The sequence below is a fragment of the Camelina sativa genome, chromosome 2 (genome assembly GCF_030686135.1).
Source record: "Camelina sativa cultivar CO46 ecotype springtype chromosome 2, ASM3068613v1".
NCBI lineage: Eukaryota > Viridiplantae > Streptophyta > Magnoliopsida > Brassicales > Brassicaceae > Camelina > Camelina sativa.
The window spans coordinates 17,446,224-17,567,569 of NC_141881.1; the positions used below are offsets into that span (position 1 = coordinate 17,446,224).

The following is a 121,346-nucleotide window of genomic DNA, read 5'->3' on the forward strand; positions in this document are numbered from 1 at the left end:
CTAGAAATTAAGGAAATTATTGCATGCATTATCTATTTGATTTTGTTGTCTTTGCATGCATATTAAAGCCACGAAAATTGAGTATAATAAATGCATGTTTTGGTCTCAAATACCGCATGACCTAAGTTCGAAATTATGAGTAAAGGCAAGGCATGTTTCGGTCTCAAATACCGCATGACCTAAAGACTAAAACAATCCCATGGTTCGGTCTTAAATACCGCATGGCATGATCCAAATTAATTACATGGTTCGGTCTTAAATACCGCATGATATAATCGGGCACATCGTGGGTGATTGCACTAAGAAAATATATATAAGGTGATTATGCATATGCACACCTTGCTGAGAGTCTTAAGAATCAGTACCTCACCATAGAAGATCTTATTGACCTTTGGACAGAGTTGAAAAACAAATATGGACACCAACAGATGGTGATCCTACCAAAGGCTCAATTCGATTGGAACACCTAAGGAACCAGGAATTCAAATCCCTGGATGAGTATAACTCAGAGCTTTTAAGATTGTCTCAATCCTAAGGATGTGTGGTACTGAGGTTACTAAGAAAGATCTGCTAGAGAAGATATTCTCTGCTTTTCACACTAAGAGGTTTAAGACCCATGCAGACCTCATACCTTGTTGGCTGCTTGCTGAGCAAAACAATGAGCAATTATTAATGAAAAGTGCAATGAAACTCACAAGGTTGATTTGGGAAAGAAAAATGCAGTAGAGCCTAGAGAGCCTAAAGAGCCTAAGGAGGCCAACTACGTCCACAGAGAAAGACACTACGGCCGTGGCCGTGGTGGCAGAGGACGTAGTGGTCAAAGAGGCCAGGCTAGCCGTGGAGGCCGCGGAGGTGGTGGTAGGGGCCGTGGATCCTTTAAACCACACACCAAGGCCAAATCGGTTTGCCACCAATGTGGTATGTCAAACCACTGGGCCAAGAACTGCAAGAACACCCAAACACCTCATTGATGCATATCAAGAAGTCTTGAAGAAGAGCCCAGAAGCTAACCTGGTTCATCTCGATGGTGAAGGAAATTTCAACCATGAGAATGATGACAAAATTGGATTATGAGATTTGTGATTGCCTAAAGAACAATAATTAAACTCATGTGGTGTATTAATTTAATTTCTATGCTTTAAATTTGATTGAATAATTACTTTGGTTTAAATCCAATGATTTATTTTATATGATTGTTTTATTAAATTAAAACATAAAATTATTGTCCTATTTATAGAAATGGCCGAGGACATATAATGAAAATGCCAATGTTAGTACAATTACGGGTATAGCAAATCTTATAGAAGGCTACGGCCAAGCACACATACTGTTGCCTCACGGCACACACATTGAGTTATGTGATGCTTTATACTCACCCAGTTCTAAGAGAAGCTTATAGAGCTTTAAAGACATAAGGTCAAATGGTTATCATATTGAAACCAAGGGTGAAGGATCTAAAGAGTTCCTCTACATTACAGAAAATGTGAAAGGACAAAAGAAGATCCTAGAGACTATACCTGCACTAGCCTCTGGTTTATACCATGCTAAGATTAACATGATAGAATCTAACTTGGCAAAGCAAAGAAAGGAAATATTCAACGAATAATTCACTCTATGGCATGACCGGCTTGGCCAGCCGGGTTCGAACATGATGCGTAAACTAATTAAGAGTTTGAAAGGGCACATCCTCAAAGAAAGAAAAGTTTTCCCTAAAATCTTACTTGTGTAGCATGTGCACAAGGGAAACTTATAATAAGACCATCACAAGTAAAAGTCAGCAAAGAAATTTTCTGGAAAGGATACAAGGTGACATATGTGGAGCAATACACCCACCATGTGGGACATTTCGATATTTCATGATGATGATAGATACATCATTCAGATGGTTCCACGTATGCTTGTTATCCACAAGAAACCTAGCATTTGCTAGGCTATTAGCTCAAATCATAAGATTAAGAGCACATTTTCCAGACTTTCCACTTAAGACTTTACATCCCAAGCGTTTAATGATTTCTGTATGTCCATGGGGGTGAGTGTGGAACATCCCGTGGTACATGTTCATACACAAAACGGATTAGCTGAATCCTTCATTAAACAAATACAATTGATAGCTCGACCATTGTAAATGAGATCGAAGCTCCTTGTGTCGGCTTGGGGACACGCGGTCTTACATGCAACAGAACTTATACGCATCAGGCCATCTAGTGAGAATAGATATTCCCAACGGGTCATTAGCCAGACATATCCCATCTAAATCAATATTCGGGTGTGCCGCCTATATTGCATCCACTAAGATGGGATCTCAAAGAAGAATGGGAATATACGTTGGATATGAGTCTCCCACCATTATAAAGTATCTTGAGCCAACCACATGTGATTTATTTGTGGCCAGATACGCGGAATGTAAGTTTACAGAATCCAAATTCCCTATGATTAGGTGGAAAGACTAGCAAGCTGGTCAAAGAATTAATATGGAATCAAACATCCTTAGATTGGCAAGATCCTCGAACTATAGCATGTAATGCAGAAGTTCAGAAGATTATACATCTTCAACAGCTAGCTAATAAATTGCCAGATTCCATTTGACCCAAAGAGAGTAATAAAATCGTACATACCAGCTTGTAATGCACCAGTACGTATTGATGTTCACAAGGAACACAATAAACAAGTTGCTACAGAAAGGTTCCAAAGATAAGAATCCTCGGAAAATAAAAGAGGTGCATATCAGACCGAGGTTAAGGGAATTACAGAAATACAGACATAGCTGCGGCAAGACCTAAGGTACCAAAAATGAGGTTTGGGACGCTGAACCTCAAGGACCTAAAGGTATTGATAATAATGAGATCTCAATAAAATATATCATGTCTAGAATATAATGGAACCACAAAGATGTCGACATTAAAAGAAATATTATGCATACAAGGTAGCACTTGAGACAAATGAGGATCTAAAGTCCACGTCTATATTAGAGTGCACTCAAAGCAAAGAAAGAAGCTATTGACGTGGAGCTTAACTCTTAGAAGAAGAGTAGTGTGTTTGGTCCGACCTTAAGGATAACACCTGAAATTAAAGCCAGTTGGACACAAATGGGTCTTTGTAAGAATGAGAAATGAGAAAAACGAAATTGTGAGATACAAAGCACGGCTTGTAGCACAAGGATTCTCTCAAAGACCTGGCAAAGATTATGAGGAGACATACTCCCTTGTGATGGATGCAACGACTTTTAGATATCTAATAAGTCTGGCTGTAATTTGTGGTTAATGGATGTTAAAACCGCATACTTACATGGTCCACTGGAAAATGAAAGATTACCAGAGGGTATAGAGCTCAATTATAAGAGTAGTTCTCGAGAAAATACTGCATAAGGCTAGACAAATCCCTTACTGGACTGAAACAAAATGGGTGTATATGGTACAATAGATTCAGTAAGTACCAAGCCAAAGAGGGCTATAAAATGATCCCATTAGTCCATGTATTTATAAAGAAGTTTGCAAACAAAGGATTTGTAATCATAGCAGTATATGAGGATAATTTGAATATCCTAAGAACCTCTGGGAAATCACCCAAACAGTAGAATATCTCAAGAGAGAATTCGAAATGAAAGACCTAGGCAAGAAGAAGAAAAATTCTGTTTGGAATTACAACTTGAGTACATTGATGATGAAAACCTTGTGCATCAAAAGGCATATACATAAAAGGTACTCAAGAGATTTAATATGGAGCAAGCTCACTCATTGACTAGCCCAATGGTTGTGAGAAGTGTAGAAGTGGATAAAAGATCCATTTGCTCCTAAGAAGGACAATGAAGAAATTCTTGGTCCTAAAATGTCACACCTCAGTGCTATAGGAGTGTTAATGTTCTTGGCTAGCCACACTAGACCAGAGATAAGTTTGCCGTGAACCTCCAAGCAAGAATTAGTTCTTGTTCGACCCAAAGGCACTGGAGTGAAATTAAGTATTAATTACGTTGCCTACAAGGAACATTTAAATTTGGGTTTATATTATACTAACTATAACAAAGATGTTTTAGTTGGTTTTGCTGATGCAGGTTATAACAAAGAATTTTTAGTGTGTTTGGAGCCAACAGTACTATATGAAGATAATACAGCCTGCATCGCACAGCTCAAGGAAGGTTACATCAAGGGAGATCGGACGAAGCACATACTGCCAAAGTTCTTCTTCACACATAAACTATAAAAGGCCGGAGAAGTTCAAGTGGTGCAAGTTCAGTCATGCGACAACTCAACCGATCTCTTCACCAAGGCATTACCGACAACAACTTTCAGGAAGCTCACGCACCAGATTGGAATGCAGAGGCTTAAGGACTTAGAGTGATGTTTGGAACAGGGGGAGCAATGTGTGCTGTACTCTTTTTCCTTCACCAAGGTTTTGTCCCAATGGGTTTTCCTGGTAAGATTTTAATTAGGCAGCATCCCCTAAGCACATTGCTGCGATCCCATCCAACATAGGTACGGTCATATCGTCCAAGGGGGAGTGTTGTAAAACACTTAGTGGACTCCATCGACCGGCCCACTATCCAGTCTGTCCATACTCGGCCTATCAGCCATACTTAGTCTACGCGCATTAGGCCCATTAGCCGAAGCCCGTCGGCGATCCTTAGTCTTATGTCGGTTTAACTTAAGTCCTTGTAATCTTTATATATATGTTTTAACCTCAAGTTTGATCATTAATAAGAACAAGAGATTTCCCTAAACTCTCTAGTTTACAACAGGGGTCTAATTAAATATTAAGGATTTGCACGCGTTAATGGTGAAAAAATCATCACTAAGCATGTACAGTATATTTTAATAACTAAAATTCCATGATTATTAGTAGTACATTCTCTTCCAAGAACAATCTCACTAATGATGGCCATCTTAAAAGCTCATACATTAACCATTAAGACGACTCTAAGTGGAGATACAATTATAATTAAAAATTAAAAATGATAGTTTTTTTGGATTGTCTACTTTTAAACCCAAAGCCTTTCACACACTTGGGTTCCCTTTTTCCCATATACAGGTCCCATAGACATGTTTCCTAAAAGCATCATGAATCGGATTATCCTTTTTTTTTTTTCGTTTTATCATGCCAAAGTCATTTACATATGTACGTTAATGTGTATTGTTTGTCGGCTTGTATGACATATATATTGGGTTAATTAAGTGTATGAAACATGGACGTGGAACCAATTACACATGGTTGCTTTGACAATATCATAAAATATAAAAAGTAGTGTGTTTATATGCTTCCAAGTAGAAAATTTATATTTTAGTGTCAAATGTCATCTTTCGAATAAAATTATACTCTTTCCATTTTAAAATATAAGATCTTTTGAGTGAAAGCACGCAGAATAAGATATAAGCACTTTAAAAAAATTCAACCAATTATAAACAAGACTACATAAAATAAATAATAAAAAAATCTAAAAGTTACCTAGAAATTGAAAACATCCTATATTATGAAACAAAGAAAAACCTCTAAAACATTTTATATTATGAAATGGAGGGAGTATATCATTCCGAAAACTACAAAAATATAATAAAATATTTGGTTATTAATTGGACTCTGAATTGTTTTGGAAATTATCAGCACAAAAAATAGTATCACAATTCCAAAATATCAATCGAACTTACTACAAAAAGAAAAAGAAAAAAAAAAAACCTTCAAATATATTATAACAAATTCCTTTCACACCCTAATTTAGAAGCTTTTTTTTTTTTTTTTGCCAGCTCCCTAATTAGAAGCTTTGTTTTTCTCCTTTTACTTTTGTTGTTTTTATGACTTTTTAGTAGCTTCTTCTGTCTTTTCAGAAGCTTCCATTGCCGAGGACACCTTGTTGTTGTTGTTGTAAGAGCCAGAGGTCTTCATCATATCCAATGTTCCAGAAACTGTCCCAGTAATTAGGTATCATCCCATTCGTAAAATCTCCTAATAAACCACTTTTATTATCCAAATAATTCTGTGATGACATTTGTGGATGACACTCCGTCAAATCTGATGAAGGGGATACTGCCACGTTGGAATGATCCGATTCCGACGTGAAGATGTGACCATTAGGGTTACTCATCAAACCGGAATGCTCCATGTTGGTACTGTTGTTGTTGATCACGAAGTGATCTGAAGAGGTGGTGACGCAAGATGACGTGGAAACAGACCTCGTGGAGGTGGCTTGGATCCGTTCTACGAGCCGAGGCATCCACAGATACTTCATGGTGTCTTTAAACTGTTGACTGTTCACGTCGCACCTAAGCTGTTTCGCATGCTTTTGAACACGTGTTCTCCAATAGTTTTTGATCTCGTTGTCTGTTCTCCCTGGTAAATATTGTGCAATCTTAGACCATCTGTAAATCATAAGAAAACGAAATGTATTAATAACTAAAGTTGGTAACACAAAAATAAAATGTATAGATGTAAATACAATAACTGGCCATCTTTGTGATTGTAGAAAAATAAAGTGTACATTGACGACTTGTGTAAATCTAACGTTACTTATTGTCTGGTCTAAAATTTTATACTACAACCAAAAAAAATGATTAAAATATGTACCTATTGCCCCAACGGGAGTGTAGTTCAAGAATCAAGAGTTGTTCTTCAAGAGTTATGTTTCCACGGCGGACATCTGGTCGGAGATAGTTCAGCCACCGAAGTCTGCAGCTTTTGCCGGTCCTTTTGAGTCCTGTTCCATATTGGAAGTTATTATTATTATTTAGACATCATCGTGTACACGTATACTGTACAGCCACCGAGGTCTGTGTGATGATTTCATACGCAAGAAACTCATGATATTTGGTAAGTTATCAAAATTACTCCAGAAATAATTGGGACCGTTGCTATGAGGCAAATTCTCTAAAAGGGTCTTTGTCTCCAGCAAACTTTCTTCCATTGGGATAGTGCTTTCCCCATATAGATGTTTTTTTTTTTTTGGTGAATTCCCCATATAAATGTTTACCATTATATTATAATTACTTATCTTCATTTTATTTCAACACGAATATAGTACTTTCTATTCAAAACGTAGAGGGTTAAATAATTGAATCCATATCCATAGAGATGTAATATTTGAGTCCGAATAATGAGAGGAATAAACATAAAAGCTTTACATTTATTTTGTTTTATCCCCAAGATAGAAGAGTTCTTTTCGTTTGTGGATAGAAGGCAAAATCCATTTATTGAAATTTATAAATAAATAAAAAGAGTGTTACGAAGACAAAAAACAAAGACACATATGGAGATAGAAAACATGACAAGAATTGAACAAAAGATAAGTATAAGTTTAATTAAGTTATGCAACTTGTGTATAGGTTTGTTATTATAATTTTCTCACCCTAGGAGCACATTCATGCACAACCGCGCGTCATACCTATCTTAATCTAAGTGTGCATATGTGTACGTAGATGTTAGTGTATCATACCGGCACCACGAGCTAGAGAGTTCCATCGACCTTCACCATGATTAGCGATGTAATTGATGAGCTCTAAATCTTCCTCAACGGTCCATGGACCTCTCCTTAGGTCCATTTCTTCTTCCACGTTCGAAAAATCCTCCATGTTCTTGTTGATCTTTAAGCTTCTTGCTTTGTCATCCATTGATGCAGAGTGACGCACAAAGAGAGATTCAGAGAAAGAAAAGAATCGAGACTTCGTACTTTTTGTTTGTGATGTGCTGAATGAAAAAAAGAGTCACTTATTGGAGTTATGTGTAAAGACTAAAGAGATAATGGATGTTGTTTTTATAGATGAATAGATATATGAAAAATTCTTCTTTAAGATTTATTTGTAACATGTGGGACAAAGGCATAGACGGCCGCAATATAAGAACTGTTAAGTTTTCCCAATAACTTATACTTTTTATATATAATAGAGAGCATCTCCAAATATTTTACTACATATCAACAAACTTTATAAGAGGAGAACATCGTCATTATATCAGTACTTATCGGTGTTTTGAGCTTGCATAAATACATTGCTGAGAAAGTGAAATATATATTTCTTATATATACATCAGGTGTCCGGAAATATCAAAATATGTACTACGTACCCGAACAAAACAGCTTGCTCTATTTATTTACTAGTAGAACTAGTTCTCGTGCTTGTGTAAATGTTAAGAGGCAAAACTAGGAAAAAAAACACAAAATATGCCAAAATATAATTAGTAAAAAAAAACAAAATAGAAATTTTTTAATATTTTTTATTAACAAGGTCTGACGCATAGTCAATTTTTATTACAACGGATAATGCAATTTGAAAAGTCGAACTCCAGTAAAAAAAATCGCAAAGGTGGACCGTTAAACACTTGAGTAAATACACATTTTTGAAAACAAAAATATAATTAATCTACTAAAAATTATTTTTACATTGTTTATAATTTTTGACAAAATTTTTATACAATTCTATTTGTTTGTTAACAATTATCCCATTTATATTTTTTTCCACAAGGTATTTAGTTGTGAGAAATTATTCTGTTTTTTTTTTCACAATAATTCTAATAGCTTAATGTAAATGCTGCAGTAATGAATTACCTTGCTTAACTCATTTTTTTTATTCCACGCGTTATCCTAATAAAAATTTTAGAAATGAGAAATTCACTGCGTAACGATTTAACTAACATGGGTTTTGTACAACTTTACAGTGTGACATAACTTCTGCACCTTCCAAACTTTATTTAACTCCCACAGATAATGCTTTGCGGAGTCACAGATGATCAAACAAACACCATCGATGAGCCTATCAAAATCCCCAATCTTCTTTTTCCTCACCAAACTCTTGGTGTACAAAAAAAACATTTCATCCCTTACCAAGAATCACCGACAATGTAAGGCTTATGTAAACTGTTAGCTCTCTTTTTTTGGTGCGTTATGAACTTGCCCTTGGACCATCTCTAACCCATCTTTATTTCTATCTACAAAATGGAGTTTGAAGTTAATTTTGCTCCAACCAATCTCTATTTTTATCTCAAAAATAGAAATCTTTATTTTTTTTTCTCTATATTTGGAGACATTCATTTCCATTTTACACTAAAATTTAAGGATCTCTATTTTTATACTTTAAAATAGAGTAAAGTTGGAGAAAAGTCCATTTCCAAAAATTATTCTATTTTAAAAGAAAAATTAGAAAAATAGGTTGGAGATGCTCTTATAGTGCAATTGAACATTAGTTATACGATCGTGATAGGATTTAATTAATTTTTAAGGGTTTACGAGTGTACTTACTTAACACTTAATTGAGAACTATAGCTTTGAAAGTTGACATTTGACTTTCTAGTTTCTACGCTTGTAATTCTATTTCTTAATCATATTTTTGACCGATGTTTCTTATTAGTCATATTATAAGTTGTTGTAGTAACTTAATTATTCTTTTTGTTCAATTTCAAACAAGTTGCCAAACACTATATTTTTCATATATTTTTGTACTCCATTTCCCCTTATATGTTCATTGGTCTGACCATAATATTCAAATTCGTTTAGCCAACCTAGCTAGGTGCGCATTCAAATAATAATGAGGGTCAAATTCAACGTTTATTTTATATATTATGATATGAATGTACAGTACAGATCATTAGAAAATGGATATTTTGGTTCTACAAAATGTCAACCATATCTATTTGTGTGTTCTTGCCAAAAATAGAAAACAAAAATAAAGGGGTCACATGGATCTTTTAATTAATTCGAAGACTATTCTTCAGCGATTGCCAAATCAATACGTTGTAATCACAACGAAAGAGCAGGTGGTCTTTGCTTTCATCATATATAGAGAAAAGACAATAGTATAAGTTGCAATCTGTACACCCCCGCGACCAAAATGCTTCCTATAGTTCCCATGTTAAGCTGGAGGAGAAGAAGTTTTCTTCACCATCAACAGTCCAAGTATACTAGTAATGAGTTGTTTAGGCAGATTTGTAGGTGAAGAAGCAGATTTGTTCTTGGCATATGGAGCTTCCATTCTTGAGGGCCACAAGCAGCAACAACTCGTAGGTAAATGGGAAGTCCCAGTAGACGAGGCTATCTTGTCCCAATTGTTTAATGAGTGGTCCAAATGGGATCCAAGCGCTTAGATTTGGGCCATTCCCCACATTGATCCCTTCTAGCGACCAAAAAATCAATTTTCAATACATATTTATGAACAAGTTTAACGTTTAGTGCTGATGTTATTGAAGGTAGTCACATTAGGAGACAGTAATATGAACGTTAAGATGGTTATTGCACTACATAATTTTATCACTAAATTTTTTGTCTAACTTATTGCCGAAGGATAAGAATCATAAGAAAATAAATTCGTCTTTAGTTCTGTAAGATCTAGCACACATACATTCACAAAGTTTTAACGAAATGATCATGATGACAGATTGACAGAGTTGAAAGTTTCAGTACTCGATTCATGAGGTCCTCACTCATTATTATTATTTGAAAGTTTCAGACCTCCTTTTGGTTTGATCACTGGTGTGCTCTTGGTCCTCTTCATGAGATTTTTGGTTCTCGTGGTGTGATAGACCTCGGAATCCCCCTCTCTGCCACAGTCGCTGAGGCTCTTCAGCATCGGCGACGACATCACCGTGTGGTCCTGTTGAATAAGACTGAGGAGGAATTAGACAGGGTTCGTGCTAGACACCGGGAAGAAAAGCCAGATATTGTTCTTTGGCGAGGGAAGCAGAACAAGTTTTCCCCACGGTTTTCCTCTAAGATCACTTGGTCTTTGATTCGCTCAGCGGGACAACAACAGCAATGGTATGGAACAGTTTGGTTCCCCCACTCAACTCCTAAATTTGCTTTTGTCTCTTGGCTAGCTGTGCTTAATAGGTTAACTACCGGAGATCGCATGAATGGTTGGACAGTGGGAGTTTCTCCACGGTGTGTTCTCTGTAATGATCTGTGGGAAACCCGTGACCACTTGTTCTTCTCTTGCTCTTACTCTTCCTCTGTTTGGGAGAATTTAGCAGGCCTCCTCCTGCAGTCGCACTACACCCATCACTTTGGAGATGTTGTATCCCTCCTCTCGGGCTCTGCTCTTCCCCCTGCTACTCGGTTTCTCGTCAGATATGTTTTTCAGGTGGTCATTCATTCACTTCGGCGCGAACGTAATGGTCGCCGTCATGGTGAAGCCTCCACACCGCATACTCAGCTCTCTGCTCTGCTGGATAGAGTAATTCGTAATCGGTTATGCACCCTGCCTACAGGGGACTCTCGACTTGAGGATGTTTTTGCTCAATGGCTAGCTACCCGTTACTGATTTTCTGTTTTAATTTCTCTCAAAAATTCAGTCTACTGTTGGAAACTTTGTAAATGAACAACGTATTTTTTTGGTTTGAATATAGTTTGGGTCAATTTGCTGAATAACCATATTCACAAAATTAATTAAGAATATAGCATATTAATTGACAAAATTAGAAAAGTAGGAGGAGGGATAGATAGAATTACTATTTTAGTGTTCTATTTATTTGGTAGGTGGTGGCTGGTGGTGCCGGAGGCCAGAGGCCGGCGGCCGGAGTTCGCCGGATGTCGGAGGCCGGCGGTCAGAGTTCGCCGGAGGTGTTCACCAGAGGTCAGAGATGGCCGGAGTTCGCCGGAGATGGCCGGAGTTCGCCGGAGGTTGGAATTCGCCGGCGGTCGGAGATGGCCGGAGTTCACTGGAATTCGCCGGTCGAAAATGAACGGCGGTCGCCGGAGGTTACGGCCGGTGGCCGGCGGTGGTGATGGCTGTTGGAAAACTAAATCCTAAGGGATAGTACTTTGTGAACCCTAAGGTGATAGTAAAAGAGGTGCAGGTGGTGGTGCTGAAAGGAGGTTGAGGTGGTGAAGGTGAAAGGAGGTAAAGGTGGAAAAGTTATGGATAAGGGTATAAGGATATATATTATATAATATATAGAGTATATTAACTCCTTATGGTTAGAGTAGTCACCCAGTAAATTATAAATTTTTTTTATGTTATTTCTGCCAATTCCCCATATAGTTTTACATTCATTCAAAAAAAAAAAAAAAAAAAGTTTCACTACGTAGACACAAGGCTACAATTGATATGATCACAAATAAGCCCTACGTGACTATAAATCTATAATGATCACATCACTGGTGACTGGTGTTTAACATTTTAACAAAATATTGAACCCACTACAAGCGTGTTTTATATTTTTCTAGTTCTTATTTAAAAATTGTTGTTTTGTAACCTTGGTAGATAAGATCCAATCCTTTAAGCATGTAAATTGGCTATTCCTTAGTTTGTGTTGTGTTTTAGCTTGTTATATGCTTTCCATTTTCCTTTTGCTAAGGACCAAAAAAAAGGAAATGGGGCTAATTGCTGATAGAATTTTTTCAAACAAGCAAGTACAAGTACAACATTTTGCTATGTGATAAAACACCAATAAATTACAAAGAAATAGACACTTTTATTAAAGAGAAGAGAGTGCATGGAAGTTGTGTTCTTTGAGACGTTTTGGTGAGAACACAGATTTCATTAGGGAGCTTGGAAAGGCTTGAAATCCTTGAGACTTGTTATGAGTCCTTGCACAGATCCGGCTGCAGCAACGAGTGAGACGATGAAACAAGCCCAGCTCAAGATTTTTAGCCAAGTCCAAGTGAAAGAGAACTTATTTATCTTCTTCTGAGCAATGTGCATCTCAATGGGAAAGTAAACTGTTAAAGGCCAGAAGGAAGCTGCTCCAATAAGACCCAAGAAATCGTTGAAGAAAGGGAAGATCATGGCTACAACCGCGGTGACAACAACATATGAAGTCCTCCAAACCAATCTGAACAAGTTGATACTAAATTCACCACAGCAAGGGACATGGACTTTGTATTCTCTTGTGATGAACTTGTTATCTGGCCAACGTTTTGCGCTCTGGCTCTCTACGAACTGAAAAATGGGCTGACAAAAGACCTGGTAAGCACCAACAAGATGCACTGCTATGCAAACATTGGCAAAGTCAATTAGCCAGAATGGCTCATAGAAACCAAAGCCGGTTAGAAAATTCCCGGGCGCATCATTTCCAAAGGCAGCATAACCAACACATCCGCATAACATGTAGAAGAAGGTCGTTGTGGAAACACCCACGAGGCTTGCTCTTTTCATGGCTTTGTTCTCTGATGGTGGACCTACTTTCAGGGTGTCCTGCCGCATTTAGAAAGTTACATAGTTTAATTAGTAGAGCTAAAAAACACATTTAAAAAAGAAGCTAATTAAATTACACTGGAACTCTTTCTTTTCGTTTTTGAGTGTATTATCGGAATGTGATCGTATATAAGGTCAAACAAAGGTGTAGCTCATTTCAAAAAAAACCAAAAAAAAAAAAAAAAAGCGTATCCCTCAAAATGGAAGTACATGAAATTTAGGAGATGTTTATTCAAGATAATATTTTGTTTAATTAGTGAATATCTTGATTACTAGTCACATATGTTTTAATAAATATATTCGAGAAACTAGGGTTATTAATCTATATATTTATATGTTTCCGTTACAGTGAGTTTTCATAGAAGTTAATTATCTCTATATGTAAGGCTCTTGTCGCTGAAAAAAAAAATGTAAGGCTCTTGTCAGTAAACTTAAACTTTATCATATTGTAAATCAAATGGTTGTTTGGATAGAATTTTTATAAATTATAATAAGATTTAAACAAGCTGAATGATATATACTAAAATTTAAGTTTATATAATAAATAGTAAAAACTATCCATCTTTTCCATTCATATCATTTCTCTAGTAAAATGAATATTTAAAATTAATTAAGACGTATTCATGAAAATTTCAGAAATCCTTAGTTACATCAAAAATTACACTAGTCTCTCAAATATAATTCAACTAATGTATATAAGAAAATAAATATGAATTGCTTTTAAAAATGTTGTTGTTTAAACTCCAATCAATTAAATCCGTAACAATTGCTATTCAGAATTATATATATATATATATATATATATAAGAGCATCTATAGTAGATAAAACTCTCATAGTCTCATATATAATATTTTAATAATTATATATTAACTAAATATTTATTAAATTTTAAACAATCATACATTGACATGTATTTAATGAATCTTTCAAAAAGTTCTTATTTGTGAGAACTTCTGACTCGACATGCTCTAAGTAGAGTTAGAAAAAAACATGATTCTTGGATGGTGGTGAAGAATTGTTTTAAACTTTCACTACGAAGACTTATTTCTAATAACTTTCTTCCTATTTAATGGGTAGGTCCATGCAGTGATGTTTACTTTGCGGCCAAACGGCACACAATTCAATTCATTTGGACTCTCTCTTGTTGCTGTCTCCCTAACTCCTACTATCAATAAGTCAAGCCTCAACATAAAACCAGCAGTAGGACATTAATAGTGACTACTTGCCTGTATTTCAATGAGTACAGTTGAGTATGCATAGGCAAATGCGATGTCTCCAATCGCTTGGAACGTTCTCCATACTTTCTCGGAATCCGATACATCAACCCCGACCGTAACTCCTGTCAGTGCCGTTCTTACGTGCTCACCGCCACCTTTATAATTTTTTTCTTGAAAACCATTAGGATTGAACACTCTTTCAAAAGTTTAAATTACTATAAGTACATAAGAATGTATATATCTTGTTTACCAGCCGCTTTGGCGATGGAGAGACCAATGCCAATGGAGGCGTAGCAAAAGGACATTACAGCCGCTAGGATGGAGAGCCAAGAGAGGTTGTGGAAATTTGGGATTTGGCTAAGAATAATTTGGATGATTGCAAATACGATCATAAAGGGAGTGTTTGAAGTGGCACATTTCACTTTATGCCCATTTTTGTGGAAGCAATTCGACCGCTTCACCGCCCTGTTTCAGTAAATCATTAAATTTATTACCATGTTGTTTTCTTTCTTCTATTTTTTAAACAATTCAAAAATATTCATGTTACCCCATTTGCATCAAATATACAACCAAAAAAAAAAAGAGTTTTGGAATTTTGTATAGCATAACTCTACCTATATCATAGGAATTTGTCTTTAAAGGTAGAATAATAAATAAAATCATGAAATACTTTGTCTTGTCAAGTTACTAATAAACATGCTTGATTTTAAGTAAGTCAAGAAAAAGACGAGGTTGCTAAAATTGACTTTGAGTATTTGAGAAATAATTGAAGGAAGAAAAGAGAAAAAGTAATTATATATATATATATATATATATATATATATATATATATATATATATATATATATATAAAAAGAAGCTTACACCATGCTTATCGAAGCTGTGATTGTGTAGCCAATTGTTATTCCAATCAGATTCCCGTATTGAGCCAATCCGCATAATTGCACTTTTCTTCCTCCTATTTATTTTTAACATCAGTATTCTATCTACAAAATATCGTTGTTATATATACATATCATCAATTCTTGAAAATATTACTCTAATAAACAAAAACTGTCACAGGAAGTCAAGTTGACGAGGCTTTTATACAAGAGAGTTGAAATCTGACCGACCACAACACGACACTTTCCAAGAGGTCTTAATCCAAAAAAATTGCTAAGCTCTTAGATCTTCCGTATCTGAACCACAGTATCATTTCTTTTTCTTTGTACAAATTCTTAATAAAAATGTTAAATGTTAAGTAAGAGAGAGGAAGATAAATAAATAAAAAATTGAGAATCGATAGATGGGGAGAGTATATTTCGATATTTTTAGAAGAAGGAATAGAATAATAAGTGGAGTGATGACAAAGAGAAGACTCCAAGAAACTATGATGTTGAAATAATGAATGATCACTTCACATGGGATGGGATGGTAGAATCCAAACATGCCAAGTTTAAGACAAACTTTAAATGTGTTTATATATAAAATATATGTCATGGAAATATATTGAAATGTAAACTTTTAGTATTTACAGATCGAGTTTGAACTAGAATTCATAAAACTTAATATTGATTATCATTAAAGCTCTTAAGATATTGGAAAAAAATAGAAGTGACGAGATATTTCAGCATTTAAAAAAGTCATAAACGGTTGTTCGGTCGTTTGAACCGTATAAGAAGATACAAAGCACCAAACAAAAAAAAGAGAGATGGAGAAAATGACCTAAGTAGGATCGGACAACTTCCATGTAGGTGTAGTTGCGTTTGCCGGTAACAGGGTCAGGGGAACGATAACAATCGGCAAGCATAGTTGATGTAAAATATGTTATGAACGAAAAAGCCATTAGCACGGCGGGTCCTGCCACCCATCCGAGCTGTGCGATTGCCCAAGCCAACGACAACACTCCCGACCCTATCACCGCGGTTATAATGTGTGCACTCCCCGTCATCCATGTCCCTATTCAATTCATCAACCACACAAAACTCTTAAGTTATTTAGGTATTTTGCGAAACACATATTTTTGCGTTTATGTTTGCACTAAGACGTAAGAGAAACATTCAATTTCACAATCTCTAAATAATTTATAATAAAATAATAAAATATTTCTACAACGTAAAAACTCAAAATCACAAATAATTTTCTTTTTGTTTTATTTTATTAATGTTTCATGTTTGCTTCTAAAGTTGCTTGACGTCTTAAAACTCAAATATACGCTATCTATGTGTTCATGTTGTATCATATTCATACCGTATATATTAGGTGGTAAGAGCTAGAAAATAACGGTGAGTCGGCAAAAATAAAATAAATGAGTTTACCAGTTCTTTTCTCGCGGCCATCATCGTCGAAGTTTTTGTTAGTATTACCAATCTCGTGATCCGTGATACCCTGTTCAACGAACATGGTCTTCTTCTTCTCCATCTATGGGCTCCTCTTTTTCTTATAATTTATTTATGATGAAATAGGAAGAGGAGGCCACCAAAGGTAGTATGTAATGTATGGAGTGTGAAGGACTCTCTTCTCCACTTAAATAGACACACCACATTCAACACCTAATCCTTTTGTCTCTCTTTTTTATTATTTCCTATACTTTGTCCTTTATTATCGGGTTCATTTTTGCACACTCTTTTTCTCTCACTTTCATTATTGTCTGTCTCTTTAATTAATGTATTGATTACTCATTTGGTATTGAACCCCAACAATGAAGGAAAAAAATGTATTAGCTAAGAACACATAGATTAATAAATCATACTATAAAATAATTATATTAAAATACAAAAATATAACATATCTTATACAGTAAAAGAAGTTGTACTGTATAAGATATGTTATATTTTTTTGTATTTTAAGTATTTAAATATCATTTTATCATTATATTTATAAAAAATAACTAATTTTTAAAAGATTGTATAATACAAATGGTTACAAAATAAGTTACGTTAAAATTTGCAAATATCAAATAGGATAAAGAAATACTTTTGAAAAACATCTTTTAAAACCAGAAGGGAAGAAGTATATTTTTTTTTGCCCAAACCGAAAAAGAAGAGTTTACAAATGTAGTTCCTAATAGAAAAGATTTCACAGTTCGTGCGAGACAAGCCGCCTTTAGATTTAATGCATGTAGAATCCTAGACAGTATAAAAAAGGAAAGAAGTTTTGAACAACCTGAAATCATCTAGAAAATTAAAGAATGCCAAACAATCGTCAGGATTCTGCACCATCGCAAGTTCGCATAAGATGGAAAAATTTATTTTATGTCGTGTTTCTTTAAGATTGATTAATATCAATTGCTCAGATCGGGATTTTAAATTTTTAAAATTTGGATATGCTTATAATCCCTGAACGTTGACTACTGTAGAGGTAGGGGCTTATTTGATTATAATTTACTGAGAGTGATAAACTAAATTAACTTTTTTTTTCTGTGATGGGTGGGAGAATAATTATTGATACACTATCAGTGGCTCTCCTCAGTAGTTTCCCGGATCTAACTAAGGTTACAAGGTCCACCACGAGTACTTATCATTTTTTTTTTCTTGATTCCTAATAATATGAATATTTCAATTGTTATTCTTAAATTTTAAGTCATTCTTTCTACTAAAATTTAACTATTTTTTCTTTTAAAATATACTTTTTCTTTTTATTGGACAAAACTTTAAAAATATTAATATGCAAATTCGTAGAAACATAAATATAAGTTTTGAATAGATGTTGTAATTAAGCAGAGTAGACCACTCAATTTTCAGAACAAATAATAATTTATCGCATATTAAGTTTGTTTTTATATGTAAGAGGCAACCATTCGAAACCACAAATTTATAAAACATTTTCAATCCGTGGTACAAAAATATAAATATAAATAAATATATATATATATATATATGTATGTATATACGATATATATTATACCACACCGAGTTCTAGTAAATAAATAAAGTCTCTACAAGAACTTTATAACTATAACGACAAGAATCAAGAAGCGTGTGCCAATAACAGAAGAGGCTTTTAGTGGGCAATTAATCTCCTTCATAGATTTTGCCTTTTGATTTTTCAACCAAGCTTGGAGCCAATCACGGTTTTTCGTTTCATATTCCTTTTGAATTAGGTTGACGATTGTAGAATTTTCAACGATTCTATTACTATCAAATATTTTTTCTTTCCACTACATGAGACCATGTTCTTGATGTTTTATCATGCCGACTTGACATCAAATTCTGATAAGAGAGTCGACAAATTGGAAAGCCCATTTTTGGTGTATATTTCACAGAAAGTAGTAGAAACTTATACTTTTACCAAAGTTAAAGAGAGTGAGCTAATCAAGTGTTTTCAAAGTTTTGTTACTCAAGAAAACATTTAATCAATGATGGTTTAGTGGTCAAAGTTTTGGAGGCATGGTGTTAATATTACCTCCTTCAAGTTCGATTTCCATCCATAATTCATTCATTTCTATCTAGCAGATAAAAAAAGAATAGTATTGTTACTCCCAACAACCATTTGTTATCAGAGTAATGAACAATATATGATATACATATAATATCATTGTAACGACAAGTTTTGCACAAAGTTACAAAATAATATCCAGCAAACGTAGTAGGAAAAGTAATCGTATGCACAAAGTTACGCACTCCAACGTATAACAGTCGAGCTATATAATAACGATATGTTAGTAACTTGTTTTGTTTGGGTTTTGAATTAGCAATAAAATTCCTGAAGGGAAATTGAAATTATAGAAAGTAAAATATGCAACATGAAGAAATAATGAGGAATTTAAACACTTGGCAAACTCAAGAAATGATTGAGAAAAGAAAAAAAAATGATTAAGAAATTTCAGAAAAACTTGGACTAGGGTGATGGCCAGAAGAAAACAAAACTAATGTATCCAATGTATATGCATGCATGCATCATGCATGTAAATATGGGAAAAATGTCAAAAAAATCACGAACTTTCAAATTGTGGCCAAAAAAATCATGAACTTCTAAAATGTCATTTAAATCACCAAGTTTTTGTTGATTTTTCAAAAAAATAGGTAACTTTCGTTGAATAAGCCATTTGGAGCACAACGTTAAATTTTCAGTTAAACGGCGATAACGGAGTTGACTTCCGTTAGAACATCTATTAAGCCAAAACGATGTCGTTTTAATTAGAAGATTAAAACACAAAAGTTTTGCATCAAGCAGGAGTGGAACAGGCTACCTTTAAAACTAAAAGCATTGAACCACAATCACATTTCAAAATATTATCAAACAAAGATATATTTATATATAAAAATCGATTAAAATAACAAAATTAATAAAGGTTATATGTAGTGTATTTATATCTATATATATGTTATCATATCATTACTTTACATATATATATATTAACGTTTTAGAATATAATATATAAAAAATATAAAAAGCAAAAATTAATATAACTTTTTTCTTTATTATACAAATATTTTTTTTATTAAATACTAAGTAAGATATTTAACTGATAGCGTGCATTTATTTAAATTAGTATGTCTTATTTATCGGGATGAAGTGTATAAATTTTAAATACGGTTTTTTTACATATATACCAAATAAAACATATTGATTGTTTATTTGATATTTGTAAAAATATTTAATTTTTACTCTTTATATTTTATATATATATATATATAAAGAGTAATGATATGATAACATATATATTATAAATATATTACATATAACAGTTTTTTAGTTTTGTTATTTTTAATCGATTGTTTATTTATATGTATATATAGATGTTTGTTTGTTGTTATCAAAATATTATTGTGGCTCAATGGTAGAGAGTGGGTAATGAGCCTTCAAAGGTAGGCTGGTCGATTCCCACTAGACCCAATGTTACTTTTGTTTTAATCTTCTAATTAAAACGATGTCGTAGATTCTGACGGAAGTTAACTCCGTCATTGCCGTTTAACTGAAAACTAGAATCGGACCCGCGCTACAGCGCGGGGGATTGTTTATTAGTATATATATATGATATTAATAGATTGAAATATCCTATATTTTTATTTTTAGTTTTTTACAGTCAATTACATTAAATCATATATTTGTGTAATGAGTTTGGTAAAAGAATTGTAGGGAAAAAAAAAGAGTAAATGGTAATAAAATGAGTTTTGATAAAATAAATATTAAAAAGTTTAGAAAAGTACTAACAACACAAAAATAGATAATTCATTTTGATCATTTTAGTAGTAGAAAATAGGAATCTACATAAAATATTCCGCTAATGTGATGAACCATAAGAACAATTTATCATTTACCCAAAAATGTTAGTCTAATTTATAATTTACTCAAATTTAGCAAAACAATTTATCATTTACTCAAATTTATCTAATTTGAAATTTAGCAAAACATTAAAGCCAAAAATTTATCATTGACTCTTTTTAAAAATATCAAAATCATATTTCTTGAACTGAAAACAAATTAAATAAATAAAATCTTGAACTACTAATTAATCCCACTATTTTCATTACATCATAATTATCTATTATTTTGTGTTTTTAGAATTTTCTAACTTTGGTTTTATTTTTTTTATGTTAATGAGTTTTGCTTAGGAAAGATCTTTACAGGTTTCTTCTTTAGATTCTCTTGGAAATGGGTAAAAAATAAAAGTATTAATATAGTTCATATATTAAGTCAAATTATTTACAAAAATATAAAATAGTTCATAGATTAAGTTAAATTATGTATATACCAGATTCACATAACAACAATATAGTAATTTGATAATTTTTGTAATGCTTCATATGTCTTGAATATAAATAAAAATATTAATTAAATTCATAATTGAGTTTGATAGTCGTAATCAACATCATAATTAGAAAAATATTAAATGAAATTTTGTACATACCCGTATCACATAAGAACATATGAGTTTGATAGATTCACAATGATTTTGATGTTCCAGTAAAATTAAAATTAAAAACATTAACATATATCATATTGGATAAAAGTACATGAATATAGTAAATAAAATCATAAATAAATAAAAACATCAAAAAAATTATTGTTCAAATTGGTAGAGATATGTGAAAATCTTTGAAATTAATCATATATGGTTGTTAAACTGTATTTATTGGTTGTTTCCAGATCGAACAATAATTTTGCATAAATTATGCTAATGTTACAAACGTTTTCCGGTGTTTAGGCAACTCAAAATTGATTGAGATATGTGAAAATCTCATAACATCTTTCCATATCTTTTTTTAAATTATCATTAGTATTTTTATTATACATATTAAGAATGATAACAAAACTGATAGACAATATTTATGTAATTATAAACATCTCATTAATTCTCATTAGTATTTTCGTTTTTGTATAGTTATATAATTTAAATTTTATTTTTCAGATTTTTATAATTATTTAATTATATTATCATTATTTATGAATTATATTAAATTGGAATCTAATTTCGGAAGTATATACTAATATATAATGAAAATAAAATTAGTTTACATATATAAGAGATTGAGATCTTACTGATTGATAGTCCAATTTAATATCTAAATTTAAAATAAACATTAATTATGTATATTTGTTAGTTTCCTAAATTGTAGGAAAATATATATTATCTTAACTATTATGATTTTATTTCTGTGAGAATTTATTAATGTTTACATTTATGATTGATTTTATGATTTATTTTTTAGAAAACCCGATAATCCATTTATAACACTACGGATCATTTTTACCTGAATCCAACTCCCTTAATTTCGGGTTATTTTTGTGAAATTGATCCGACCCGGAAGCATTTTTGTACTTCTCTTTTACTTATATAGGGATTTAACCTCGTGCCTCAAATGGTTTAGTCAACGAAAGTTAAGTTAAAAATTTATTTTAAAGATTTTATGAAAATGTAATTAAAGGATATAATTAAGTAAAAAAAAGAATTTAATTTTGGGTATTAATTTTATTTTTGGAAAACTGATGTAAAATATAATTAAAAACTAATGACAAATAAAGAAAATATTGTCTGGAGCTCTGTGAGTACGACACGTCAACTTTTGAATAAAACAAAAATAAACTCCAGAGTTAATTAAAAACAAAACCAAGGCCATACGATCCATCACTTGAATCCACAATCCAGAACTTGATATATTCATTTCACCACATGTAATTACTTGTGTATCATGAGAACTCCATAAAATCATCACTACGGGCTTCTCATGTCCCAAATAGTTTTATGTTTCTCTGGAAACTTCTCTTGTGCAACGATATGCAAAATATACATTTAACGTGATTTGCTTCACTATGAGCAAAGATAATCATATTTTAGGGGATAATTTCTGGATTGTTTTCTCTTTAAACTTGGCAATATTATTGATAATGGTGAATATTTGAAAAAAAATTGTGATTGACAATTTAACATCTACTCCAACCCATTTCTATTTCTACTTCTATAATAGAGATTTCTATTTTTTCCTCTATATATAGAGGAACTCTATTTTTTCCTCTATAATAGAGTTGAACTTTTTTATTTATAAAGTGGTCCTTAAACTTTTAACACTTTTATATTTATGATCAAAATAAATAAAATCTATATTTAAATAGTTTGATAATAATTTAATGAAGTGGAGGTTTTGTATTTAAATCATATTTATGAATGTTAAAAAATTAAATAATATCATAATTTTATGAAAGTTTCACAAATACTAAAATAAATAGGTTAGTTTGCAACTTTTATAAGTAAAAGATATTAATAGTAAAATAAAAAAAAGAATCTCTACAGAATATTCTTTTTTAGAGAAAAAATAGAAATATCTATTGGAGCAAAAGTCACATCTATTATAGAGTTCCTCTATTTTAGAGGTAAAAATAGGGAAAACCATTGGAGATGGTCTTAGGAATTGATTTTGGTGTTATATAAATAGAGGTGTTATGAAAAGAGAATAATGTACGAGGGGGGTATTGAAGTTGACATTTGAAAGGATTCTAAAGTACTTTAAAAATCCTTTGTTATTCAATTAATGATTTCTAATAATCTTCTAAAATTCTATGTTATTCAATTTGGAATCTATGTAAAATCATTTAAAATAATTTACAATCTCTTGTTATTCAATCAATGATTTATAAAACTTATTTAAAACCTAATGTTATTCAAAATATCACAACTTTTTAAAAAATTGCTACTTTGAATGATTTTACAAGACTTTTGTTTGTATTTTAGTTGAAAAATATGAGTACCAAAATCATATGTTATGAGGTGGAATTTCAGAAGATTTCTTAAAAAAAAATAAACACAACCCAACCAATAACTCTTCCCTGGCGAACCTATCATCGTCTCTTTCTCTCTCTCAAACCCGTAACTTCTCCTCCTGCAATCGATCGAATCTAATGGCCAATACGTTTACGCAATCCTCTGTACAATCCTCCAAATCCTCTCTCTTGTCGTTGGATGCTCAATGGTGGCTGGTGAGTTCGGAGTTAGGTGAATGAAAAACTTTGTTTCTTTGCTCATTGGTCAAGTGTCTTCTATGGTGTAGTTATTTGTGAATTGAGTTACGAAATAGACAACTGGTTTGAATATTGGTATTGTGTCCATGGATGTTTCTGCAGTATAGTGGAGAGCATAGGGGAAGGCCTAACTGATTTTGAGAAAGGAGATCACGTGAGAACATGGTTTATGTACTGCAATTGTTTTTGTACTGCAATTTGCCGGTGGATCATGGTTTACGAGAGGTCAACTATTAAAGCAATCTGAAAAAGGACAAGCTTCAAACAATGGGACTTAAAAAATCCGACTTCTCTCGAAATGTTATGTGGTAGAAAGCCTCAATCTAACTTCTCTTTTGTTCTTCCTCTCCAAGAATTCTTCTTCACATGTATATTTTGGTAACTTTACTTGATTTAGATTCATTCTTGAGACTTCTTCACATTACTGTGTTTGGTTGCAGAAGCATGGACTGGAGATTGCTTGAAGCTGTCAAGCTGCGGCTAAAGGGGACACTGTAATGACCCTCACCAAGAGTAGAAATCTCAAAATAAAACATCAAGGAAATGGTCCGGAAAAGACTTAAAATAAAAGAAGAAGAAAAATAAAGGAGAACGACCAAAGGAAGTCCAAGGATAAATTCATATGTCGGAGAATGGCCGAGCCAAGACCAGAATGACCGGATGCATGATCGAGACCCTAAGACCGATCGGGAGTTGGAAGAGTCGGTCAAGTGCCGGGAAAATTCGCCGAGGAAATCTATCGAGGACCCGAGAAAATTGACGATAGCTCGAGGAAGTTGCCGAGTACCCGAGAAAATTGTCAAGAGCTCGAGAAAGTTGCCGAGTACCCGAGAAAATTGTCGAGAGCTAGAGGAAGTTGCCGAGTACCCGAGAAAATTATCGAGAGCTCGAGAAAGTTTCCGAGTACCCGAAAAAATTGTCGAGAGCTCGAGGAAGTTGCCGAGTACCCGGGAAAAATTGTCGAGGCATCCGAGACGCATAGTCGAGGTATCCGAGACGTGCTGCCGAGCGAGACCGATAGTAACCAAGGGAAGCGTCCGAGCGAGACCGGGAAATGCCGAGAGCTATCGAGTACATCGGACGAAGCATCGAATATTTTTGGGAAAGTTATTATTTCCCTAAAACTTCGACCAATAAGAATTAAGGAAAGTGGAGGATAAATTTAATCAAGGTGAAGTTAGTGGAGGAAATTAAAAATTCAAGGAGATTAAGAGAGATAGTGGAGGATTAGGTTAATCAAGGAGATTAAGGAAGATGGCGGAATTCTAGTGGGCAAGAGCTAATGTTAAGCACAATTAAGAGACATGCACTAATAGGAGGGTTTTCATGCACTAATAGAGTGGAGTTAGTGGAATAAATGGCGATTAACGATTGGGGGGTGTTAATCACACAAAACATGTAAGGCATGAGCTAGCCACTTGTCGAAGAGCACTAAGGGAAGAAGAGGAGAAATCTCGTCTATAAATAGAGAGCAATCGACCTCATTTTGGTGTTGGTTCTCTCATTTTGCTCTCAAACACTTAAACGCCTAAGCTTTGTTTACTCTCAAAGTCAAGAGAGAAACCAGAGAGATTGTCGAGAAAGAAATCAAGAGAGTTTGTCGAGGGAAAGATCAAGAGCGATCGAGAGAGGTCGAAGGAGAGACGCTTGCGTCGAGAGGGAGATAATAAAAGACGGTGTTTTGTCAAAGCGGTCGAAGAAAAGGAGACTTTGTCGAGAAATCATCGACGAAGAACCGGAGTTCGTGTCGAAGAAATCACCAAGAAAATATGGTGATAGTGTCGAGAATCTCATCGAAAAAGACGGAGTTTGTGATCGAGAAAAAGTCCGGTATTGTGACAAAGAAAGACCGAGAGCGAGACGTATCTGGTGATCGAGGAAGATCGAGACTGAAACACGGTTTGCGGTAGAGTGAAGCCGAGGGAAGAATTTGGTTGCAGATCGAGGCGGACGAAGCGAAAAGCTGTTTGACGCGAAGGAGTAGCGGTTTGTCCGATCAAGTGGTGCGGTGAAGTCCGAGTATCATCGACGGTTGCGCAAGAGGTGAGTCTGTGGTAAGCATGTAGAGTCGCTGCATGATGTTGCGGTTAAAGCTGGTTGCATGCGTGATCGAACCTAGAGGAATTTGAAAGTAATAGGTCTTGCTTAAAATTGGGTACATGCATGACTTAACGAGTAAAGCATGGTGCATTCTAAGGCATAATATCGGTTAAAGCGGTTGGCTTGCATGCATAATTTGGACTTAAGAGACCTAAACGGTTAAAGCGGTTGGCTTACATGCATAATTTGGACTTAAGAGATTTAAGTGGTTAAAGCGAATGGACCTACATGCGTAAATTGGACTTAAGGATTTAAAAGGGTAAATCAAATTGGTTGCATGCATAAATAAACTTGTTGCATGAATTGCTTAAGTTGAGGATATAAGTTGCATGCATGAAGTTTAATCATAAGTTCCTTGAATTTCTATTCTCGTTACTTGTTGATTTGCTGCATGTACTCTTGCTTGAAGTTTCTTGCCTGTTGTTGCTCGATTTTCTTGCTTGAGTGGTGGAAAATGTGTTAGCGAAGTCTCTTGAATATGTTTCTTGAGTCTTAGCTAGAATAGTGAGTCGATTCTTCTGTTCCAAAAACGGTTGTCACGCGTGAGTTCCCGACGACCACTCACGCGGGGACACTGTCACGGCTAGCTAGCTACTAGCGTGACCGCTACATGACAATGTAGCTTATTTGTGGGTGCATGTTGGTGACCTTTGTGGTCTCAGCATGGGAAGTGTTGGAACGGAACAGATTATCGAAGGGCCCTAGGTGTAAAGAGTCTAGAATATTCAAGTGCTCCTTGTTTATGTGTAGTCGTCTTTGCATGTTGTGTGTTGTCTAAGAGTCTAGGATATTTCAAGTGTCCTTGTCTTATTCTAGATGTCTTAGCAAGTCATGAAGGAGGTAAGAGTCTAAGGTGTCCAAGTAGTTCCTTGTTCCCTTAGGTCGTCTTTCTCAGATAGTAGCAAGTTTAAGATCATTCGAGTTAAGTCGTAGTGATCTAACCTCTCTTGCGTGGTTGTTGTTTGAATGCTTCCGCTAAAGCTTTTGTTGCGTTGCTTTGATAACTTGCTAAGTTTGTTTTACTTGCTTGTTTTCTTGCTTACCGGGGTAGTCGGTTGGGGAAGGTAGAAACCTGTTTAAGAAAAAAAAGGGGTACCCAGACTCACTGAGTAATCTTAGATTACTCATGTTTTTACTTGTTGTGGTCTTGCAGGGAAGCCTAAGTGAGTCTAGAGCTGGAGCAAACGTTAGGGTACCGGATAGGGTTTTCTTGTGTTCTTTGTAAAACCCTATATTTTATAAACGGTTATGTAAAAATTTACCCAACTATCTTATATATTGCTTTGATAAATTATTTTCGATGAAATATTTTATTAAAGTGATATATACGGTTTTCAGGGAAAGCATGGCAAGTTGCAAATGATACTCGGCCTTGTCTGGGCTAACACAACGCACCAGGCCGCGAGGGTTGCAAAGCCTAAGTAACCTCGGTTGCGGGTGGAGTTGTGCCAGGGAGAACCGGTCGGGAAGTCTGCAGCATCCGTCCCTCGACCAGATCATCTCGGTGCAATTCCGCAAGTGGCGTCCCGTGGCTGACCGATGGCCTTCGTGGTCATAGGACGGTTTGGGAGCGTTACAGACACTAATCTCCTTGATCTTACCACATTTCACCAATCAGATTTCGAGAAGGTAACGCCACAAAACAACAACGTTTTTCATGTTGCAGCTAAGCATCAGAGGCTGGATTTCACCGCTGCCTTACTTGATCTTTGCCCATCACTCCTCCTAAAAGAGAACAACAATGGAGACACACCTCTACAAGTGGCAGCTAGTATCGGTTCCTCATGTGTCGTTGACCCTCTTCTTCCTTTTGCTCATCTTCTTCCTTTAGCTTCTCCTTCTGTACTTCTATCTCACTTAAGCTTTTTTTTCTTTGTTGAAGTTAATTATCAAGAATTCAAGTCTTAACAATCAAATATTTAGTAGGTGGATCAGCTTGACCAGATTAGGTACTATGGTGGTGGGGACAAAATTTACGTCTTTCCTGCACCTTCACAAACACAAATAAGCGATTAGTTATATTATCGTATAGAGTTTTCTTTTTTTGGTGTTATAAAATATCTTAAAATCATTAAACGTTTACTAATAAATCTCATAGAATCAAAATGAATCTCATAAAATCACTTTTTTTTTTTTTAATATAGAATAACTCTAAAACACAATCAAATCTTCTAAAATCATTCAAAATTCTAAAATTTTAAGATCCTATCAAATCCTAAAATAAACAAGTTGAATACCCCCCTTTAAGAATTTGAGAGAGAGAATTGAGAGGCTTTGTTTTGAGAGTCTTCAAAGCTAATAAAAGAAGTGCTTTTATATCTTAATCTTATTATACAAATTCTAGACACCCCTTTAAATTAAGGAAACAAATCTTAATTAAGGAAACAAATTCTGTAGATTAATCAATTCTAAAATTGTTAATTCTAATATTATATTACAGTTTTTAATTATTACATCTAAACCCTAACTATTTTTTATAAACTCAAACCTACATATAATTTTGTTTGATTGTAAAATCTAAACCCTATTTTATTTCGTTTTGTAATATAACTTCTCTTTGCTGACGTGGAGGGCGATTTCTAAGGTGATTAGGGTTTCTTTACTTGGTCACCAAGTCTAATGCTGACGGCGGATCTGCTGCCTCAGGATGGCGGTTCTTCACTGGCCGGGGATACGGGTGTATCACCGGTGCAAAGTAGCAGTCGTACTAGCTCGCTGGAAGTGGTAAACAAGGTTTCTAAGGAAGTGAATTCTGGGGTTTCAGCATCGCAGCCGGTTGTATCGGGGGATCAAAAGCGGTGGTTGAACGCGGTGAAGAAGCCCATCTTCACTAAACAGCCTTTTGTTGTATTGGAGGTGGATGGGAAGCAAAAAGTGGTAGTTCCAAAGGCGGTGTTTCAGAATGCGAAACCTCTTTGGGAAGATTTCTTGGTTGGGAAGTTTCTAAGTGAAAAAGCGCCCCATGTGGGGAAAATTCACATGATTATGAATAAGATCTGGCGGTTGGGTGACCACTCGTCTCTTATTGATGTCATTGTGGTTAATGAAACAACGGTGAAATTTCGAATCCACTCTGAAGGAACCCGGCACAGAGTTCTGAACAGAGGTATGTGGAATATTATGGGCATCCCTATGATACTCTCTAAATGGTCGCCTTTTACAGAAGAGGCGCAACCAGCTCTCAAATCCATACCTTTGTGGGTTGTTTTGAAAAATGTACCTCCCACCCTGTATACTAACAAGGGACTTGAGTTTCTGTCCATACAGTGGGTCAACCTTTAAAATTACATCCCAAAACCGAGGCCTGCACTAGCTTTGAAGAAGCTCAGATTATGGTAGAAACGGACTTAACGAAAGATTTACCAAGTGAGTATCACTTGGCCGGAGAGGAAGAGGGTGAGTTAGACATGGTGATAAGGTACTCCTACCCTTGGTTACCTCCTAAATGTGGTGGTTGTCACAAATGGGGACATCTGCAATACGCTTGTCTTGTGGGTCGGCCGAGTACCCCAAGTGCTAAGCCGGATAACTCTGCTACTATAGTTGCTGAGGATATTGAGCAGGGTGAGAATTCTCTCGCTGACCCACAATACAGCGCTGCTGTTATGGAAAAAGATATGGGTGTAGCTTCCACAGGTGTTGTTGCGGAGGGTTATCATGATGGATGGATTACTCCACAGAAGTCGGGTTCAAAGCCATGCCCAAGTTCAAAAAAACCATACACCTGCTATTGCAATGGAAGTAGCATCTATTCTATCGAACTCTTACTATGTTATTAGTGGGAAGGGTGAAGATGATGAGGATGACAAAGAAGAGGACAGTGCTAATAATGAGGAGGAGGAAGTTACTCAGTTAACTGAGACATCTTCTGCTCATCCTGATGACGCTCCGCCTGTGGAAATACAGATTTCGATGGCTGCTGACAGCCTTGCTCAAACGAAAACTCGGGGATCTAAGGCGAATGTTCCACCACGTCAGTCTATTCCCCATGCCTCAAAGGACTCTCATAAATTTATTTCAACTAACTACACTCAACCTCCCAAGGACCAGGGTCAGAGGACCCCTCATCATTAATCTATGTCGAGTTTCTTTTGGAATGTCCGCGGGTTTATCAAAATGTCTAAACATTCCATTTTAAGGGACTGGGTCAAGAAGGGAAGTTTTCAGTTTGGTGCTCTTTTGGAAACCAGAGTAAAGGAGAAAAGGGTTGAGTCTATCGTAGGATCAGTATTGCCGGGTTGGTCCTCTCTTTCCAACTATACTTCTAACCGGCGGGGACGAATTTGGGTTGTTTGGGATCCCAATGTTCGTTTAACACTATGCTTTACGAGTGGTCAAGTGATCACATGTTCTGTTTTAATGGAAGGTGCAGCACAAGAATTCTTTATTTCTTTTGTGTATGCGGCTAATGTTGTAGAGGAGCGAAAGCTCTTGTGGGAGGATTTGAAAGCTCACCAAGACTCACCCATGTTTCGAAATAAACCATGGATGGTGGTTGGTGATTTTAATGAGGTGCAAAAAATGAAAGAACACTCTCTTCATGATGCGCAAATTGTGGTGATACCAGGAATGAGAGATTTCCAGGAGATGGTGCTGTATTGTTCTTTTGCGGACATGCCATTTCATGGTCCATTATACACTTGGTGTAATAAGAGAGACAATGGCCTAATTTGCAAGAAGCTTGACAGAGTCTTAGTCAATGATTCGTGGTCTACTGAATACCAACAATCCTATAGTGTTTTTGAGGCTGGCGGATGCTCTGATCATCTACGGTGTCGAATAAAAATTGGTGCTGATGCCATTCAACCGCGTAAACCATTCAAATTCACAAATGATGTTATCCATGATAAAAGGTTTTTGCCTTTAGTCAAGGATTTTTGGGAAAATACTGAGCCGGTTATATCATTCCACTTCTGCGATTTTTCGATTCTCAAAGAAGTTGAAGGCACTGAAGCCACACCTCAAGCAGTTTAGTAAGGATTCTCTTGGAGATTTAATTAAAAAAGGCAAAGGAAGCTTACATGCACTTATGCCAAGCTCAATTGGCGACATTTCAAAACCCCACTGAGCTAGCTATGAAGCAGGAATCAGTAGCATACAACCGTTGGTTACTTGTTTCAGGGTTAGAAGAAAAATTCCTCAAATAGAGGTCAAAGTTACACTGGCTAAAGGTGGGAGATGGAAACAACAAGGTTTTCCACAATGCTGCCAAGACTCGCTAACTACGAAATGCGATACGAGAGATCAAATGTGCAGATGGCTCCATTGTTGATACACAAGAGGAGATCAAAGTTGAAGCAGAGAGGTTTTTTAAGGCTTTTTAGACCGTAAACTGCCTCACTATCAAGGAATTCCGGAAGCAGAGTTGTCTTCCTTATTAAGTTACCGTTGTTCTGAACAAACTCGGGTACAGTTAGAAGCAGAAGTTACAAAAACTGAAATCAGAGATACCATCTTCTCTATGCCTGTTGATAAGAGCCCCGGGCCTGACGGCTACACCGCTGAATTTCTCAAGTCGACATGGTCTATTGTGCAGAAGGATTTTACCAATTCCATTCAATCTTTTTTCCAGTATGGCTTCTTGCCTAAAGGGGTCAATGCTACTATTTTAGCATTAATCCCAAAGAAAAAGGAGGCTACTGATATGAGAGATTATCGACCAATCTCGTGCTGCAATGTTATCTACAAGGTGATCTCAAAACTTCTTGCTAGTCGATTAAAAAAGTTGCTACCTGCTTTCATTGCTCCCAACCAATATGCCTTTGTTAAGGGTCGTTTACTCATGGAGAATGTTCTACTTGCCTTTGAAATCGTGAAAGACTACCACAAAGATATTGTGTCTCCTTGAAATGCAATAAAGATGATATTTCTAAGGCTTTTGATTCATTCCAATGGCCATTCCTCCTATCCATCCTATCGACTCTACAATTTCCACCACGTTTGATACGGTGGATTAAACTATGCATCACTACAGCATCATTTTCGGTGTAGGTAAATGGTGAGCTAGCAGGTTTATTTCGTAGTGAACGTGGATTTTGCCAAGGGTGTTCTTTATCTCCCTACCTCTTTGTAATCTGTATGCAAGTCTTGTCTGCAATGCTTGACAGAGCAGCTTCGGAAAGATGCATTGGATATCACCCACATTGCCACAACGTCAAACTCACACACATGTGCTTTGCTGATGACCTCTTGGTTTTTACTGATGGAGCCAAGAGTTCTGTTGAGGGTATTTTACAAATCTTTGATCAGTTTCCTGCATTCTCGGGTCTCAACATTAGCCTCGAGAAGTCGACTCTCTATATGGCAGGAGTCACACATAGTGATAGGGAAGCAATTCTAAGTTCCTTCCCTTTTGCCACTGGCACTTTGCCTGTCCGATATCTCGGTTTGCCTCTCTTGACTAAACGCATGACCACCTCAGATTACACGCCTTTAGTAGAACGAATTCGAGAGCGGATTGGAAGTTTGACTGCCAGACATCTCTCCTTTGCGGGGCGTCTGCAACTCATCACTTTGGTTCTCTACAGCCTTACGAACTTTTGGATGTCAGCTTACTGTTTACCTAAAGCGTGCATTGCAGAGACTGATAGCTTGTGCTCTGCATTTTTATGGTCTGGCCACTCACTAAATGCAAAAAAGGCTAAGGTAGCCTAGACAGATGTTTGTCTCCCAAAGGAAGAAGGAGGACTGGGCTTGCGTTCTCTGCACGATGTTAATCAAGTCAGTTGCCTAAAACTCATTTGGCGACTTATATCAGGTGACTCACTTTGGACCAACTGGATTCGAGCGTACCTGCTCAGGAAGGGGTCCTTTTGGTCGATATCTCCTAATTCCACTACTGGTTCTTGGATGTGGAAAAAGTTGTTGAAATATCGCATGCTGGCTTCGGAGTTTGTAAAATATGAGGTGCATAATGGCAAAAACATTTCCTTCTGACACGATAATTGGTTGCAGCTAGGTTGCCTGATTGATGTTGTAGGTCCGCGTGGGTGCATTGACATGGGTATAAGCTTACATGCCACTGTCGCTGAAGCTTTGCTCAGTATGCCGAGAAGACACAGGTTTGACCACTTCAACAAAATCGAGGAAGTTCTTGATAATTTTCGCAACAGGGGGTTGGTAGAAACAGAGAAGATTGTCCTTTGGAAAGGGAGATGAGATAAATACAAAACATCCTTCTGCACAAAAGACACCTGGGAATACATCCGAGTTGTTAACCAACAAAGAAGTTGGTATGCGGGTGTTTGGTTTTCCCACGCCACACCTAAGTACTCTTTCTTGGTCTGGTTAGCCATCTTAAATCATCTTACGACAAGCGATCGAATGCAGCAATGGAACACGTAAATTGATGGTTCTTGTGTCTTTTGCCGTAACCTGCAGGAAACACGTCACCATCTGTTTTTCGCCTGCTCATACTCCAAGGAAGTCTGGACATGACTCACCTCGACACGCTTAAAGACCAAATTCTCTACAGAATGGGAATTACTCTTGCCACTCCTAACAGACGCATCTCAAGGGAAGGACATCCTGTTTCTACTACGGTATGCTTTTCAAGCTGCAGTTCACTCCCTGTGGAAGGAGCAGAACAGCAGACGCCATGGTGAATCACCCATCCCACCCAATTTGCTCATCAAACAACTAGACCGCCAAGTCAGGAATCACTTGCTCTCCATACAAGACAACGGTCCGTCTTCTGATGGTCTGGCTCGCATCAAGATGAAGAAGTCCAACCTCACAGCACTAGAGTTTTTTTTCACTTTACAAAACTTTTTTAAACTTTTCAATTTTAAAGATTACATATTCAAATCCTGCACTATGATGTAAAAAAGTATTTTTTCGAATAAATTTTACATTTTATTCACACAAAAAAAAAAAAAAATCTAAACCCTAGCCACTCTTTTATAAACTCAAACCTACATATAATTTTGTTTAATTGTAAAATCTAAACCATAATCACTCTTTTGTAAACCCAAACCAACATATAAATTTGTTTAATTGTAAAATCTAAACCTTAACCACTCTTTTGTAAACCGAAACTGACATATAATTTTGTTTAATTATAAAATCTAAATCCTAACCATTCTTTTATAAACCCAAACCGATATATAATTTTTAAAATTATAAATTTAAACCCTAATCCCGTTTTATAAACCCAAACCGACATAATTTCTTTAATAAAAGATCTACATAATTTGTTTTGTCCTTTTATTTTAATTTTGATTTATTTTTTCAATATGACATAGTATATAGTTATATTTTTTCAACAAAATATATGTAAATAACTGTACTTAAAAAACTTTGGATGCATTTTCACACAAAAAAAACGTGAATTTAAATTTTATGAAAAATAAATAATCTGTCGATCGAACGGATCAAATCTAGTGTGATATATATATATAAATTACCGTAAATAAACTTTTTTTTTTACCGTTACATTAGAATTTTTTATTTTTTTTTGTCAACAAGAAATTATTTCCTACATGGCTGTGAGTAGTTTTTTTTCTTGTTAACTTAATTGGATAATACCCTAATTTAAGGTTAGAAAACAAAATTATTATCCAATCTGATCGCAGTTTTAGTCAGAGTCACTAAATTAATTGGATAATACCCTAAATATTCGGAACCTAGTACTTTGACTACCTCCGCTCTTATCCAAAAACTGACTGTTTTAAAATTTTGATCAAACCTTATAAGAAGACAAAAAAAAAAAAAAAAAAAAAACCACACATCTCTCTCGTCTTCAATCGTTTTAATCGTTCCCCTACAATCTTTGGATCAAATCAATCAACAATGGCGGATCTCTCTCTTCCTCCCGATTCCTTCTTCCTCGGCTTCGACAGCTCTACCCAGTACGTCCCCCCCTTCCTTCTATTCCTCCTACGTTGTTGTTATCTCTCTCCGATTTGATCATTTTGAAATTCATTAATTTGATCGATCTGAATCGTGGATTCCTTAATGAATTGAAAGGTCTTTGAAAGCAACTGTGTTGGACTCTGACCTAAACATAATCAAAACCGAACTCGTTCATTTCGATTCTGATCTTCCCCATTATAAAACCAAAGACGGGGTTTACAGAGACACTACCGTCAACGGTAGAATCGTCTCCCCAACTCTCATGTGGGTGGAGGCACTTGATCTCATCCTCCAGAAGCTCTCCTCTGATTCCAGTTTCGATTTCGGTAAGGTCATTGCTGTTTCCGGTAGCGGGCAACAACACGGTAGTGTGTATTGGTCTAAAGGTAGTTCTGAGGTATTGAGATCATTGGATTCAAAGAGATCTTTGAAAGAACAGCTCGAAAACGTTTTTTCGGTTAAGGAATCGCCTATATGGATGGATAGTAGTACAACAATGCAGTGTAAAGAGATTGAGAATGCTGTGGGTGGAGCTATGGAACTGTCTCAGATCACGGGGTCTCGTGCTTATGAGCGGTTCACTGGTCCGCAGATACGGAAGATTTTTATGACTCAGGGGGATACTTATAAGAGCACGGAGCGGATTTCGCTTGTTAGCTCTTTTATGGCGTCTTTGTTGATTGGAGATTATGCTTCCATTGATGAAACTGATGCAGCTGGGATGAATTTGATGGATGTAAAGAAACGATGTTGGTCTAAATCTGCTTTAGAGGTTTGTTGTGATCGGAGTTTTGAGGCGGCTATATATAGTTAGGACCCCAAATAATGGATGTTTCCTAATTTGCAGGCTACGGCTACAGGTTTGGAGGAAAAACTTGGGAAGTTAGCACCAGCTTATGCTACTGCTGGTTCCATTTCTCAGTATTTTGTTGAGAGGTTAGTATTGGTTGTGATCAGGATTCTTATGTCTTAACCGGATTTGTAGACTTACTAAAAAGATGATAATACTCGGATGTTGTTTCTGTATGCATTTAAACAAAACTTTAAGATTCTTGCAGTTTTACATGTTTGATTCAGAGACTCTTTTGGTGTTGTTGCAGGTTCGGTTTTGCAAAGAACTGTGTGGTTGTGCAGTGGTCAGGAGATAATCCTAATAGCTTGGCAGGTACATATTAAGAACAGAAGCTTGGGGTCACACTTTATATATTTTGCTTTTGAGTAGCAACTGCAACAATTATGACGAAATGGAAGTTTATCTTGCGATTTAATTCTGTTTGTGTTCGTATATGAAATACAAGGTGCCGATGAGGTTATACAATGTTCTGAAATGTTCTGCAGGTTTAACTCTTAGTACTCCTGGAGATCTGGCGATCAGTCTTGGGACCAGTGACACGGCATGTCTCTTGATTTTTGTCTAATTTGATATTTAGGTATCTCATAAACGGACTAGTATTCTTACCATTTCACATGTCAAACATTGTAAACTCTTACAGGTATTTGGGATTAGCAAAGAACATCAACCCAGTCTTGAGGGCCATGTGTTCCCTAATCCTGTGGACCCTGAGAGTTATATGGTAATGTTGGTTTACAAGAATGCTTCTCTCACCCGGGAAGGTAGTCATTACTGCAAACTCCAACTCTTATCTGTTCTTATACTTTGTTTGATCCTCTGAGACAACTAAGAATATGTGACTCTCCGTTTCAGAAATTCGTGACCGTTGTGCTGAGGGATCTTGGGATGTTTTTAACAAGTATTTGCAGCAAACACAGCCACTAAACAGTAAGTTGCTATTTCATAATCCTTCAGGTGTCCGTCTATATTATATTCAAGTTCTTTGTTTTCTAAATACACTACTGGATCCATTAGATGGAAAACTCGGCTTCTACTACACTGAAAATGAAATTCTCCCACCACTCCCCGGTATGTTGTTGAGTTATTCTCCTTTCCATGCCATTGCTCTTGGCAAAAAGCTATAAGCTTCCTTGACTACTGTTTTTATCAATGCTTAGTTGGCTCCCATCGTTACATTCTTGAGAACTTCTCTGGTGAGTCTCTTAATGGTGTGAAAGAACGAGAGGTCGATGAGTTCGACCCTCCCACAGAGGTAAGCAAGTGCACACACACAAACACACTCTCATACACTGTTGTTCTATGCAGTCACCTACTTGCAAAGTTTGTGATTCATCTCAATGTATTGTTTCCTGTCAGGTAAGGGCATTGATCGAAGGTCAGTTTCTTTCAAAACGGGCTCATACTGAGAGATTTGGTATGCCTTCCCCTCCGATCCGAATAATAGCGACAGGAGGTGCATCCGCTAATGAGAACATCTTGAGTTGGATCTCAGCAATCTTCGGATGTGATGTATATACTGTCCAAAGACCTGGTAACACTTGTAACATAAAAAGTTGCATCATGATCTCCAGAGGATTAAACAAAGTGTCTGTTTTTGTGTGCAACAGATTCAGCATCACTAGGAGCTGCACTGAGAGCTGCTCATGGCTGGCTCTGCAACAAAAAAGGAAGCTTTGTGCCAATCTCAAATCTCTACGAAGGGAAACTGGAGAAGACATCTCTCAACTGCAAGCTCAAGGTAAAAGCAGGAGACGCAAACGTGGCTTCCACCTACGGTCTGTTGATGACTAAGAGGATGGAAATAGAGAATAAGCTTGTGGAGAAGTTAGGCCACTTCTGAGAAAAAAAAACTCCCCAGTAGTACTCTGCTTATAGAAGAGTTGGAATAAATAATTGGATCTTACTAAAACAAAAACAGGTTTGCTTGTTACTCGGAATAAATGGATTGAAAGCTCAATACTCGTATAAGATCTCTGAGAAACTTATGATTCGTAATCAGAGATAACAGTGTATAGAATGAGAGATAGAGATGCGCACACAAACAAAATCAGAGGAGGCCATAATTGTATATGAATAATGAATCTCATGTAAGTCTTCACGAGGGAGACAAAAATTGAACATAAAGACGACAAAAAATGATTTCATATTTCACTTAAATCTTCTTCCCCATTCGAAAATGTCACCAGGGAAAAAAAACACAAAACACAAAACCCAGATAAGAGCTTTTAAACTTGTGTTTGGTTTTAAAAGATTGTTATCAAAATCAATTCATAGGAATATATGATAATATAGAAAAATAGTTTATAGTATTTTGCCTGGCTCCAACCTGTCTGCCTTTTCCCCCCAATCTCAATCTCTCTCCCTGTCTCTGTCTTGTCTCTATCTCAGTCTCAGACTCTCAGTCACTGTTCGCATACATCAATGTTGTCGGAAGTATTATACAGAGAGAAAGTGGCGTCTTATCTTTACTTATTCCAGCACTGTTAGTCCGGTTGTTGTTATACCGCTCGCCGCCGCCGAATATGGATTACGACGACGGCGTGCGGCGGGCGGCGGTGAAATCGTAGCTTTTTCTCAGTTTTCTTGGGTTTGATTGAAATAGAAAAAAAATGGGTATTGACGGACACTATCGAGGAACGGGTTTGCTTAAAAAAAGCAACGGCTAAAGAAGAAGAGAAGAGAGAGAGGGGAAGGTTGTAGTAAGATGAGGAGCCATTTTCAAAGTTGCAAACTTTTTTTATTGTCTGTTCAATTTTGCTTTCCGGTTCGAGACACCGTTTTGTCTTCCCCTAAGGAAAAAAAATGTTAGCATTATTTCAAATTTTATTTTTGTAGTCTCTTCTCTTTACGGTAAAGAAAAAACTTAATTATTTCTCATTAGCCAAATTATTTAATGTCCACATTAATTTTGATCTGTATCAGCCTGAAATTAAAATTAATACTCTAACCTAGTCTAAAGTCTTAACTTGAAGAAAAAAACAAACCTAGGCTCTCAAGTCGGTCATAAATTTTGTGAGCTAATCAGAATAACAATTTGAAAAATATACTTTTTTTTTTCTTGGTCAACAAAATATCAAGCTCAAACGAGTCAATGGGTGAAAAATTGTTTACAAACAAAACATGACGCGGAGAGGTACGCGCTTGGCATGCCAAAGAGTCTGCACTAACATTAGCTTTTCTTGAAATAAAAGATAAAGAAAAAGATGAAATTTTTTCCCTATCAATCTTGATGTCGTCCAGATACGTCGAGAAAGCTGGCCAGTCAAAAGGAGAAGACATCATCTTCACCAAATCTGAGCAGTCCGTATAGAAAGCCACGTCTTGGAAATCATGACCAATCATACAACGCATCGCCCACAGGAAAGCTTCAGCTTCGGCATGTGGTGGAGATAGACTTCGACGAAAATTCCTAGCACCCATCAGCGGTGACGCAGCCTAGAGCGAGGTACAGCACCATCCAGCACCTGCAAATTGGTCTCCTGCTTTCCAGGAACCATCTATAAAGCAGCGATAACCCGAAAAAATGGTGGGAAGTGAGATCGTGTCCGCTGGAACCGATAGACCTACAGGGATAGGATAAGTTGTATCGATATCATCTTCTGCTTGAGCCTGCTGCCATCCTGTAGCTTCTCCTTCTGCAACCCTAACAATATCCTCCGGTTTCTCCACAATATTTTCAACAACGCATGCATTCTGGGCTTTCCAAATATACCACATAAGTCAAGGAAAAACCGCAATATTAGCCCCTGGATTTTGCTGCCCTAGGAAATGGTCCACATTAGCATAGACCGATTCCGTCGGAAAGGAAAGTGGGCCCACTGGGACATGGGCTAAAGCCCATACCTGACGAGCAGGAGGACAAACAAAAATTGCATGATTTATTGTCTCCTCATCCGCTCCACAGCGAACACATCCTACGTCACATGCAATACCACGACGTCCCAGGTTAGCCGAAACCGAAATGCAACCAGACAAAACCTGCCACATAAAATGTTGAATTTTAGGAGGGCAACAGACCCTCTTGAAAAATATACTTGTTAAAAAAGGTATTTTATTAATATATACAATTAACATTTTCTCTCCTACAAAATGTTATAACACTAGGTCTTTGATTGGTTTCACTAATTAAGATCATTTGCAAACGAACCGCTCCTATAAGCACCAATTAACATATCATTTGGAGATAGCGGTTGGAGATCTTGGTTGGAAAATGTGGTTAAACCTTATTTTTGGTGGTTGCAAACACCAACTTGAGTCACTCGATAAAACCAATGTTTGGTGAAGTTTAAAAGTTATGCAGCTTTTATTTTGGCATTTTGTTTTTTTTTTTAATTTAGCATTTTAACATTTTTAATTTAATTATGTTCATATATCATATTATGAATTAAGTAATAATTTATTACTCTAATTTTTTCATTTTCAAACTAAACTAATTTATTATTTATTATTTATTATAATTTATACTATTCAACTGCTAATGTTACCAATCAAACTATGTTCTTACAATAATATGTTCTTAAATTGTATGCAATAATAAATATATTTTACAAGTTCTTACAAGTGAATCTCTCATTAAATTAAAATTGTGTATATATTTTTTAAGCCAAAATTAATAACAAAACATAAAAGCTTATCGGACTAGTTTGAAAATCCAATTAAATTTAACTTCTTCACATGTATTACTACAGACACATTAATATTTTCCTCTTTTTTTAAAAAAATCCATCATGATAAACAAATATTTAATGCAAAAAAAAATTGCTTAATCTTCTTCGTTTGTAACGGAAGTTGCCAAAAGCTCATATTTTTGTGTGGTTAGTTTTCACCTTCTCAACCGCTCAAAATCACTTCCAACCACTCACTCCTTCCATCGACTCCAACCGCTCATTACAAACACCATCTCCAACCGACATGATGATTGGTAGCCATTTGAACATCTCGTTTCCAAAAGAGGCGGTTGAGTGCTACCAATCAAAACCCATAATTTTCTAACCGTCTCGTTTAAACGTGGTTACCAATCAGAGCCTAGAATATTTAGACCAATTGAATCGCTTATGTGGCATGGTGAATAAGATCACAGAAGACACCTCTTCCAGAGACCATTGCTAACAAACTTGTCCTCTAAATCAAAAACGACTAGACTAAGGAATAAAATTTCAACCTTCAAGAATATAACAGTGAATCTCAATATTAGGCTTATGAAAAAGAAATTAAAAGGTTAAACTAGATCTCTAAACCACACCATAGGTTATAAAAAAGAGAGTCAATATTGAGTCTATTGGATCAGCGTATCCTTCCACCATTTGGGATGGTTCTTGATACGGTTAGAAATGGTAACTTCAATGGAATTGATGTTGAAGATGGTGTAGGTGTTAAAAGGATAATTTAGCTCAAATAAATGGGAACCATGTTGACGGTGTTGATATGACTTTAAGAGATGCAGCTAAAACTTATGAAAGGTTTTTAGGCATTGATGTTAAATTTGTCGATCTTTTTAAGGATGAGCAAAATATCAATTCTTTTTTTCTTTCATATTGATTGTTGATTGTGACTGATATAATAGGCACCAAAGATACAAGAAGGAGAATTCTAGAAACAATATGAAGAACTGAACTATGTTGGAGGACAAGGAGGGCATCAACCAAAACCAGTCAACCAACACCTAATTAAACTTTCGTACCGGAGCAACAATATTAAAATCCTCACCATCAAATATACCTATCTTTAGTACAAACAAGAAACCTTTTCTCAGATATATACATCTATTCAATCCCAAATACCACTACTTTTATCAAACTCAAGTGAACTCAAGTTTTCACGGCCTAGGAAGCTCCTCTACTCATCCTCTTAATGATAACAACTTGGAACTTATGCCCAACAAGTGCTAGAAGGAAAAACAAAGAGCAACTTGGACGTTAGTTAATAACGCACCTTTTTCTATCGATTTTAATTGGTCAAACTAAGTACTCAGATATTATTTTTCAACACTAAGTCACCATTTGTAGAAAAAATCGATTGTTGACTGAAAGAGATTTTCAAGGGATATCCATACATCATTGGTTGTAGATTTCCCAACATCAAATCCCATTACATGTTTTTTATAAAGTCACAAAATGATCTTGACTTCACTAGATGATTAGATTGAATTAAACCATACCTCATAATTCATGTGAGTTACCTCTCTAGTTAAACACCAAAGATTCAAACTTACTCTTTCATGAGAGGTAATTCTTACCATTTACTTTGATTGTTAAAAAATTTAACTTTTAACTATAAAAGTATATTTCGTACTCCCTCCATTTCACAAAGAGTGTCACTCTGACACTTTTCACACAAATTAAGAAAACACTGAAATATACATATATGCCCTTATTTAATAAGTTTTTAATAGACTATTTTAGTTATAATTAAGGGTAAAACAAGGAAATCTAAGATAAAAGATGCATTGGAACTATAAAATAATGCATTGGAATTGTAAAGTGACAGTCTTTGTGAAACAAAGAAAAATCTCCAGAATGACACTCTTTGTGAAACGGAGGGAGTATACTTCTTCGTCAGAAAGATTCATAGTGATCAAAGTAATTCTGGTGAATCATGTTCATTATATATTCCTCATCAGTTTAGTTATAATATATATATATATATATATATATATATATATCTAAATAAATTAGAGACCAAAACATGTAACATATTGGTTTGTAATAACTCAAGATAAGTTATTACACTTGTGGATATGAACCACCAAGAATCTCATTTTGAGTTTATTACTATTTGATGGGTCTGTCTTTTTTTCCTATGAAGCTTATTCCACTTTCAAGTTCTGAAGTCATCTCTTGATATTCCATTGAAATTGATCAAGGTTCTTCCTTATCTTTTATACCGTTTCTTCTTTCTTTTGTACTCATTGATGGCGTGCCACCACTAATTTCACAAAAGATGTAAAGAAAAATAAATGAAAAAAGTGATGAGAAGACTTTTCAATTTTGTGAGAGTTGCTTCAACGAATCGTATTCGTCTTTGTGTGGACCCTTAGAGCAACTTAGTAGAATCATATACTCACCACCACGATTCATTTCCAAGAATCCAAATCAATGATCAGCTCTTCAAGTACAATAATGATTGATCCGTTTAAAAATATAAATATTTCTTTTTTCTCACTAAAATCTTGGTAAGATTACTTGTGGTGGTTACTTCATTTAGCATGACTAAAAATATTTCCTTTTGGTTAGTGTTTTCTTACATTAAATGAAAAAAATATTCCCCATATTGAGATATAAAGGGTGAATTTGCAGGAATCTTGGACAAAAATGGTCACACTCCTCTTCAACTTGAAGAATGAAACTAACTTAGAATGGTCACACTCTCCTCTAAAATCTTTTTTTTTCATTATATGTCTTAATCATATCTAATTCACTGCCCTAAAATTTTTATTTTACAGGACTTATTCGTTGGGAGACAAAATAAAAACATTTCTTTGACTATTAGAATCTTATTATTCAAATTAGTCTTTCGACATAAAACTCAACTGTGTGTTTTCCGAAAATGAAATTGGAAATACCTTTTAACCTTAAGCATAGAGTGTTCAGAATATTTTACATTATATGCTAGTATGCTACAAACATTTATCGGATAAAATTCTGTTATTCGCTAAAGTTATTCTTCAGTAAATTTGTTAATTAAAGGGAGAAGAACTCACTTATATATCAACCAAAATCGTTGTTACGATAAAGCTATCATCTTATGGGCGTTCACTTCTAACGAGAAGATTTATGGCTTATCATATTTTTTTTGTAAAAGCTTTTTGTTTTTGTAAAAATTTGTCGATAAAATTAATATTATTTTTCATTTGAATAATATGAATACATAATTTAAATTTGGTAGAAACTTTAAAATCTATGCTAAATTTTTTAAGTTTTTGAAATATACCTTAATTATGATAAAGGGCTTTCTACTTAAATTGCTTATAAAGGGTCATAAATTCATATTCTTTTGTTTCGACTTTCGAGTAAAAAAATGTGTTCATCCATTTTCCTGATATACTTCTTTTAATTTCTGATTTATTGTTATTACCTCTTCATGAGTCAGCTTTATCATCATTAGAGCCTCCTTTTAAAGTTGCCTTTAAGTTGATAATAATTTATTAAAAAGGTGCTATATGGAAATAATTTTAATACATATGCTATTCAAACACGTTTGCAAAACTTATTAAGACAAGCCATTATGCTACGTATTTAATTAAGAAAACACAATGGAGGAACCTGTTATCAAACATTACATAATGGTTGGCATATTTATATTGTATAAATTAATGAGAAAAAATTAACATAATATACATAAATCCATATATATTGTTTAGGAACCATTGTTTGATTGATTAAGAAGTGATATAACTCGTATAATTTCACTATCGCATATTAATGGAAAGTTTCAAACAATTTCAAATATTAGAATTGAAAAGCATGACAGAATAAAAAATATGAGTCTCTTGCTTTTTCTCCTTTGTCCCTTTGTTGATATATAGAGACAAATATGACGATGCGACTCATAGATCGATCATACGTATTCGGATCATACTGATGAACATATATAGACACACACACAAGTATGTATAGCCTATATATTACTTTTTCCCTTTTTTAGGTTTATAAAAATGAGAATCAAGAATCCACTTCCATGCCATGCAATCGAAAAAGAAGTTCCACTCACTGATGAATAAAGAAAAATGACGAATTAAAAAGTCTACAAAAAAAAGGAGCTTGTGAATTATCATGATTCATTTAGTGGGTCTACTACATACAGACATTCAGGTTCTATGCGTTATTTTGAAGCAGCTATAAAATTCTAGTCAGAATGATGATCATCGATCCATATATAGTATTTTTGTTTACTGTTTACATGTTGATTAGAAATCGGAGAAGAAAAACCGGAAATAATTAAAGTCTTTAAAGGATAGATGTTAAAATACATGTAGAAGTATTTAAAGACTATATATAAGCAGTTTCTTCTATGATATATATTTAAATACAGGATATCTTAGAAGTTATACGAACTGTTGCTACACCTCTCCATCAAGAAAGCATGAGACTAGAGTCTTGTTTGTGTGAGATGATCTGATGATAGTACTAAATCTTTAATCTTTGTTGTGGATTTAGAGGTCATGTCAGGTCCTCCTTGAGGCGCTGCGTCGATGAGAAGCTGGACGACTTCGTTCATGGTAGGACGGATTGTTGGAGTTCTGCTGGTACAACGGATAGCCACACGCAAGGCATTTATCATATCGGCTCTCGATGATTCGGCTAATCTCTTGTCTAGTGTCTCCATCAATCCTTCTTTTGTGTCAATCTTTGTTGACACCCAGTTCACTATGTTTTTGTTCTCCCCGAAACACGAATCCACCGGTTTCTTCCCTGTGATGAGCTCCATTAACACAACCCCGAAACTGTACACGTCGCATTTGATCGTTGCTTTGGATGAGTACGCATATTCTGCCATTTCCAAATGCATATCATCAATTCGTTAGTATGGAAAAACAAATTGAACTACATTTTACAAATAAAAACACTATCAAAAGAAATTTTTAGAATTGTTGAAAGATAGTTAAATAAAAATATTTCGATAAAATTAATTATAATTAACACCATGAAAATAAATGATCAAATTTAGCAAAATCGTTTACTTGTAACAATAAATAAAAGACCTTTCTTTTCTTTTTTAAGTTACTATGGCGATCATATTAAGCTTAGGTCTAATTGTGTTTGTATTTCCATTGTAAATCATTTTAATGTTTCATAATATAAGGTATAAAGAGGTAATATATATCACCTGGGGCCAAGTAACCATAGGTGCCAGCCATAACTGTCGTGGTTGAATCTTTCCCTCTAGCTTGTAACACTTTTGCAATGCCAAAATCAGCAACTTTAGGCTGATAGTTTACATCCAATAAGATGTTTGTCGATTTGATGTCGCGATGAATGATCGGTGGTGAGAGATCATGGTGAAGGTAAGCCAATCCTTGAGCTACTCCGACCGCGATTTGATGACGAGTACGCCACTCGAGATGAACAAAGCCTTTGTGAAGAGCGTCCCATAAGTTACCATTAGGCATGTACTCGTACACCAGAAGACTACAATCCAAACTTGAGAAATAGCTGAAGAGTTTCACAATGTTCTTATGGCGAATGCTCCCGAGGGTCTCAACTTCGGTTTTCAACTCCTTGTTCAAATGCATTTTGTCTTCGGAAGCTGAGTCTTTGCTGCTTTGGCTCCATAGTTTCTTCACCGCAACTACTTCCCCGGATTTAAGCTCTACTCTGTAGACAGTACCCGAACCACCATGACCTACTATGTTCTTGTCGACAAGAGATTCGAGAATCTCCCTTTGGTCGAAACTTATGCGGTGGAAACTCTTAACGTCGTAAGAGAAGTAAGAAGATGCTAAGGTCTCGTCTTGCTCTATCACTGCTCTGTTTTTACTCATCCGTTGTCTCAAGTAAAACATGATGCACCCTAGGACTAGGATGAAGACTGAGACAAGGATTGCCCATATGGAGCTCAGCTTCTTCTTCCCGCGAGGCTCTTGACACATTGGAAACTTCAAATCCGATGAACCAGCAGTTGGAGGAACACAGAGATTAGGGTTATCCGAAAAGCTTTCTACAAGACCTCCTCTTATTAATGAGAAAGGGATGGGACCAGAGAGCCGGTTGTTGGAGAAATTTATCGAGGTTGGGAGCAACTCAGAGAGGTCTTCAGGGATTCTTCCGGTAAGGAGATTACTGGAAAGATCAAGAACGTTGAGAGATCTTAGATTAGAAAGCGATTCAGGTATCGAAGAATCAAGATGGTTGCCTTGCAGCACAAGTAAGTTCAGTTTCCTTAGTCTTCCGATCTCGGACGGTATTGGACCAGACAATTGATTGTTACTGAGATCAAGCTTCACAAGATTGGTGGCATGAGAGATCTCGTGAGGCATAACACCGGAGATTCTGTTACCCTGCATAAAGAGCTCTGACAAATTCCAAGCGCCTCCAATAGCATTAGGTATTGGACCAAACAAGGAGTTGTAAGCCAAGTCGATGATGGAGACATGAGGTAGAGACATAACTCCTTGTGGTATGGTTCCCACGAGGCGGTTGCTCGCAACACGGAACCGTATGAGTGTCTTGCAGTTCCCATAAGTCTCAGGGATTGAACCAGAGAAACGGTTTTGTAGGACAAGAAAGTACAAAAGCTTACCGGATTTGCAAACATGAGCCGGAAGAGGACCTGAGAAGCGGTTTTCCGAGACATCAAGAGCGACCATAGGCGAGGAATATCCAAGATTTGGCGGGAGTTCACCGGTTAAGTAGTTGTCGTAGAGAGACAATATTTTCAAGGTTCTTGAGTTGCCAAGTGACTTGGGAATCTCACCAGTCAAGCTGTTGTTGTAAAGCTGAAGCACTCGTAGTTTCGGAAGACTACAGATTGAATCCGGTATGCTTCCGGTTAACCTGCTAACCGAGATATCGATATCCGTAAGGTTCTTGAGTTTACCGATTTCCTCTGGTATACTCCCAGTTAAGTGATAGTTGTAGTAAAGCTCAAGCTGCCTTAGGTTGGAAAGGTTCCCAATTTCTTTTGGAATCTCACCAGAGAGAAAGTTTCCGCTAAGTTCAAGATCAACAAGAGAACTCAAGTTACCAATAGATCTTGGGATGTTACCATGGAGCATACACGTCATCAGGAGCATGTGTGTGAGCTTCGTGAGCTTAGAGACAGAATCAGGTAGAGTCCAGAGGTCGAGCTCTGGATTCTCATTGAAGTTGAGATACTCTAGATCAGTGAGATTAAAAATGGAGAAAGGGAAGCTACCGGTGAAGTGGTTCCAAGACATGTCGATGACTCTTAAAGCTTTCATTGATGAGAAATCAGGGAGAGTTCCTTTGAGATAAAGAGAGCTCATGTTTAGCTCTCGAAGCAGAGAACAGCTAGGGATGGTGCTAAGGAAGCTGCTGCTTCTGTTGAGATGGTTGCGAGAGAGACGAAGAACACGAAGGTTTGGGAAGTAAGAGCAAATCCCATCTGGGAAAACCCCGGAGAGTGACCAACTGGAAAGGTCAAGATCGGTTACTAGCCCTTGACCGTCGCATCTTACCCCGGTGAAGTCACAATAGTTAGTACCAACGTCGTCAGAAACATTCCAAGAGGACAAAGCGTCACCGAAGAGAGAATTTTTCATAAGCTTGAAGAACTGAGGTTGTTGGTTCGAACTCATCAAGCCCCATGATTGGTTATTGCTGAAGCAAAAGAAGAAGAAGAAGAAGAGAACAAAAACGGTGAAAAAATTGAGATGCATTTCAGGGGAAGATCAAAAGTAAACCTAGAGAAGCTACCTTAGGTTGCAAGAAAAGAGAGATATATAATTTTGGGGTTGGGAGAAAAAAGAGATCAGGAAGAAGAGAAGAAGCTTACAAGTTGAAAGACTGAAATTATTGATAGGCTTATAAAAACAAAAGAAGGGTTCATGTTTTTTTGTACACGATCAAAAATCAGAATCAGATAGATGCATTATACGAAAAGAAATATATAGTTTAAATAATAATATCATTGAAGAAAAGGAACATACATATCTTTCTTTTACATAAAGAAGCTTTATGTTTTATACCCACTAAGTTTATTATAGAGAGAATAACTTAGAGGTGTATGTAGCCAACTTTATACCCTATATAAAGCTTTACTTTAAAAAAAAAATATATCTATATATTAGGAAAAGGAAGAGTTGAAATATCACTGAATCTGATACTAAAGAGTGCATGATCATCTGTCCAAGAACCTCGCTCTTGTCTCGACATGTTTTTTGCTTGTGCTTTTTTGGATGGACATTGGACACAACCATGCATGAGACTATATTAATTATATAAAACATTTTCTCTCGCCATAACTATATTATTTTTATTTCTCTCAAATAGATTTTGAGCTTTCTTCAAACATATGTTCTGTGGAATCGGAAATACGTATATTTAAGTGCAGCATTTGAAAATGTACAAATAATTCTTTTAAAAAATTATTAGTTGTAAATAAAATTCGTATAATTTTCTAAAATTTTAATTTGATATATGTGAATTGTTTAACGAATACATGGTCGTTTAAAGTTTATATAGTTTTCTTTTGTCACAAACACACTTTATTTATCATTGAAACAAATATACGTACGCTCTATTTAATTTAAAACCAGTTAAGAACATAAGCGTAAATAAAACAAAATAATGTATTCATCTTACATATATAGCGCTGCTAATTCACTTAGTTTATAAGTAAAAGTAGGCCATTTATCCGGTTCAGAAATTTCATAAACGTTTTTACTTTTCAACCTAAGTACACTTCCATATGGAGAGAGGAGATACCTCATCGGTATGAGACTATGTACATACAGTTGCTGCTTTCCGTCATGACGAGCATAGTCCATATGAGGTCAGAGGTCTGTCGTCGTCCCAACTTGAAGATTGAACCTCTTGGACTTGGTTCGTCACATTTTTTACGTAAAATATTTGGATAAACCCGGAGGTATGCAAGTGTAGAATAACTAGTCCAAAGAATTTATATATTCGATTAAGGCCCAAACTGTTAATGGGTCTTGGTTATATTAAGAAACAAGTAGTAAACCTAGGTCATCCTTTGGTGTTAGTATAAATATGTGTTGTAATGGTATAAAGTATAAACAACATTTAGGGGTTGTTATTGAATAATGGATTTTAAAAGAATTTGGTGTATTTTGGAATCCAGTGTTATTCAATTAGGTATTTGAAAAAGTACATTAAAATCTGATGTTATTGGATTATGTATTTATTTGATGGATTTTAGAATTCTTTAAAAACATTGTTATTCAATTTCCATTGGATTTGGTATCATTTTAGATTTCAACGTATTTCACTCCAAAAAGATGAACAAACACAATCCCACATATTTTTCAAGTATTTCAATCTCTCTATCTTTCTCTCTTTATTCAAAATTGATTTAGGAGATTATTCTAAGAATTAAGAAATAAAATATAGCTCTGGCCAAAAGACCACTATGATCTTTCATTTTGGGGCTTGACACAGTTTGCAGATCCTTAGATCTGATTCTGCCTATCAAATTCATTGTTTACACAATTTCACTGGTTTTTCTTCCCTTTTTTTTTTTGAATAAGATTGAGGATTAAAAACTCTTCTATCTATGGTTTCATTTTGATTGAAGATGTTAGTTCCTCTTGTTTTTGTTTCATCTAATTGAAGAACAGGGGAGAAATCACATAAAAAGAAAATCCTAAAAGATTGATATTTCATCTCAGATCCAAAAAAATCAAAACTCTTAACAACTGAATCAAACAACAAGAATCTCCAGCAGAGATCCACCACCATAAATCAAGAAGAAACCCTAATCAGATCTCCAACTCACATGTTTTTTTGTTTCATTTGATATAATTATGGGTAATTTATTTTATTTTTATTTAACTTCAAAAATAAATCCACTAGTAATGACTTTCAAATCTATTAGTAATGTCATTCAAATCCACTAATAACTAGGTTTGGACCCGCACGTACGTGCGGGGTTAATTTCAAAAGCTAAATATATTTTAAATTTGTAATAATTGTATAATGTATTTTATTAACATTCATAATTCAAAGTCATATTAGTTTAGTATTCGATTTGTTTTTAACTCAGTTAAAAAAAAATAATAATAATAATAATTTGATTTGTTTTTTTATCATTAATGACATTTTTAAAAATAAGAAAAAGAAAACTTTTCCCGTCCTGATATACCCTAAAAATCGAGACATTGTTTTCTAATGGCATGTCAAATTCAAGCTTCACGCGTCTCCCCAGTTCTGGAAATTGATAAAGGTCTCTCCTTTATGATAAATGTCTTCCATAGCAGACGAAGAGCTTCCTCCATTACCCTTACTTCATTTCCTTATCCCATGAAAAGGTACCGTTTTGCGTTTCACGTTTCGATTCTGTGCATAATCATCATCATTGGTTTCAGCATTGCAAATTTTGAATTTGATGCGTAATCATCTTAGGGTTTGAGTATTGAAAAGTTTTCTTCATTTTTGTTCAATAGTTTTCAGATGACAAGACCAAACCGGAAAATAGCGTTTGCGTTAGACACAGGTTCTTCTGTTCCTGTTCCTGGAGATAATGATGGAGGAGGACAAGAGATGAATGGAGACAGGACCGTTCTCGGTAGCACTCGATTGGGTCGAATTGCGATCGCAGGAGGCAAACAGCTGCTTGGGAAGATAAACTCTGCAAGAAAAAACTTCCCAATGAAGATATTTTTGCTGCTTCTTGGCTTCTACACTGCCAATGCATTGGCTACGATTCTTGGACAAACCGGTGACTGGGACGTGCTTGTTGCTGGAATCGTCGTGGCTGCGATCGAAGGAATCGGTATGCTTATGTATAAGAGGCCGTCTTCTTCAATGTTTTCAGGGAAGTTGCAGTCTTTTGTTGTGTTTATGAATTTCTGGAAAGCTGGTGTTTGCTTAGGTCTCTTTGTTGATGCTTTCAAGTTAGGCAGTTGAAATAAAGCATCTTTCTCTTCTTCTAGATGAGTTATGTTTGTGTATATATATACATTTGTTACTACTGTTTTGGAGATTCACAAGTATCTGCTAAAGTTTCAGTATGTATGAAAATGCAAGTCTTTGTTCTTGGTAGATAAAAACCCAATTCTCATTTATGCATTATAGAGTGAAATCTCACGACTTACAATGCTTCCCTGATCTACTCTTCTAAGAATAACGAGTGTTTACAAGTAGGCTAAGCTTTGTTTAGGAGGAACTGAAGTTTCTTGTGAACTAATTGCTCTCAGACGGTTTCTTCCAAATCTTAATGGGAAGCCAGAGGTATATATATTTGCCAGGATCCAGACATATGTTGTGTGCCAACCGTGTCTCGTCGTTTCTTCATCCCAAATTGTCTCAGATTGCGTCCCCTAGTATCTGATTGGTCCATCGAGGCTGCCTGTAGCAAACTGAGAGATACAAAACAAAAATGAATGACTCAAACTGCATCCCAAGTACGTCCATGTTGATATTAGATGTGAACATGTGAAAAGAAGGGACCTGTTGAACTATTGGATTTGTTGAGGTTGTAAATTCATGTGTCATTCCTTGCCAAACGATCTTTCCTTCATACAGAAACAATAACCTGAATACAAGAAGAAACTTAACTTTCTTCAGGGATGAAGTGAGAGCTGCAAAAACCATATCTTGTAATATGGACTGAAATCAGAACCTGTCTACAGCTCTTTGAATGGTGCTATGTTGATGTGTTACAACCAGATAAGACGCAATTTTTCCAGGTTTTCCAACTGCATCCTCATCCGTCATGTGAACAGACCGTATAAGATCTTCAACTACAGTTGATGCAATTGGATCCAGTCCAGCAGTTGGCTCATCGTACAAGAGCACCTAAGAAAAGGCAGCGCATAATTAAACTAACTTCAAAACCCATAAATGAATGCTTAATTTTCACCACCTGATAAGTTAAAAACTTTCATCATGAACTATGAGATGCAGGAGTCGAGCCTCTAGAGAAGAAACAACATGAGTAGATCTTCAGATTACCTCTGGCTCTATGACCTCTTTTGTTGTATCAAAAATTAGTGAACGAGCTAAAGCAACCCTTTTCTTCATTCCACCAGATAGCTCAGAAGGTAATCGATTCTCAACACCCTGATCTTATTAGAAACAAAAATAAAAATAAGCTGGATGTGGACTATTCACCAGGTATTTAACTAGCCTATGTTTGTACTGAATTAAGATACCTTCAAACCAACAGCTGCTAAGGTTTGTGTCACAAGCTCAGATATTTGATTCTCCGGCATTTTTGATCTTTCATAACTGTGATCATTACCATAGACAATCAATATGTCTAAAACCAAAAAAAGCATCCGTATCCGTAATCTTTTGGCTAAAAATGAGGCCATATAGGACGTTAAAGAATAACATCTTACAGTAGAAAACCAACATTTTCACGAACTGATAGAGAATCAAAGAGAGCTGCACTCTGAAACACCTGTAAGATAGAAAAAATGCCATTTATATACACAAACTCGAAACAAATAATCCACGACTCATGAGAATCATATCTCAGAACAGCAGTTACCAGGCCAATACGAAGTCCTGATATTTCCTCATCACTTATCAAACCAGCTCGTTTTTTTCCTCGTATATAAACTTCTCCCTGCATACCAAACATCAAAGAAAATCCATAATCTGAAGGTTATGATCTGCCAGATAGAGTAGAGACAGTTGCAGACCTTGTCTGGAGCAAGAAGTCCAGCCATGATCTTTAAAATGGTTGATTTCCCAGTCCCAGAAGGACCGATCACCCCAACAGCTTCGCCATGTCTAATCTGCATTCAAAAGAATTTGGTTAGCATGTCGTCGTAATTCTCGTTTCGTTCTATCATGTACCTATTTTGGTGTACACCCGTTGACAAATTTCCATCGTATTAGGAAATGTATTACCAATACAGGGAAACCCCGATATGGGACATATGTTGTATTTCGATTGGAAAGAGTACATGACGGACAAAAAAACACAAATCTTGAATGAGACAAAATCAAATATAATTAATAATATATCTTTCTACTATAGAATAAAAATAAGAAAAATGAAATTACTTCTTTGTTCTTGTTATTTTAAATTTACGGCCTACCAAATATGTTTAACCAAAAGAAACCCAATTACCAAATCCCCTGGCCAAGCCCAATAAATTAAAGGAACCAACAAAAAAAAAAAGGTCAGCTTTTGCAACAGACGTTGACTCTCCGACCAAAAACAAAAAAGAATATTGGAAAAGGGAAAGTGTTGAAGAGACGATTTCTTTAACCTTCCTCGACCACATCAAACATCTAAAATCTAAATTCATCAGAAATTAATCGAAGCGAGTGAGTACTTCTGTGTTACTCTCGGATTAATAATTATTCATTCATATTTATCTAAGTTTTGTTTTCTACATCCTTATTTTGCAGATGGATTTCTAGGGTTTTTGCAAGCAATCGAAACGGCTTCAATTGCTATCAATCCATATCAAAAGAGAGATTAGTGTCGCGATTCATGACACTTGAAAGCTGAAGCAGGTTATCCTTGTATTTGAAGTATTTATATCTGAAAATTAAATCTGTGGAAGACCTGAATCAGCTCTACGTTCATGACTTATGCAGATTCATTTCATGTTTTTTTTTTTTTTTGCAAGCATTCAAGTGTGTTCAACTTGAGTCTCTTGGATTAGTAACGATCCGCAGCAAAATTTGGCTTTTGTCTCTTACATCATAACGAAGTCCCTCCCAAATCAACATGTGCATTGCCAAAGATAAGCTAACTTATGCTACTGCCTAAAAATGGTAATTATTCTTTTATAGTTGTTTAGAAATGAGAAAATTTGACAACAACGATGAAGGTTATAATTTATGAACACCATTAACGAATATATGTAATAGGAAGAACGAAATCAGCCTTTTACATCCTTAGGCTACTCATTCTTAATATTCACAGGCGTAATTTTCCCATCATTCGTCTTCTCAAGGACCATTGGAGCAATGTATTCCTTCATTGTAAAAGAAGTTCAGCTAATTAGGGTAGCCTACAAAATTAAGAGTATTGGTATTAGACAATCCATATCTAGCATTTCATATCTAGGAGATTACCATTATCACATTACTAAAAACTATATATATATAATTACTTATATAGATTTTTAACACAAATCTCGATCAAGTCTCATTTTTCATCAGCTTATATTGATAAGTATTTAGTTTATTTCAGGATAGAACTTACAGATTCATGAGCCAATAGTGACTTGGTTTCTCGGCCTTGTTTTGATGTTCTCAAGGTATGTGAAACCTGTAACTTTCTATGAAACTTCCTGAGTGAATCCATCATTGGCGGCCTTCTATACTTATAAGGTGAGTTTAAGAATTGTATTGTAGGTTTTTGATGTGTTTGGTTGTATCAGACGTCTAGTTTGGTATTTATATAAGTAATGGAGGAGAAATTGTAGAGGAGATGTTTAGGGGTTTGATTGTTCTATTTTTCAGTTTAAGTTTTTCGGAAAGTGAAAGATTTGGTTAGTTTTGGAAATGCTTTTGATTTGAGATGTTATTGTGGAGGATGTTTAGGGATTTGATTGTTCTATTTTTTTTGAAATTTGGATGAAAGATTGATTACATGATTGTGTGCGAGTAAATAGCTAATTTTGAAAGAGTCTTGATATGGTTGGTTCCTAATTCTCCGTAATACAATATTTATTGTGATCTATTAACATATTAATTTCCCTAATTATTGTATTTGTTCACAGGTAGCTGTAGAGGATTCTGTTTGGAAATGATTGTATCATAAACATGATCCGAATAGAGTAATACCACACATCTAAAGATCCGCGTGTTTCTACTCAATTAGATTACCTCTTTGCCCCCAAATATTTTTTTCCTTGTTCTTTATTTTTTTTATTTCGTAAGGGCATTGTATGGCATATTAGTTTTATTGTTTTTTTTTTATCCTAAGTGTGCTTCCCTTTTAATAGTATAGATGACAACAAATTCACGTTAAATAAATTAGAAAACTTTTGAATTCTAAAATCCACAAGTAATTAAAATCTATTAAAGTCTTTCATTCAATAACACCCCCTTAGTTTCTGTTATTTGGCTTCTTCGAGCTCAACTTTTAGTTTTTCTACAGTCCTGCCTACATTTTCTTTTTGGAAAACGAGGAAGATGTCGTAGACAAGGCATTGAAACTTACTGGAAGTGACATGGGCGGATGGATTGTAGTCGTTAAGGCTGTACTAATGCCTACTTGTTACAAAAATTGTGTGGCATGTTTCAGATATTTCCTTGGACAACGTCAATAAATATTATTTTCTCCTTGGAAAATCAATGTCTGATGTGTTCTTTGATTGATTGTGATCGATCATGCTATATAATATTATCTCCTGCCATTGCAATTGAATTAATAGGATGGGGGTTTTGGCGTGTTATGACCTACTTTCTTTACTGCCTGAGGCTGATGTCAAGATCGGGCTGTCTAAACATTTCTCTTCTAGTGGAGAGGTTACACGTGTAGATGTCCGCAGAAATACTCGTCACGAATGGTTTGTAGTCTATTTCCTCCAGTTTGTGACACAGTCGGTTGTGAATTTTCTCTCTCTCTCCCTCAAGTTATTAAATTTCTAACGAAAGACTTTTGTCTCTGTTGAATTTTACAGCTCAGCTCTAGTTTGTATAGTGGGACAAGGATGTGTAGAGAAGGCGCATGAACTAAGTGGAGGACGTAACGCTGATGGATGGAATATTGTAGTTGAACGTGTTTTTCCTCTCAAGCGCAAAGCAACCCATACTGGCAAAGGAAATCCATGTACAAATTTGATCTTTTGTCTTCTTTTACCAGCAACTCTTGCAAAATTATGACCTCTCGTTGATTTCCTTGTTTATACTTTTTAGTAATGGAGGCTAAGATGGAGAAGATGGTCAAGGGAAGAAGAAGATGATGAAGAAGAAAACTACGGAGTAGAAGCCTCTCTCTTTCTTAGGACAAGACAAGACGAATCCTTTTTGGTGTTTTTTAGTAATAGTTTGTGATACAATCCAACCCCTTCTGATTGTGTGTTTTTAAAAAAAAAAACAATACTTACGGATTTTCTATAGTTATTTGTCAGCGCATGTTGCCGGTATGATGTGGTTTAATAATTGAATCTAAAATTCACACAATGAATTTGTTTGAGTGGGGAACAAATTCACTTAAAGATCTCTCTCTAAAAATTGGATTAAAGCTAGCAAATAAAGAGGAGTTATGATTTTTTGAAGAAGAAGGTAGGGTTTTGCTCATAAACAATGAAGAATTAGGATTTTGTATTAATTGCTGGATGGATTACAATAAAGGGGATCTCCCTTATTTATATGTTTCTCTAGATTACAGAATATAACTACTTTCCTAATAGATCAAACCAAGATTAGGAAAGTTTCTTCTTCCATGTTAGGTCAGCCGCCGGGCGATCTAAGTAGTCGGGTTCATTGAGGCGGCTGAATGACTTCGTTGGGCTTCTTGCGTATAGGCCCGGTTAACTGTCCCAAAAGAGGGGGTCCCTCGGTTTAGTTTATCTTCGGTTTAGATCGGTATGTCGTGGGTGCTAAATCCCGCACCAACAATTAGTCCCCCCCCCCAGTTCGGTAGATTCGATTATCCATTCGAGTTTCCGAACTATAGAAAAAATATTCGATCTGAACTTTAGGAAAACTGAATTCCGAGCATGCGAACTGATGTTGTGCGTCAGAACTCGTCGCCTCGTTAAAACCTTCTCCGGTAAACCTCATGGGAAAACCTGAAGTAAGGAAAAAGAGTACGAGTCATGATCCTAATGAAGGTCATACGGACGGTCTCGCTGATGGTTGCCTTGGCTGAGTCGATCTTTCGGTCTTCTTGGACGAATGCTTGGACGAAGTGGTTGATCTTATGTCTTGAAGTCCTGGATGAGCTCTTGGTTTGAGTTATCCTGCGGGCGATATGAATGTCCGAGAGGTGTCCGGGACCGGCTCGAGCGTTCTTGGGCGTGTGTTTGATCCCGTGCTCACATCACGTACCGTTGTAGTTGCTAATCCAAGTTGAGACGTGTCATAGATCATAATGACTTTTTGTAGTTGGTCGCTCTCTTCATAGCTGACTAGCTAGCTCGCAATTTGAGACTGGAATCTCGGAGGTCAGAAGAGGAAGCTCAGTCTTCGCAGGCCATTAGGTTTGTGATTTCTGAAATGAATGATGATTCAGATCGAGATGGTAATTGAGACAGGATCATGATGTAATGATGAACTACAATCGAAGTTATCTGCAGACAATCTGAAACTGAAGTTGTCTGATCATGAACTGAAGCAGAAGCTGTCTGAGGTTGACTTGGAAGTGAGGTGTCTGAGGACGACCTGACAATGAGACGTCAAAGGACGACCTGAAACTGAAGTTATCCGAAGACGAACTGAAAATTGTCTGAAGGACGAACTGAGAAGTTTTTCGAAGACGAACTGAAAAGTGTCTAAAGGACAAACTGAGAAGTTTTCCTGAAGACGAACTGAAAAGTTGTCTGAAGGAAGAACTGAGAAGTTTTCCGTAGGACGAACTGAGAAGTTGTCTGAAGACGAACTGAAAAGTTGTCTGAAGGAATAACTGAAACTCAAGTTGTCTGAAGTACGAACTGAAAAGTTATCCGAAGATGAACTGAGAAGTCGTCTGAAGACGAACTGAAAAGTTGTCTGAAGACGAACTGAGAAGTTGTCTGAAGACGAACTGAAAAGTTGTCTGAAGACGAACTGAAAAGTTGTCTGAAGACGCACTGAAAAGTTTCCCGAAGACAAACTGAGAAGTTGTCTTGTTTAGACAAATTGCTTTTGCAAGAAATAAAGTTTTCACTCTATTCGGAATTTTACACGAGGCGGGACGTCTCCCGGCTTACACCGAGTAATCCTTATTGAGGGTAATTTAACCCGAGCGTCAATGCGCTTTAGCGAAGGGCGAAGTATAGGACTTCGGCTTACCTTCTTTGCTCCAGTTCGGAAATCGAAAGGCGAAATTTAAAACTCTGGGTTCGGCTTATATCCGTCCGAACTGGAACTTACGAAACAATTCTAAAAGAATTCTCTGGGTTCGGCTTATCTCTCGTCAAGGAGTTATCGAAACAATTCAAAAAGAATTCTCTGGGTTCGATTTGTCTCGCACTGGAGATTTGTTATCGAAACAATTCAAAAAAGAATTCTCTGGGTTCGATTTATCTCAAGTCAGAGATTTATTGCGTAGTAACGCAAATCGATCATCTGGCCAGGATGTCGATGATGATCAGTTCGGTTCTGAACTTGATACACATTCGTGTATACCTAGTTTTTTTTTTTTTTTTTTTTTGCGTGTAACTGAAGCATTTAATGTTGACACAGTTTCGCAGCGCAATCTGATTGTCCTTGGCTACTATGCTCTTACAATATGATTGGTGTAAAAAATACTAGGACTCAGCGGTTATCTCCCCCCCCCCTTCACTATAAATAGAACGGGAAGAAGAGGTATGGTGAGCATCTCACATCCAATTCATAGAAGAACACAATATGCCAATAACAACCCGATCTGCGTGTCATGGCTCGGAACCGAACTGAGTTTATACGTGGCAAGGCTCGGTTGCGAGACAAGACTCGGCTTTGTTTTTTTTTTTACGAGGCATGGCTCGGTTGCGAGACAAGACTCGGCTTCTTTTTTTTACGAGTCGTGGCTCAGTTGCGAGATAAGTCTTGGATTCTGATTTTTTTTTTTAAAGTAAGGATGCTTGCTTCACACTGATAAGATATGCCATCATGCTGAAGAGATCTCTTACACTAGAGATTGATGCAATAATAGAGCTCAAATCTATCGTAGAATAAATAGTCAAGAATGCTAGGCATGTGATAAAATGTGATAAAAGGGATAACAAATCAAATACATATGATCAAGTAATAATGATTTTCAAGTTCATGTGTTTTGATGATTCTATATGGCATGAGGATATCTAGCGCAACTTGATTTGACTAAATTAACATATAAGAATGTATAGAAGACTTATCTCGATGAATATGTCGGACAAAATGTGTCTGCTTCAGAAACACAGTGATAGCTTTTGGTAGAAATAGCCGATTGACATGAAATTGGTCTTGTTAGATAGATAAGCTTCGGGGCTTCAAATTGATATGTTGATCGGCGTCTGGAGCTTTCTAGAGTGGCAGGAAATTGCTTCCAAAATCGGCTCTTTGGACAAGTCAGATCTGTCATTTAGAGTTTTGATAGATCACACATGTTGAGGAAAATTGGTGATAAATTTCTTGAAACAGCTCGGTTTCAGGCGAGGTCGGTCTCGTAAGAGAGATGAGACTCGGGGCTTCAAGCTGATATGCATATTGATTACATCTTCCATATGGATTCCTGGGAATATTGTCATGATGTAAGGCGATCTGACAATTGCGGACAGGCTGCATCTGATCAAGATAACTGGTCATAAGTTCAGATGTTGAGCACCAATGAAGATTTGATCGATCTCGTTAGGAAGATAAGCCTTGGGGCTTCAAATTTACATGTAGATCGCCGTCTGGTTCTTCCTAGAACGCCAGAAAGTCGTCTTCAAAGTTTGACTTTCTTGACAGATCAGATTAGCGATTTAGGGTTTTGACAGATCGCACCAGTTAAGGAAAATCTGTGATAAGTTTCTTGAAACAGCTCGAATTGAGGCGAGGTTGATCTCGTTAGAATCATAAGCGTCGGGGCTTCAGATGGATATGTAATACGGCACCTGGTTCTCCCTAGATCGATGGGAAACGTCGTTAAAAGTCGGAGATCGGTTCTGCAATATAGAGTTCTGACAGATTAGACCAGTTGAGGAAGATTGGTGATAAATTTCTTGAAACAGCTTGGCTCCAGGCGAGGTTGGTCGTGTTGGAACGATAAGCCTCGGGACTTCACACTGATATGCAGATCGCCTAAAGGTTCTATCTGGATCGCTGGGAATAGTGTCACGATGTGAGACGACCCGTCAATTGTGGACAAGCTGCATCTGCTCCGTAAAATTGGTCATAAGTTTTGATAGATAGCACTGATTGAGACGTGGTCAATCTTGATAGAAAGCTAAGCCTCGGAGCTTCAAGTTTTTATGTATTTTGATTCTTGGTTCCTTCTAGATCGGTGGCGAACTAATCTCCAAGTCATGATGGCGAGCTGATAGCTAGACTTTTGACCAGGATATGTCAGTTTGGAAGTAGGGTGATAACTTTCGGTAGACACTTCGGACTGAGTTGAGATCGGCTTTTCTGGGAAGATAAACCTCTGAGCTTCAGAATGATATGTATACCGGCTCTAGGTTCCAATAGATCGGTGGCAAACTGCTCTCCAAGTCGGGATGACGAACTGACAGCTCTAGTTTCGAACAGGATGTGTCTGTTCCGGAAATAGAGTGATATCTTCTGGTAGACACTGCAGTTTGAGACGAGGTCGGTCTCATTAGAAAGATAAGCCTTAGGGCTTAAATTTGATATGCATACCGGCTCTAGGTTCCGTCTATATAGGTGGCAAGCTGTTCTACAAGTCATGACGGCGAGCTGATAGCTAGGCGCCAGGCTATAATTGGAAGCTAAACGATCTAGGAATGAAGCTAGGCAGTCAGGCGAAAAGCTGGACGAGCTGGAGAGGTAGGCGACAAGCTAGACGAGCTGTTGAGGTAGGCGACAAACTGGACGTCCTGGTGAAATAGGCGATGAGCTGGACGACCTGGCGAGGTAGGCGACAAGCTGAACAACATGGCGAAGTGGCGACAAGCTGAACAAGCTGGCGAGGTGGATGACAAGCTGAACGAGCTGGCGAGGTGGGTAACAAGCTGAACGAGCTGGTGAGGTGACAAGCTAGACGATCTGGCGAGGTGGGCGACAAGCTGGGCGACCTTGAGAGGTAGATGACAAGTTGGGCGACCTAGAGAGGTAGGTGATAAGTTGGGCGACCTGGAGAGATAGGCGACAAGCTGGGCAACCTGGAGAGATTGGTGACAAGCTGGACGACATGCTAGATAGACAGACCGCTCTGAAATTTCAGTTAGGTAATCTGTCGACGAGCTTGTTCCAATTGGTTTGCTCGGAAATTGCTTCCAAAGTAGGTTGGTCTGCGTTTTAGGGTTTTAGACACGCTGCACAGAACAGGCAATAACTCTTAGTTCAGAGCTCGGACTCAAACAGGGTCGGTCTCTCCGGAAAGATGACGCTAAGGGCTATCCGTGGATAGGTTATGCGTAATCTGGGGCATAGTACTTTGTCGGGAAATCGATCCCGAAGCTGACAAAGACAGATCTGCGTTTTAACAGATAGTGTATGCTGGAGAGAAATAATGATATCTCTCGGTAGACAAGTCCGATCGACATGAAACCGGATTCTATGGAAAGCTTATTCTCTGGTCAATCCATAGGTAGGTTATTAATAACCTAGTTCGGCGGAGTCTGCTGGTAAATCGTCCCCGAGGTCGACTGGTCGGGACCAGTCAGATCTATATTAATTTCGACAGATAGAATATGCGGCAGTGAGAAGGCGATTTCTCTCTGAAGAAAACTCCGATTGAAACGAAATTGAGTTCTATGGAAAGCTTATTATCAGGGCAATCCATAGACAGGTTATTTACGACCTGATTCGTCGTACTCATCCGGGAACTCGATCCCGAGGCTGGCTGGTCGAAAACAGACGGATCCTTATTTAAAGGATAGAGTATGTTGCAGAGAAACTGTGATATCTTTCAGAAGAGAGCTCGGATTGAAACGAAATCGGGTTCCACGGAAAGCTACTGCTTGGGGCAATCCGTAGATAGGTTACTCGTCTTCTGGTTCGTCGGGAGCTGCCGGGAATTCGCCTTGCAAGGTGGCGGTTCGGATAGTTGAACTTGATCTTCTGGTTTATTTTAGCTTTTGTTGTAGAGAGGAAAAAACGTAGAACTGTTGTGTAAGGCTCCCCACATACGGCGCCAATATTAGGAAAGTTTCTTCTTCCATGTAATAGATCAAACCAAGATTAGGAAAGTTTCTTCTTCCATGTTAGGTCGGCCGCCGGGCGATCTAAGTAGTCGGACTCATTGAGGCGGCTGAATGATTTCGTTGGGCTTCTTGCGTATAGGCCCATTTAACTGTCCCAAAAAAGGGGTCCCTCGGTTTAGTTTACCTTCGGTTTAGATTGGTATGTCGTGGGTGCTAAATCCCGCACTAACAATTCTGTTTTCATCATTACCCAAGACTATATACATTCGATTCGACTGATTAGCTATTTAGGTAGACAAACAAATTTTTCTTAAACTTCAAGAAAATGAAATGATTGAGCATTCTTGTTTATAAAAATCATGATATTTACCATTTTTGTGCCCCTTGAAGATTAAAATGTCTGGGCATCCATGTTTATTGTACGAAGAAAAATTTAGTCATGCGCACTTTGCAAAGCCGAATTTGTAACATTTTATAAGCAAATTTATCAACTGAAGCATTATCTCCGCAAAGAGCCTCTACCTCAAGTTTGTGCCATTGAGTAATCGTACTTCAATTAAATCTTTAACAACAGCTCTGATTGATCATCCCAAGTGAACTACACAAATCTTTAACAACACTATTTTATTACTAGGAAATTAAATCATTATCTAAAAAAATCTCATCTTCAATAAATTTTATTCAAAATACCACTAAAATTTTAAAATTTATATTAATATATGTGTAAATTTATAAAAATTTACAAAATTTATCATATATATATAAATAAAATTTAATATATATATTTTATAAATATTTTCTTTAAAACTTTTAAAACCTTTTTAAAATCTTATAAATATTTGGATTGAGTCTCCTAATATTAGTTACTATCCAGAACCAGAAATCGATATAAATTTTATAAACATTTATAAATTTTCATTTAATAAGGGATATTTTAAAAATAGATAAATCACGCTTCTATTTTTGAACAACGAACACCAAAAAGAAAATTTCTCAAAATTTCTCAAAATTTCTCTTTATGATTTAAACATAGAAAACTTACAAAAATATCATTTACTTATGGTCCAAGATCCAGAAAACTGTCCGGCGTTCTCTAACCAACTAGATGATTTGCAAGTCTTCGGTTCTTCTTTCCACTCTTTACCCTAGCAAACTCCAAGATTGCCTCGCTCGGTCGTCTAGAATTTTAATCGTAGAAAATTCATTTGTAAACTTTTTTTCTTTAGTTTGAGCTACCAATCTTGAAGTTTCCTTCTACTTAATGTGTGGTTGACAAAATATATATATATATATATATATATATATCATTTACCTTTTTTTAACATTTAGATTTATTATTTAATGAGCAAAGCCTATGACCGGGTTGAGTGGCATTTTAATGCTCACCTACTTCGGAAGATGGGTTTCTGTGAGAAATGGATCGCCTGGATAATGTGGTGTATACAATCAGTGCGGTATAGGGTTCTTATAAATGGCCAGCCATAAGGGTTGATTGTCCCCAAACGGGAGCTTTGTTAGGGTGATCCTTTGTTTCCATATTTATTTATTTTGTGCATGGAAGTTCTGGTTATGAATATCTAAAAGGCGAAACGGGATAAATTGATTACCGGGATAAAGGTGGCAAGGCCCTCCCCCTCTATTTCTCATCTCTTATTTGCGGATGACAGTTTGTTTTTCTGTCAAGCTAAGAAGGAGCAATGTGAGGTCATTTTATGGATTTTAAAACAATATGATGGAGTTTCAGGTCAACAAATAAACTTCACCAAATCTTCTTTACAATTTGGGCATAAGGTTTCAGACGAGACCAAAGAAGAGTTGAAAACAGTCTTAGGCATTTCAACCTTAGGCGGGATGGACACTTATTTAGGTTTACCAGAGAGCATGGGTGGGTCCAAAACAAAACTATTTTCTTATGTTAGAGAACGGCTTCATACCAAGGTTAATGGGTGGTCTTCAAAACTTTTATCTAAGGGGGGCAAAGAGGTAATGATAAAATCGGTTGCTACCGCTCTACCTACCCATGTGATGTCTTGTTTTTGTCTCCCAAAATGCGTCACGGCAAAATTAACTAGTGCGGTAGCAAAATTTTGGTGGAGTAATAACGGTCACTCAGGAGGAATGCATTGGATGGCCTGGAATAAGCTTTGCGAGCAAAGCAAATGGTGGTTTGGGTTTTTGGAGTGTGGATGATTTTAATACTGCTCTCTTGGCCAAACAATTATGGTGGCTGATCTCGGTGTCGGACTCGCTTTTTGCGAGAATATTTAAAGGCAGTTATTTCCGTAATTCAGATCCTTTAGAACCTATCAAATCATATTCCCCGTCTTATGGATGGAGGAGTATCATCTCCGCTCGACCTCTGGTAAACAAAGGGCTTATTAAAAGGGTTGGGTCTGGGGCCTCCACTTCTATTTAGACAGATCCCTGGATACCATCTCAATTCCCGAGGCCAGCTTTACAACAAGCTTCAAATATTGACATGTCACTTACGTGGACCACTTCAGTGACACAGGGACAAATTCATGGAAGATTGAATTGCTCACTACTACCTTTGTCCCGGTGTCTCTTTGATTCGCGCTATGTCGTTGAGGACCCCTCATTATGTGGATTCTCTAGGTTGGCATTTCACCAAAACTGGCAAATATACGGTTAAATCGGGTTACTAGACAATTCATAAGGATCCGCTGGTAGAGGTTTATGGCCTAGATATTCGGTCTTTGCAAGATTATGTTTGGAAGGTAAAGTGTCCACCTAAGTTAAAGTATTTTATGTGGCAAATCCTTTCTGGTTGTGTGGCTGTCACGAGGAATTTACATGATAGAGGTATAGGGTGTGACCCAGGGTGCCTTCGGTGTGGTGATCCACAGGAGTCTATAAATCATGCTATTTTCCTTTGCCCGCCTGCCATCCAAACCTAGGCGCTTTCTCAGATTCCAACGGTTATGAGCGTTTTCCCATCAGAGTCATTATATGCAAATATGGGTTATCTTTTCTGGCAAACGCTGAAGGTTGCCAATACTTCCATGTTTCCTTGGTTGTTATGGTACATTTGGAAAGTGAGGAATGAAAAGGTTTTTGAGGCTTTGGATAAAGATCTCCATATTTGCGGGGTTTTTTATTTAAAATTTTCTTGTTCAAGGTTTTGGAATTGATATTTCAGAATTATGATTTATTTGAGAAATCATTTTTCAAGATTTTGAAATTTATACAACTTGCAGAGAGTGAGGAAAAGGCTTGGACTTCAGCTCAATTAGAACTTCTACATGAGCCTCCACAACCCCCTCTTGGTCTTGTACATACCACGAGTTATTCGGATTACAGGTGTTTCATTGATGGCTCTTGGAAGGATAGTGATTTTTATGCAGGAGTAGGGTGGTTTTGTTCTCGTTGTGAAGACCCTCGCCAACTATGGGGGCTGTAAATCTCCGTCGTAGCTTGTCGGCTCTACACGCAGAGGTGGAAGCCTTGGTCTGGGCAATAAAGTGTATGATGGAAGCAAACAAGAGAGATGTGATGTTCGTAACTGACTGCTCAGACTTGGTGAAGATGGTGTCTTTTCCAGCAGAGTGGCCTGCCTTCTCAACCTACCTGGAAGAGATCCAAAATGATAAGAGGAGTTTTCTTGATTTTTCTTTAATTTTAGTTTCTCGCCAAGCTAATACCAAAACGGATAATTTGGCTCGTAAAGTACGGGTCGAACCGCTCCTAAGTTTATTTGTAAACGATGTTCCTTCACATTGGTTGTTTTAAGCTAATCAATTAAAGTTGTTGACAAAAAAAGATTTATTATTTAATGCAAATGATGAATCAACGAGATATTATTATTTAACCACAGATAAATAAAGGCAATTCTAGTATTCTACCACATATAAAATGATAAATGATTATGATCATATTAGACTCTGTAGACAAAACTTCTTTCAAAGAGAGTTAAAAAAGAACATGATACTCTCTCTCGTCTAAACCTAATAACAGCCGCCGCTCAAAGTTTTCTTCAGATCTGAGACTGGAGTGTGGTGGCCCCTTTAGCACCGGCTCTGGTCTCCTTGTTTTTCTTCCTTCTTTGCTTTGCTTTAGTCTCTTTTTAAGGTATTGGAAGTTTTAGCCTTTGATTGGGGTTGCTATCTAGCTTAATCAGCCGGTGCTTTTGGTTGTCTTGCGGAAGCGGTCGAGCGTCTCAGAGTTGCTTGGTTCGTGGCTTTAGTGAGGAGGATGGTGCCGGATCTGAGATTGAAGGAATCAAGCCATTGATTTTTTGCCTGCTCACAAACCAGATCTTTTTCTAGCTCTTGTGCTTCAGTATGTTTTGATGCCGCATGTTTGGCTTGTGTGTGTTTCTGTAGGCAGATGTCACCTCGCCTTTGTTCCCTCGGCCACCTTTTCATCTGGTTTTATCTAATAGTTTCCCGTTTAGTCGTCCCTTTGCTAAGTAGAGGTTCTTTTGTGTGAAGTTTATACTTAGTTCTCTGCTTCAAATCCTTCTGCTCTTAGGTGGAAGTTGTTGGTGATGGTAAACTATGTAGATGATTGTCGGTTCTTGAATTCGAAGCTCATCGAAGTGGTTTTGTTTCGCTCCTTGTATCAAGCGTTTCCAAATCTGGAGGATGTCGGATTGCTTTTCATGGTTTCTATCTAGGCGCTCTTTGACGCAGCTGTCGTCTCGCCACATCTGGAAGTGTAATGAGGTTCTGAATTGAGCCTTGCTTGTCAGGTTATGAAGTCTGGTTTCTGGTTTGGAGAGATCATCTCTCATTTTGATAGGAGGAAGCAGTTGTTGATTGACGTGTTGGCCGTGGGCAGCATTGGTACAACTCATTCGCAGAAACTTCAGAAGATAAGTTCGATTTGTTTGTTTAGACTTAGTATTTATCTTTGGTATTATTGTTAGTTTGCCTCTGTTCTTAGTGTTAGAGTCGTACTCTTTCGTTTCTGGCTTATAACATCTCTGTCTTGTAATTCTAGTTGTTTCTGGGGACTTTTCGTTTCTCCGCCGGCTTAACCTCCCTCTTTTGAGCTTTAGACTCCGGGATATATCTGTTTTCCGCCGGCTTAAGATGTATTTCACAATTTATCCTTGAAGTATTATCAATAACATCAGATGACAAAAAAAAAAGACAAAACTTCTTTCTCTATGACACATACACACCCTTCTTTCTCCATATTTATGATAGACACCTATAATGTATGAAATCACGAGTGTTTCTCCCTCCGGAACCGGAAGCTTATGGAATCGCCTTGGAATCGCGATTCCAAAATTGAGACATTTGGAAACGTGATGGAAGCGACGATCCCGATTTAGAAGCGCTAGTATTGTATATCGGAAGCGTCAACGACCATATCACATTATTGAAAACTCAACCTTTTGATTTCATGTAAAAAAATGATGTTTTATGTTGAATCTTCCAAAAATTTGAAAAACTTAAGTGTAAAAAGAGTTAAAACCATAATAAACTAAGCAAAATACCGTAATGGCGGCGGCTAGGGCTTACTAAAAATCGCAGGTCTTAGGATGAAGATGACGGCGGAATTATCATTTTACCCTTCATCAATTAAAACAAAAAAAATGTTTAAAAAGAGGCACTTTAGGACTCGAACCCTTGTCATCTCACTTTAAAAAATGGCAACTAGCCAACAGGCCTAGACAATTTCTAAGAGTGTTTGTGCAACTGAAAATATATATCCTCTGCACGTAATTATTTAATTAATGTGTGAAGACTTTTAAAAAAATTCCTAAGTAATATTTCTCTTAGTTAAGCACTAGCTCTGCAACACCATCCAATAATTTAAATAATTATCTATTATTTTTTATATATATATATATATATATATATATTATTTTATATTATAATATTATATGCTTCTAATGCGTACCCGCTTCCTATTTTTTTTTTTAAATCGCTTATGCGCTTCCAAACGCTTCCGCTTCCACGTACCCACTCCCGATTCCATGCAGCTTAGTTGAAAACTCCTTATAGTTAAAGTTACCATTTACTTTAATCAATTAATTATATTTTCTATTTATCCTACTAAGACTTAGACTTACCGATGTCACGGGGAAAGTATTTCAAATAAAAACAAGTTAAATTCAATTCAATTTAAAGTTATATATTGTAAATTTATTTGAAGTAATAGAATAGTTTAAGAGTATTTAAAAGAAGAAAAGATAAGTAGTACTAAAACTACATAAATATTAAACATTCAGTGTTAGCAAAAACACAACCATCATAATGAAAACCAAAACTATTGTTTATGATAAAAAAAAAAATATGACAAAGACACATAACTCTAAAAAAAACAGTTATAGAATGAAAAGTCATACTAAATTGAGGCAATCTTGCCAAAAATATTGTTTAATGTATTATAAATATAAGATATTTTATAAAGAATTATGATAAAGAATTGCAACCATCATAACAGTTAATATTTATATTATTAGTAAAAGAAACTATTATGACAAAGTGATCTTAAGTGAGTACATCGAATGAATGGTTGTAATGAAATAATGTAACTTTCTAATAAAATAATTATAAATATATAATGTATTTAATTTTTAGTGAAAATGTATCAAGGAAAATTATAGTAAAAATATACAACTTATAAAAATAAAATACATATTCTACAAAGATTTACAATAAATAGACACAACTCTAAATTACATATTTACAATTGTATTAAATATTTCTATATTGCTATAATCATTTGTAAAATCTTTAGTTAAATTATAGAATAACATTAGGTATTGGATATTAATATTTAAATGTTTTTGATTCAACATAAATAAAAAATATGTTTCAACGAAAGAGACAATATATATATATATAGAGTTTAAAAGATACGAATATTGAATAGACACAACTATTAAAACGAAAAGTAGTGATGAAAAAATGTGAATAAAATATGGTGAAAAGACACAACTCAACAATGAACCGACGCAACCGTATAAATTATTTTTCAAAAAAATTTCAACATATTCTCTTATGAAAAAGTACGACGAAAAATCACAATGGTTTGTGCCACTAATTTAGATTGCTATCTGAAACAACCCGACCTTTTTTTTTAATAATTAAATATAATATATAATTAAACCAACCAACCCACACATTCCTAACCAACCAATAATAACCAACAACTAATAACATGCACAGCGAAAACATATAACATTAATCATCTTAATAAACAATAACCATACAATAACATTCATAATCATTCTATCCATTAACCTAGCATAGTTCTAACCAAGGTTCCAACATAAACAATATGACAAATCCAACACACACAACCGAGACCCTAGATCATCCTCCTCCTCATCGCCATGATTCCACGTCACATACCTGCACACCACAAACAACAATTGAGATGCGTAAGTATTATCATAAATACTTAGTGAGGCCGTCCTCCCATCTACTAGGTTATACACACAAGCATTTGAGGATCTCATGTTTAAGCAAACAAACAAACACACAACAATACATCAAACCAGGAAAAATCAGTCTCGGTTGAGACTAGTGTCGACCGATGCCTCATCAGTGTCGATCGATGCTAGAAAATCTGGTGTCGACCAACACCACATTGGTGTCGATCGACACTACTTCTGCAGACGCGAACTGCACGAACACGAACGTCGATCCTCCGTTTCCAATCAACTCGAAACCGTCCCAAACTCACCCAAACATCTCGGGAACCTATGGGAAACACGAAAACAACGAACCCAAGCAAGCAAAACAACACAACAACAAAGAAAACACCCAAACAAAAGAGATCTCATGCTTAGATCAACCATGGTCAAGCACTCACCTCTTTTACAGGAAGATTGGATTGAGAAACGGTGGAAACAACACCTTAGGAACCTTCTCCTTCATTCCCAGCAACAGCTCTTCCTTCTCCAGCCACACATCCTTCCAAAAACGCCAAGAACAGACCCAGAAACTCACAGAACCACTCTCCAATGCTTTCTCTCCTTTTCTCTCTTTTCTCACTTAACAGCGTCAAACAAAACTCTCTAAACCCTTATTTTGTCACTCCTACACTTATAAATGCGATTTAGGGATTTCTAATTGAACCAAACCGAACCAAACAACAATTAAAACAAACCCGACCAAACCGTAACACATGGTGTCGATCGATACACCAAGGGTGTCGATCGACACCCACACCAAAAATACAATATTTGATTCGGGGATGTTACACTATCATTATATAGATTATGATAAAATTTTAGCAGTAATTCATTATATTTATTGTAGTCTCTACATTATAAATTTATAAATAGACATGATCATAAGATCCTGAGGAAAATTGTAATTATGTACAGAGACAATACGTTTTAAAGCCTTCTCAAATCTCCACAAGTAAATTTATTAAGAATTATTTACCATATGTAAATCTTTGTAATTTCTTTATTAAAAAAAAATTAAATACATTACGAAGGTGTGGATGCTGAGGGTGGGGTCAGGGCCGGGTATCTGGGTATGCATCATACTTATATGATCATAATTGATACCTAATACGGCGGGAAAAAGAAGACCAATGTAAATTTGGATTGGTTTAAGGCATCATTAATGGGGGAACTAATTTTGGTGTTCTTAAAATAAAGATATAGTAAAAATAATGTAAGATCAGTAGTTAAGATCTTATGTTAAAAAAATGGGGAAACTAATTTTGGTGTTTTTAGAATAAAGATATAGTGAAAATAATAATATAAACATGAAATATATCGAGCCTCCACACATCATTCAAAATGTTCAAGGGATCAGCCCTTCCTCCAATTACAAACATGAAATCGCCAACCATTGAAGCTGTGTGGCCAAGCCGTGCTGTTGGAGATTCATTGACTGCAATCAACTTTAAGGTGCCACTTGAAGGATCGAGCAATAAAAACTCGTTTCTTCGAGCATGTCTCCCAAAACCTCCAAACCCACCAAACACAATAACCTCTTTTCGATCTGCTTTATCTACCGTACAAGCTGAGTGTCCCCAAAGATAAAGCTTCTCAACAGTTTCCCCGACTATGGATAATTTCGAGAGCAGTATGAGATCTTGGTGAAGCCCTGGCAATGATTTAGATACGGAAACTGGCTATCACGTTTAAAATTTGAAAGTTATCCTGCAAACCAAGTAGACATAACTCAAAACTCTCAACCATAGGATACACTACCTCTAGTATAAACTAAACAAGACTATATTACAGACTGTAGCATATCCTAATCTCATTGCTCAAGCTATCTACTAACACAACAATAACATAGGGATATAACAAAACTTACCATGATGCAAGTCTCCATTGTTGATACTTAAATCATGATCTCCAGCTAGATTCTCATAATTATCATCTTCATCCACATCATTTGTGTGACAACCCATCCCGCAGACCCCACTAGCCCACCGCTAGCTACCCAACGGACCGTACGTGGACCCTGCTAGCCCACTGCTAGCCGTCCCAACAGACTCCAAGCTGGCCCTGCAGGGCATCAATCCTAACCCATCACTGTGGATATCCTAATCCACCAGTAGGTTATTGGTGCGCCAGGCGTTGTTAAAGGGTGGGGACCAGGGTTCGAGGAACGCCTGGCGCACCAATAACCTACTGGTGGATTCGGATATCCATAGTGATGGGTTAGGATCGATGCCCTGCAGGGCCAGCTTAGGGTCCATTGGGACGGCTAGCGGGGGGTTAGCAGGATCCACGGACGGTCCGTTGGGGCGGCTAGCGGTGGGCTAGTGGGATCCGCAGGACGGGTTGTCATAATTTGCATCTGGATTCTTGAAACCATTACTAGTCAAAGCAACACCAAACCCATCGGTTCGCTTCTTATTTGCATCCATCTTCTCATTAGCAATATCAACTAAAAACTTCACATACTCAGGTGAAACCATCAGCTTCTGTGTATCACCCAAAGGAACCTCCATTCGAATTGAACATCGTATAGCTATAATTACCCTTTTGCCATCGCCGCAAGATGTGATTCCCGACTGGTGGGTCAATCTGATTTGACTTTGAAGGGAAAAGGAGAGAGATTACCAAATCCGGATCGGCTGGGTCGTGCGTGATGTAGAGCCATGACCCACCACGAGCTTTCTTCTTAGTTGAATCGTTCAATTTTGGTTTGGGTTGAGAGAGGATTGAGAGTCGACCTGAGCATGAACTTGTAGTGAAGTAAGATGGGTGGTGGTTGATGGTGTCGAGGAGAGGTATGATGGGTTTGTCGAGATAACCTTTGGGAGATTTATCAGTCACCGATGAACGAATTGAAGCTAATCGCAGCTTTCCTCTTCTCGAAATCCATCTCCTTCGAGAAATGAAAAAATCTCTCAATTACAAAAAAAAACAGTGACTCACGTGTTGACACGTTTCCTAGAGCTGGGATTAAAACTGTTCTACATTAAAACCCAAAATATTGATCTTAGACCACAAACCAATTTTTTTATATTAAAAACGGGCTTAGAACACTCCATCTGATGCCCCGTTAATGATGGCCTTAGTAATCTCTTTTCTCTTTCTGAAATTAACAGTCACAATCTTTAGCATTGAAAGAGAAAGACAATAATGATCCATATATAAGAAACTAGTTTAAGGGAAAAATAAATCCGTGTGAACAAAAATGTCAAATATAATATTCACTGCCGCCTCTTCATCAACGGTCAGAAAAACAAAAAAATTTACTTTTGTAGATTATAGTAATAGTCATAACTCATTGTTCATTAACATGTTGTCGTGTTATTGACAATGACTTATTGTTTACAGAAAAAAGACAAATGATGGTGAAAGAAAAAGTTTACTACAAGTAATGGAAGTCTTCTTGCAACCGTTCAAGCTTGTGTCGAAGTTTGTTAACTCTTCTAAAATGTTAATGGGAGGTTCTCTCCAGTTTTCTCGATATACTCAAGCCTAAATTTGTCGTGTTATTGTATCCCCAAAGCATTTTAGAAGAGAGTGTATTTGATCCTATTCCTATTTGGGATTTTTTTTTTTTTTTTTTTTTTTTCTTGATTCTCTCCCTGAATCTCACATGGACTTTATCAACATCACCGTTTGCATCTCTTTTGTGCCCATGCAACACTAGTTGATATTAAACATTAAGTCACGTAAACACTTGACTAATTGATAAAAAAAAATAACCTAATTGACAAAAAAGGTTTATTTGGACCGGCGCACCCATGCATTCATTTGTAGATTTAAATGTAAAAGTACACAACGAGATGGTAAATTAGAAATAGGTAATAACGTTAGTGTATATAGGAAACAGTGGAACACATCATAATACATACTGCTGATTCGATCCAAAATAGTACTAATAATATCGTTAAATCGAGCTCTTTCGTATCATTGACCAAATCAATAAAGATTATTCTCATAAAATCGACAATATCTATAAATTTACTAAATTCGCTCTACATCTATCTACCAAATTAATAAGGTTCCTAAAATCAACAAAATATCATAAAGATACAAACTATTTTTCAAAAAAACTTTCTACCATCTCCTTAAAAGTTTGACACAAAACCCAAAAAAAATAGACTTCATTAAAAAAAAAAAAATCTCACAAACAAACATAAAATACAACCTAAATTATAAATTATTAAAATATTTTTTAAAATATATAAATATATACTAGTCCGCAGGTTAAAATTATAAAATGATCTTTACTAAGTCATGATAGATGTGCTACTTTGCAGTTGGAAAAATGTGCAACATGATCAGACAGTACAAATATTGTTCATTGATATATGATTGATATTGGATTCTATTTGATTATTGTGGAGTGATATAATATACTCGATTATTGATAGCAATAAATCTCTTAGTTGTGAGATATTTGAGGCTGATATATAATTAATCTGCTAAACTTATAGAAATTAATAGATTTGATACTAAGATAGTATAGACACATAAAACAAAATTATCTAGAGATACATTCATATTCATCATTTTTAAAGTAGATCATTAAGGAATTAGGATCAAATTATACCTCCTAACCCTAAAAATAGATATATCTAACATTTTCAAATTTGCATTGGAAAACTTATAAACTGGTGTTGCTTGAAAAGCAGGATAAGCCAAAATTTTCATATTCTTCTCTGTAAAATCACTGTTTGGCTAGATCTGAACATAAGTCGGAGAGATATCACCTTTAGTAGTAGAACCAAATAAAGCTAATGGATTGCCTTCCTCACTACAAGAAAATATTTATATTGCAAGATATTAAGTTATCGCAAAAGATCAATATCTATACTATTAAAAGGGAAGCATTTTAAATAAAAAGACATAGGGTTAGACATTATTATAATGAAATGTCACTGAAATCAGAATTAGGATATGTATAATCTTTGAAGCCAAACAAATATCAATTAATAAGGAATTGTGGAGCCAAACAGATATTAGCCAAGAAAATCATAAATGTATCCAAATAAATATAAAATAAGAAGTTTCCTAAATAATGCATCATAAATAAATCGTATCAGTTTCAATAATTAAGGTAATCGCATTTTAATTACTCAATATTTTAGAAAGTTGTTTAAAGTTGTTTCCATAACAATCAAAACTTAAATTCGAAATTATATATATATATATATATATATATAAACTTATTTGATTGGATTTTATACTGTGAGATAATTACGGAAACAACAAATCAATTTAATATAATTAAATATAAAAAAATCAAAACAATAACAATATGTTTACTTTATATGTAAACAGTCATATTGACAGTCTACCAAGTATAACAAACATTTTCCTTTATCGAATTGTATTGATAATAGTTCTAAATGTACTTTAAAAATTAGTAATTGTTATCTTATTTATATAAACTACTAACCAAATTTTTTGGAGTAATTTTAGGAACCATAACTATTAAAAAATATATATTTTTAATAATGAAATATTTTCCTATAAACCTAAATTGTGACAGCTTATTTGTTTTTGTATAAATACTACTTGACAAACCGATTACTCAGATTCATTTATGTAGCTCTATTAAAATATATCTTCTGATGTTTCTGTAGTTCCATTAAAATTAAAATATATTTTCTGGTGTTTTTCTCACATAACTTATTGATTTGTTTCAGATCTTCGTCCAGATAAATTAACCCAATGACATCGTGAGTATCTAGAAGCAAAAAAAAAAGCAAAAGATGCAACAATTAAGTTATTATTAGCAATTGAAGAGGTAAGTCACTACACTAATAATAAATTAAGTTCATATATTATATAGTCTCTAAATTATATGGTATAATAAAATATAATGTTATTGTTGACACATAACCCTCAAGTAAATAATATATATAGTCTAAGCAGATTTTTGAACCGCATGATTGAAAGACCTTTAAAAATTATTTACAATTGACATAGCAGAATAGAAGGTGTGAAAGATGAGCATGCAAGGTCATAAACGGAGTAGTATAATCAACTAAATCAAGGGACTTTAATCTTTACTTTACTTGTGAATAATTTTACTGTTTCTATATAGATGAAAAGAACATGTAATCATAGTAGATCTATGCATCTATCCACACATAGTGTAAGATATATATGTGTGGTACAAAAGATAAATTGTTTATTAATATATTTTATAAAACTGTTTTAAAATTGTAAATTCACAGTTTCTGTTTAATATTTGACTAAAGCGTAGAATATTTATGACCCGCTGGATCTGGTCAAATAAACAAGTAAATCTTTGTTTATAAACTAATTGAATTAAAACCAATAACTTGATAACTAGCCAAAATTTAGAAACGTTGTTTTTAAAGTTTCCATAACAATTGAGGTTATTAAGATTGATATTGTATATATTCCAACTTATTTAATTTTGGAATTATATTATTTGATATTTTAAAACACGATCATCTAATTTAATATTATTCAGTAAATACAAATCGTCAATTAATATACTAGATTTTTATTTTTTTAAAAAAATAAACGAAGCTATACTAATTAATTCATACTAAAACAAATGGAAAAAAAAAAGTAAAAACAAATATGAATTCCTATTATATTTTCAATTATAAAAACATTTACTATAATTGTCATATATAATCTAACCATAATTTAATATTTTTAAAAGTAGCACATTCCTCCTATAAATTTGGAGTTTAGATTCATTAGTATCTCAAAAATTTGAATATCATAAATTTCCGAAATTATTAATTCAAAAATATACTAATTGAAAATTTTAGGGATCTTCGTTTCCTAAGTTAAAAATTCAAATTTTTATTGTTAAGGATAGATTTAATAGATAAATAATAGTAACTATTAAGATTCTAATAATTTTTTTATATTGTTATTAATTAATGCTCATAAATTTTAAGGTGCAAGTAAAATTTACAATTTTTGGTTAAAATTGAATTGACATAAACCTAATTTAGTATACAATATATGTATTTGTCATCGACAAAGGTCCAATTTATAGTCAATCCCAACTACACGGGATAATGCGATTTATCGAAATCGAAATTTGGTGAGATCGGTCGCAGAGATGGTGTTGTAACCACTTAGCTAAAAACACTTCCCACAATATATCTCTTATATGTAAATACTATGCATATGTTTTTTGTGGATTATCAAGTTTAACATAATAGTTGCTGATCACTAACCCTGATCACATTCGATCCGGGTTAGCTATCATGTCAATCTAAATGATAACAACTTGATGAATGCAAATCAATATAAGTTTGTGTTATAAATGCTATATCAAATAAATATATCTACTAATAAAACTTCGTACATATATGCATGTTTGAATCTCTTACATATTCTTTATTCGTTGGACTAAAATATACAAGATTAAATAAAACTTAACATATAAGGAATGTAACGTATTTACTGTCCCAAAATAACATACCACATTTCTCTTACCATTTTTTTAATATGATTATCTTTGTTGATAACATAAACAAATCCGATCATTCTTTTGTCTAAACCGAATAAAAAAAATCAAATACAAAATTGGTAGAATATGGATATTGAATGTTGATAACATTTCTAAAAAGAAAAATACATTTACAAACATAACTTCATATATTATAAAGCAAATTTAGTTTTTGAAATCAAACCCTACACGTACGTGCGGATCCGAATCTAGTTTGATTTTATAATGTTGCTAATTAGGCATTGCAAATTCATAATTAATGCATAGATGTGGCAGTTTACAATAAATCAATTCCTTGTTAATTTGTTGTATCAATGCTACAATTATTTTGCAGCAAACTTGTTGTTGAATTACAACGTGTATTTGCAATTCTAAATTATCATAAATCATCGCTACATCAAATTTATACCCTTGTCGAATTACAACGTGTTTTTTGCAAAATATCCTTGTTGCATGATGGGATGATAAAAACAAAAAAATTATGGCAAAACTATTGTCGCATATGCGAATATGAACACTTTTGCTAGAATTTTGTTTTCCATATATGTTATTTAACTACAGCATATATTAATATTGAATTTGATTATTAAATAAATATTACAAGAAAAGAGGAATATATTAACCAACTAAATATTGCAATATCTACCGGTTATAACAATAAATATTTACAAAAACAATACATAAGTGATCTTAAGTGAGTATATTGAACAAATAGTTGTAATGACAAAGTGATCTTAAGTGAGTATATTGAATGAATGGTTGTAACTTGTAATGACTAAATGTAATTTTCTAATAAACTAATTATAAATATAAAATATATTTAATCTTTGGTGAAGATGTATCAAGGAAAATTATAGTAAAAATACACAACTTTTATAAATAAAATACATATTCTACAAAGATTTAAGATAAATTGACACAGCTCTAAATTATATATTTACAACTGTATTTGATATTTCTATATTGTTATAATCATTTTAAAAATCTTTAGTTAGATTATAGAATAACATTGTGTATTGGATATTAATATTCAAATGATTTTGATTCAACAAAACAGAAAATATGTTTCAACGAAAAAGACAATATATATAGAGTTTGAAAGATATGAATATTGAATAGACACAACTATTAAAATATAAAGTAGTGATGAGAAAATATAAATAAAATATAGTGGAAAGACATAACTTTACAATGCACCGATGCAACCGTATAAATTATTTTTCAAAAAATTATAATTTGTTTTTTTATGGAAAGGTACGACTAAAAATTATAATTGTTGATAACATTTATTCAGATTGTTATTACTATTATATAGATTAACTATAAAATGAAAGGTGTACATGCTAAGTAAAAAGAAGTTCAAAAGATTCAAATGTCAAAGGCAATTAGGAAATATAACAACATTCCCGTATCTAAATCTAAGGAAACCAGTTTTTCTTTTTTATGTTTATAAGTGTTAACCATAATGACAAATGACAATGATGATGAACAATGTTATTAATAACATAATAGTAATAATAACAACCAACAACTGCAATAAAAGAAGGGAATTATTTGTTCATGATTTCAAAGTCATCATTCATCCACCAGCTTCAATTATGATCTAGCCCCTAACTTCAACTCTCTCAGTCGGTCAAATCCTAATTCACCTTTCACTTTATTATCTTATCATTTATATATGATTTGTGTTCAATACGTCGCTAATGTAACTTTTGGTAGCACTGTTGAATCGAAGTTACGGGATCATAATGAATAAGAACACACACAAACTACACAAATTTGTTTCAGTAATGCGCAGAGACGCAATGGTTTCTTTCTTTATTTTTTTCATAAATTCAAAAGAATCGGTCAAAACAACCCACACAAATTTCTTATATTTCGGATTTTTTTTTTTTTTTTTTTTTGTGTGTGCACCCTTTCGGATTAAAACTTAAGCATGCTTAGTAAGAACATAAACGTAATCTGAAAACTAAGGATGAAACAAAAAAATAAATTAATAGTCGGTTTTACAAGCTATGTTGGTTTACAAAAATGGTAATTTTAAAAAATTTCCTAAAATGATAATGAATATAGTTACAGTAGTATTTAATTAATATTTTATGTTTTTATTAATTCAATTTTCAGAAAAAAAGAAAAAAAAAACTATCTCAAAAAAATACTGTACTTGTTTAAAGTTTTTAATACAGTACATTTTTATTACTATTAACGATGAATTCTAATCTTTAAAACTTATAATTGATTATTATTTGTTTAGAGTTATAGAAATTTACTAATCACAAAATAATGTATAATGTATTTATAATCAGTTGTTGATATGATTTCATATTGAAGGGTTGTAAGACTCATCAAAAATTCGAAATCCTTTTGAAAGGTTCAAACAGAAAAAAAAAAAAATCTATATATACATGTGATTCATATAATGTCAAAAGGTTATTGTAAAAACTTGTAAACGAAAAGTAAAAAAACATTTAAACTAAAATATAAAAGTAAGTAGTTCTCTTAAAAATATCACAAGATCGTTTTTTTCTAATATTTTCTTACAACTTCACAAAAGGAAAACATTATTGCTAAAAGAATCCACATAACACACATGTGAAATAGAGTTTACTACAAAAGTACAAATTAGAGGTTGTTAGAAAATCGCGCAAACTCAAAATGTCAAACAATTAAAAAGTAATGTGCCGCCTGCTATTTTATGACACTCTGAGTCTCTCTGACTAATACACATTTTCCTCTGTATTATCAGAATTAAATAATTATTTATTGTAAGCAAAAAATTAATAACGTTTTAAAATCTAGCGTTTTCGAAGCCGTGCAAGTCGCTCTTCTTCATCATAGCCAACTTAGCCAGCTTTTCAGCCGCTCTCCACGCTGACGCTGGAGTCAACGGCTCACCATTTTCATCCATCAGCATCATCGCCGTATTCGTCTCTCTCTCGCTCCCTCTCCGCCGTTGGATATGTTGCTGCTGGTACTGGCTTTGATAATCCATTAGTTGTTGTCCTCTCCACTGAACTTCTACAAGCTCTGCCTCCACGACTTTTATGTACTCCGCTGCCTCCGCGGTTCCTGACTGGCCTAGTAACGCACGCGCCGACGTAAGCAAGTGGTGTGCGCTTGTGCATTCTCCATACTCCACGAGCCTACGTGACTCGGCAACAGCCCGAGTTGCGATGAAGAGGCTTCTAAGCCGTTCGATTCTAGGAGAAGATGATGATCGAACGGCTTGGGGAACGCGTAGAGACTGGTCCCGTCCATACACAACTTCTTGTGTCGATGGGTCCTTGTAAAGACCTCTAACTGACAAAACTTGGTTGGCCCTAGTGGCTGTTGACGGGACCCTAAGCTCTACTAGAAGCTCTCTCTCTTCCCCTGCGTAGAGGTCCCCAAGCCGGACTGACCCGGAACCAGAACTCACCAACGTAGGCCTTCCATTACATAGATAAACGGCTGAGATTTCACATGGTCCAGATCCTGATCCAACTCGAATTTGGATCCTGAGATCTTGAACCACTACACTAAGTAATCCTCCTATGCATTTTGCAAAAGCCTCCTCTGCAGGGGCATTGCTACACCCACCACTCTCTCCGAAGCCATGCTCAGTAACAGGGATCTCAATGTGGGCAAAGCGTGTTGATCCCACATGGGCTATTGTAGACCGTTGATTTGTGTGGACTTTACTCGACTGACCCTGACCGTCCGATAAAAGTACGATGCTCGCAACTGGGTTTCTCTCCCTACGATCTTCAAGAACTCTCGACGCCTTTTTAAAAGCGTCGCTTGTATTAGAAACTTGACCACAAAGCAACCCATCAACCACTGCTCCGGCTGAGCGTTTGCCGTGCTCCGTCATTCTCTTCAGCGGGAGAAGTCTCTTGGGAGCAGTCGTGACAACGGCAACGATTGAGAGCCGATCAGAAGAGCCAAGAGAGGCTATCACAAGCCTCATTGCTCGTTTGACCATTTGAAGTTTCGCACCGTTCATTGTTCCACCTGCGTCAACTACAACCACAAGATCCACCGGCGCACGTTGAGACGGATCTAAAAGCCTACGTCCTACCCCGCCTCTAGCAGCTAAAGGCGGCGGCGCCTTCACCGTTAGAGCCACTGCACGAGTCTCGTAGCCAAACCCAACAGAGACAACGGCAGCTTCAGGTAACAAACTCACCTGCACGTTTCCAAAATCTCGACCACTAGCTGGAATCTCATGAGTTTTGACGGCAAAAGAAGGGTTCGGATCCACAACAAATCCCTTGAACTGAGCCACGTCATCTTCCTCTTCTCCTCCACAATTCTCATCAGCTTCAGGTATAGGAACAAACCTCGGCGAAAGCAAAGGCTCATCATCGTCGTAAAATCTCGAGTAGTCACTTTGCTTTGGCCTCGGTTTCGCTCTAGGAGAAGACGTGACAACAACGCGCTTCTCCTGGACTACAACAGAGTCGTCGAGGGGAGACTCATTTGCATTCCGATGAGGAGCAAGGAGAGAAGCATCTTTCCAAATAGAACTACAAACAGGACAAACAAGCTTGCCGTGTTTACGTACGTAGTCGGCAATACAAGGGAAATGAAATGCGTGTGAGCACTCCGCCGTATACTTCGCCGTACCTTGCCCTGTTTTCACGCTGTTCAAACATATCCCACAACTACTCTGCAAACAAACAAAAACAATAAAAATCATCAGAAAACATAACTTTAAATCTATCTGAGTTCTCTTTGTTGCTGATAATATGTTTCTTACTCTGAATTTGAAGCTGTTGCGAAACAGAGAAAGCTTTAAAGGCGAGCGAGGCGATGAAGGGTTAGAGCTACCGGCCAAAGACAGTCTTGGACTCTTTGTAGCCGATCTTGGCGTCGGGATATGTTCCGCTGTCGGAGTCTCGGCATCGTTGGTCCGACAACGTAGGCCCGGACTAGAACTCAGTCGGGGAGTCGAAGGATTACTTCCACCAGAGAGAAAAGCTAGCTTAACGCAGCTTCTTGGGCTAGGACTTGGGGTAAGATTGTAGCGGGTTTGGTTCTTGTCAAGATCCGGCGCTGCAGCGTCGCTGTTTCTAGGAGCGGTGGTGCAAAATGCTCGTCGCCAACCAGTACCCATAGCCGTATATTAAAAAAAAATCTTGGGTTGTGTGTTTTTTGTTTGTTTTTCCCAAGATGGAGAGATTTACAAAACCAAGAAAAAGAAGAGGAAGAAGATAAAGATTGAAAGATTGTGGCAGAGAGAAGAAGACAAAGGAAACGGTGGTGACAGTTTCGGATTTGTTATGGTTAATGGTTTTGGTCTCTCTCTCAATTGTTGTTATTTTATCTCTGCATCTCAGAATGGGGAGATCTGTAGAGTTTTAATATAAAAATGTTTTTTTTTCTTTATTGTCCAGATTCCAAGTCTGGTCTCTCTCTCTTCTTCTTCATCTTCTTCTTCTACGATATATAAGCATAAAATATATACACTGTAGCTGGATTGTGCATTTAATTTCTTGGGATTTCTTATTGATGGCGCGAATGTCGAAAAATTAAGAAGAAAAGTTTTTTTTTTTTTAACTCTATTTAGAAATATCTTAATTTAGTAGTACTAGTTTATGAAAAATGACGAATTTCATTTAATAATTGAAAAAAATGTAAACAAAAAATGTTCAATTTAATAAATGACAAGAGGATATTTTGTCCTAGACATATGAAATACAAAAGATTTTTTCCGAATATTTGACGTTTTTCTATGGAACCAATAATTAATTTTCTGTTACATATTGTTTTCTTACGTAAACATCCAACGTAATGAACCTTTTATACTTGTTTTACGTGTATCATACCAGTTTTTGTATAGTATATGTCATTTTCTATGTCATGTTTCATATAGATATCTTAATCCAAATTTTTATCGTATTAAATGTTGGCTTATTAATATAAGGAGATACCAAATAAGTATATTTTTAGATGGTTATTTTAAAAAATACTAACATGTTACATTTTCACTTATATATTCTTGCTAGTATTTTCTATTTATAATTTTAGAAATTGTTATTAACCTAAATACTTCTTTATTTGTTAATTATTAAATTTTTATCGTTCCTTTTTCAACTTGTTTTTTCTTTGCTTCGGATCTCATATCTCTCATCAAATCTCATATACATGTATGTGTTTGTGTCATTCTTTTGTTAGAAAATATATAGATATATTATCCATCTCTAAACATTCAAACCCAAAAAAAAAATCATTTAATCTATAAGCTATAAAAAGTAATGTAATAATAGGTATTGTGACCACACTTATGTAATGTCAAAGACCAAAATTAAAGACGTTACCGTGACTGTTTATCGAAATGATCCGTCCAAACGCATTTATCGTGCAAGCAAGCCTACGTCCAAAATTTTTTCAGTCGCATATCGTATACTGCATTTAAACCATTCGAAGAACAAAGCACATGACTTAAGAGTTAAGAGAATTTAACAGCCCATATGAGAAAGAGATCACAACCAATTTCGGTATCCCAGGCTGAAGATTCGTTTCTTAGACCAAGAACATAATTAAAGAAGGAAACTGTAGTATTCATTATAATTAAACCGAATATGAATGATTACAAATTTACAAAGTACAACAACTCATTAACTGTTTTATGTATATTACTCCTATCTATCATTGATCTTCGCTGACCACATGACCACCGTGCAGTAAATCCAAAATGATGGTCCAACAAATAAAATCAAATTAGTTAATTGTTAATGTTTTTAAAATGAAGTTATTGAGCAAAAATAAAAGTTTCTTGTTTTCTATGTTCAAGATGTATAACAATTTTTTATTTAGTCTTTTCATAGTCAAACCAAATAAAATAACTTATATACATAATTAGTAAAAGTTTTTCAGGTGTTTTAAAATTGTTTAATATATATAAAATATAAAACATGCTGATAAATAAATAACAGTAAAATAGCAAATTGAAGAAAGAAGGCAAGAAGAAAAAAGAAGTAAAGGGAGCACATGTCCTGAAATGGAAGCCGTGTTTTGTAGGCAGGTAGTTAAAGATGCGACCCTTAATAATACATTCACATGCCTCTTAATCAACATGGTTTATATATCTTCATAATCATTTCACAACCAACCTTTAATTGTATTAATGCTAGTATATATATATATATATATATATTGTTTTTTAATTGATTTTTGTTAATCAATTAGTGTGTGGGTCGACATATATTTTCTTTTATCGTTATAATATTCCCCTTTGTGTCCTGTCCTACCTTATGTTCATGGCGTCTTTAAACATTCAACAATTCCCAATAAACGAATTATGAGAACTTAACGATACATGTATTTTAAAAGAATCCACTAGTCAACGCTACCAAGAACAGATATAGACATATAGTCATGAATATACTACTCTTGGAATTGTGTTTTGTATTACTGACATGAAGATTTCTACTTTTACTTGACACATAGAAAAGAAATTGTGAAACTCTTTATCTTTTAGTTATGTCTTTTACTTGTTTGTCCAAAAAAAAAAACAGTTATGTCTTTTACTTATTTATTGTGTATGCTCTTTCTAATCATGCTAAGTCAGTCGTAGTTTTTAAGATGAATCATGGTGATGATGGTTTTATGTTGCTTTAACTGCATTTATAATTGTTTTCTTAGAATTTAATTAAAACCAAAAAATATCTTAACCATTAGTTATAGATTAATTGGATCTTGGAAGTCTACTGTCGTGGTCTATCTTTGTAGATCTGATCTTGATTATGCTACAAAGTGCATTTAATCATGCATGCACTTGCGTCATCATACTTCAAACTAAAACTCGAGCTATTCATATTATAGGAAAAGTGGACAACCTTTCATTGTCAAATGTCAATACTAAGTACTAACCACAATATTGTGACTCATATTAAATTCTGACTTCACATAATAAAACGAATTATAAACTTTCAAAACTTTATATATATTAAAAACTAGCAAATGAAATAAATGCTAACTACTCGAACTGAAGGTTTATTAGAGAATTTGTTAAATGAGGTTGGTCGTTACCATTATTTGCAAGAAGATGCATGACAATTGACTAAGTCGTCAGTCTTTAAACTTCTTAAATTCTTATAGTAAAATTTTCAAAAAGGAATTATTTTTTCCAATTTTATAAATGATTTAAGTGTCCTAAAAAGAATTCTATATAAAAATGATGTTGTCATCACCGTTGCATTCGGAAGCGTTTCGGGTCCTTGATTACCAGTTTATGAAAACTTTGGTTCTATTTTTAGATATTGGTTCTCTTCATGATAGGAGGTGGTTGATGTTAACTTTGGATTGGTCGTGGGCATCTTTGATAAATCTTATCTGCAGATGGTTGGAGAGAAGGGCTATTCTTGCATCTTGAGACTAATATGTTGTATAAAAATTATGTCTTGTTGTCTATGTTTTTAGTTTAAGGGTTCGTCCTTTTTTTTGGGTTCAAGTTCTCTACTTTATATTTTTTTCTCTTGATTTCGTTTTATGCTTCCGGAAACTTCTTGTTGTTCACTAACTTAGCTTCCTTATTTTGGGTTTTAAACTTTGGAAATATCTTTATTTTTCGACCGCTTAAGTTGTAATTCACAATATATCCTTCCACGTTTTATAATATCAGATAAAAAAAATGTCTTTAAAAGATACTTTTCCAGTGCATACCTACGTTTTAATTTCCATCAGCAATTTTATAAATGTCTTCTACAAATAACTGACAATAAATAGTTGTATTTATTAACTCCTGTTTATTTTACATCAAAAATTGAAAAAAAAATTCCTTGTTTATTAAATATCAAATAGGGTTAATTCATGCAGGTGTTCGACAGATTCCTTTTTGGAAGTTACACAAGGAAATAAGAAGAGCTAACAAAGGAGCGTTCCTTATCGCTCAAAGTGTAACTATGGAGGATCGGCGCCAATCATATGTTGCAGCGGGATATTCTCAATGGCTTCAATCAGTATTCAGGTCTAAATGTTTTGAGATTGAAGATGAGAGTTAAATATGTCGTTTGCGGATGATTGTTTTGGATCCTCGATTTTTTGGTAGTAACTCATAGAATGTAAATGTAAGTATGGGGGAAAGGCTCTTGTAAAAAAATTTAAATATAATATGAAGTAATTCAGACGAAAAAAAAAATTAAGAAAAGACGATGCATAATATGATTAGTCATATAAATTTGAGGAAATTAACCATAATCAGGGTTCATAAAGTGGACGTTCTAAACCTATCCAGAGATTGTAATTTAATAATGTTTGTTCATGGGGCCAAAACCATTTCTATTCAACACGTCTGTCCAATAAATTTCTAAGTTGTTATGTCAATATTCCGTATTGTTTACGATCATTTTTTAATAAAAAGCAGTCGAAATTTTCAAAAAGCATTGCTCTAGATAACCTTAACATATCTTAAATTTAGACCGACCAAGATTTGGAATCTACCTTTGAACATAAAAATGCTTTACACATCGATGACGTGTATGAGAGGAGTTTTGCATGGTATGGATATAGATAGAAGATAGACCCATCTAAAGGAAACAAGAAGAGGAGTTTCTTTCGTCTAAGTAAGCAGTTAATGCTCTCTCACCTAACAAAGTAAGAGCCACGCACATATTTAACTACTCTATATTCTCATAGTATTGTTTAGCAAAGTCTTCCTATCTTACTCATAAAATAACATTTGTTTGGTTGAAAACTAAAACAACTAAGCAGTAATTGTTTAATATATATGTTTAATAACTTCTAGATGGTTTTTGGGAAAAAACCTAAATTATTTTTTATTTGAACGTTTAATATCTCGTATTTTTTTATTGGAAAAAAATACTTCGTTTATTTAAATTTACCATAAAAAATATTTGTTTATATAAATGTTAGTAGATTCTTACATACGGGTTAACGGACATATATAAGCGTGACAAAATCATGTGACAGTGTTAAATTTGAACCCCACGTTTTTAATAATATATATGATTAGTTTACGCAATTAATTGTATTAATTGTTGTGGTCTGGTGGTATAATTTATAATATTTTGCTCGAAGGTTCTGGGTTCGACACCCAAGACAAACCCTTTTTCAATTTTTTTTTTGTTTTCTTCAACATCGAGCCACGAGTTCCAATAATAACAACAACATGTCTGAGTTTCTCTACTTAGAAACAATGGTAAATCGAAGAACAATCTCTTAGCAACCGAAACAACACCGGATCGACGAGCTCAAGAAAACTCAAATTAACAGATCTTTAACCACTTTCTCGTTCCTCCATTGATGAAACGAAGCTTCTGGCTAAATCCAGATATTGGTTCGATCGGAGAAGCAGAGGAACAAGATACTCTCCATGTGGCCAAACGGTAGCTTTGGGATTAAAAGAGAAGGAGGATGAAAGAGAATTAAATCAAATCTCTAGATCCTTCGTTAGCTCCGACGAAGGAGGATTGAATCAAATCTCTAGATCTCCAACAATTACATGACTCACAGCTTCACCGGAGAATGCCAAGAAAGAGAACTCTCTGCAAAGTCTGTTATCATCTTCTTTAGCTTCACCGGAAGGACGATCAAACAGAAGAAACTTTTTTTTGAAATTGGGTTGGGGGTGAGAGTCGAACAACCTGACCCTCGAGCAAAGTACTAAAACATCGTACCACCAGACCACAATAATAAATAACGAAGTGCTGCGTAGAAAAATGATATATATTACTTAGAAACACGGGATTAAAATATAACACTGTTACATAATTCTGTTACGCTTATAAACGTCCGTTAATCTGTAAGTATGAAACTACTAACACTTATATAAATGAATACTTTTATAGCAAATTTAAATAAATGAAGTATTTTTCTTCTAATAAAAAAATATGAAGTATTAAACGTTCATATAAAAAATAGATGGCAGTTTTTTAGGCTTTTTCTCGATGATTTTTTATCTTAAGATTCAAATACGTGTTCTTCGATAACATGACTTTGGCACTTTTTATGATCCCTCTTTTGATATGAACTGATTTTTTTAACATACGTTGCTTCGCCAGTTTTGTGGATTGGATAGGAGACGCTCTGCTTCAACAATAGAGAATCTAGTGGGTTGATGTTGGTATAACTATAATTCGGGATATTCATCTTTCCCTTCATCATGAAACTAAATTCAAGCTATTAGCTTTACTTGAAACTTATGCGTCTTTGTTTTACTAGATTCCAGTTAACTTAAAAGTTTTTATCATTTATCGGAAACAAGAATATCATTATTTATTTGGATATAGAATTCAACCTAGATATCGACTACTGTACCACGCTGGTTGAAGTTTTTGTATTAGTTGAAAATTATATTCTTTTTTAAGTTTATTGATATTTTACTAGTCTTATTAGTCTAAGCGTTCAGACTAACGTATCGTAATGACTATTATAAAATCCATATATACAAGATATCAATATTAGCTACTCAATAGATAATGATAGTTAAATGTCAATTTTGATTATAGCACGCTTGTAGACTTGGCTTCCACATGCCATTGGGAAATGTTTCATCAAGTAGTTTTTCTTCTTAAATCGGTGATACGGATGAATCTTGTATACTAAATCAAGTAAACTTATTAGTCTTTATATATTATGATACTATGCAATCTTTTTTATTCGTCAATAGGATTTTATTCATAATATTCTTTAAAGTGAAATACAAAACTAGTAAGGAAAACAATTAGAAATGATGTGTTTGACAAAATCCACATTTTTGTTAGGAAAAGGGTTTATGCAAAAAAAAAAAAACTCTCAAAATTGCTATTTTTTCTATTTATCCTTGAACTCCACAAAATACAGGTTAATTCCGTTATCATCCTCGTCAAATTTGTAAACTATTGATAAATGATATATATATCAACCCTAAACTCCAAACCTCCCACCATGAAGAGTTCAAATCCACATTAAAACTAATATACGTGAACGTAAAAGAAATTTATCATATACATATAAGAGTTATATTGCTTATTATTTTTAATTTCATAGGATTAATCTGCACTTTGGAGTGATAGGACATAAAATTGTATAACTGGCGATTTGAAATTTTTTTTTTTCTTTTGCAGTGATTTTTTATTAAAACATTACTTATTAGGGACTTATTATCTAAATGAAATATTTTCTACCGGTAAAGAAAAAGTTATGCAAAATATAAAAAATCAAGAAAATTAAAATTTTGTATAAAATAATGAGAAACAATGAATGAAACAAATTTTGTATAAAATAAACTAATTTTGAAACAAATTTATTTTCTAAAACGTCATTATATATGAAACATAAGAATGATTATAATATTCAACAAAAGAAGAATGAATATAATAAAACTAAAAGTGCCATATCAGTTTTTGAAAACTTATCAAAATGAAACCTGTATAATTTAAAACTTCTTCTTATTTTACCAACATTATATCTGATTTTCACCAAAATACCCACATTTAACTGAACCGAAGTACTCGAATTTAATCAAAATAACCAATGATAACCGAATTAACAAAAAAAAAAGTGAAACATCCAAAATAAACCGAAAACCTAACTGAATTGTATTCAGTTTATTTTGGTAACCCTCTAGAAATACTTCGGTTAATTGATAACCGGAAAATCCAACTCGAGTTGGTTCGGTTAACCCAACTCCCTAGGTCTAATGTCTATCGCAGGGAATATGCGAATATGGGAAATGAACCAGAGAAAATGATTGCCGTCCCTATCTATGGGCTTTGGGTCAAGGCCTCTCACAATCTCACTCGTCTCTTCATATATTTATTTTCGAAAAATAAAATAATAATAGTGTAGGAAAAATTTAAAAAACGAGAGAACAGGCCCAAAACTAAGGCCCAGTAACTAAAGAAATTCAATAATATGAAGAAGAAGAAATTAAACCTCCTCTTTGGGACAAAATCTCGTTTTACACCCTAATCAAAACTCTGAACCCTCACCGTATGGTACATATATACATACTACTTACTTACTCGGTTGATTTAATAAAAAAAAAAAAAAAGCAAAATCGAAGGCAGCGAACACTACTCCTCTCTCTCTCTTTCTGGGGTTTTCTTCTTCTTCTTCTTCTTCTTCTTCTTCTTCTACTTCGTCGTCTTCGTCTCTCTTCCTTGTCTATACGTATACAATAGGTATGTATCTATCTATATACTCTTTTGCCCAGATTCGTATGATTCCGCACTTTTTCTTTGTTTCGCCGCACGTTTTATTGTCTCTACTCTCTCTGATCTGGCTTGGTTTGAGATTCTTGGATTCCTTCTTCTTGGTTTTCTCAAATTGATTGTCTCAGTTTTCTTATACTCTCTTTTTGGGGTTTTTTTTTTGCAGCGGTTTGAAAATTAGCCGACGCTGGAGCAGTTAGATGGCGGCCGGGAGATCATCAAGTATGCCGTCACGACTCCGACAGCTTTTATCCGGTGAAGGTTCTATTGGTCCTTCTATTACACTCGACGCTGAGCCGGTGAGTTCTTTCATTATTTTCTTGATGCTATTTAATTAGGTTTTCTTCTATTAGGGAATTTTTTTTTTTTTTTTTTTTTTTTGTATCTGCCCTCATAATCAAGTTTTGGTGGTCAGCTTTATGGTCAAACTATCATAGCTATGTTACATAGATATGTTTAATATCCTGTCAATTAGTGAGTCTAATCTCCTTGGTTTTATGATCTTCCCTGTGTTACTCAGTCTTTGACGGATAGACTTTTTTAGGGTGTATGTATAGGATTGATTTATCCAATGTGTCTAGTTTTCTGTCAAACGAAAGTCCTTGACTGTTTTTTATCTTTTTCTCATCAAGCTTGTTTTGCAACCTTGTTTACTCTCTAGCCTCCTTTGCAAATTATTATTTCATTTCATGCAATCTTTTAGATTTTATTTACATCCCAGTCCTAACAAGTTTCACTTGTTTTATCTTGTTTTACAGCCTCCTGATATCAAATCCTTTATTGACAAAGTAATTCAGAGTCCACTGTCTGATATTGCAATACCTCTCTCTGGTTTTCGGTGGGAGTACAGTAAGGTAATTTTTATGAGACTATCTCGAAGTTTCAGGTTTATTCTTTTCTTTTCCTATCTCTGTGGGTTTCTGACAGGATTATATTTATTAATCCAGGGGAACTTTCATCACTGGAGACCGTTGTTTCTACATTTTGATAAATACTTCAAGACATTTTTATCAAATAGGAATGACCTTCTCTTGTCCGATAAAATGTTGGAGGATGAGGATCCCTTTCCTAAGCACACAGTTCTTCAAATACTTAGGGCAATGCAGATAATTCTGGAAAATTCTCCCAACAAAAGTTCGTTTGATGGTTTGGAGGTATGTTGATTTATTCTGGAGGCTTTGATGAATTTCCAAGATCTGTATTAGAGCTGATAAAACTTAAATGCTGTATTTTCTAGTAACTCATCCAACATCATTTATTTTTGCAGCACTTTAAACTCCTACTTGCTTCTACGGATCCAGAGGTTCTCATTGCAGCTCTGGAAACTCTTTCTGCGCTTGTAAAAATTAGCCCATCCAAGCTCCACAGGAGCGGAAAGTTGATTGGATGTGGTTCAGTAAACAGCTTCCTACTCTCTATCGCCCAGGGGTGGGGTAGCAAAGAGGAGGGATTGGGTTTGTATTCTTGTGTTGTGGCAAACGAAAAAAATCAGGACGAAGGTCTGAGTTTATTTCCTTCGGACTTGGAAAATAATCAGAGTGAAGCAGATTACCGGATTGGTTCTACTGTTTATTTTGAGTTGCGTGGACATGCCCAGAGTATAGATGATGGTAGAAGTGCTAGTTCTAGTTCAAGGGTGATACACATTCCTGATTTACACATGAGAAAAGAGGAAGATCTAGCGATAATGAAGCAGTGTATAGAGCTTCACAATGTTCCTCCGGAGCTCAGATTCTCTTTACTGACCCGGATTAGATATGCTCATGCTTTTCGTTCTTCCAGAATATGCCGGTTGTATAGCAGGATCTGCCTACTTGCGTTTATTGTTCTTGTTCAGTCAAGTGATGCTCAAGACGAACTTGCATCCTTCTTTGCAAATGAACCAGAGTATACGAATGAATTAATCAGAATTGTCAGATCTGAAGAACCAATCCCCGGAACCATCAGGACTCTTGCCATGCTTGCATTGGGCGCGCAATTGGCTGTTTACTCTGCCTCTCATGATCGGGCCAGGATTCTAAGTGGATCTAGCATCAGTTTTGCTGTAGGCAACAGAATGATTCTGCTTAATGTGCTTCAGAAAGCTGTTCTATCTTTGAAGATCTCGAGTGATCCATCATCTATTGCTTTTGTTGAGGCTCTACTCCAGTTTTATTTGCTCCACATTGTTTCATCATCTTCATCTGGAAGCACTATAAGGGGGTCAGGAATGGTTCCCACGTTTCTCCCTCTCTTGGAGTATGCTGATCCAAGCCACATGCATCTTGTATATTTGGCTGTTAAAGCACTACAAAAGCTCATGGATTATAGTAGTTCAGCCGTACCTCTACTCAGAGATCTTGGGGGAGTAGAGCTTTTGTCTCAGAGGTTAGAGGTAGAGGTACATCACATCCTTGGGTTGCATGTAGAGAACAGCAGTGACATGGTAGTAGGTGAATCCTTGAAAATAAACGGTGATCAGTTGTTATCCCGGAAGAGACTCATCAAGGTTCTTCTGAAGTCTCTTGGTTCTGCTACGTATACTCCTGGAAATGCTAATAGGTCTCAAAGTTCTCATGAGAGTACTTTGCCTGCCACTCTGTCGTTAATATACAGGAATGCAGATAAATTTGGCGGTGATATTTACTACTCAGCTGTCACAGTGATGAGTGATATAATTCACAAAGACCCAACATCTCTTACTTCCCTATTTGAAATGGGTCTCCCTGAAGCTTTTTTGTCTTCAGTTGTATCAGGTATACTTCCTTCGTCAAAGGCTCTTGCATGCATTCCAAATGGCTTGGGTGCTATATGTCTCAATAGCAAAGGACTGGAGACAGTTAAAGAAACATCGGCATTGCGCTTCCTTGTTGATGTATTTACCAGCAAGAAGTATGTTTTAGCTATGAATGAGGCCATTGTTCCGTTTACAAATGCTGTGGAAGAGCTTTTGCGACATGTTACATCGCTAAGAGCCACCGGTGTTGAAATCATTATTGAAATTGTGGATAAAATTGCATGCTTTGGAGAGACTGGTTCTTCATCGTCCTCTGTAAATCTGACTGAAAGTACTGCGATGGAAATGGATTCAGATGTGAAGGAAACATCTGGTGTCAGTCATGAGCAGTTCATTCAACTCTGCATCTTTCATCTGATAATTCTGCTACATAGAACAATGGAGAATTCTGAGACATCTCGTCTCTTCGTGGAGAAGTCGGGCATCGAGGCTTTACTCAAGCTTCTTTTACGACCTAGCATTGCTCAATCCTCTGAAGGGATATCTATTGCCTTGCATAGCACCATTGTTTTCAAGGGTTTTACGCAACATCACTCTTCTTCTCTTGCTCGTGCCTTTTGCTCTTCTCTTCGCGATCAATTGAAGAAAGCTTTAGAAGGACTGCAAGATCTTTCAGGGACGTTCTTACTGGATCGAAAACTTTCTCCAAGTTCAGGAATTTTTGCCTCTCTTTTTCTTGTGGAATTTCTTCTGTTTCTAGCTGCATCAAAGGATAACCGTTGGGTGAGTGCATTGCTTTTGGAGTTTGCTAATGGAAGCAAGGATGTTCTGGAAAACATTGGGCACTTGCACCGTGAAATTCTGTGGCAATTGGCGTTTCATGAGGGTGCCACACTGGAAAGTCAAAACGAGAAGACTGGTTCGTCTCCTGAGTCAGAGCAAGCAGAATTGGTTGTAACTGCGACAGAAGGCCAAAGGTTTAATTCTTTTAGACAGTTCCTTGATCCATCTTTTAGAAGGAGGACGGCAGGATGGAGTGCAGAATCTCAATTCTTTGATTTAATAAATCTTTACCGTGATCTTGGGCGTGCATCAACCGGTTTTCAGCCAAGACCTGTTACTGATGGTCCCTCTAGTTCATCAGACGTTTCTGGCAATAGAGAACATGAAAAAGATGGATCCTATTATACATCTTGCTGTGACATGGTGAGATCACTGTCCTTCCACATCACTTACATATTCCAAGAGTTAGGGAAGGCAATGCTGCTCCCATCTCGTAGGAGAGAAGATACAATCAATGTTTCTCCGTCATCTAAGTTAGTTGCGTCAACTTTTGCTTCAATCTCCCTGGATCACTTAAATTTTGGAGGCCATGAGATTGTTCCCGAGGCCTCAGTGTCAACTAAATGTCGCTACCTTGGCAAAGTTGTTGACTTCATCGATGCTATCCTTCTTGACAGGCCTGATTCGTGTAATCCTGTTCTGATAAATTGCTTTTACAGCCGGGGGGTGATTCAAACAGTTTTGACAACATTTGATGCTACAAGCCAGCTTTTATTCACAATTAATAGGAACCGCTCATCTCCAATGGAGACTGATGATGTTAAAGGAAAACAAGATGAAAAGGAAGATGCAGATCATGCGTGGATATATGGTCCACTGGCTAGCTATGGTAAGCTCATGGACCATTTGGTCACATCATCGTTTATCTTGTCACCATTCACAAAACACTTGCTTGTTCAACCAGTAGAAAGTGGAAATATTCCATTTCCACAAGATGCTGAGACATTTGTGAAGATTCTCCAGTCCATTGTGTTGAAAGCTGTACTTCCTGTTTGGACTCATCCACAATTTACGGAGTGTAGTTATGATTACGTTACGACACTCATTTCCATCATCAAGCATGTGTACTCTGGAGTGGAACTGAAAAACCTAGGTGGCAGTGGTAGTGCTCGTGTAACAGGTCCACCTCCTAATGAAACAACCATTTCGACAATTGTGGAGATGGGTTTCTCCAGATCCAGAGCAGAAGAAGCTTTGAGACAGGTTGGATCAAACAGTGTTGAGTTGGCCATGGAGTGGCTGTTTTCCCATCCAGAAGAAATCCCAGAGGATGATGATGAGCTTGCTCGTGCTCTTGCAATGTCGCTCGGAAATTCTGAATCAGATACAAAGCAGAATGTTGCAGATGAAGCTCAACAACAAATCGAAGCAGAATTGGTCTCACTGCCACCTGTTGAAGAGCTTATAACAACATGCACGAAGCTTTTGCAGATGAAAGAACCCCTTGCTTTTCCTGTTAGAGATTTACTTGTATTGATATGCTCAGAAAACAATGGGGAACACCGATCTGGTGTTATATCTTGCCTTCTTAGTCGAATTAGGGATTGCTGCCCCGGTTTCGATGACACAAAGAACAATCTGCTATCTGCTCTGTTGCATGTTCTTGCTTTGATTCTACATGAAGATGCAGGTTCACGTGAAGTTGCGCTGAAGGCTGGTATTGTAAGACTTGTATGCGATGTACTTTCGAAGTGGGATTCTGGTAGTATTGATAAGGAAAAAGTTAAAGTTCCAAAGTGGGTGACGACAGGATTTCTTGCCATTGATAGGCTGCTACAGGTGGACCAGAAACTAAATACTGAGCTTATAGAGGAGTTGAAAAAGGGTGAGACGTCGTCTCTAACCATTGATGAGAGCAAGCAAGAGAAGTTGCAATCTGTTTTTGGTTCTCCACAGCTCATTGATATTGATGATCAAAAGAAACTGATTGAGATAGCTTGTGCCTGTATCCGGAATCAGCTTCCTTCTGAAACAATGCATGCTGTTCTACAGCTTTGTTCTACATTGACGAGGAAACATTCTGTTGCTGTCTGCTTTCTTGATTGTGGAGGTGTGCAAGCTCTGCTTTCTCTGCCGAGTAATAGTCTCTTCCCAGGGTTTGACAGTATTGCTGCTAGTATTATCCGTCACGTCCTTGAAGATCCCCAAACGCTTCAGCAAGCTATGGAATCTGAGATAAAGCATGCACTTGCAACACTTTCTAACAGGCACTCAAATCAGAGAATATCCCCACGCAACTTTTTATTAAATGTGAATTCAGTAATTGCTCGGGACCCGGTCACTTTTATTCAGGCCGCTCGTTCGATATGCCAGGTAGAGATGGTTGGTGAAAGACCTTACATCGTATTAGTGAAAGAAAAAGAGAAGTCAAAAGAGAAAGAGAAGGATAAGGACAAAGCTGAGAAAGAAAAATCTCAGACCTCTAATGACGAGAAATTGGTAACTACTCCTGCTCCTGGGAGCACCAAGGCCACTAAAGTTCACCGAAAGCCTCCCCAGTCCTTCATTGGTGTTCTTGAGCTGCTTCTGGATTCTATCTGTAATTTCATTCCTCCTCCAAAAGATGACATGGTTGAAGGTGATTCAACTTTAGCAGACATGGATATTGATCTTGCCTCTACAAAAGGGAAAGGCAAAGCTGTTGCCGCCACACCCGATGAAAAGGAAGCTAATTCACAGGATATGTCAGCTTCCCTGGCTAAAATGGTTTTCGTTCTGAAGCTTTTGAGCGAGATGCTGTTAATGTATTCTTCATCAATCCATATAATACTTCGAAGAGATGCTGAAATTAACAGTCTCAGAGGTCCCCAACAGAAGAGTAGTCAAGTAGGTGGAATATTTCATCATATTCTTCACAAGTTTATTCCATACTCAAGGGTGAAAAAGGAAAAGAAATCGGATAGTGATTGGCGGCAAAAGCTAGCAAGTAGAGGTAATCAATTTTTAGTGGGCGCATCTGTTCGATCAGCTGAAGCTAGGAAGAGGATATTTTCTGACATTAGCAGTATCTTCAATGACTTCATAGATACCTGCAATGGTTTTAGACCACCAGCTAATGAAATACAAATTCTAATTGATCTCTTGAGTGATATTCTCTCAGCTCGGTCACCTACTGGATCACATATATCTTCAGAAGCTTCTGCTACTTTTGTCGATGTTGGTTTGGTCAAGTCTCTTACTCGTACTCTCGAAGTGTTGGACTTGGACAATATAGAATCTCCCAAAGCTGTAACAGGAATCATAAAAGTCTTGGAGTTGGTGACAAAGGAGCATGTCCATTCTGCTGATTCGAACTCAAAGGATGAAAATGCGAACAAGTCCGTTGATCAAATTCAATCAGGAAGAGGAGATACTACTGTTAATGCTTCTCAGGCAGTAGAAAGATTACTAGGGTCCAATCATGATACCATGACAGCAGATCATGTGGAGAATTTTGGTGGTTCCAACACCTATGTTGGTTCCGAGGCTCTGACGGATGACATGGAGCATGATCAAGACTTGGATGAAGGTTTTGCTCCAGCGGATGATGATTATATGCAAGAAGAAGCTGAGGATGCCCGGGGTCTGGAAAATGGAGTCGGGTCGTTGGGTATAGAATTTGAGATGCACACCCACTCGCAGGAAAATCTTGATGAAGAGGAAGACGAGGAGATGTCTGGTGATGAGGGGGACGAAATAGATGAAGATGAAAACGATAATGAAGAAGAAGACGAGGAGGATAATGACTTGGAAGAAGATGATGTACATCACCTACCTCATCATGACACTGATCAAGATGATCACGAGCTGGATGATGATGAATTTGAAGAAGAAGTACTGGTTGAAGAAGATGAAGAGGACGAAGATGATGAAGATCGGGTAATTCTTAGGTTTGAAGATGGTATCAATGGGCTAAACGTTCTTGATCACTTAGAGGTTCTTAGAGATCATAGATTTTCCGATGAAACACTTCATGTGATGCCTGTTGAAGTCTTTGGCTCAAGACGTCAAGGACGAACAACTTCGATTTACAGCCTTCTTGGGAGAACTGGGGATGGTGCTACTCCTTCACAGCATCCTCTTTTATCGGGATCTGCATCACTTCCAGCGTCGCAAAGTCAAACAGGTTCTCATTTCTGCACTTTGTTCATTTCACCTTTCTGTTATGGTTTTTATGTTTTATATATGAATAACTATCCTGCTTTAGTGTCAATCCTGTCGATCTTCTTATAGATATGATTTGCTTATGAACTTTTTTCTTCTCTTTCTAGAGAATATGCGTGATCATATTGATGGAGGTAGGGATTCCCACAGTAGTTCTGCATCACGGCTGGATGCTATATTCCGATCCCTGAGGAATGGACGCCAGGGACATCGTTTGAATTTGTGGGCTGATGACAGCCAGCAAATTGTTGGATCTGGTGCTTCAACCGTACCACAAGGTCTTGAAGATTTGCTTGTGTCTCAGTTGAGACGACCCAGCTCGGATAAGCCTTCTGATCAGAATTCTTCATTGGAACCCCAATCTCAGGCTGAGAGTGGGCGGTCCCAGGAGGCAACTATTGGACCTGAAATTCCAGCTGAAAACACCACTGATAATGGAGGTGCCAATGTGTCTGCCCCCTCTGTCGTACTAGATGCATCTGCTCGGCCTGATACACAAGCCACTGCTAATGATTCTGTCTCAAGCTCACAGTCTCAGTCAGTCGAAATGCAATATGATCAAAATGATTCAACTGTCAGGGATGTTGAAGCTGTGAGCCAAGAAAGCGGCGGAAGTGGGGCAACCTTAGGGGAAAGCCTTAGAAGTTTGGATGTCGAAATCGGAAGTGCTGATGGCCATGATGATGGTGCCGAAAGGCCTGAGGTACAGCCAGCTATGCGCTCAAGAAGGGCAAATTTGTCACTTGTGCCAACTTCAGCTGGACGAGAAGCTTCTCTTTACAGTGTTACTGAGGTATCTGAGAATTCTGGCCACGACGCTGAGCAGGATAATCCTCCAGCAGAGCAACCCGTAAATAGGGATGCTAGTTCAATTGATCCTGCATTTTTGGATGCGCTACCAGAGGAACTGCGAGCGGAAGTCCTTTCGGCTCAGCAAGGACAAGTGCCACAACCTTCTTCTAGTGAACCGAACAATTCAGGAGATATTGATCCTGAGTTTCTTGCTGCACTTCCTCCTGATATCCGAGCTGAAGTTTTGGCACAGCAACAAGCACAAAGGCTTCATCAGTCTCAGGAACTTGAAGGTCAGCCTGTGGAGATGGACACGGTTTCAATAATTGCAACATTTCCTTCTGAGTTGCGAGAAGAGGTATGAGTTATATTACCTTAAAACGCCATGGCTATGAATAATTCAAATATATCCATCTAACGTTATTTTTGTATTCAGGTTTTGTTAACGTCATCCGATGCTATTCTTGCAAATCTTACACCTGCACTGGTCGCAGAAGCAAATATGTTGCGTGAAAGGTTTGCTCATCGATACCACAACCGAAGTACAATGTTCGGTATGCATCCAAGACTTCGTAGAGGGGAGCCATCCAGGCGAGGCGAAGGTGTTTTGTCCGGAATAGAGAGAAATGAGGGGGTTGCTTCTCGTAGGTCTGCTGCAAAAGTTATAGAGACTGATGGAGCTCCTTTAGTCAACACTGAGGCACTCCAAGCAATGATTCGCGTTCTTCGCATAGTTCAGGTAGCTACCTAATGCATCTTTCACTCAATTTAGATAATTAACCGCCTTCAATTTAGAATAATTAACCGCCTACATTGAGAATTTATCCATATTTCTTTGGTCTGCAGCCTCTATACAAGGGTCCTCTGCAGAGGCTTTTGCTGAATTTATGTTCTCATGGAGAAACAAGGTTTTCCTTAGTTAATACATTCATGGATATGTTGATGCTCGACACAAGGAAGCCTGTTAACTACTCAAGTGTTTCCGAACCAGCTTATCGTCTTTATGCATGTCAAAGCAATGTTACATATTCACGTCCTCAGCATTTTGATGGTATGCTTTTTTTAGTCTGGATTCACTCGTACAACAAAAGTGTTTTCATGAGTTGTATGTGTCTGCTGTTCAAAAATGCCGGAGCTAGAAGTATTCTATATAATTTTTGTAATTCATTTTGCAGGGGTTCCTCCTCTAGTGTCTCGGCGTGTTCTTGAGACATTGACATATTTGGCTCGAAATCATATGTACGTAGCAAAAATTCTGCTTCAGTCCAGGCTTCAACTGCCTTCCTTGCAAGGTTCGGCACCCTCAGACAAAGCACATGGAAAAGCTGTTGTAGTAAGTGATGATTATATGGGCAGAAAGGAGCACGAACCCGAGTCTATAGCTTTTGCGTTGCTTCTCAGCCTCCTGAACCAGCCTCTTTATTTGAGAAGTGTGGCTCATCTCGAACAGGTATTTCTTTTCATTCAGTGATACGTTTTAGCTTTGTTTAGTTTTATTATAATCAATTCACGTATGGATGTGTTTTCTCATCATATAATCCAGCTGTTAAACTTACTGGAGGTCATCATTGACAATGCTGAAAGAAAGTCTGATACAGCAGACAGATCAGATGGGTCTGCCAGTCAGCAACAATCAACACCTCAAGGTTTAGAAGTTGAAAACAATTCAGAAAATCATGATATTATATCTGGTTCTACTGATACAATAACGAAGCCAATAGATTCATCTGCAAGTTCCTCCACCAGAGCAGAGAGTGAATGTGATGTTCAGAGTGTGTTGCTCAATCTTCCCCAAGCCGAGCTGTGTCTGCTTTGTTCCTTACTTGCACGTGAAGGGTATGTCGGATGCTTATCTACGATAACTTCTTACCTCAAATCTTTCAATCATAGCTTAAATGTAAAAGTTTCTACCTCTTGTCTAACTACTTATTCTGTTCATTCAGTTTGTCAGATAACGCGTACACCCTTGTGGCCGAGGTGCTGAAAAAACTTGTGGCAATTGCTCCGAGCCATTGTCATTTGTTTATAACTGAGCTTGCAAATGCAATACAAAACCTGACGAGAACAGCGATGAGTGAACTTCACATGTTCGGTGAAGCAGTTAAAGCGCTGCTAAGTACCACTTCGTCCGATGGATCTGCAATTTTGAGGGTTTTGCAGGCATTAAGCTCCCTCATTGGTTCGTTAATCACAAAAGGGAAAAACCAGCCACAGAATTCAGAAGAGCATCTCGCTGTGCTTTCTCAGCTGTCGAACATCAATTCAGCTTTGGAACCTCTGTGGCTGGAGTTAAGCAACTGCATATGCAAAATTGAGGTGCATTCTGAGTCTTCGACTATTACTATATCTCCGTCTTTGAGCTCAACAACAAGGGTAGCTGGAGTAAGCCAGTCACTTCCTGCTGGTGCCCAGAACATCTTGCCTTATATAGAGTCATTTTTCGTTACTTGTGAGAAGTTGCATCCATCACAGTCAGGTTCAGGTCATGATTTTGGGGTCCCCATGGCTTCTGAAGTTGAGGAACAGCCCAAGGGTCCAGGACCTAGCTCCAAGGTGGATGAGAAGTATGCGTCTTTTATCAGGTTTTCTGAAAGGCACAGGAAGCTTCTTAATGCTTTTATCAGACAAAATCCTGCTCTGCTTGAGAAGTCCTTTTCACTCATGCTGAAGGTCCCGCGTTTTATTGAATTTGATAACAAACGTGCATACTTCAGATCAAAGATAAAGCACCAGCATGATCATCACCATAGCCCTTTGAGAATCTCTGTGAGAAGAGCATACATTCTTGAAGATTCATACAACCAATTGCGTATGAGGACAACTCAAGAACTGAAAGGTAGATTGACTGTTCATTTCCAAGGAGAAGAAGGTATTGATGCGGGTGGGCTTACCAGGGAATGGTATCAGTTGTTGTCAAGGGTTATTTTTGACAAAGGAGCTCTTCTGTTCACAACCGTTGGCAATGACTCAACCTTCCAACCAAATCCAAACTCTGTTTACCAGACAGAACACCTCTCCTACTTCAAATTTGTTGGCCGTGTTGTAAGTTTTAGCTCCCTTTAATTATGACTTAGACGTAGTACTCTGGTGGTATATGCGTTAATTTCTAATTTGATCTGTCCAGGTTGGAAAAGCTCTATTTGATGGGCAACTCCTTGATGTCCATTTCACTCGTTCCTTTTACAAGCATATATTGGGAGTTAAGGTTACATACCACGATATTGAAGCCATAGATCCCGATTACTATAAGAACCTGAAATGGATGCTGGAGGTATTTATGCTGTTGCAGCACTTGTTAATCTTTATATACTTTGTCTGGTTTGTGAAATAAAGCCGCGCTATCAAATATTCTTGTTACTTATCTGTTCTTCCATACGCAGCATGATATTAGCGATGTCCTAGATCTCACTTTTAGCATTGACGCTGACGAGGAGAAGCTGATACTGTATGAAAAAACGGAGGTAACTTGTTCAGTCTTTCAACAGTGTCCTTGAAATAATTTCTGGTGTTTTTTTTTGTTTTTTTCTGAACATCTAAATATCAAATTGCAGGTAACTGACCATGAATTAATCCCTGGAGGTCGGAACATTAAAGTTACTGAGGAGAATAAGCATCAATATGTTGACTTAGTTGCCGAGCATCGATTAACCACCGCCATCCGTCCTCAGATAAATGCATTCCTAGAAGGGTTTAGTGAACTTATCCTAAGAGATCTAATATCCATTTTCAATGACAAGGAATTGGAGTTATTAATTAGTGGTCTTCCTGATATCGACTGTAAGTTATCATGGCATTTTCTGTTGGTTTTTAAGACTGTCCAAGTCAAATACAAGAGGAGGTTTTATTGACCTATATCTTGTTATATATGTATCAGTGGATGACCTGAGGGTGAATACAGAATATTCTGGGTACAGTCCTGGATCCCCCGTTATTCAGTGGTTCTGGGAGGTTGTTCAGGGATTGAGCAAAGAAGACAAAGCCCGTCTACTGCAGTTTGTAACTGGAACCTCTAAGGTAAACAAACATATTACACTTATGCGGCCTTGGTCTTATATACGTTTCTTTGCTTAACTAAGCCTCCAAAGGTTCTCTTCTGAGGCTAAATGGATTTGACAATCTGAAATGATAAATGAGTGTTGAGAAAAATAGATTGTAGAAAAAAGTGTGGTTGAGCTTTGCGTTCACTAATATTTGAAATCCAACAAACAGGTTCCTCTGGAAGGATTTAGTGCCCTACAAGGAATCTCAGGCGCACAGAAGTTTCAAATCCACAAGGCATATGGAAGCGCAAATCACTTGCCGTCTGCTCATACCTGGTAAATTTCCTTACGGTTATGTATGATGATGATAATGACCCCCAAAACATTAGACTTACAAACAATATCCAAAATGCTTTGCAGTTTCAATCAGTTAGATCTACCAGAGTACCCGTCTAAGGAACATCTGCAGGAGAGGCTACTGCTTGCGATACATGAAGCTAGCGAAGGATTCGGCTTTGGTTAAAACAAAGAGTTTCCCAAGATTTTTCGACTACTTTTTCTTCCTTTATTTTTGTTTTATTTTTACATATATCTTTTGGTAATGACTTTGTGAATGAGTAGTAGTATGTCTACAATACAGTGCTCTTTTATATTATGGGCAAAGAATGATTCTCCAACCCCTTCATTGTTGTGACTCTTTCTCACTATATCTCATGTAAAGTTTACTCAAACGCGGTCGTATCGTTTAGAAAGAGTATTCTTTATTAGCCCCATCATAAATCCCATAAATTACAAATTCAGATACGATGCAAAACCGTGTCTCCTAACTGATGTTTTCTACATTTTGAGCCTAATGGTCTAATCAGCTTCAATAATTTGTAGTATGATAACGGACAACTCATAACTGTTTCAACAACAATTTTATATGCATCATGCATGTCTTGCACGCTCCATAAATTTATTTGGAAAAAACAAGCAACAAATTTAAAACTCTCTGAATACAAAACTCCTTCTCTCTCTAGAATTTCTCTCCTCCTTCTCTCTAGACAACTTTTTCTGGGCTCGTCGTTTGCCTCTCCGGTTTGCCTTTCTGGCGCCGGAGAGGGCTTCTCCTTTTTAATTTTTCTTTCTTTTAAGCCTTCCTTCTCCGTCCCATTCTCCCTATGCTTAGCTGAGATCTGGGTTGGCGACTTCGTGCTCCGGTGGTCTCTCCGGTGGGTTTGTTTATCTGTGGTGAGTCGTGAGAGTCGGAGGGCTTCTTGTGCTCTCCGTGGATTGGTTTTTAGTGTCTTTTACGCCGGATCTGGTCCTCTCTCCTCCAGCCGAGGCGTGGCTTTGTTGTAGGGTTTGGTTCGGTGAAAGGTAAGGTTGGGCGGCGCTTAATGGAGGTCTTGAAAATGCAAGGAGAAGGTAGTGGTGGGTAAGTCTTCTTCTCCGGCGACAGCGGTGTGGTTGTGTCTCCTTCCCGATGCGGCTGTGGCTTCATTTTTTGGTGGGTCGAGAAGCTTCTGATCAAGTCGCGTTTGTTCGCGGTGGAGCTTCTTTCGGGGCTCACTCACCCAATCGAAGCTGCGGTTCGCGGCGGAAGTCGGTGGGAGACAGGAGGGTGTGTTGCTTTGTTGCGGTGGTTAGCCAAGGATGTTATATCTCTTGGGATTTCGTGGGTTTTGGTTTGTGGAGGGCGAAATGAGCCACCATCCTCTATTAGCTGCCACGAATTTGCCTCCCCGTGACCGGATCTGAAGAGTCTTACCTGGGGTCGCGGTGGTCGCTGTAAGAAGAAGAGGGGTGTTAGTTCTGAGTGAGCGGGTTGCTAGGTTGGGACCTGTCTTCGCGGAGCCTTTGATCGGTGGCTTGAGCATGCCGGAAGATCGGTAGCGGGTCAGGAGGGTCACCGGAGAAGAAGCTGCGATGGAATTTGGTTGCTTCCGTCAAGGTTTTTATCTGGTGTTCCCGACGCAAAGTTGTCGTTCTTGCACCCACTGGCATTAGTGTTTGAGCCTCTGTCATCGGTTATCAGCAAGTTCCAATCCCCTTTTCCGGCAACAGATTTGATTTTCCGATGTACCTCTTTTTGTAACTGTTGGATACTTTGTAATTTTTCAAGGCCTAGCCCACTTTCGTGGGAGGCTCATTAATGTGAATATAAGTTAAAAAAAAAAAAAAAAAAATTTATTTGGAAAACGCAGTTTCTCTTTTCTCTAATTTTGGACGGATCGGATACGTCTTTTAGTAATATACATTAGTAAGTAATAATAAGTTATGACTAGCGAAGCGATCGATCACTTTTAGAAGAACTCTAAAATGAGTAGTAACCGACGTAAGTAAGATAGTAAGATGATACCATTTAAAAGGTGGATTGTGGTAATTGTAAAGCTGGTCTGATAAAACTTTTGTAGTAAGTATTAAGTAGTTAAGTACATGTAGCTAGCTAGCTTTGTTTTACATGTTCGTATCAAATTATATTGTTCCATATCTGATCAGTCACATAAACGTACCTCATTAAAATAGTCCGTAACGGTTTGGGAGAAACCTTGAAGCGTTTATTTGTTAATGAATTTAGAAACCTTAATTGATACTATTTGTCATTTGATCAGTGACAGTGATCCTTTACAATTTTTTATAAACAACATGCGGTAATTCGTTCTATACTTATTAAATACAAAATTAGGAATCAAATGTTATACAATACGTGTATTTTTCGTATTTGATTTCAATGGAATTAACAAAAATGTATATCATCTCAAATTTGTCTAAATTCTCTCGAAAAAAAGAAGAAGGAAATCACCGCAAGAAACAAGCGTTGACTAAGAGAACCAAGCGACGACTCTCATGCACGCACGTCCCTAGATGGTGTAGTGTACGGTGTACCTTAAAACAGAGGATCACTGTTTCCTCTTCCCCTCAGAAAACGGAAAAAAAAAAAAAAAAAGTCGTCTTCTTCATCGTTCCCGCTCCCACGCCCACGCCTCTCCCTCGGATCTTCCATCTCTCTCTCTCTCTCAATCCCCACAAAAAAAACAAAAAAAACAAAGACTCAGTCTTAATTTTTCAGACCTATCAAAACTTTCTCTATCTCTAATTTTTTTTCCAAAACTTTTGGGCTTCCCGAGCTATGAACCCAGTGCGTGTCCGTGTCCTTCGTCTCGACCCGCTGATTTAGCTTGATCGGAAGAAGAAACCGCCGTGTGTTTCCTAGATCGTAATAATGGTAGCTTTCTTCGTCATGTTTATCTTCACGATCGCCGTGATCGTCGCACTCCTTTGGGCTTTCTTCAAGTATGTTCCATTTCACCCCACATCTTTGCCTTTTGTAAAAATTCGTGTTTCCTAGATCGTGTTCATCGTTTCTGATTTGAACTCAACAACTGTTTTTGTGTAAATTGATTGTATAACAATGAGGATTAATTAGTTGCCGTGTTACCAGTTTATGAATAGTGTGTCGCATAGGTTGCGTATTCGATTGTGAATTTTCAAAATTGCTTTCATCTCTTGTGGAGGAACTTGCTTAAATTACTCAAGTTTTGTAACAATTGTGGATTAGGTGCCATGTTACCAGTTTTTTTTTAGTATATGAAACTGCGTTTGATCTTTGGATTTATCCCTTATATATAGGTCACTGCCTTGGATTCTCCAGCATACTGCTGGAATAACTCTAAGTTTTCAGTTTGATAGATGGAATTGCTTGAAGGATGTTTCATTGCATTTCAAGAAGGTTTGTATGGTCTTTACTTTGTAAAATTTGAAAATCATTTTTATATCTTTGTGATGATCTCTGTATCTCTGGTTTTAACTACTACAGGGTTCTATCGAATCTGTCTTCGTTGGAGAATTTAAGGCCAATCTAAGTCAATCTCTGGTTGAACTTTGTGCCACGGCTTTTATCCATGATCCTAAAGTAATATTCTCTATATTTGACCTGAAAATAGTAACTAGACCCTCCAACTCAAGTAAAGGTCCTCGCAAATCAAAGACTCGGAAACCGCGTTCTGGTGGCAAAGGAAAGTTGATGCTATTCGCTAATATTGGCAGATTCTTTTCAGTCTCCATGACAAATACGGTTGTGCAGGTAACTGCAGCCTGCTCCGATATGGCGATATCTATGAAAACACTCTTTTTGTTTGGTTCAGCTTCATTCATGCTATAATTCCATTTCATTATGTCTTTTTGAGATAGTTTTAATGAGAGCAACAAGAATGGTAATGATGCTACTAGCTTCAGTTGTTAGTACCATAAAAAAAAAATTACAGTGAAAGATTCACTTGCATTACTTTTGATGAAATCGTATCTTACTGGCTATAGAGATATAAAGTAGTAACATATTGACCACAAGCCAAGATATATATCCCATGATGAGGCGCTTTATGCTCAAATTACTGTTAGCTTTCTGTGCTTTCTGTTAACTTATCATTTATAGAAAATACACTTGTTTAACTCGAACACTATCTTGACTAGGTGGAACAAAATTACGCTGTTTTAGACCTATACTAACCATGTTCTTACTGGTTGTTCTTATTTCCTCTTACCAAACTGCAGACACCTAAAGCTACAGCAGAAATCAAGGAGTTGGAGCTCGATATATCCAAGGACAGAGGGTCAGGGAATTTTTTCATCAAACTGTACCTATTGCCGATATTTGTACAGATTGGCGAACCACATGTTATTTCCACTCATTCACCTGAGATGAACAGTGACATTAGCCTCAATAGGCAGACATCTTCCCAAACCGCAGAGGGCTCTGTTTCTTCTTCTTCTTCTTTGCATTGTGAAAAGCTCTCCCTCTCCTGCGAATTTGGTCATAATAGGTACCTTTTGCTCTACATACATCCTATATTTAGCAGATTAACGTGTTCTCTTACTGAGAAAGATTAAGTTCTTATACCTGAACTCATATAGTTACATACTCCTATGATTTCTTACCCCATTTGCATTTACATTTCCTGAAGCAGACAATCTAGTCCAAGTATAAAAAATGTGGAAGTAGACCTAGCTGATGCTGTTCTTAACCTTAACGAGAAGCTGCTGTTGAAAAAAAAATCCTCGACAAGTGCTGCTTCCACAGGTGAAGTGATTCAATCAAGTTCTGGTCACACCACTTCAGAGAAGCCTCCAAAACAACCAATAAACGTTTTGGTTGCAAAGCATGCTTCAAAATTCCCTGAGAAGGTGAGTGATTTATTTTTAGCATGAGATAACTGTAACTATCTTTCATTGATTATCACGTATGCATGTATTTTCACCACATCCCCACTCAGTTTCTCCCATGTTGCATCACTTATCCAACTCAGAATTGCTAAGATATTACATTCCTTTAATCTACAATTAGCAACCGTATAAGATTAATAATTGCTTGTACAATGAATGGAGTTTATGCATATGCTGTACAGCCAATTCATTAGCTGAAGTCTTACTCGTGCCTTTGACTTTATGTGGTAGGTTTTATTTGATTTTTCGAAGCTTGAAATCAGATTTGTGCATCAAGAACATGGTTTTTCGGTCGCGAACAGCTTAACAGGCTTACAGTTGAGAAGTGCCAAAACTCAATCTGGCGAAGATGGCAGGGAAGAAACATGTCTTGATTTTGTCATGGAACTCCGGAAGATGCATGTATGTCACTAATAATCCAGTGAAATTTCGTTTTAATGTACCATCATCTATTTGCTGCCTTTAAATTTCCCTTTCATCTCAGCTTTTCAGAGAATCTGAAGTTTCTGTCTTGGAGATGACGAAATTTGGAGTTTTCTCCAAGGTGTATTGTCCAATACAGGTGAGTCCTCTGAATTAGAGACAGAAGTCTTTTGGTGGTGCTTTCTTTTTGTTGTTTTGCATGTGCTTCGGTTGCTATTACACTCGGAAATGGTTAGAAAATACAGCTTATACGATGTGCGTATACTCCTTTTGGTTTTATAGTTTAATCTGTTTTGCACATATGCTGAAATTCTAACAGAAAGGCCTTCATGATTTGATGTATTACCTGATCTTGGTGCTCCTCTCAGGAATCTTTCCCTCTTAGAGCTGAGGTTGAGATTAAGCTGGAAAGTATACTGTGCAACATTATAATGACGAGATTTGAGCCGCTGTTGCGTTTGCACTTCTCTAAAAAGAAAAAGATGGTTCTCAAAGAGGAAACACCTAACATCGTCAAATCAGAAACTACTGGTCGTAAGGCTGTGGCTGTGGTATGGAAATGCGCCACCTCAGCCCCTGATGTGACGGTGGTGCTTTACAATCCTGGCGGTTCTCCTATATACCAAGTAAGTAGAAGGCGTATGTTTGCTCTTATATAGTTGGTTCATGCAAAATTTTCACGGTCTGGAATTAGCATCACATGGTTTAGCAAAGAATATTTACTCATCAACCTCAACACTGACTTTAATTTCATGTTTTTTGCAGTGCGGCTTAGATTCATTTCAGGTCACCGCAGATAATATGTCAACTAGGGGAACAGTTGTACAGATGGAGCTAAATGAACTGAATTTATGCATGGTAGATGAACACCAGGGATGTTTGAAAGAAAGCCTCTTTGGTTTAGAGTCAACCCCAGGTTCGTTAGTCAATATAAGAAAGGTCAGATCGGAAATGGGCAAGAAACCTGAGGTTGTTGATGGTAAACAAACATTGGTGGTTGACGTATCAGAAGTCAGCCTGTTATTTTCTTTCAGAAGTTTTGAAGCACTTGTAGTAAACGCAATGTCAATTCAGGCTGTCATCAAAAGTTTAACTGGTGCTAGTACTAAGAACAGACAGGAAAAAGTGGTACATAGATCGAAGCCATCGGGCAGAGGGACTCAACTCTTGAAGCTCAATGTTGAACGTTTCTCTTTGAATTTCGCTGGAGATTCAAGCCTGGAAAATACAGTCATTGATGATCCTAAACGTGTCAATTATGGATCACAAGGTGGAAGAGTAATAATTAGTGTCTCAGCTGATGGCACACCTCGAATGGCCACTGTTTTCTCTACTTTGTCCAAGGAACATGAGAAGTTGAAGTACATAATTTCGTTTGAGTTACTCAAATTCAGCTTTACTCTGAACAAGGAGATTCAGTCTACACAGGTAGAACTTGAAAAAGCAAAGTCGATCTACCAGGAATTTTTGGAGGAACCTCACCAAGTTTCCAGAGTGACACTTTGTGACATCCAAAACGCTAAGTTTGTACGTCGTATAGGTGGTGCTAAGGAAGTTTCAATCTGTTCTCTCTTCAGTGCCTCTAATATTGCCGTCAGATGGGAGCCTGATGTGCACATTTCAATGGTCGAGCTCGGTCTGCGTTTGAAGTCCTTGATCTTAACTCAGAAACTTAAGCAACAAGGGAACGGAAACCCAGAAGATGCTTCCACTGTAACCGGTGATAGACAGAAGGAAGAACCAACTACAACCTCGAATTCTGTTGATAAGAAAAAGAAGAAGGAATCTATATTTGCTGTTGATGTAGAAATGTTAAGCATAACTGCGGAGGCTGGAGATGGGGTGGAGGCTGAGGTGCAGATTCAGTCAATCTTCTCAGAGAATGTGGGTATTGGAGTACTGCTGGAAGGATTTATGCTTGGTTTCTGTGGATGTAGAATAGTCAAAAGTAGTCGGGTACAGATATCACGAATACCTAGCATGCCTTCCACTTCATCCAATACGGCAACAGCAACAGGAACCCCATGGGATTGGTTAGTTCAAGGAGTTGATATACATATATGCATGCCCTTCAGGCTACAGCTCCGTGCTATTGATGATGCCGTTGAAGAAATGCTGAGGGCTTTGAAGATTGTAACCAACGCCAAAACCAAACTCATTTTGCCTAAAAAAAAGGAAAGCTCAACAGCTAAAGAACCTGGGTCGAAAAAATTTGGACGTGTAAGATTTGGCATTCGCAAATTAATATTTGATATTGAGGAAGAACCTCTCCAGGGTTGGCTTGATGAGCATTATCATCTTATGAGGAAAGAAGCATATGAGTTAGCCATAAGGTCGAAATTTCTTGATGAATTAATTTCCAGTGGAAACCAGGTTCCAAAAACTGGGGGAGATGAGTCAGACAGTACTGAGAAGAAATTTTCTTTCGAAGGAGAAGAAATTGACACGCAAGATCCTTCCATTATACAGATGATGAATGAAAAATTATGTAAACAATCGTTCAGTTCATACTACAAGTCCTGTCAAAGTCTAAGATCATCAGATGGTTCAGGTGCCTGTAAAGAAGGATTTCAGGCTGGTTTTAAGATGAGCACTTCTAGGACATCTCTACTTTCTGTTTCTGTTACTGATTTGGATCTTAGTCTCACAGCTATTAGTGGAGGTGAAGCCGGGATGATAGAAATCGTTAAGAAGCTTGATCCTATTAGTGAAGAAAAAGACATACCTTTTTCACGGCTTTATGGAAGCAATCTTCGGTTAAACACTGGAACTCTTGCTGTTCAAATAAGAAACTACACATTTCCTCTTCTCTCAACAGCTTTGGGTAAATGCGAAGGCCTTCTTGTGTTGGCTCAGCAGGTAAGACTGCCCCTCTCTCTGTAGCAAATATCATTTCCCCTTTCTTTGTGAGAAAGAGTTCCTGGAGGAATTTTGATGTTTTGTGCATATGATGTTTCCTCGTTTATAAACCCAACTGTAAACGTGAAAAAATCTTCTTCTAAGCAGTTTAAAGAAGTGATCATCTAAGTATATATAGTAGCTCTGAGATCCCTGCTGTGAAATAGAGTGGAGTACTAGCAATGGAATTTACGGATACATATCCAGTTGTATTCGATATTAACGTTAGTAGATGGAAAATCTAAGCCACTCTATTGTTACATCATCAACTATATGGTTATTTCAAATGAATGACAAATTTGTTCCCGCCTGCATCTTTTGTTCTTTTTCTGTTTTTTTCCCATTTGAAATCTTTGCCCTTTTAGGTTCTTTGCTCATACTCCTAACATATTTGTTTCTCTTATTTTGACCTAGGCAACAGCTTTTCAGCCCCAAGTAATCCATGACGTATACATCGGAAGATGGCGAAAGGTGCAGATGCTCCGTTCAGCCAGTGGAACAACACCCGCAATGAAAACATACCTGGATTTGCCTGTAAAATTTCAGAAGGGAGAGGTCTCCTTTGGAATTGGATATGAACCAGTACTTGCTGACATTAGTTATGCCTTCACTGTGGCTATGCGTAGGGCTAATCTCAGTCTCAAGGGTCCTGGTCTTATTCAGCCTCCCAAAAAGGAGAAAAGTTTACCATGGTGGGATGAAATGAGAAATTACATCCATGGTAATATAACCTTGTCCTTTTCTGAGACAAAGTGGATTGTTCTTGCTACTCCAGACCCCTATGAAAAGCTTGACAAGCTCCAGATGACCTGTGCCTCCGTGGAAATCCAGCAATCAGATGGTCGCGTGCACTTCTCTGCTGAGGAAATAAAAATATTCTTTAGCAGTTTTGAAGGTTTGGCTAGACATTATCCGAACCCTCCGGTTTGTCCATTAAGCTACCCTTTCCTTGAGGTTCCACGTTTCAGTGTTGAAGTCCGGATGGATTGGGAGTGCGAGTCTGGAAGTCCACTGAATCATTATCTGTTTGCCTTGCCTATTGAAGGAAAGGCTCGTGATAAAATTTATGATCCTTTCAGGTCTACTTCTCTCTCACTGCGCTGGGATTTCACTTTAAGACCTAAGCCATCAGTATCTGCAGTTGATCAAACAGTTGAAGTCGGATCCAAGTGTAAGCCTGAGAAATCTTCGTTTTCCCCACCCACAATAAACATTGGTGCTCATGATTTGGCATGGTTGATCAGATTCTGGAACATGAATTATCTTCCTCCTTACAAACTTCGCACATTTTCCCGGTGGCCTCGCTTCGGAGTTCCAAGAATCCCGAGATCAGGGAATTTGTCCCTAGACAGAGTGATGACAGAATATATGCTCCGCTTAGATGTTACACCTATATGTATCAAGCATATGACTCTGGATTCTAATAATCCTGCCAAAGGCTTGACATTTGATATGACCAAGCTGAAATATGAAATATGCTTCAGTCGTGGTAACCAGGAGTTTACATTTGACTGCAAGCGTGAGACTCTTGATCCAGTGTACCAGGGGATAGACCTCCATCTGCCTAAAGCGTTTTTAAGAGGGGATCAGCATTGTTCAAAGCCAGTTCAGATGAGTCGAACAAGTTCACAATCTGGATCAACTGATAGAGTTACTTCTGATGATGGGAATTCTATCGAGAAGCATCCTGACGATGGGTTTTTGTTTTCATCTGATTATTTCACAATCAGGAGGCAGGCCCCTAAGGCTGACCCTGAAAGACTGATGGTATGGAAAGAAGAAGGAAAAATTTATCGTGAAAAAGTAGATGCAGGAACTACAACTGAAAGACGAAATGAACCTGAGGAGGATTCACATTCAGATCCGAGCGATGATGATGGATACAATGTCGTGATAGCGGACAATTGTCAGCGTATTTTTGTTTATGGACTCAAACTCTTGTGGAACATAGAAAACAGAGATGCTGTTTTGTCTTTTGCTGGTGGACTTTCCAAAGCATTTCAAGCCCCCAAGCCTTCCCCTTCACGTCAGTATGCTCAGAGAAAGTTACTCGAGGGCAGCCAGAAGCATTCTGAATCAGAAGTTCCTCAAGATGACCCAGCTAAACAGCCTTCCACGGGAGATGGAAATATCACTTCCCAATCTAAGGAGCCTGTGGAAGTTCATTCACCTTCATCAGAACCAATTAAAACAGAGAACTTTGCATCTTTCCCACTTGGTAAGTCTTGCTGACTTACCTCTATTTGTCTGTTTGAAGCTACCATATGTAGACTGTAGTATCCTACACCTATGGAAGTTAAACTTTACTTTTTTTTTTTTTTATCCTATGTCATATGTTCGTTTTCTTAGTTAACAAGCAAATTATACTTTCCATACAATGTGTAGGCCTCACCCTATTTATCTGTCTGATACAGGAGCCACAAAAACTGGCAATTCAAACGGTTCAGAGGAAGAAGGAACTCGGCATTTTATGGTGAACGTTGTTGAGCCACAATTCAATCTCCATTCAGAAGACATAAATGTAAGCATAGATCAAACTTGAGTCTTTACAACATTACTTCTGGCATGCCTTTGAAATCCAGAAGAATGCATGTCAACTTGAAGATTTGTCTTTATTAAAGTATTACTACCTTGAAGTAACATTCTATTACTCTCATGTACAATTCTTTCAATTCCTGGACAGTCCTATCTTAAAAACAGATTATCTTGCAAAATACTAACTCTTCAGGTGATTCTGATAAAGTAGAATACTTACAGTTGGGCAGGTATACCAAATCTATGAAATGAGTTTATTGATCCAAAAAGCTTTACGGTTGAATTTTGAATCCGTAAATCTTTCCAGATCCTTTGCAGTGTTTTTTTTAATTGTCATCATTATTTACATTATCTCTTCATCAACCAGGGTAGGTTTTTGCTCGCTGCTGCCAGTGGCCGTGTTTTAGCACGATCATTTCATCAAGTGGTTCATGTTGCTTATGAGATGATTGAGAAGGCAGCCCAAAATGAAAATGATCAGAATCCTCCTGAAAATGGCACTGACATGACATGGACACGCATGGAAGTGTCCATGATGTTGGAGCATGTTCAAGCTCATGTGGCACCGACAGATGTCGATCCAGGAGCTGGGGTGCAATGGCTCCCAAAGATTAGAAAAAGGTCCCCAAAGGCAAAGCGTACTGGCGCACTGCTTGAAAGGGTTTTTATGCCATGCGATATGTACTTTCAATACACCAGGCACAAAGGTGTGACTCCCGACCTGAAGGTAAAACCTTTTTTAGTGAAAAACTACGATATTTGTAGTCTTTTCTCCTTTTGGAATGATTTTTATCTATCAGCGTAAAGGCAGTTAAGTTCAGAAAGACTGGAAAGTGCGATTCAAATAGAAGGTGCATTAAGTTCAACAGAGCCTCTGTAGTTCACCAAAAACTTATTTGTAGTTCTCTTTATACACAAAAGTAAGACTAAATAGCATGTCTGCAATCTTTCATACACTAATGTATAATGTTCCTCTCACATACATCCCAACTATGCACTTCTCTTCGACTCAGCATTATTTGTGTATCACTACTCTTTTGTAACATTGTTTGAATGACTTATATTACCATTATATGCTGCAGGTGAAGCCACTGAAAGAGCTTACTTTCAATTCTCGTAATATTACAGCATCGATGACATCACGTCAGTTTCAAGTTATGTCGGATGTTTTGTCCAATCTTCTGCTTGCAAGGTTACCAAAGTAAGTGTATAGCTGCGTGAAAGTTACAAACACTTCCTGAATTTTCTACAATTGCAAATTCAACTTTTTTTTGTAGTTGAAATGTAGCCCTGACTACATCTTGTTACCTGCCAATACATATGAAAATTCAGGGCTCATAACGACAGTTTAAAACTTTCTGGTGAAGAAGATGATGAAGTTGAAGAGGAAATTGATGAAGTAGTTCCTGATGGCATTGAGGAGGTGGAACTTGCGAAAATTGAACTTGAAAAGAAAGAGAGGGATAGGATGTCGCTTCTTGATGACATCAGAAAATTGACGCAGAGCGAAAGTAACTCAGGAAACATAAATCTCGAAAAGGAAAGCGATTTCTGGATGATCACTGGTGGGAGGCCAGTATTGGTGAGAAAAAAGTTCTATATGAAGTTTCTCTGTATCAAATAATATCGGGTAAACTAAGTATCTCATATGTAGGTGGAGGGACTGAGGAAAGCGTATACCAGTGTGCAACAATCTAGGAAGACAGCATATACAGCACTGCGGACTTCTGTGAAGAATACTGCAGAGTTACGGTTGTTGGAAAAAGATAAGAACAAGAGACCATCCTCTGCCATGCGCATTTCCTTACAAATCAGCAAAGTCATCTGGTCTATGGTTTTAGATGGAAAAACATTCGCTGAGGTTGAAATAGACAATATGGTAAGCGAATATATTAATATGCCTTGGGGATGGCTCGTCGAGGGTGTTGTTTCTCTCTTTCCATATAACTAAATTATAAGATCTTTCTGGATCTTTAGTAACAACTAATCATTTGAACATAAGTAGTCTTCAGTTTACTGTTGTTACTTTTCAGCCTTGGGTGTTCTATTTCGACCCAAATCTGTTTCCTAATATCTTGGCATGAAAATCCCTAATATGTTACACACTGCTTGCAGATTTATGATTTTAACCGGGACTACAGAGATATTGGGATTCCCCAATTCACAACGAGATATGTTGTCCTGCGGAACTGTCTGCCTAATGCCAAGTGTGATACTGTTCTATCAGCTTGGAACCCTCCTCCGGAATGGGGCAAGTGAGTTCCTTATTTTTAAAACTAGCGCCAGTAATTTTTATCTAACTTATCTCCTACGTATATCCGTTCAGAGGATTCTTTCAAACTTGGCTCTCATTTTTCACATTCAGCTAAACCTAGCTATGCATTTTTCATTTTACTCGTCTTTGGAGACTTGTATATAACTCGTGAATGGTGAATTTGTAACTTTTGATATTCGTTGAAATTCACTGTGCTGTATATATTGGATGCAGGAAAGTGATGTTACAGGTAGATGCAAGGCAAGGAATCCCAAAAGACGGACAGGCTCCTTATGAACTGTTCCAGGCAAGTCGTTGTTCGTCATATATGTTCTAATGACACTAATTATATGAGGACTAAAAGTCAAGAAGCGTGAGCTTTGAAAAGTTGTTCAGCAAGTTAGAAGTTTAGTAAGCACTAAGATTTTCTGGCTAAAGCCTTGTTTTTAAGTTACCAGCTCGGCAGAATTAACCGTTCATAAATGGTTTAGTGTGATAAAAAATTGAATATAGGAGATGCATAATGTGGTAATCATCCTTTATATTATTTGCTTTTAGGGTCGAGAGTCAATAACCTCTAGTTAATCATAGTCTTTTTTTGGTGAATAAAGAAGAGTGTTATTTCTACTAGGGAAATTCGAACCAAGGTTTCTTTGGTGGATTCAAGCTTTTTTCATTGCAGTCCATTATCACCAGCTTGCATATTACAAATAGTGAAGTATATACTCTATTAACTCAAATGGATCTCTTGTGTTTGCTTGGCAGGTCGAAATCTATCCTCTAAAAATCCATTTGACAGAAACAATGTACACAATGATGTGGGAGTATATCTTTCCAGGAGAGGAGCAACATTCACAGAGAAGGGAGGTTTGTTGTTAATCCATTTTACATCTCTAGCTAATGGAATATAGCTTTCCTGCTAAAGAGTTATGACTCATGCTCGTATTTTGTCTCCCAGGAAGTTTGGAAAGTGTCAACGACCTCAGGTTCAAAGCGAGTCAGGAAGGGTTCATTTGCTGAAGCGGCAGCATTGCTCTCTACGTCTGATCTAAGCCAGGTGAAAATTTGCTTTTTGGTATTCTTACATTCATATCATTTCTACAAAACTTTGAAAGTATGTTCTTAAAATGATTTCAGGGGTCAAAGAATCAAAACCTAAAGTCAAGCTCGATTCGTGGTTCAGGGAGAGAACTGAGAAGAACATCCTCTTTTGACAGATCATGGGAGGAGACTGTGGCAGAATCTGTAGCTACTGAGCTTGTTCTATCCAATATGAAGGATTCGAAAACTTCCAAGGCTGGCCGTTCAGTTCATGAAGAAAAGAAGGGGGAAAAGTCATTGGAAGACAAGAAATCTAGGCCCCAAAAGATAATGCAATTCCAAACCATCAAGATTAGTCAGGTCTGTCACTTGATTAACTCATCTAAGCAAAAGGTCCATGGTTTACCAAGAAAAAATAAATTTAATCGTCGTAATATGGTTCTTGGCTAGGTGGAATTGTTGATCACTTACGAAGGCTCAAGATTTGTAGTGAACGATATGAAGCTGTTGATGGACACATTTCATCGTGTTGAATTCAGCGGCACATGGAGGAGACTCTTCTCGCGAGTAAAGAAGCACATTATATGGGGAGTGCTCAAGTCGGTAACCGGAATGCAAGTAAGACCATTTTTACACCAGCAATAAATGCATAAGGGTTTATGCGTCCCATTAAACGAAACTCATGTCATTTGATGATGGTCTTTGTAGATGAAGAAATTCAAAGACAAAACCCATGTTTCAAAAGAGGAGATTGGTTTAAGAGACAAAGACGAGTCTGGGAGATCAGATCAGGATTCAGGGGCATGGGAGAAGCGCCCTGGCGAAAATGCAGGTGACGGATTTGTCACATCTATTAGAGGTATTTTCAATACGCAAAGGCGAAAGGCCAAGAAATTTGTGCTTCGGACAATGAGAGGTGAAGAAGAAGACAACTTCCCAGGGGAATGGAGTGACAACGAATCAGACTTCTCCCCCTTTGCAAGACAATTGACGATTACTAAAGCTAAGAAACTCATCAGGCGTCACTCTAAGAAGTTCCAAAATCAAAACACTACTAAAGGTGTTGTTTTAATGTGAAATCTCATTAGTTGTTTGTCAAGTTATGTGAGTTGCAAACCAAGTTAAAAGAAAGAACTCTCTATCTGCTGTGTTGCAGGTTCTAAGATGGCTCAACAACTCTCGCCTACTCTGTCTCCTTCTAAGGAAGACGATGACCATTACGATAGTGACTCTTCCAGTGGATCGTCTGCTTACGAAGAATTTCTTGACCAGAATCAGATTTAAGATAGAATTCAAATTTTTTTTGTTTCCTATAAATTTTGTAAAGAGTTGGACTTTATTATTATACCATCACGTTTACACTCTTTAAAGATAGCTTACACGTCCACTGTACGAGCTTAGTGTCGATAAGACTGGTTTATGACAGATGACTGGTCATGGAAGAAGAAGGTTTTGTTTGGGAAATATACATTTTCGGCTTATGATGGAGTCATCATCAGTCATGTATGTACTGAATCTAGCAAGTGTCAAGTATCAAACTGATACATAATCACAGGTACAAATAAGAAACGCTTCAAACCCATCTCTAGCCCCATAACTTATTTATTTATTTTCTATTGTTACAAACAACTCTACCCTAGCTAGCCTCCTTCCACAAAGCTGTGCTCCGCCCGATGAAGCTGCCTCATAGTTACAACTGGAATCTCATTCCTGATGTCCTTCTAACTAACCAAAGCTAGAAGGTATATCAAAAAGTCTGTATCAGATGGATTAGCCAGATTTACAAGAGGTTCCTGCATCCCCCAAAACTATATGATTATGATGCTACTTGGAACATGGGCTATCAAGGGGAACTTCAATTCATAATTCCAAGAATCTACATAGGCAGAACAAATATTAACTTTACTTGTTTAGAAAAAGTATCTTACTTGATCATCATCATCGGCTGATGAGGACAGCATTCCAACAGGTAAATAAGTGGCCATATCTTCATCTGCTTCTTGCAGACCCTATCCAAAAAAGTAAGATGTCCGATAAAAAATTATGTGCATGCCTTTGAAAGGGAAAACAATTGATGATGAATACCTTAACATCGGGATTGCCATCAGTTTCAAGGGGAAACTCTTGTATTGCTTTAGTGGGATCTACTGAAACTCCCTGCAAGCTGAGCTATCAATATTATGATAGCATAAAGGTCTTGTAAAAAATAGTGTAGAAATTGACATGGCGGCATACATTTTTATCCTGCTTGCTAGAGTCTTCTGTGTAGAGTGGTTTGATATCTATTTGGGTCTCCTATAAATGTTTATTAAGGATAAATAATCAGACCAATAGCAATACCGAAAAAAAAAGAGTCCCACACTAATCTTGTAACATGAACCAAAAATACAGAATATCTTACATACAGGTCCAATCTGAGACACAGAAAGATTCCTGGCACCTTTGCTGAGATCTCTCAACGTTCCCTGGATATTCCAAACAACCAGATCACAGTGAATACAAAATAAATCAAAATTCACTAGAACGGCTTATAATGTTAAAAAAAGAAACGAGTAGAGCTATGTTGAAGAGAAGGAAATGTTACATATAAATCACAAAGGTCTGCGATTAGCAAAACGATTTTACATGAAGAAGGTAAGAAACGGATGAATAATCAAGTCAGTACGCAAACAAGCTGATTCATGGAAACTCAAGTGAGACAAATGGGAGAGGTAGAGAGAAAAAAGCTAGAGGGAGAGATGACCTTGTTGGCCCACATTAGACCACAAGCATTACACAAAGTCCTCGGTCCAGCTGGCCCTCGGCGCATTGCAGGAGTATTACTTTCATTAACCCCACAATGCTCACATCTCTTAGTGCTACATGATTTTTGCCAATAAAGAAAGCAGTAAGTAACCCATCAACGAGTAACTTAAAACCCTTGTTCTAAATAAAACTGGAAACTGTTAAAAATCCACAACTCACGCAGTTTCAGAGAGCAATGTGCCATCTTGAAGGCCACTCTGGCTAGATTCCCAGTTCGAATCACCGGAACCATCTCTAACGGAAGCAAACTGTCCATTCTTACGATGCATCCTGAATTACAAGATAGCCTTTATCATCAATCCTTGTGGAGACATCAAGTAGGAAAATAAAGATGTCCATCATATGTTCTCCAAAACCAAAGTTTGCGGATAAATGTTAGAAGAGTATAAGAAAAGCAGCCCAAATCCACACCTAGATTATTAAGTTAACAAGAAACTTGATGTACCTCTGCGCAACTTCTTTTCGCACAGTATATCTAATTTTCTTGTCAAAACATCTTTCCTTACACTAGTCGTCTTGACAGATTTGACCGCCTGGGATTATCACCTACACCCTGAAGAACATATGAACTGCCCTACTAAAGCATCCAGAAAATCCAAAACTTTTAGCTTCAAAGCCCTGATACATTACCCTGTTATTCTCAAATGGAAGTTGAAGTGTTGGAACCAGCAGTAGGTATATCACGCCCTCCCAATAGCAAGAGAACAGTTTGCACCTGAATCACCACAAAGCATAAAAAGAGTGTTGTATTATCGCAAGGAAAACTCAACCCTCAGTGAAACAGTCTCAAACAACACAGGCTGATCTGATATGAATGACAATGACGCATTGTGCTCATTAGAAAACAGTGACTAAACCAGGCTTCCAGAACAACAACAACAACCTTCAAGATTCATTCACCTAATAAAAACATCAATTCCTTCCCCTTTCAACAATTCAGTAGCCATTGAACAAAACTTGCTCCTACATTCCAAATGCAGAAACTATAGCTCTCAACAGCATTTCCCATGTACACTAGTCCACCATATACAGAATGACAAAAAAAAAAAACACATAAAAGAGAAGAAGAAGAAGAAAAAAAAACGAACCTTGTCAGGTGTGACAGCAGGGAAGACAAAGACCTCTCCTTCAAAGGAGAGAGAGTGAGCTCACTGGTTCTTGAGGATCTCTTTGAAACACCATCTAAGCCAATTTGCTCCGCCACATGAACATCATCCACCAAATCATCACTTCCACATCCTTCGTCATCAACCTCTGGATTCGTCGCAGCCTTCATTAAACGAACCTTTTCTATAAATTCCCCCAAACCCTAAACCCTTTCTCAGCGGGTAGAAGAAGCTCCACAAATGGAAACTAATTTGGATAAAGATTAAAATTGCTAAAGCCCCTTGTCTTTTGTTTTTTGATACCCCAATTTGGAAACGTTTTTTTTGTTTTCTTATTCCTTCCACAAACTCTCAAAATAAATAAAATTGAAAAACTATTAACTCTTTTTAAATCATATATAAGTAGCTTTATTCATTCTTTTAGAATTATTGTCATTCTCGTTGATAAAAAAAATTATATGTATTGTCATGAAAAGTTAAAGTCAAGCCTACCATGCATTTGCTATAATC

General features: G+C 36.5%; 11 protein-coding genes, 1 non-coding gene and 2 pseudogenes across 21 annotated transcripts; 7 read left to right on the plus strand and 7 right to left on the minus strand.

Annotated features, from left to right (window-relative positions):
* Positions 1-5,539: 5,539 nt before the first annotated feature.
* On the minus strand, positions 5,540-7,703 carry LOC104724074 (transcription factor MYB78-like). Its single transcript, XM_087477302.1, has 3 exons — positions 7,415-7,703; positions 6,550-6,679; positions 5,540-6,344 (listed from the first exon to the last, which is right to left on the minus strand). The coding sequence occupies exons 1-3, from the start codon at positions 7,587-7,589 to the stop codon at positions 5,810-5,812; spliced, it is 840 nt and encodes a 279-aa protein (XP_087333428.1). The 5' UTR covers positions 7,590-7,703; the 3' UTR covers positions 5,540-5,809.
* A 2,173-nt stretch (positions 7,704-9,876) lies between these two features.
* LOC147948785 (uncharacterized) lies at positions 9,877-11,646 on the plus strand. The gene is made up of 3 exons (XM_087468520.1): positions 9,877-9,973; positions 10,489-11,217; positions 11,441-11,646. Exons 1-3 carry the CDS (start codon positions 9,877-9,879, stop codon positions 11,644-11,646), a joined length of 1,032 nt encoding a protein of 343 aa, XP_087324646.1.
* A 632-nt stretch (positions 11,647-12,278) lies between these two features.
* LOC104724083 (amino acid permease 6) lies at positions 12,279-16,991 on the minus strand. The gene is made up of 6 exons (XM_010442531.3): positions 16,616-16,991; positions 16,023-16,256; positions 15,183-15,276; positions 14,569-14,783; positions 14,328-14,473; positions 12,279-13,100 (listed from the first exon to the last, which is right to left on the minus strand). Exons 1-6 carry the CDS (start codon positions 16,716-16,718, stop codon positions 12,447-12,449), a joined length of 1,446 nt encoding a protein of 481 aa, XP_010440833.1. The 5' UTR covers positions 16,719-16,991; the 3' UTR covers positions 12,279-12,446.
* Positions 16,992-29,972: 12,981 nt separating this feature from the next.
* Positions 29,973-33,460, plus strand: LOC147948786 (uncharacterized; annotated as a pseudogene).
* A 967-nt stretch (positions 33,461-34,427) lies between these two features.
* LOC104724092 (xylulose kinase 2) lies at positions 34,428-37,519 on the plus strand. 2 transcript variants are annotated; one of them, XM_010442542.3, is made up of 11 exons: positions 34,428-34,705; positions 34,824-35,481; positions 35,557-35,645; positions 35,810-35,874; positions 36,048-36,103; positions 36,203-36,323; positions 36,415-36,489; positions 36,577-36,630; positions 36,720-36,814; positions 36,919-37,093; positions 37,170-37,519. In XM_010442542.3, exons 1-11 carry the CDS (start codon positions 34,647-34,649, stop codon positions 37,400-37,402), a joined length of 1,680 nt encoding a protein of 559 aa, XP_010440844.2. In that variant the 5' UTR covers positions 34,428-34,646; the 3' UTR covers positions 37,403-37,519. The 2 variants fall into 2 exon arrangements, with proteins under 2 accessions (XP_010440844.2, XP_087340879.1); XM_087484753.1 differs by having other exon boundaries at positions 34,497-34,705; positions 36,919-37,071.
* Positions 37,520-44,480: 6,961 nt separating this feature from the next.
* On the minus strand, positions 44,481-48,536 carry LOC104724100 (receptor protein-tyrosine kinase CEPR1-like). Its single transcript, XM_087484798.1, has 2 exons — positions 45,388-48,536; positions 44,481-45,050 (listed from the first exon to the last, which is right to left on the minus strand). The coding sequence occupies exons 1-2, from the start codon at positions 47,897-47,899 to the stop codon at positions 44,650-44,652; spliced, it is 2,913 nt and encodes a 970-aa protein (XP_087340924.1). The 5' UTR covers positions 47,900-48,536; the 3' UTR covers positions 44,481-44,649.
* Positions 48,537-50,326: 1,790 nt separating this feature from the next.
* LOC104724118 (ycf20-like protein) lies at positions 50,327-51,253 on the plus strand. Its single transcript, XM_010442573.3, has 2 exons — positions 50,327-50,512; positions 50,648-51,253. Exons 1-2 carry the CDS (start codon positions 50,373-50,375, stop codon positions 51,108-51,110), a joined length of 603 nt encoding a protein of 200 aa, XP_010440875.1. The 5' UTR covers positions 50,327-50,372; the 3' UTR covers positions 51,111-51,253.
* On the minus strand, positions 51,233-53,117 carry LOC104724110 (protein TRIGALACTOSYLDIACYLGLYCEROL 3, chloroplastic). The gene is made up of 8 exons (XM_010442560.3): positions 52,853-53,117; positions 52,699-52,776; positions 52,547-52,608; positions 52,358-52,433; positions 52,158-52,265; positions 51,826-52,001; positions 51,654-51,738; positions 51,233-51,562 (listed from the first exon to the last, which is right to left on the minus strand). Exons 1-8 carry the CDS (start codon positions 52,952-52,954, stop codon positions 51,524-51,526), a joined length of 726 nt encoding a protein of 241 aa, XP_010440862.1. The 5' UTR covers positions 52,955-53,117; the 3' UTR covers positions 51,233-51,523.
* Positions 53,118-53,345: 228 nt separating this feature from the next.
* LOC104724125 (uncharacterized) lies at positions 53,346-56,303 on the plus strand. Of its 7 annotated transcripts, none has more exons than XM_087484765.1 (7): positions 53,346-53,486; positions 53,571-53,678; positions 53,763-53,942; positions 54,354-54,430; positions 55,553-55,687; positions 55,802-55,950; positions 56,037-56,303. In XM_087484765.1, the coding sequence occupies exons 4-7, from the start codon at positions 54,420-54,422 to the stop codon at positions 56,081-56,083; spliced, it is 342 nt and encodes a 113-aa protein (XP_087340891.1). In that variant the 5' UTR covers positions 53,346-53,486; positions 53,571-53,678; positions 53,763-53,942; positions 54,354-54,419; the 3' UTR covers positions 56,084-56,303. The 7 variants fall into 7 exon arrangements, 6 of the variants coding, with proteins under 6 accessions (XP_087340891.1, XP_087340907.1, XP_087340889.1 ...); XM_087484781.1 differs by having other exon boundaries at positions 54,364-54,503; positions 54,896-55,687; XM_087484763.1 differs by having other exon boundaries at positions 53,795-53,942; positions 54,364-54,430.
* Positions 56,304-70,773: 14,470 nt separating this feature from the next.
* On the minus strand, positions 70,774-71,477 carry LOC104724162 (uncharacterized). The gene is made up of 2 exons (XR_757565.3): positions 71,356-71,477; positions 70,774-71,195 (listed from the first exon to the last, which is right to left on the minus strand). It is a non-coding gene; the product is annotated as an uncharacterized LOC104724162 (transcript).
* Positions 71,478-79,520: 8,043 nt separating this feature from the next.
* Positions 79,521-82,530, minus strand: LOC104724176 (E3 ubiquitin-protein ligase WAV3-like). The gene is made up of 2 exons (XM_087484802.1): positions 81,698-82,530; positions 79,521-81,607 (listed from the first exon to the last, which is right to left on the minus strand). The coding sequence occupies exons 1-2, from the start codon at positions 82,052-82,054 to the stop codon at positions 79,745-79,747; spliced, it is 2,220 nt and encodes a 739-aa protein (XP_087340928.1). The 5' UTR covers positions 82,055-82,530; the 3' UTR covers positions 79,521-79,744.
* A 7,296-nt stretch (positions 82,531-89,826) lies between these two features.
* LOC104724192 (E3 ubiquitin-protein ligase UPL1) lies at positions 89,827-103,342 on the plus strand. The gene is made up of 17 exons (XM_087484805.1): positions 89,827-90,065; positions 90,262-90,394; positions 90,854-90,949; positions 91,043-91,249; positions 91,363-97,759; positions 97,905-98,947; positions 99,026-99,328; positions 99,436-99,640; positions 99,765-100,039; positions 100,133-100,425; positions 100,533-101,631; positions 101,714-101,860; positions 101,970-102,050; positions 102,141-102,366; positions 102,464-102,603; positions 102,799-102,905; positions 102,990-103,342. Exons 2-17 carry the CDS (start codon positions 90,296-90,298, stop codon positions 103,090-103,092), a joined length of 10,821 nt encoding a protein of 3,606 aa, XP_087340931.1. The 5' UTR covers positions 89,827-90,065; positions 90,262-90,295; the 3' UTR covers positions 103,093-103,342.
* Positions 103,343-105,449: 2,107 nt separating this feature from the next.
* On the plus strand, positions 105,450-118,434 carry LOC104724208 (protein KINKY POLLEN). 2 transcript variants are annotated; one of them, XM_010442670.3, is made up of 23 exons: positions 105,450-105,848; positions 106,185-106,284; positions 106,372-106,638; positions 107,106-107,374; positions 107,519-107,735; positions 108,006-108,176; positions 108,259-108,336; positions 108,566-108,823; positions 108,963-111,056; positions 111,510-113,313; positions 113,510-113,616; positions 113,998-114,357; positions 114,713-114,831; positions 114,963-115,212; positions 115,285-115,509; positions 115,746-115,885; positions 116,119-116,191; positions 116,650-116,751; positions 116,843-116,941; positions 117,022-117,285; positions 117,376-117,543; positions 117,634-117,985; positions 118,082-118,434. In XM_010442670.3, exons 1-23 carry the CDS (start codon positions 105,778-105,780, stop codon positions 118,207-118,209), a joined length of 7,716 nt encoding a protein of 2,571 aa, XP_010440972.2. In that variant the 5' UTR covers positions 105,450-105,777; the 3' UTR covers positions 118,210-118,434. The 2 variants fall into 2 exon arrangements, with proteins under 2 accessions (XP_010440972.2, XP_010440964.2); XM_010442662.2 differs by having other exon boundaries at positions 105,476-105,848; positions 107,516-107,735.
* LOC104724202 (GATA transcription factor 24-like) lies at positions 118,357-121,143 on the minus strand (annotated as a pseudogene). Its single transcript, XR_015580193.1, has 10 exons — positions 120,819-121,143; positions 120,361-120,445; positions 120,176-120,283; positions 119,890-120,000; positions 119,669-119,783; positions 119,331-119,390; positions 119,161-119,220; positions 119,011-119,082; positions 118,854-118,934; positions 118,357-118,718 (listed from the first exon to the last, which is right to left on the minus strand). The product of XR_015580193.1 is annotated as a GATA transcription factor 24-like (transcript).
* Between the last annotated feature and the right edge of the window lie 203 nt (positions 121,144-121,346).

Coding starts and splice junctions, on each gene's coding strand:
- LOC104724118 (XM_010442573.3), top strand. CDS start 50,373: ATGGCATGTCAAATTCAAGCTTCACGCGTCTCCCCAGTTCTGGAAATT. Junction 50,513..50,647: donor TTTCCTTATCCCATGAAAAG/GTACCGTTTTGC, acceptor TTTGTTCAATAG/TTTTCAGATGACAAGACCAA.
- LOC104724192 (XM_087484805.1), top strand. CDS start 90,296: ATGGCGGCCGGGAGATCATCAAGTATGCCGTCACGACTCCGACAGCTT. Junction 99,329..99,435: donor GCGTTCTTCGCATAGTTCAG/GTAGCTACCTAA, acceptor TTTGGTCTGCAG/CCTCTATACAAGGGTCCTCT. Junction 99,641..99,764: donor ACGTCCTCAGCATTTTGATG/GTATGCTTTTTT, acceptor TTCATTTTGCAG/GGGTTCCTCCTCTAGTGTCT.
- LOC104724100 (XM_087484798.1), bottom strand. CDS start 47,899: ATGCATCTCAATTTTTTCACCGTTTTTGTTCTCTTCTTCTTCTTCTTC. Junction 45,051..45,387: donor CTATGGTTACTTGGCCCCAG/GTGATATATATT, acceptor TGGAAATGGCAG/AATATGCGTACTCATCCAAA.
- LOC147948785 (XM_087468520.1), top strand. CDS start 9,877: ATGAGTTGTTTAGGCAGATTTGTAGGTGAAGAAGCAGATTTGTTCTTG. Junction 9,974..10,488: donor CAAGCAGCAACAACTCGTAG/GTAAATGGGAAG, acceptor GTGGTGTGATAG/ACCTCGGAATCCCCCTCTCT. Junction 11,218..11,440: donor TGCTCAATGGCTAGCTACCC/GTTACTGATTTT, acceptor TTTATTTGGTAG/GTGGTGGCTGGTGGTGCCGG.
- LOC104724092 (XM_010442542.3), top strand. CDS start 34,647: ATGGCGGATCTCTCTCTTCCTCCCGATTCCTTCTTCCTCGGCTTCGAC. Junction 35,875..36,047: donor TAATCCTAATAGCTTGGCAG/GTACATATTAAG, acceptor AATGTTCTGCAG/GTTTAACTCTTAGTACTCCT. Junction 36,815..36,918: donor AGTTCGACCCTCCCACAGAG/GTAAGCAAGTGC, acceptor GTTTCCTGTCAG/GTAAGGGCATTGATCGAAGG.
- LOC104724110 (XM_010442560.3), bottom strand. CDS start 52,954: ATGCAGATTAGACATGGCGAAGCTGTTGGGGTGATCGGTCCTTCTGGG. Junction 52,777..52,852: donor GACTTCTTGCTCCAGACAAG/GTCTGCAACTGT, acceptor TTTGGTATGCAG/GGAGAAGTTTATATACGAGG. Junction 52,002..52,157: donor AAGAGGTCATAGAGCCAGAG/GTAATCTGAAGA, acceptor GCCTTTTCTTAG/GTGCTCTTGTACGATGAGCC.
- LOC104724074 (XM_087477302.1), bottom strand. CDS start 7,589: ATGGATGACAAAGCAAGAAGCTTAAAGATCAACAAGAACATGGAGGAT. Junction 6,680..7,414: donor CTCTCTAGCTCGTGGTGCCG/GTATGATACACT, acceptor AATATGGAACAG/GACTCAAAAGGACCGGCAAA. Junction 6,345..6,549: donor CACTCCCGTTGGGGCAATAG/GTACATATTTTA, acceptor TATGATTTACAG/ATGGTCTAAGATTGCACAAT.
- LOC104724176 (XM_087484802.1), bottom strand. CDS start 82,054: ATGGGTACTGGTTGGCGACGAGCATTTTGCACCACCGCTCCTAGAAAC. Junction 81,608..81,697: donor GCAACAGCTTCAAATTCAGA/GTAAGAAACATA, acceptor GTTTGTTTGCAG/AGTAGTTGTGGGATATGTTT.
- LOC104724083 (XM_010442531.3), bottom strand. CDS start 16,718: ATGGAGAAGAAGAAGACCATGTTCGTTGAACAGGGTATCACGGATCAC. Junction 14,474..14,568: donor CTCCATCGCCAAAGCGGCTG/GTAAACAAGATA, acceptor AAAATTATAAAG/GTGGCGGTGAGCACGTAAGA. Junction 13,101..14,327: donor CTGTACTCATTGAAATACAG/GCAAGTAGTCAC, acceptor TAAATGCGGCAG/GACACCCTGAAAGTAGGTCC.
- LOC104724125 (XM_010442586.3), top strand. Junction 55,688..55,801: donor AGAAATACTCGTCACGAATG/GTTTGTAGTCTA, acceptor TGAATTTTACAG/CTCAGCTCTAGTTTGTATAG. Junction 55,951..56,036: donor TACTGGCAAAGGAAATCCAT/GTACAAATTTGA, acceptor TATACTTTTTAG/TAATGGAGGCTAAGATGGAG.
- LOC104724208 (XM_010442662.2), top strand. CDS start 105,778: ATGGTAGCTTTCTTCGTCATGTTTATCTTCACGATCGCCGTGATCGTC. Junction 113,617..113,997: donor TCCATTCAGAAGACATAAAT/GTAAGCATAGAT, acceptor TTCATCAACCAG/GGTAGGTTTTTGCTCGCTGC. Junction 116,752..116,842: donor AACATTCACAGAGAAGGGAG/GTTTGTTGTTAA, acceptor TTTGTCTCCCAG/GAAGTTTGGAAAGTGTCAAC.